The following is a 144,179-nucleotide window of genomic DNA, read 5'->3' as shown; positions in this document are numbered from 1 at the left end:
ATTGGTGGGAAAAAAGCAGGCACTTACAAGCTCTCATAAAATGTTGTGGCTACATTTTACTTCTTACTTGTTTTGAAGATACTGTGAATCACAGTTAATTCAAGGGATCTCAGCAGCAGCTAAAACATTTTCTAAGAGGATTATTAATATCACATCACATTTATACTGATTTTTTCAAGTTGTGGGAAAACAAAACTTCTGAGTGTCCTACATAGAACCAAGATAGACGTGGTATTGATGCGTGGTTGATGCTGTTTCTATATTCTCATTTTCTGCCCATGAAACTCAGTAAATAGTCCTTTGTTTTTCTCAAGACCTCTTACATATACCCAGTGTCTGATACTCTTTACATTACAGGCTTTGTAGGATTTGGATATGCTAGTCTGCAAGGTATTACACAACACCAAGGTGCTGGGCTCTAATCAGAATTTTCGTGAGGTCTAGCTAAAGCCACATAAAAATAACTCTGAACTAATCAATAATATATTATATTAGGTGGACGGGAAGCATGAGACAAGATGGTCAGGGAAGATCTCTGATAATAAACAGTTGTGCAGAGCCTTAAAGAAAAAGAGTTGGCTGGATGAAGAATCAGCAAGCACTGCAGGCAGAGTGAACCACAAGTGCAAAGATCTGGGGATAGGAATGAACTCACAATCTGCAAAAATAAAAAGGAGTCTAGTGTTCATAGCATAACCAGTGATGGAGAACATGTAAAAGATGAGCTTGGACAACCTAATAAAACATGGGAAGACCTAAATAGACATTTCTCCAAAGGAGATGTTGTTGCTAAGTTGTGTCTGACTCTTTGAGATCCCATGGACTGTAGCTCATCGTGCTCCCTGCCCATGAGATTTCCCAGGCAATAATATTGGAGTTGGTTACCATTTCCTTCTCCAGGGGATCTTTCTGATCTACAGATTGTCAATAAACACAGTAAAAGATGCTCAATATCACCAATTTATTAGAGAAATGCAAATCAAAACTACAATGAAGTATCACTTCATACTGGTCAGAATGGCCATCATAAAAAGTCTACAAATAACAAGTGTTGGAGAGGGTGTGGAGAAAAGGGAACTCTTCTGCATTGCTTTTGGGAATATGATTTGGTGAATCTACTATGGAAAACAGTATGTAGGCCTCTCAAAAAACTAAAAATACATTTTCCATATGATCCAGTAACTCCACTCTTGGGCATATATCCAGACAGAATTATAATTGGAAAAGATACATGCAACCCAATATTCATAACAGCACTATTTACAATAACCAAGACATGGAAGCAAACTAAATGTCCATCAACAATGGGTAGATAAAGAAGATGTGTGTGTGTATATATGTATATATATATATATGTATATATATATAAAGAAATACTACTCATCCATAAAAAAAGAATGAAATAATGCCATAACATAAATAGACAGAGATTATCATACTAAGTGAAGTAAGTCAAAAAAAGAAAGACAAATACCACATGGTATCACTTATATATGAAATCTAAAATATGACACAGGTGAACTTATGAACTTATCTATAAAGCAGAAACAGATTCATAGATAAAGATATAGATATCAAGAGATAAAGGAGTGGGGAGGGATAGATAGGGAGCTTGAGGTTAGCAGATGAAAACTATTTATATATTAATGTTATAGAATGGATAAACAACAAGGTCCTACTATAAAGCACAGGGAGCTATATTCAATATCCTGTAAGAAACCAAAATGGAAAAGAATATGAAAAAGAATGTATATGTATATCTAATTGAATCATTCCACTTACAACAGAAAGTAACACAACTTTGTAAATTAATTATACTTCAATAAAAAATAAATTACAGAACGATGAGTTTGGAGAAATAGGGAAGATTAGGATCAGAGTGGGCTTCTGAGAAGCATGGATTTCATTAAGATATAATGCAAGCTTAAGGAGGTATTCAGAGCAACTAAATTAAAGATCACTGATTATTTCAAAGAGTTTATTAGGAAGGTCAAAGAAGAAGCAAAGAGGACACTTCAGGGCAAAAAAAAAAAAGCTTCAGGCAAAAAGACGAGGATGGCTTAGTCTAGGGTAGTAAAATAAAAATTGAGGGAAAGAGAGAGATTCAAGATATATTTAGTGAGAGTAAAAAGAAGACTGATATGTGGATTGGATCTGGGAAATAAATTAATGGAGGGATGTAACATTTGGGGCTTGAGACTGGGAGGTTGGTGGTACGCAACTGAGAAGAAGAAGAATGTGAAAGTAGAAAGTGCATTTAGGAGTAGAGATTGACCAAGATTTTATGGTGAAAATGACAAGTATAAGTGGATATCTTTCCCAAAGAAAAAATTAGGTGGTTTTTCTACTTACATGTCTGAATTTCAGAAGAAATATTAAGGCAAGAAATATCACTTTGAGGGGTATCAGAGTAAAATTCTCTGGATATTTAAAGTCCAGAGATTGATGAAATCATCTTGAAAGTATAAATAGTAGAAATAAAAGATCCCAGGGCCAAGTCTTGGAGAGACCTTCAATACAGATTGTTAGAAGAAAAGCCAGAAGTTGGTAAAGAGATTTAAGAGAACTAAAAACAAAAGTAGGAAGAAACTCAGAAGAACCTAGAGCTTCAGAAACCCAGGAAGGAAACCATTTCTAGGAGCAGGGGTAATTTTCCTTTTATTGGAATAAGAAACGTTGAAGTAAGGATTGGTTACAGAAAAAGTTCAGGTTGCAATTTTGCTGGTGAGAATTAAAATTAGGTGTATTTAATAAGAAATTTGGAGTCTCTCTTCTTGTGCCTCTAGAGGAGTGGCAAGAAGCTGAGATTCAGCTGGGGTCACATAGGATTTCACTATGTGAAACCTCTGTCACAGGATTTCACTCACCAAGCTTTTCTCCGGCAAGATGGTTCATCAAGTGGGATTTTCCTGTATGATACAGTCCAACAATAGTCACAACCACCACTGGCTGAGAAATCTTGTAAAGAATCTTTAAGACTAATTGGTTCACAGAAGGCTGCTCATTCTTGTTTTCCACCAAACACGTGGGAATCAACATGAGGGATCCAGATGCCATGGCAACCTGCAAACCCAAAAGAGTCTCCCTGTAGAAATAAGATCACAAGTTCATTTCCTGCCTCAGGGTTAATGGAAGCATATGTCATCAGCCGAAGACTGGTGGGACCTCTGTGTTTCTGTGGATTTAATAGACCACAGAGGGCTTCCTCCACCATAATCTCTGATGATGGCATTGCAGAAACAACAGATATCACCCCCCTCTAAAATTTTATTTCTATAAAATTCAAACAACTTTATCATACATTGAGAGTCTACTTATGCTGAGCTCTGTGAAACATGCATTACATACCTGACCTCACTGGTATTTATAAAAACCTTGCAAATTGAGTTTTTTAATATCTATTTTTTGTACACATAATAGGTGAAGTTCAGAAAGGCTGAGGGATTTCTCACCTTTATATATGAGTAAGCGGTAGATCCAGGATATGAACCAGGGAAGTCTGTTTCATTATGTCTTTGCAACCACTTATTACACAGAATAATCTTTCTCAACAGCATTGATTACCCTGTATATTCTTCACTCAATGATGTATCAGTTCAGTCGCTCAGTCATGTCTGACTCTTTGCAACACCATGAATCGCAGCACACCAGGCCTCCCTGTCCATCACCATCTCCCGGAGTTCACTCAAACTCACGTTCATCAAGTTGGTGATGCCATCCAGCCATCTCATCCTCTGTCCTCCCCTTCTCCTCCTGCCCCCAATCCCTCCCAGCATCAGAGTCTTTTCCAATGAGTCAACTCTTCGCATGAGGTGGCCAAAGTATTGGAGTTTCAGCTTTAGCAACAGTCCTTCCAAAGAACACCCAGGACTGATCTCCTTTAGAATGGACTGGTTGGATCTCCGATGTATAGAGGCTTTCTGTTGACTCTGCTATACCAACAACACATTCTCTAATGAACTAATGTGACGAGATCAATTCCTCCCACTTCTGCAGAATCAAGCTCTCCCTCCACAAACCACTCAGTGGTTTGATACCACGCTCTTATCTTTTCTTGCCTGACCAGTGTTCCATCAAGGTTCTGGGTGACTTAGTATTTTTTGAATGGTGTGCTTTCATGTTTTCCTTCTCTTAATACTGTCTTTTATTTATTTAAATGAATTGGATGAACATCTGCTATGTTCCTGAAACTGTTTTTGTTTCCTGGGATAAAATTATTTACAAGCTATGGCTCCTGCTTTCAAAGCAATACTAGATTAACTGTATCAGTTAGGATTAGGTTTAGTTGTGAGAAATAGGACAAAAGATGCATAGACAACTTAATTAAATTAATCTTTTATATAAATTCTAGGATTAGTAGTCCACAACTAGTGCATAGAAATTTGTTTCATAAAGAACTGTGGCCCAATATATTGTACAGGACAGGGATATATGGCCATTATTTTATAATAACTTTAAATGGAATATAATCTATAAAGATATATAATCACTGTGCTGTACACCTGAAACTAATAAAGTATTGTAAATGGATATATCTCAAAAATAAATAAAATAAGATAATATTCCCTTAAAAAAGACCTGTAACCCAGAACCTTTCTATCATAAGCTCAACCAAATATATGGAGCAGCCCAAATATAAGGAGTAGCCCAAAGTCCAAGATGGTGTACCATCATCATTTGTAATCAAAGTGAATTAGAGAATACTAGAAGAATAGGTCCTTCCTTTAAGAACTAACCACTTCTACTTTAAAAAAAAATAGCTCTTAAATTATTAAATTACCATATACTGCCATAAGAGAAGCTGAAATTGCCATGAGTATTCTGGGAAAACATGTACATAGCAGACAAGCAAAGGTTCTATGAGTATGGGGGAAGGGGAAAATGGACATGAGGGGACAGCTACAAGTATATTCCAGTAACCACTTCAAACTAGGAAGACCACAGATGATACGATACTGATCACAATTCACTGCTTATCACACTTACAATTATTTCCACTAAAGTCCAAGCTTGGGGGGACAGGTACCATGTTTCTCTTATTCTTGGCTCAGTCCCTATGCTGGGCACATAGAATACACTCAGTCAACACCTGTTAAATGGAAATTATCCTGAGGCAACGGGGTTTGGGTGAGTTTTATGTATCTGAGAGAAAGTTGTGTATACATAGTAACAGTGTCATGTGTTGAGGTGACCTAATTAACCTAGACAGCATATTAAAAAACAGAGACATTACTTTGTCAACAAAGGTCCATCTAGTCAAGGCTATGGTTTTTCCAGTGGTCATGTATGGATGTGAGAGTTGGACTGTGAAGAAAGCTGAGCACCGAAGAATTGATGCTTTTGAACTGTGGTGTTGAAGAAGAGTCTTGAGAGTCCCTTGGACTGCAAGGAGATCCACCCAGTCCATCCTAAAGGAAATCAGTCCTGGGTGTTCATTGGAAGGACTGATGTTGAAGCTGAAAATCCAATACTTTGGCCACCTCGTGTGAAGAGTTGACTCATTTGAAAAGTCAGTGTATGGCAAAACCACTACAATATTGTACAGTAATTAGCTTCCAATTAAAATAAATAAATTTATATTAAAAAATAAATTTAAAAATTGATTTAAAAAAAACACCCTGATACTGGGAAAGATTGAGGGCAGGTGGAGAAGGGGATGACAGATGATGAGATGGTTGGATGGCATCACCAACTCAGTGGACATGGATTTGGGTAGACTCCAGGAGTTGGTGATGGACAAGGAGGCCTGGCGTGCTGCGGTTCACGTGGTCGCAAAGAGTTGGACATGACTGACTGAGTGACTGAACTGAACTGAACTGAATTCAGCTTAACAGTACAAAGAAGAAAAACCTTGAGGAACTCTAAAGGGTGACGGTACAGGGGGACCATGGGTTTTCAGAGGCAAGGAGACACAGTGAACAATGAAGAGAGGGGAGAAGCCATTGATGGTAAACACACAGAGATCTCACTGTAGTTGAAAGTAAGGAGGCCAAGGATGACCTTCCTGAGCACACATTTACTACAGTGATGGACCAGGAGCCAGAGTTGAAGGAAGGAACAGCCATGGGAATGAGGGAGAGCCAGGAATGCAGCTCTCTTCCAAGAAGGAAGTGTTGGAAGGTGTCTGGATTTCAAGAGCTATGTGCTGACATGTTTGGTGCTGAAGGTCATGGCCTCTGCTACCGATACTCCCAAATAATAATCAGAATTAGAAAATAGAAAACTTATACATCTATTTAGAAGAAGAGAATGCAAATGTCCCAAAATACCACCAAGAATAAGTATAAATGAAATGTATATGATATTTCATTGTAATCAAACTTTCTCTGTAATTTAGATTGTTTTTTCAAAATAGTTTAATTTGAAATAATTAAATATTAAATGTATCATTATTGTATGAGTCTCCAGCAAATACTTAATTATTCTTTGAAATGTTTCTCTATGATATCTCTAATTTTATTTAGTCAGTGTCAAATATTTTTATGTTTTATATATTAAATATTTAAAGCACATCTTTACTTTCAATTTTCTGACTCTATAGTTTGCCACCCATGTGACCTCTGCAAGGGGCTTAACCTGGCTAACTCACATTTTAAGTAAATTGTAAGAGTGTTATAGGTAAAATAATAAATCCTACCTCAAGGCTTGTTTTGAGGTTTTATTGAGATGCTATAAGCTTTTGTCTTAGCAGAGTGTCTAGCACAAAATATGCTTTCAGTAGGTAGATGAATGACATAATGACAATTTAGTCAATTAATGTATAATATTTCAATGCATTGTATGAACTGTAAATTACAAAGACATGAAGTACAGAAATAAATTTTTCACCAGAACAAAACAGTAATCTGCTGAAAACTTACCATTTCTGTTCACCATTCTTCTATTGGATTTTTTAGACTCTGAAAAATGTCATTTGGTGGTATAAAGCATAACCTCTAATAACTACATTATAATCACTGGATTTGCATTCCCCCTTTTCAGGAACAAGATTAAGGGAAACTATAAAAAGATATGAATTTTATTGCAAACTCTTTTTTAACTAGTCTGTGTTGTATCAGCTCTGAAAGAAGCACAAATTTTAGATTCATATAAACAAAGCAGTGTTAAAAACTCCTGTTCAGAAGTGATTTTCAAAATTTGACATACACAAGGATCATCTGGCATGATTGTAAAACCTAGAGTCCCAAGCCCGAGTCTCTGTGTATAACAAAAGCCACCAGTGATTCTAATGTTTCTGTGGGAAACATGTCTACAAAAAACTCAGTTTTGACTATGGTAATTTTTTGTGATAAAAATTTGTGATATGATGAATTAAATTCATTCTTACCTGATGATTTTTAAAGCCCTTACTGCAGTGTTCTATAAATATGAAATGATCTCTTCCAAAGATAATTATTTTTCTATCTTTGTTCTCTGGATCCATAAAACATCATTTCTGTAAGGGGATGGTATTTGTTCAAGGAGGTCCACAGAGAGAATTGAACCCCCATTCCGAAAATGGGTACAGAAGCACTTTTTTAAAGTTTTTCTTTAATTGTAGTAAAATACACATAACATAGTATTTACCATCCTAACCATTTTTAAGTAGAAAGTCCAGTGGTATTAAGTACATTCATATTGTGTATAATCATATCCCCCATCCATGGACAGAACAGTTTTCATCTTATAAAATTGAAACTCTATAGTCATTAAACAATAACTCTCCAAGCCCCCATTTTCCTAGCCCCTGGTAACCACCATTCTGTTTTCTCTATATATAATTTTTACTACTCAAAATACTTCATATAAGTGGAATAACACAATATCTCTCTTCTGTGACTGGATTATTTCACTAAGCATAATGTCCTCAAGATTCATTCATGTTGTACTGTGTGTCAGAATTTCCTTTGTTTTTAAGGCTAAATAATATTCTATCGTATGTGTGTACCACATTTTGCTTTTCCATTCATCCACTGATGGACATTATGGTGACTTCTACATTTTACCTATTGTGTGCAATGGTGCTATAAAAACGTATATACAAATATTTCTTTGAGACCCACTTTTAGTTTGGGTGGATATGTATTCTAAACTAGAATTACTAGATCATATAGAAATTATATTTTGAATTTTTGTGGGAAACATCATTCTGTTTTCCAGTGACTGTATCTTTTTACATTCCTATCAATAGCACACAATAGTTCCAATTTCACCACATCCTTCCCAACACTTGCTATTTTCTGTTTTTTAATGGTAGTCATTCTAATGGGCCAGAGAAGGCAATGGCACCCCACTCCAGTACTCTTGCCTGGACAATCCCAGGGACAGGGGAGCCTGGTGGGCTGCTGTCTATGGGGTCGCACAGAGTCAGACACGACTGAAGCGACTCGGCAGCAGCAGCATTCTAATGGGCATGAAGTAGTTTCTCTTTTTAGTTTTTATTTGTATTCCCCGTCTGATTAGTATTGTTAAGCATCTTTTCATGTGCTTATTGGTTATCTGGGTATCCTCTTTATGATAGCTGTATATCTTCTTGAAATATCTATTCAAGTCCTTTGTCCATTTTTAATTGTATTGTTTGTTTCTGTGTTCTTGAGTTTTAGGAGTTCTCTATATATTGTGGATTTAATCCCTAACTGTATATACGACTTGCAAATATTTTTTCCCACTATCTGAGCTGAAATTTTACTCTATTGATACTTTTGGTGCACATTTTTTAAAATGTCTATGAAGTCCAGTTTGTCTGGGAGAATTACCAGTGAAGCTATCAGGTTCAGGGGGTTTTTGATAGGAATTTTTGATTACTGATTTAAATGGCAACCCACTCTAGTATTCTTGCCTGGAAAATACCATGGACAGAGGCTCCTGGTAGGCTACAATTCATGGGGTCACATAAAGTAGGACATGACTAAGCGACTTCACTTTTCACTTTAATTTCTTTACTAATTATGGATCCATAAAGATTTCTGTCATGATTTAGTCTTGGTAGGTTCCATCTCTAGAAATTTGTCCATTTCATCTAGGTTATCTAAGTGTTATTGTTATCACTCATTTCTAAGTGTTTTTCAATTTCTCTTGTAATCTTTTGCTTGATCTATTGATTGTTTAAGAGTCTGTTAACTTCCACACACTAGTTAACTTTCCAGTTTTACTTCTGTTATTGATTTTAAGCTTCATCCACTGTGGTCATAGAAGACATGATACCTAGACTAAAATCTACTGAGACTTAATTTGTGCCCTAATATATCATCTTGGAGAAAGCAATGGCACCCCACTCCAGTACTCTTGCCTGGAAAATCCCATGGATGGAGGAGCCTGGAAGGCTGCAGTCCATGGGGTCGCTAAGAGTTGGACACGACTGAGTGACTTCACTTTCACTTTTTCACTTTCATGCATTGGAGAAGAAAATGGCAACCCAGTCCAGTGTTCTTGCCTGGAGAATCCCAGGGACAGAGGAGCCTGGTGGGCTGCCGTCTATGGGGTCACACAGAGTCGGACACGACTGAAGTGACTTAGCGGCAGCAGCAATATATCATCTATCCTGGAAAATGGCCCATATGCACTTGAGGAGAAAGTGTGTTCTGATTTTGTTTGCAGAGTATTCTCTATATGTCTGTTGGATTTAGCTGGATTACTTTAATTCTCAAGTCCTCTATTTCTTTAATTATCTTCTGTCTGGTTATTGAATCCATAATAAAGAGTTAGATATTGAAATCACCAGCTACTGTTCTAGAACTCTTAATTTTCTTTTCAATTTGTTTAATTTTTGTTGTGTGTTTTGATAATCTGCTATTATTAGGTACATAAATTCTTCTAATTCTTATACCTTCTATCCATACTGAAATCTTATTAATACATAATGTCCTTCTTTGTGTCTTGTAACTTTTTATTTTAATTTTAAGGTCTATTTTGTCTGATATTAGTATAGCCACCCATGCTCTCCTTTGGTTACAATTTCATGAAATATGATTTTCCATCCTTTCATTTTCAACCTATTTGTATCTTTGTATCTGTTTGTATCTCCTATAGCCAGTATATAGTTTGCTCAATTTTTAAGTCAATTCTGCCAGTCTCTGTCTTTTACATTTAGAGTAATTACTGATAAAGCGGTTATTTCTGTCTTTTTGCTGTTTGTTTTCTATTCACATGATAGCTTTTTTGTTCCTCATTTCCTGCATTACTATCTTCTTTTATGTTTAGTTGGCTCTTTGTATTAAAATATTTTAATTCCTCAATGATTTCCTTTCATCTCTATCCTCCAGCTGCTTTTTCCTGTGGTTACAATGGGGGTTCAATTTAATATCCTAAATCTGTGATACACTAATTTCAATTTATACCAGTTTAACTGAATAATATAAACAAACTCTGCTCCTTTACAGTTCTGTTCCTAGTCTTTTCCATTGTTGATGTCACAAAATAACACCTTTATACTTGTATGTCCCAAACATAAACTAATTATTATTTTCTTTTAAAGTATTAGTCTCTTAAATCATATAGGAGAAAATCTGGATTATACATCAAAACTAAAATAATACTAGCTTTTTGGCTATTTTTTTTAATGAATTCATCTCAAAAATAGTTGAAAGCAAAAAGTAGAGTTATAAAATGCTGTTATTGTAACACTAGCTTTTATATTTGGCCATATGAGATCTCTATTTATTCCACTGGTGCTTCTGCCATGAAGAAAATGTACATAGAAGGCCCCTGAGAATATGTGAGTTATTCCAAGCTCTTAATGCTGACATTATCCCTGACCATCACAGGACCAGAGACATGCCTGATGTCCAAACAAAAGACTGACAAAATAAGAAAATCTTCACTAAAACAAACCTTGGTAACCATAAATACTTGACCCTTTCCCTTTAAACATCCATGAAGACCTTGATAGTTTTTGAGGCCAGCCCACTCAACAGCCTACATTCTGGTCCTGGTGGAAACTCTATTCCTTAATTATATTTCAGGGAAACTGGGAGAAAAGAAACAAACAAAGAAAAAAAAATGAGTAACCAAAAGGAAACACAACAGTTCTTTCTGGGGTGTCCCTAACCATCAATCCAATACTAACAGAGATAATCATCACCTGGTGACTCTGTGCAAATAGTCTTCAGATCTAGGCTGCTCTTTAGCAGTCTCTGAGTTTAGTCATTCTTCTTGCTATGTTCTTGACACAGTGCGCATAGGTTAAGGCCTAGAATTAAAAATTCATCTATTTTTGGTTCCTAACTTAACATGAATATCTAAGATGGCTAAAGTACCCCCAATGCTGTGAGGATCCCAGATTGGATGTTTTTGTTGGCACAGGGCAACCACATCCTGTGATGCAATACAGCAACTCTACTAAAGCTGAGGAGGTGGGAGGAAGAGGGAGGAAGAGTGGTCATCATTTCTGAGAAGCAAATTCATCACCTCATTGACCATCTTCTCCCCAGACCTAAGGCACATGCTAAGAGAAAATTAATCAGTGAAGCCAAGGCTGAGGGACTAGGTCATCCTAACGGAAAATGTTAAGACAGAGATTTCATATATCTTTTGTCTCTTGGTCTTAGTTGTTGATTACAGTTTTAGAACTAGTGATGAGGATAGCAAGCATTCATCAAAATCTGAGTTTTAAAACTGACAATTCTGGTTTGACATATGATAGTTCAATGAAATGCAATATCTATAGAACCATTTATGCTATTTAAGGGACTGAAACAGTCTAAGATTCCAAAAAGGAAACAGAATTTGGTTCTTCTTTCTATGTATCTGTTCAACAATATCCATGAGAAAGAATTCAGAATCAAACCCTACCCTCAGTTGGGTCTGCATAACTTAGACAAGTCTACCACAAGACTTCATTAAGAAAGAAGAAAGAACTACTTATTTTCCAGGAATGCTGAGTTGGTCCTTCACAATTTTCAAACTTTACCGAGAAAGAAGCTTCTCCCTGGGATGTCAGAGGCAAGCTTGGGCCAGAGCAATGACTTACAGCCAAGGCCAGGAGACAACATGCTTTTTTCCCAGCTTTTAAGGTGTGACTTGGGGTAAAAGTGTGGCTTCCATGTTCAGTTTGCCCATTTGTTTTGAGGTCTCATTTTTTCCTTCAGTTCAGTACAGTTCAGTTAAGTCGTTCAGTCGTGTCTGACTCTTTGCAACCCCATGAACCACAGCATGCCAGACCTTCCTGTCCATCACCAGCTCCAGGAGTTCACCCAAACCCATGTCCATCGAGTTGCTGATGCCATCCAACCATCTCATCCTCTGTCGTCCCCCTCTCCTCCTGCCCTCATTCTTTCCCAGTATCAGGGTCTTTTCAAATGAGTCAGCTATTCACATCAGGTGTCCAAAGTATTAGAGTTTCAACTTCAAAATTAGTCCTTCCAATGAACACCCAGGACTGATCTTTAGGATGGACTGGTTGGACCTCCCTGCAGTCCAAGGGACTCTCAAGAGTCTTCTCCAACACCACAGTTCAAAAGCATCAATTCTTTGGCGCTCAGCTTTCTTTATAGTCCAACTCTCACATGCATACATGACCACTGGAAAGACCATAGCCTTGACTAGACAGACCTTTGTTGGCAAAGTAATGTCTCTGCTTTTTAATATATTCTCCAAGTTGGTCATAACTTTCCTTCCAAGGAGTATGTGTCTTTTAATTTCATGGTTGCAATCACCATCTGCAGTGATTTTGGAGCCCAGGAAAAAAAAGTCAGCCACTGTTTCCACTGTTTCCCCATCTATTTGCCATGAAGTGATAGGACCGGATGCCATGATCTTCATTTTCTGAATGTTGAGCTTTAAGCCAACTTTTTCACTCTCCTCTTTCACTTTTATCAAAAGGCTCTTCAGTTCTTCTTCACTTTCTGCCATAAGGGTGGTGTCATCTGGATATCTGAGGTTATTGATATTTCTCCCAGCAATCTTGATTCCAGCTTGTGCTTCCTCCAGCCCAGTGTTTCTCATGATATACTCTGCATGTAAGTTAAATAAGCAGGGTGATAATATAAAGCTTTGACATACTCCTTTTCCTATTTGGAACCAGTCTGTTGTTCCATGTCCAGTTCTAACTGTTGCTTCCTGACCTGCATACAGGTTTCTTCCTTATTCAATAAATAAAGGCAACCAGAACTGCCTGAGCCAAGTATGATTTTCACTCAAAAAAAAAAAAAAATGCAGGCAGTGAGTCTAGTGTGGATCCCTGGTTGAGAACCAGTAATGAGTCTCTCTTAATGCATATGCAGGAGAAGGCAATGACACTCAACTCCAGTACTCTTGCCTGGAAAACCCCATGGATAGAGGAGCCTGGTAGGCTGCAGTCCATGGGGTCGGTAAGTCAGACATGACTGAGCAACTTCACTTTCACTTTTCACTTCCATGCATTGGAGAAGGAAATGGCAACCCACTCCAGTGTTCTTGCCTGGAGAATCCCAGGGACAGGGGAGCCTGGTGGGCTGCTGTCTATGGGGTCACACAGAGTCGGACACGACTGAAGTGACTTAGCAGCAGCAGCAGCAATGCATATGCAAGTGAGGAAACTTGAGGTCATGGATGGAGAAAATGCCTCCTGCTCCTACCTTCCCCACAAATATATAAGAGAAGATCTTAATTTCTCATCTCTCCAGGCAGGGTTCTCTCCACTCCATCTGCTGCTGTCTTGATTATATGACAGGATGTGAGGCTGTCACCTTCTAGCTACCGTTGGTTCAAATGGAAAAGCTAAGCTTTCCCAGAACTAAAGCCAGTATCCGAACATTGCAGTCCAGATCATGAGGCTACCTTCTTCCTCTCCTCATTCCTCACATACTTTTTGAGTCAGAAATTGAGAGATCTCATTTCAAGACTAATGTGCATGCAAAAAACAGTTGACAAATTAGTATTTCTGCTCCACAGTTCTTCAGATCAGTGAGGTCTATAAAAAAAGCTCCCAGTTGTTTCTCACTCATCTTTGTACTGTTTCTTCTGCCCATTTTTCTGTTGCTATTTTATGGAAATTGAAAGCAAACTAAGGGATTTTCTTTTTCACTCTCACAAGGAAAACAGAGCAGAAAAATCAAACCTAAAAATAACAGTAAGTTATGTATTTTTAATAGGGACCACACATTTGAAAACAATGCAGGATAAAAAAACAGACTTAGACCTTATAGGTAGATGATTACAGAGAGTGAGAATGAATTATTTCCAATAAACACAGTTTTGTAGAGTCTTTAGAATATTGGATATGGTTAACATGAGACAGAATTTTTAAAATATTTGAATTGTATGTCAAGGACCATATTTTCTGGCCATATGCCAAGAGAGGTGAGTCAGAACATGTTGGAGGAGGGGAGAAGGGGACAGTAGGAAGCAATCCCTACCACAGCCTCTACAATGGGGTGGAGGTTTATTCCCTCAGTCCTATAAAGGAAGTCAGCTCCCTTTCTGCAGATGAGGTAGGCTATGCCTCCCCTTTTTTCATGCAGCGGTTTTTGCTATGGCCTACGGAGGTGCTCGAGGAACAGCAGCCCACCCCCGTGACACAAGCTACCCCACAGAGCTCCTCACCCACTGTACACCCTTGTACCTTGCATTACAACCCATAGACTTCCTGCTTGCTGTGTGGGGTCAGTGCCAGGGGGGTTATTGTTAAGTTAATAGAAATGTGCTTGGAAGGCAAAGTTTAGGAGTAAACTCATCTGGTGTGTGCAGACACTGCAGCCTGGGGACAATTCTCAGCTCCCCTGCCTCACCTCTCAAACTCCTCTGGTGTCTGGCTCCCCCTGAAGAAATACTCATCTTTAGAAACTGAAGTCCCGCCAGTTTTTTGTTTTGTTTTTTTGTTTGTTTGTTTTTATTTTTAATAGTCATCCTGTAGAGGAGAAGTGAAATTGAAAGGATTCAGGCAAAACCCAGCACTCCTGTCCAACACAGTTGGCTTAGGTCAAGCTTTCTTTCTTTTTTTTTAAATTTTATTTTATTTAACTTTACAATATTGTATTGGTTTTGCCATATATCAAAATGAATCTGCCACAGGTAGACATGTGTTCCCCATCCTGAACCCTCCTCCCTCCTCCTTCCCCATACCATCCCTCTGGGTCGTCCCAGTGCACCAGCCCCAAGCATCCTGTGTCATGTATCGAACCTGGACTGGCGACTTGTTTCATATATGATATTACACATATTTCAATGCCATTCTCCCAAATCATCCCACCCTCTCCTTCTCCCACAGAGTCCAAAAGACTGTTCTATACATCAGTGTCTCTTTTGCTGTCTCATATACAGGGTTATTGTTACCATCTTTCTAAATTCCATATATATGCATTAGTATACTGTATTGGTGTTTTTCTTTCTGGCTTACTTCACTCTGTATAATAAGCTCCAGTTTCATCCACTTCATTAGAACTGACAGCCTTCAGAATGGGAGAAAATAATAGCAAATGAAGCAACTGACAAACAACTAATCTCAAAAATATACAAGCAACTCCTACAGCTCAACTCCAGAAAAATAAATGACCCAATCAAAAAATGGGCCAAAGAACTAGACATTTCTCCAAAGAAGACATACAGATGGCTAACAAACACATGAAAAGATGCTCTTCATCACTCATTATCAGAGAAATGCAAATCAAAACCACTATGAGGTACCATTTCACACCAGTCAGAATGGCTGTGATCCAAAAGTCTATAAGCAATAAATACTGGAGAGGGTGTGGAGAAAAGGGAACCCTCTTACACTGTTGGTGGGAATGCAAACTAGTACAGCCACTATGGAGAACAGTGTGGAGATTCCTTAAAAAACTGGAAATAGAACTGCCTTATGATCCAGCAATCCCACTGCTGGGCATACACAGTGAGGAAACCAGAATTGAAAGAGGCACATGTACCCCAATGTTCATCGCAGCACTGTTTATAATAGCCAGGACATGGAAGCAACCTAGATGTCCATCAGCAGATGAATGGATAAGAAAGCTGTGGTACATATACACAATGGAGTATTACTCAGCCATTAAAAAGGTCAAGTTTTCATGACCCCCACAGTGAAGGTAGAACAGCAGGGATAAATGTGAGCAAAGCAACAGTATGCTGAAATAGTTCAACAACTTGTCTCCCAGGGTACTTTGGGGAGAGGCAGTAGATTTGGGGATTTTAATTTAATTCTTTGAATCTCTTTTTATTTCTCTCTTTTAAATGTGCTCTAGTTATTATTAACATAAGTACTTTTTCATTAACAGTAAGTGTATGTTTGAAACTACTGTTTTCACAGTCCAGAAATAATTGCTATTGTTTTGTAGCCTGTTCTTTCATTTTTCTTTTTTGGCGGGATGGATATGTAGAGGATTACAGAGGTCTGGAGTTTATATATTTTGAGTGTTTGCTTAAAGTAAAATAATAGAAAGGTACAAGTTAAAAGTGAAAAATTATTCAAATGAGCAAAGAAATCATAAATTTCTTTGATGATCATAAGTTTCTTTCATAAAATATCCATAAACAAAATTTTTAAAGCTTACAAATGCCACAAATATTTTCTCTCGAGTTTCTGGTTTGATCTTCTGTTAAGTTTCTTCCCCCCATATATGAATTTTAGTATCAAAAATTTTTATAAATTGCCTTTCTTTGGATTTTTTTAATTGGACAATGTTATCTTTTCCTGCAACACTTGGTAGTGCATTTTACTGGTCCATGTAATACAAATGTGAAGCTATTGCTATTGCATATTTAAATATGAAGAGAGAAAGCTTCTCATAGCCAGTCTAAAATTTTATAAAATAAAACAAATGATAGGGTGTTAAAAATGATGTTACAAATAAAGCACTTATTTTCTACAAAAGTAACAGCTAATTATATCTGGAAGTTTATATATAGCTTCACTGAGGAAGTATCATTTCTTTTGGATATTAAAGGATGATTCAGATTTCAAAAAGGGCAGCTGGAGGAAATACGTTTTAAAGCAAAAACAGGCAGTGAGTATAGAACAGTTTTATGGACTCTGTGGGAGAGGGAGAGGGTGGGAAGATTTGGGAGAATGGCATTGAAACATGTAAAATATCATGTATGAAACGAGTTTCCAGTCCAGGTTCGATGCACGATACTGGATGCTTGGGGCTAGTGCACTGGGACGACCCAGAGGGATGGTATGGGGAGGGAGGAGGAAGGAGGGTTCAGGATGGGGGACACATGTATACCTGTGGCGGATTCATTTTGATATTTGGCAAAACTAATACAATTATGTAAAGTTTAAAAATAAAATAAAATTTAAAAAAAAATATATATATATATATACAAATGGGAAAATGCTAGGAATCAGCCAGGTCTACGTAGCCAGTGAAATAGGCTCACTGAGAATGAAGTTGAAAGACCTGGCTCATGGACTGTATTCCACAAGCAGGTAGAGACTTTAAAGATTACCAGGCATGCTCAGAGTCATGTTTGAGCTTCCTCATTCTGGTAGCAGGAAGAGAGAATAAAGTGAGGACACCGGAAATAGAGATAGTTTAGGGGGATGGAGCTACAGCTTAAAAGACATATTATGGCTCACCATTCGAGGTTTCAAAAAGTCATTCAGAGATTCAGACTCCTCCAATTGTGTTGTTAAGTACCCAGTAAGATGTTGTATACATCAGCAAGGTCAAAGATTGACTACTGTCACATTATCTGATATCCCGACAATAAGATGAATAGGAGTGACTGACTGAGTTCTCTGGAGCAGACCCATAAGTAAGGTACGTATACTTCTATTCATCCTTCTACTCATCCTCAGTGCACATGTCCACACCTGGATGCAAAAGCAGCTAGAAAAATATAATCTCTACCTGGGTTTCCATGAGTCCACCTCATGATAGAGAATCATACAATGCTTATAGCTGAAAATTCTGTCATATGCACCAATATCACAGATTTTTTTTTAACTTCCGTAATTAAACTTAGCATTTTCTTGAGTTGAATCTTAACTGGGTTAAGGTTAGTGACTCTGTAATTACTGAGACACAGAAACCGACAAAGAGTGTTGGGCATCCACCCAAGTCCAAAGAAAGAGTCCTTCCTTACAAACTACATTAAAGAAGACTGTCTTCTCTTTCTTTCTCTCTTTCACTCGCTCACTGGCTTATTCCCTCTGATTTTTGTTTCTTATTCTGTTCCAAGAGCCTATAAAATAAAAATAAGACCTTAGAGTCATCATGCAAAATGCTGGTTTGGATGGATCACAAGCTGGAATCAAGATTGCTGGGAGAAATATCAACAACCTCAGTTATGCAGATGATACGACTATAATGGCAGAAAGCAAAGAGGAACTAAAGAGCCTTTTGATGAGGGTGAAAGAGGAGAGTGACAAAGCTGGCTTAAAACTCAATATTGAAAAAACTAAGATCTTGGTATATGGTCCCATCACTTCATGGCAAATAGATAGGGAAAAAGTGGAAACAGTAGCAGATTTTATTTTCTTGGGCTCCAAAATCACTGTGGATAGTAACTGCAGCCACTGAATTAAAAGACGCTTTCTCCTTTGAAGAAAAGCTATGATCAAGTGACATATGTCACGTGATAAAAGCTATGTCTAAGTGGCAGCATATTAAAAAGCAGAGACATCACTTTGCTGAAAAGGTCTGTATAATCCAAGTTATCATTTTTCTAGTAATCAAGAACGGATGTGAGAGTTGGACCATAAAGAAGGCTGAGAGCCGAAGAATTGATGCTTTCAAACTGTGGAGCTGGAGAAGACTCTCGAGAGTCTCATGGACAGCAAAGAGATCAAACCAGTCAAACCTAAAGGAAATCAATCCTGACTATTCATTGGAAGGACTGAAGCTGGAGCTCTGATACTTTGGACACCTGATGCAAAGAGCCAACTCATTGGAAAAGACCATGATGCTGGGAAGAATTGAGGGTAGGAGGAGAAGCGGGTGACAGAAGATGAGATGGCTGGATGGCTTCACCGACTCAATGGACATGAGTTTAAGCAAACTCCAGGAGACAATGAAGGACAGGGAAGTATGATGTGCTGCAGTCCACGGGGTCACAAAGAGTTGGATACAACTTAGCAACTGAACAACAGTGAGCTCAGAGATGAATAATATAAGACTAGTTAGCTCTTTAAATCAGTACTTTATTATTGCTATTTTGTTATTGTTTTCATGTTTTAATGTTTATTAACTTATTTTTAATATCATTTTACTATTTATAACTTACTATTATTATCATTATCAAAAGAAAATACATTTGGAGTCTTTCTCCCATCTTCTATGGTAGAAAATTATTACCAGAAAAAGTATCTCTTAAAAAAATATTTTGTGAGTCTCATTCACAAAAGTATAATATTGGCAGAGAAAGAATTATTAAAATAATCCCCTAAACTGAAGAAAGTTAATGAGATGTGATTTAACCGAAATGAAGTTTTTCTCATGTTCTACTTAATTCTAGAAAAAAAGATATAGCATCTTGTTTTAGAAAGTCTTTATTTGACACCAGCTGTATTCACCTTTGGGGTCTAGTGGAAATTCTTAGGTAGGAGAGTCTCATTTTAACATCCTGTATGCAAGACTTTGTGGAAGACAAATCTGCTGTGTAACAACCCTTCCAGAGAAGCACAAAGTTGAAACAGTTTCAGTTCAGAAATCTATTTACTTGCTTGTGGTCACCATCAGTGATGTAGCACTGGCCTAAGCCTCACTTCAGAAAAGAGTGAAAGAGGGGAAAGAGGCCCTATGTCTTGAACGTGAGTGGAAAAGAGGTAAAATAGACCTTCCAGGGCCCCTCAGAATGGAATAATGTAGGCATGAGGAATAGTGGCCCTTAAGGGACAAGATGCATGGGCTTGGAGAATTCTAGAATTGGAGAGAGTAGCCCAAAGTGTCAAAACAGTAAAAACAAAGCAAAATGAAAACCACCTTGAATATTGCTAGGCATATAAATAGATAAAATAAAAGATTAAACTTTCAGAATTACACAAAATGTAAGCAATGAAAATGGTTTGGTGGGTTGGCTGGTTAAATATACCACTGTGTTCACAAGCTAGAATAAGATTATATCACTAGAGGAAGAGTACTCACTCTCTTTGTTTTTGCAATATCAGGAACAGAGAACTTGAAATCTAGAATATTAGGGATTTTTAGTTTGTAGGATGAATACTTAGTGGGTGGCAGAACTACCGGTAAGACCTCCTGGACATAGGCATAATAGAACTACATATAGATTCGTGGAAATCCGGTTTTGCTCATGTGCCTTTCTGAGAGGCCCTGCATGTCTATTTTACCTCTTCTCCCTTCATGTTCAAGACATAGGGCCTCTTTCCCCTCTTTCACCCTTTTCTGAAGTGAGACTTAGGCTGGTGCTATATCACCGATGGTGACCAAAAGGACTCTCTGGGGTACAGCCCCAGAATCATCGCCATTCCTCCCGCAGAGGACATTTCATTGACACTGCTCTCACTCTCCGGAAAACAGTTCCTGAGTGTGTATTCAGTAGCTCAGCTCTTTGCAACCCCATGGACTGAAGCCCATCAGTGTCCATGGAATTTTCCAGGCAAGAATACTGGAGTGGGTTGCCATTTCCCACTCTAGGAGATCTTTCTGACTCAGGGATTAAATCTGTGTCTCTTGCATCTCCTGCATTAGCAGATGGATTCTTTACCACTGCACCACCTGGGAAGCCCCATCCTCCAGTACTTGTCTCAAAATCAATCTTATACAAGGAAGTCAGTCTATAGGACACTCTATCTTGACACATGAGCTGTAATAGTGAGTATAGAACTCTCCAAAATTACATGGCATGGACTTCTATTCTCTGCCCAAGGAATCCACTCTCAGAGCTCTTTTTTGTTATCTTTTACATGATAGCCTTCTTCATTTTGCTAAGATGATTTATGGGAATAAAAACTCATTTATCTAATTCAAGCAGACTGTGAAATTACACAGCCTCCCAAGAGAGAAAGCAAATTAAGGAATACTTTTCTTTATTTCCTATGACATTTGAGTGGTATCTATGGCTGGCTGACATCATGCTATCTCATTGACTGATTCCTTCCAGCATGACTTTCAAGTCCTGGGGAGGGTGACATCTCACCTTTTGGACAGTCATTCAATCAGAGATAGAGCTGCATATAGCACCTCCTACCAGACCACCTGATCTGCCTCTTGAGAAATTTGTATGCAGGTCAGGAAGCAACAGTTAGAACTGGACATGGAACAACAGACTAGTTCCAAATAGGAAAAGGAGTACGTCAAGTCTGTATATTGTCACTCTGTTTATTTAACTTACATGCAGAGTACAACATGAGAAACGCTGGACTGGAAGAAACACAAGCTGGAATCAAGATTTCCGGGAGAAATATCAATAACCTCAGATATGCAGATGACACCACCCTTATGGCAGAAAGTGAAGAGGAAGCTTCTTGATGAAAGTGAAAGAGGAGAGTAAAAAAGTTGGCTTAAAGCTCAACATTCAGAAAATGAAGATCATGGCATCCAGTCCCATCACTTCATGGGAAATAGGTGGGGAAACAGTGGAAACAGTGTCAGACTTTATTTTGGGGGGCTCCAAAATCACTTCAGATGGTGACTGCAGCCATGAAATTAAAAGATGCTTACTCCTTGGAAGGAAAGTTATGACCAACCTAGATAGCATATTCAAAAGCAGTGACATTACTTTGCCAACAAAGGTTCGTCTAGTCAAGGCTATGGTTTTTCCTGTGGTCATGTATGCATGTGAGTGTTGGACTGTGAAGAAGGCTGAGCGCCGAAGAATTGATGCTTTTGAACTGTGGTGTTGGAGAAGACTCTTGAGAGTCCCTTGGACTGCAAGGAGATCCAACCAGTCCATTCTGAAGGAGATCAGCCCTGGGATTTCATTGAAAGTAATGATGCTAAAGCTGAAACTCCAGTACTTTGGCCACCTCATGCGAAGAGTTGACTCATTGGAAAAGACCCTGATGCTGGGAGGGATTGCGGGCAGGAGGAGAAGGGGACAACAGAGGATGAGATGGCTGGATGGCATCACTGACTCGATAGATGTGAGTCTGAGTGAACTCCGGGAGTTGGTGACGGACAGGGAGGCCTGGTGTGCTGTGATTCATGGGGTCACAAAGAGTCGGACACGACTGAGGGACTGATCTGATCTGATCTGATAAACCCATTGAAAAATATCAGTACAAGACCTTCCAGACAGCTCATGTGAGTATAATAGATTTTACAGAAGATAGGGGAGAATATCTTTATTTGTAACATTTATTTTCCCATCACAGATTTAGTGACAACTATGAGCTCTTCAGTGCACCAAAGCCCAGCCCTTTCCACCTTACTGTCTTTTGTCTCCTATTCTCATTTTGTTTTTTCCTCTACTTACTACTTTGTGTGAGGGAGTAATTAAAATTTCTCGGACAAAGCCATTTAGAAACATTTTTTCCCTTAGTTTTCTACTAATAAAACCTAGCAGGACCCTGCAGAACCCTCTCAGAAACAAAAGCCCCTCTGTGTCCCGTGTAGGGAAAAAAGGCTTTAGTCTTCTAGGGCTTCCGTGAGTTCCAAGGAGTAGGCTCAAACAGTTAATAACACGATAGAGTCACAGGACTCCTAGTTCATCCTGAAGGGCTAGAAATAACACCATATACATATATCTAAGTTATTCTACAGAAACTAAGACTCCCACAACACCCAGTTGTGGATGTGACTGGTGATAGAAGCAAGATCCTATGCTATAAAGAGCAATATTGCATAGGAACCTGGAATCTGGAATGTTAGGTCCGTGAATCAAGGCAAATTGGAAGTGGTCAAACAGGAGATGGCAAGAGTGAACATTAACATTTTAGGAATCAGCGAACTAAAATGGACTGGAATGGGTGATTTAACTCAGATGACCATTATATCTACTACTGTGGGCAGGAATCCTTTAGAGGAAACAAAGTAGCCATCATGATCAACAAAAGAGTCTGAAATGCAGAACTTGGATGCAATCTCAAAAATGACAGAATGATCTCTGTTCGTTTCCAAGGCAAACCATTCAGTATCACAGTAATCCAAGTCTATGCCCTGACCAGTAATGCTGAAGAAGCTGAAGTTGAATGGTTCTATGAAAACCTACAAGATCTTCTAGAACTAACACCCCAAAAAGATGTCCTTTTCATTATAGGGGACTGGAATGCAAAATTAGGAAGTTAAGAAACACCTGGGGTAACAGGGAAATTTGGCCTTGGAGTACAGAATGAAACACGGCAAAGGCTAATAGAGTTTTGCCAAGAGAATGCACTGGTCATAGCAAACACTCTCTTCCAACAACACAAGAGAAGACTCTACACATGGACATCACCAGATGGTCAACACTGAAATCAGCTGATTATGTTCGTTGCGGCCAAAGATGGAGAAGCTCTATACAGTCAGCAAAAACAAGACAGGGAGCTGACTGTGACTCAGATCATGAACTCCTTATTGCCAAATTTAGACTTGAAGAAAGTAGGGAAAACTACTAGACCATTCAGATATGACCTAAATCAAATCCCTTATGATTATACCATGGAAGTGAGACATAGATTTAGGAGATTAGATCTGATAGACAGAGTGCCTGAAGAACTATGGATGGAGGTTCATAACATTGTAGAGGAGATAGGGATCAAGACCATCCCCAACAAAAAGAAAAAAGCAAAATGGCTGTCTGAAGAGGTCTTACAAATAGCTGTGGAAAGAAGAGAAAGAAAAAGTAAAGGAGAAAAGGAAAGATACACCCATTTGAATGCACAGTTCCAAAGAATAGCAAGGAGAGATAAGACAGCCTTCCTCAGTGATCAGTGCAAAGAAATAGAGGAAAACAACAGAATGGGAAAGACTAGAGATCTCTTCAAGAAAATTACAGATACCAAGGGAACATTTCATGCAAAGATGGGCTCAATAAAGGACAGAAATGGTATGGACCTAACAGAAGCAGAAGATATTAAGAAGAGGTGGCAAAAATACACAGAAGAACAATGCAAAAATGATCTTTATGACCCAGATAATCATGATGATATGATCTCTAACCTAGAGCCAGACATCCTGGAATGTGAAGTCAAGTGGGCCTTAGGAAGCATCACTACAAACAAAGCTAGTGGAGGTGATGGAATTCCAGTTGAGCTATTTCAAATCCTAAAAGATGATGCTGTAAATGTGCTGCAATCAATATGCCAACAAATGTGGAAAACTCAGCAGTAGCCACAGGGCTGGAAAAGGTCAGTTTTCATTCCAATCCCAAAGAAAGGCAATGCCAAAGAATGCTCAAACTACTGCACAATTGCACTCATCTCACATGCTAGTAAAGTAATGCTCAAAATTCTGCAAGCCAGGCTTCAACAATACATGAACCGTGAACTTCCAGATGTTCAAGATGGTTTTAGAAAATGCAGGAGAACCAGAGATCAAATTGCCAACATCTGCTGGATCATCGAAAAAGCAAGAGATTTCCAGAAAAACATCTATTTCTGCTTTATTGACTATGCCAAAGCCTTTGACTGTGTGGATCACAATAAACTGTGGAAAATTCTGAAAGAGATGGGAATACCAGAGCAGACCACCTGACCTACCTCTTGAGAAATCTGTTTGCAGGTCAGGAGGCAACAGTTAGAACTGGACATGGAAAGACAGACTGGTTCCAAATAGGAAAAGGGGTACGTCAAGGCTGTATATTGTCACCCTGCTTATTTAACTTCTATGCAGAGTACATCATGAGAAATGCTGGGCTAGAAAAAGCACTAGCTGGAATCGAGATTGCTGGGAGAAAATCAATAACCTCAGATATGCAGATGACACTACCCTTATGGCAGAAAGTGAAGTAAAACTAAAAAGCCTCTTGATGAAAGTGAAAGAGGAGAGTGAAAAAGTTAGGTTAAAGCTCAACATTCAGAAAATGAAGATCATGGCATCTGGTCCCATCACTTCATGGCAAATAGATGGAGAAACCATGGAAACAGTGGCAGACTTTATGTTTTGGGGCTCAAAATCACTGCAGATGTTGATTGCAGCCATGAAATTAAATGCGTACTGCTTGGAAGAAAAGCTATGACCAACCTAGATGGCATATTAAAAAGCAGAGACATTACTTTGCCAACAAAGGTCTGTCTAGTCAAGGCTATGGTTTTTCCAGTGGTCATTTATGGACGTGAGAGTTGGACTCCAAAGAAAGCTGAGCACCGAAGAATTGATGCTTTGATCTGTGGTGTTGGAGAAGACTCTTGAGAGTCCCTTGGACTGCAAGGAGATCCAACCAGTCCATCCTAAAGGAGATCAGTCCTGGGTGTTCATTGGAAGGACTGATGCTGAAGCAGAAACTCCAATACTTTGGCCACCTGTTGGGAGGAGCTGACTCCTTTTCAAAAGACCCTGATGCTCAGAAGGATTGAAGGCAGGAGGAGAAGGGGACGACAGAGGATGAGATGGTTGGATGGCATCACTAACTCAATGGACATGAGTTTGAGTAGACTCTCCAGGAGTTGGTGATGGACAGGGAGCCCTGGCGTGCTGCAGTCAATGGAGTCACAGAGTCGGACATGACTGAGTGACTGGACTGAACTGAAGGCTTCCACCCATGTGGAGGATAATGACTATGTTCTGACCACAACCTCACAGACCCCAGACTTGTTGAAATCGGAAGCTTACCATATCACCCTCTTACCTCACTATCAATATATCAGAAGTAATCACATACCCTGCAAATTTCACATTTAAAAACTCTTCCAGGAAAACCATCAGAGAGTTCAGGCATTTTGAGCAGGAGACACCCAATCTCTTTGTGTGGCTCTTGCAATGAACTTTCTCTGCTCTAAACTCCAGTGTTTGGTTTGTTTGGCCTGGCTGTGTGTCAGGCACAGTAACTTGAACAATGTTGACACTTATACTATTGTTTTCTCCCCCTCTGCTCCAGAACGCAGTCAATGAATTTTTATAAGCATGCACATTTCCCTCTCTCAAGAACTGGGGGTTGGATGTTAAAATAATGAACCTTTGTTTTATCTTTTGATAATTTTATCTCTGATGACTCAACTGGTAAAGAATCCGCCTGCAGTTCAGGAGACCCAGGTTTGTCGCCTGGATCAAGAAGACCCCCTGGAGAAGGGAATGACCACCCTCTCCAGTATTCTTGCCTGGAGAATCCCATGGACAAAGGAGTCTGGTGGGCTATATAGTCCTTGGAGTGGCAGAGTCAGATGCAACTCAGTGAATAGCACTGTCATTTTCATAAGAAGAATGAGGCATGTGGAAAATTCTAAGAGTTCAAATACTGGCCAGATACCTTTGTTTTGGAAACCTTGTGGGAAAATGTACACAAGACAACAGACATGCGTTAAATTGAATTACACACTTCGAATTACACCACTCTGGGGGTGGTGAAGTTCCCAGCTAAGCAGAAGCTGCACAACCCATGGAATTTTTCTGGTCAGTGAAATACAATGTACCTCAGAGGAAGGGTGTGGTACCTAAAAAAAATAAGCGGGTGTATTTGGGGAAAGTGATTCATTATTGTCTGAATGGTTTTCAGATTTAGATTCTGTTTATTTAGATTCAAAATCAGGAGTTGTTTTGATCATACAGAAAGGCTGATGATTTCTTAGAAATAAGCCTATTATAAAAAGAACTCTTCTTTCAGTTTCGGTCTGAATTATGTTTACAAAGAATGGCCTTGAATGACATAAGATTTATTACTTCTGGCTGAAAACCTTGTTAAGCTAGAACAGTTTAAAACTTAATTACTGTTTAAAACTTAATTACTGTTTAAAACTTAATTACTGAAACTTACACAATATTATATGTCAACTATATCTCACTAAAGCTGGGGAAAAGCCATGACTGGTAGTGTGTACAATTTGGAGGCAGCAAGGGAAGAACATTACATTTCAGAGTTCCAGCCCCTCTCACTGTCATTTTTCAAGAGCAAGTATCTGCACTTAGCATTCTAATTCTTTTACAAACAGAATGGTAATTTTAGGAAGCCCCAGATTGGTTTATTATTTTTTATTATAAATGTATTTATTTTAATTGGAGGCTAATTACTTTACAATATTGTATTGGTTTTGCCATACATCAACATGTATCCGCCATGGGTGTACACGTGTTCCCCATTCTGAACCCCCCTCACACCTCCCTCCCCATGATGGCATGCCCTGGTACCATTTTTAGCAGTCTCCAAATCATTTCTCAGCGCCGGCTGAGACGGACCATGCAGAAGCAGAGCCGAGAGGAGCCACCCCTCGCCCAAGGTCAGGGGCTGTGACTGAGAATGCCAGGCTACATTGGCATAGGAGCAGCCGAGAGGAGTTACCCGCTGTCTGAGGTCAGGGGCCATGGCCGAGAGGAGCTACCCCACGTTGAAGGTCAGGGGCAGCTTCCAAGACAAGCTACCGCACGCTCGAGGTCAGAGGTGGTGGCCGAGGTGGCTGCGTGGGCAAGGAGGGCCAAGAGGAGCTACTTCACATTCAAGGTCAGGAGGGGCAGCTGTGAGGAGATACCCCTCGTCCAAGGTAAGGAGCAGAAGCTGCACTTTACTGGAGCAGCTGTGAAGAGATACCCCACGTCCAAGGTAAGAGAAACCCAAGTAAGATGGCAGGTGTCGCGAGAGGCATCAGAGGGCAGACACACAAACCATAATTACAGAAAACTAATCAATCTAAAAACACGGACCACAGCCTTGTCTAACTCTGAAACTAAGCCATACCGTGTGTGGCCACCCAAGACGGGTGGGTCATGGTGGAGAGGTCTGACAGAATGTGGTCCACTGGAGAAGGGAATGGCAAATCACTTCAGTATTCTTGCCTTGAGAACCCCATGAACAGTATGAAAAGACGAAATGATAGGATACTAAAAGAGGAACTCCCCAGGTCGGTAGGTGTCCAATATGCTACTGGAGATCAGTGGAGAAATAACTCCATAAGGAATGAAGGGATGGAGCCAAAGCAAAAACAATACCCAGTTGTGGATATGACTGGTGATAGAAGCAAGGTCCGATGCTGTATTGCAAGAGCAATATCACATAGGAACCTGGAATGTTAGGTCCGTGAATCAAGGCAAACTGGAAGTGGTCAAACAGGAGATGGGCAAGAGTGAACATCGACATTCTAGGAATCAGCAAACTAAAATGGACTGGAATGGGTGAATTTAATTCAGATGACCGTTATATCTACTACTGTGGGCAGGAATCCCTTAGAAGAAATGGAGTAGCCATCATGGTCAACAAAAGAGTCCCAAATGCAGTACTTGGATGCAATCTCAAAAACGACAGAATGATCTCTGTTCGTTTCCAAGGCAAATCATTCAATATCATGGTAATCCAAGTCTATTCCCCAACCAGTAATGCTGAAGAAGCTGAAGTTGAATGGTTCTATGAAAACCTACAAGACCTTTTAGAACTAACACCCCAAAAAGATGTCCTTTTCATTACAGGGGACTGGAATGCAAAAGTAGAAAGTCAAGAAACACCTGGGGTAACAGGCAAATTTGGCCTTGGAGTACGGAATGAAGCAGGGCAAAGGCTAATAGAGTTTTGCCAAGAGAACGCACTGGTCATAGGAAACACTCTCTTCCAACAACACAAGAGAAGACTCTATACATGGACATCACCTGATGGTCAATACCAAAATCAGATTAATTATATTCCTTGCAGCCAAAGATGGAGAAGCTCTATACAGTCAACAAAAACAAGACCAGGAGCTGGCTGTGGCTCAGATCATGAACTCCTTATTGTCAAATTCAGACTTACATTGAAGAAAGTAGGGAAAACACTAGACCATTCAGGTATGACCTAAATCAAATTCCTTATTTGATTTAGTGGAACTGAGAAATAGATTTAAGGGACTAGATCTGGTAGACAGAGTGCCTGATGAACTATGGATGGAGGTTCATGACATTGTACAGGAGACAGGGATCAAGACCATCCCCATGGAAAAGAAATGCAAAAAGCAAAATGGCTGTCTGGGGAGGACTTACGAATAACTGTGAAAAGAAGAGAACTGAAAAGCAAAGGAGAAAAGGAAAGATATAAGCATTTGAATGCAGAGTTCCAAAGAATAGCAAGGAGAGATAAGACAGCCTTCCTCAGCGATCAGTGCAAAGAAATAGAGGAAAACAACAGAATGGGAAAGACTAGAGATCTCTTCAAGAAAATTACAGATACCAAGGGAATATTTCATGCAAAGATGGGCTCAATAAAGGACAGAAATGGTATGGACCTAACAGAAGCAGAAGATATTAAAAAGAGGTGGCAAGAATACATAGAAGAACTGTACAAAAAAAATCTTCACGACCCAGATAATCACGATGGTGTGATCACTCACCTAGAGCCAAACATCCTGGAATGTGAAGTCAAGTGGGCCTTAGAGGAATCACTACAAACAAAGCTAGTGAAAGTGATGGAATTCCAGTTGAGCCATTTCAAATCCTAAAAGATGATGCTGTGAATGTGCTGCACACACATTTGGAAAACTCAGCAGTAGCCACAGGGCTGGAAAAGGTCAGTTTTCATTCCAATCCCAAAGAAAGGCAATGCCAAAGAATGCTCAAACTACCGCACAATTGCACTCATCTCACACGCTAGTAAAGTAATGCTCAAAATTCTCCAAGCCAGGCTTCAGCAATACGGGAACCGTGAACTTCCAGATGTTCAAGCTGGTTTTAGAAAAGGCAGAGAAACAAGAGATCAAATTGCCAACATCCGCTGGATCATCGAAAAAGCAAGAGAGTTCCAGAAAAACATCTATTTCTGCCTTATTGACTATGCCAAAGCCTTTGACTGTGTAGATCACAATAAACTGTGGAGAATTCTGAAAGTGATGGGAATACCAGAGCACCTGACCTGCCTCTTGAGAAACCTATATGCAGGTCAGGAAGCAACAGTTAGAACTGGACATGGAACAACAGACTGGTTCCAAATAGGAAAAGGAGTACATCAAGGCGGTATATTGTCACCCTGCTTATTTAACTTATATGCAGAGTACATCATGAGAAACACTGGGCTGGAAGAAGCACAAGCTGGAATCAAGATTGCCAGGAGAAATATCAATAACCTCAGATATGCAGATGACACCACCCTTATGGCAGAAAGTGAAAAGGAACTAAAAAGCCTGTTGATGAAAGTTAAAGTGGAGAGTGAAAACGTTGGCTTAAAGCTCAACATTCAGAAAACGAAGATCATGGCATCTGGTCCCATCACTTCATGGGAAATAGACAAGGAAACAGTAGAAACAGTGTCAGACTTTATTTTGGGGGGCTCCAAAATCACTGCAGATGGTGATTGCAGCCATGAAATTAAAAGATGCTTACTCCTTGGAAGAAAAGTTATGACCAACCTAGATAGCATATTCAAAAGCAGAGACATTACTTTGCCAACAAAGGTCCATCTAGTCAAGGCTATAGTTTTTACAGTGGTCATGTATGAATGTGAAAGTTGGACTGTGAAGAAAGCTGAGCACCAAAAAATTGATGCTTTTGAACTGTGGTGTTAGAGAAGACTCTTGAGAGTCCCTTGGACTGCAAGGTGATCCAACCAGTCCATTCTGAAGGACATCAGTCCTGGGTGTTCTTTGGAAGGACTGATGCTAAAGTTGAAACTCCAATACCTTTGCCACCTCACGCGAAGAGTTGACTCATTGGAAAAGACTCTGATGCTGGGAGGGATTGGGGGCAGGAGGAGAAGGGGACAACAGAGGATGAGATGGCTGGATGGCATCACTGACTTGATGGACGTGAGCCTGAGTGAACTCCCGGAGTTGGTGATGGACAGGGAGGCCTAGCGTGCTGCAATTCATGGGGTCATAAAGAGTCGGACACGACTGAGCAACTGAACTGAACTCAACTCAACTGCATGGATAGAGGCAAGAAAGTTTTGAACAAATACAAGTGAAAACCAGTATTGCCATGAAGACTACTAGAAAGGTGATTCTGGTGAAAACTCACAGAAATGGTCAGCATGCTATTCAAATCTGGAGGAAAGATAATCCTTTTTATAAAGTGACAAAAATTAACTCCCTCAATTTGTTCATATTCTAATATGTGGTAGAAGGTAGATGAAACTGGATAGTTAACTGAGGGGATTTCTAAGAAAATTATTGAGAGAGAGGCTTGGTTCCTTCTAACTGTTCATAGTGAAATGTGAGAAGAAAGATAGTCATGAAGATGCAATTGTTAAGGAAAGAGGAACCAGAATGCAAAGATTTAAAAAATTCTCAAGCTGACCATACTATGAAATATAAGAAAGTGTCCAGTAGAGAACAGTAAGGATGTGGTGGCAAATGTACCATCCAACAAGGAAATCAGTGTGATGTGAATCATAAATTTAATTAACCATCTCAAAAAAGGCAAAAATAGAGATGAGACTATACCCACAAAAGAACTGCCAGCTGGAACTACAGGAAATAGAGAAATGGGATGAAATGAAGAAAGATGGTTGGACTACTTAGACTCAAGAGAACTGGACCTATTATTCTGCTAATATGCACTATCCTTTAAGACAAGAGAAGAATCCCAAATGCAATTCAGAGATCATCAAGGCTGCCACTTCCACCACAGTGTGTGGACATGTGAAATAGGGGTGCAGAGCTGCCTTTATTTTGATATCAAGGGGTGGGGAAAATGCCCAGGAGAGAATGTGTGGCAGAATGAGCTCCACCCTACAGAGCTGCAGGCTCATGATCTCTGCCAGGCAGGGTAATTTCCACCAGGCAGAATGGTGGAGGCAGGGATGATGACTCAATGAGTCCGGGGGCAGGATCTTGCTTAAATAAACATAGAAGCAGTGCATTGAGAAAAAGAGAATTATTCTCGTGCCTTCAGATATAGAATCCTTGCCTTGCTAGGATTTATGCTTGCTTGAGACTTTCACACCTTCCTTCTTTCTTTCTATTTTTTTCTTTGGATTGGAATGTGTGTCCTTATGTTATTTGTCCATGCCCCGCCATTGTATTTCAGAGGCAAATAACTTGTCTGGTTTAAAGGTTTCACAGCTGGAGAATTTTGCCTCAGGACTATTTTTACCCTATTCCCACACATATCTGATTTAGATGATATTTCAGTAAGACTCCAGACTTTAGATTTTAAAGTTGATTCTGGAATGTGTTAAGGCCTTTGAGACTGTTGGGATAGAATGAATATATTTTGCTTGTGAAAAGGACAATATTGGAGGGGTCAGGGATAGAATGCTCTGGATTTTGTTTGTGTCTCCCCAAAATTCATATGTTAAAGCCTAAATTCCCAATGTGATAGTAATTGGAGGGTTTTGGGGGGAAGCAATTAGATCATAGGTGGAACCTTCATGAATGGACTTATGCCCTAATAAAAACAGAACAAAACATAGGATCTTGTTGCTTTCTGTCACATGAGGATACAATGAAAAAATAGATATCTACAAACTACAAATCACAATCTCACCATACATAGCACTTTGAGTCTGTACTTTCCAGCCTTCAGAGTTGTGAGAAAGCAATTTTTGTTATTTAAACCTCCAGTCTATGGTTTTTCCAGTAGTCACGTATGGCTGTGAGAGTTGGACTCTAAAGAAAGCTGAGTGCAGAAGAATTGATGCTTTTGAACTGTGGTGTTGGGGAAGACTCTTGAGAGTCCCTTGGACTGCAAGGAGATCCAACCAGTCCATCCTAAAACAGATCAGTCCTGGGTGTTCACTGGAAGGACTGATGTTGAAGCTGAAACTCCAAAACTTTGGCCACCTGATGCAAAGAGCTGACTCATTGGAAAAGACCCTGATGCTGGGAAAGATTGAGGGCAGGAGGAGAAGGGGACAACAGAGGATGAGATGGCTGGATGGCATCACCAGCTCAATGGACATGAGTTTGTGTAAACTCCGGGAGTTGGTGATGGACAGGGAGGACTGGCATGCTGCCTTCATGGGGTCGCAAAGAGTCAGACACGACTGAGCAACTGAACTGAACTGAACTGAAGCCATCCAGTCCATAGTATTTTTGTTATATCACCCCAAATTGACCAAGATTGTTAGTGTCTAAGTCCTTGTCCTGTTCTAAAAAGAATACTATTAAGCCAATTTAGCAAGAATTTCCCTACCTTTGTCTTTTAGCAATTTCTTATCCTCTGACCATCTAACTCTGCTTTTCAGCTATATATTCCCAGCTGGCTTTGCTATATCTGGAACTGAGCTCAGCCTTTTTTCTCTAATGCAGTAGCCTTGACCCTTATTGCAATAATCTTGAATAAGTCTTCCTTACCATTTTAACATGTGTTAGTATAATGTTTCTATTACAGTCTGGTGCTGCAGCTCATATAAGATCAGATTCATCATTGCACACCCAGAACTATAACCTTGTGCTCCAGTTATAAACCTGTTAATACTGTTTTCATTCCTGACCAATTGATCGGAGATGTGTTAGTGAGTTCAACTCCTAATCCTGTGTTCTAGATGATAGCACAGTAAGGACAGACTTTGATTCTTAACTATATGTGTATAATCTTGAAACTGTATTAGAATTACAGATTTCTGTAATCTAGAAAATGAGAACTTCTCAGTTGACTGAACACCCCATTCTTGAATCCCTGCAGACTACTTTTATCTTAGAGAAATGCTGAAACAAAAGGGTTCAAAGATCATGCCTTCAGACCCCAAGCCTTTCTTGGCCTTCCAAAAAAACACGCCTTACACCCCGAGCTCCAGTCGCTCCATACTCCTCTCTCTACTCTCCCTTTTCCTTCCCCTCTCAGAATGCTATCTTGAAGCTTCTCTGGTGGCTTAGATGGTAAAGAATCTGCCTGCAATGCTGTAGACCTGGGTTCAATCCCTGGGTTGGGAAGATCCTCTGAAGAAGGGAATGGTCATCCACTCCAGTATTCTATCCTGAAGAATTTCATGGACACAGGAGCCTGGGGGGCTACAGTCCATGAGGTCACAAAGAGTTGGATACAACTGAGTGACTAAATTTTCAAAGATAAATGTATTGCATCTATACCTTCTGTGTGTATGTGTGTGTTAGTCTCTCAGTCATCTCCAACTCTTTCTAACCACTATAGCCCTCCAGGCTCCTCTGTCCATGGGATTCTCCAGGTAAGAATACTAGAGTGAATAGCCATTCCTTTCTCTGGGGATCTTAGTAGATGATGCTAAATCCAGTTCCAAACAGAACCAAACTGAGAAAGTAACATTTAAAATTTAATCTTCAATCAAATTCCATGACTAAAGATTTCCCTAAGTCCCAAAGAAAAAGAGAGAAATTTGTTGAACAATTCAGGAAATATTGGATGATTACTCTCTGAGATTCCCTTAACATATCAATTTATCCATTTATTTGTAGAGGAGACTTTCTATGGTTTAAGAAAGCTAAATGGACAATTATTTTGGAAGACCTTAAGAGATCTCAAACCATTGCAGAGCCCAGTCAGAGAGTAAGGGAGTTTTAAAGAATTATTATAAAACATTCCGAGTTTTATGCTGTTAAAATTGATTGGTCATGCATTCAAAATTGTAAACAATTGAAGGATGAAATTGTGGCAAATTATCATCAACAATTAGAAACTACTTTGAAAGAGTAGTGAAAGCTAGAATTTACCATATAGCTTGTGCTCTAGCCATGGTTTTCTACATGGTCTAAGACTTAAGCTTTATGACACAACCAAAAAAGTCTATGTTTAAAATGCTGACTAGATAGAGGAGATATGAATGATTCATGTTGCTGTATGGCAGAAACCAACAGAACATTGTAAAGCAATTATTCTCCAATTTAAAAAAAATAAAATGCTGACATGTCTGAACTTCACACAGTACCTCAACAGTGTGATAGTAATATCTCTAAAAGAAAAATTAGAAGATACACCACTAAATTATTTTAAACTTAAAAAATCCCTAAAACTGGCCTCCATTGACCAAGATACCTACAAGTACTGTAAAGAAAAAGCCCATTGGGTTTGAGAATGTCCATTCCTCAGAAAGAAAGAAAAGACCCAAAAAGTCTCTTCACAGGAGGAATACTAACTCAGGTCTGAGGGAGCAGACTTTCCTTGCCCTGAATTCCCAATAAATTCAGTGATGTTACCCATGTGAGTTGAAGGGCATCCTACTATATTTCTTATCAATATTGCAGTGACATATTTCACCCTTAACACTGCTTCATTCCCCAGCTTCTTTCTCAAAGTCACCAAATTTTGTCCATGGTGGGCTTTGATAATTTGCCTCCCAGTCCCTCATTATCTTTAAAGGATCCCTTCAGGGCCAATACAATTTCCTTCTTAGAACAGCTAATAACTTCATGAAATGGGGTTAAACTTCCTTGTATCCTGAAGGACTTCTTTCACAAGCCTCCTATTTGTTCCCTTCACACCTGTTTCCTCTAATGGCTTCCTGACTTCCCTAAGTTTCTCTGTCATCTTTGACCTAGTACCTATCTTATAGAGAACTTAAGGCAATGAGTTCTGAACTGAAGGCAGTCCATCCTAACGGAGATCAGTTCTGGGTGTTCATTGGAAGGACTGATGTTGAAGCTGAAACTCTAATACTTTGGCCACCTCATGCAAAGAGCTGACTCATTGGAAAAGACCCTGATGATGGGAAAGATTGAGGGCAGGAGGAGAAGGGGACGACAGAGGATGAGATGTTTGGATGGCATCACCGACTCAATGGACATGGATTTGGGTGGACTCTGGGAGTTGGTGATGGACATGCAGTCCTGGCGTGCTGCGGTTCATAGGGTTGCAAGGATTCGGACACAACTGAGCCACTGAACTGAACTGAAGGCAATTAGTAGAAAGAACTTCTCCTCTTTGTAGACAAGGAATTCCACTATTAATCTGGCATTTATGTGGTGCAGAACCCCATAATAGAGTGCTATAGTAGGTAAACGTAGATCTATCCATGTCCCTCCCTAAGATTCCCCAAGATTATTTAACACCAGAGGAACTTGAAGGACTCTGCCCAATAATTCAGGGATTGCTAGATAAGAGACTCCTGGTTCCTACTTCTAGCACATGCAACACTTCCTCTCTGGTTACTAAAAGGCCAAATGGAAAGGGGTACTGGCTATTCCAAGACCTGTTAATATGTTTCCATTCAAATTTAATAGACCTCTATTAGATATACTATCAAGAGGATAACAGCCAGCACACACTGAGGAACGATATAGCAGGTATCCATACAAAAAAAAAAAAAAAAAAAACACAGTCCTCACACCAAAATTACTAGACTCATGCGGGTCACACAGGGACACCCTCCATGTAAAAACAGTTCTTCAAGAGTACAGTGTGTGTGTGTGTGTGTGTGTGCACGTGCATGCCTGCTTGTGCTCAGTCTTGTCTGACTCTGCAATCCCATGCACTGTAGCCAACCAGGCTCCTCTGTCCATGGGATTTTCCAGGCAAGAATACTGGAGTGGGTTGCCATTTCCTTCTCCAAGGGATCTTCCCAACCTAGGGATGGAACCAGCATCTTTCACATCTCTTGCATTGGCAGGTAGATTCTTTGCCACGAGTGCCATCTGGGAAGCCCACAAGAGCACAATAGATAACTGTTCTCTGAAGAGAATTCTCTTGATTTTTTGATCAAAATAAAAAAATTTTGATTTTTTTAATTCTCTTGATTCTCTTGACTGCTTCTTCATTTTACTTTTTTTCTGACTCTTTACATATTTTTCTGACTCTTTGAATTTAGGAGTAAGAGCACTGTTACTTCTAGGGAAGTAACTTTTTGAAGGGAAGAGAATTTCCTTCAAAGAACAAACAATGAAACAAATTTCTCTGGTATATCAGATTATGAATTCAAAAAGGAGCAATGAAAATACTGAAGGAATTAAGAAAGGCTATAGATATAATTGCAAATTACTGTAAAGAGAAACAAGCAACTATAAAGAGGAGTCAACTGAAATTAGAAAACTCATTTGCAGAGATAAAATCGGAGTTAAAGACAGCAAATAGCAAACTGGATAATGCAGAAGAATGGATAAATGCTCTGGAAGACAAAACAACAGAAATCACCTAATCAGAACAGCAAACAGAAAGATAAATTAAGAAAAATGAAAGCAAACATGAGATAATATTAACTATCCCAATCTACACATAATAGGGATCTCAGAGGAGAAGAGAAAGGGGGATCAAAAATGTATTTGAAGAAATTATGGCTGAAAACTTCCCAAGCCTAAAAAGGAAACAGATATCCAGGTACAGGAACCATTCTTCCCTTCAAAGAGTTACTTCCCTAGGAGTAACAGTGCTCTTACTCCTAAATTCAAAGAGTCAGAAAAATATAAGTAAAATGAAGAAGCAGAGGAGCCACTACTCAAATAAGATGAACCCAAACATATCTAGACATATTACAATTAAAGTGGCAAAAAGTTAAAGAGAGGATTCTAAAGGAAGCAAGAAAAAGAAGAGTTAATTGCAAGGGAACTCCAATAAGTCTATCAGCTGATTTCTATACAGAAATTTGCCGGCCAGAAGGGAGTTGAAAGATATATTCAAAGTCCTGAAAGGGAAAAACTTGCAACCTAGGATATTCTACCCAGCAAAATTACCATTTAGAACAGGAGGAGAGATAATTTCTCGGATAAACAAAAGCTACAGAAATACTAAACCTATCCTAAAAGAAATATTGAAAGGTCTTCTCTAAATAGAAAAGAAACAATAATCTATAGGAAAGGGAAAATCACAACAGGAAAGTAAATCACTTAAGCCAATACACAGATTTTTAAAAATCAAAGAAGTTTCTGTCAAAGTGGTGACAACAAAAATGAACAAAAAATGATAAACATGAAAATGTAAAAGAGGACATCAAAATCATAAAATGTGTATCTTTGAGTTTTATGTCACTTAAAAATAAATTCAAGTTTCCACATTTATTTTATAATTATCTGACATTTACTGTTTTTATCAAGATTATTTTTAATGTTTAAATCTAAAGTCAAGCTGGAATATTATTTGTGCAAGATTTATAAGCAATCTAGGTGCTCTCATTCTATATGGCTGTCCAGTAGACTGACAACACTTCATGTACTGTTTATATTGTCTCACTGATCTGAAACAACACTATTCACATAACCTTAATCAGGTATGTTGTTGGTTCTATTTTTAGACTATGCAGCATGCTGTTATTCTTTGTCTTCAGATTTATGCCTTGATGGCACATTGTTCTAATGACTGCAGTTCTATAAACTTCATTTATAGAAGAAATTATGGCTGAAAACTTCCCAAACCCTGTACCCCTTCTGAATTTTCATGGCTTTTTAATGTGTTTGATCAGCTCAATTTAAAATTTGCAATCAGCTTTTGTGAAATTTTAACTCAAAACACATAAAATTTACAGGTGAAGTAACACAGTTGTTTTGTATAAGAAATTAGTCCTTTCCTCTCAAGAAACCAGTATACATATTCATTTGTATAATCATTTATATGTGACTTTCAGAAGCATTACTTAATAAAATTTTTCTTTTTTTTAAGATATTACAAATTTGACCTTCTCTTTGTCTTCTACTCAGTTGCTTCCATTTCCACTTAAATTAATTATCCAGCCACACTAGTTCTTTCCTTTGTGGGCCAGGAATTGATGTTCTATAGTAGATGATTTTTCTATTTTTTACATTAAAACTTTAATGATAAAAGAAAAAGTACATACGTAGATAGAAATAATCCAGATCAAAAAAGCACTTGTGAAAACTTTTAATATTACCAGAATTTAAAAGAAACAAACAAAAAATCTGAGTAATTAGTGACCACACGTGTTTTATCTTCTCCCAAACTGAGACTAAAACAAAAGGCTGTGAAGTATTTTCTTTGTCATTATCTTCCTGTGTCTATGAAGTTCAGTACTTTTCAGTGTTTTCCTCATTATCCTTGTTCACTGCAGCCTAAAAATGTATGATGTGTTAGTAAACAGAAAACTTTTCAAAATCTCAATATTTCAAAAACAAGGTTTTCCATTAACAGTTTATTTTCTTTTAAAGAGTTCTTTCTTAAAGGATCATGAGAAGTTATTATGCTCATCAGAAATATCTCCTGGTTTCGGTTTGGATGGTGAGAGGATGCATAGCACAAACTTACTCACACCCATCACTAGGGTTTCCCTACACTCCTAACCAGGCAAGAAGACAATTGTTATAAGACATTTCAGCCACGTTTATGCTATTTGGGTAAGGGCCTTCCTTGTGAATGGCACAAATTCTCTCCACATCTTAGAAATACTGAGAATTCCTAAATTGATCAAGAAAACTGATATAAATAATTCCAGATGGGAGAAGACAGAACTTCTCCTCTACTGAAGGCTGACTCTGGCAGTTTAAACTCACCTGGGGACAACTGCAGCCAAATTAGGAGCTGGCAGTTGCCCATATTTCTAAGTCTGTGCATATTTGAATGCTTTAGGTTAGCAAGGATCTATATTAGGGTCTTTGATGTAGTAGCAGCCTGAAAACTAGCAGGAAGCTTAGTAACGTGAACCAATATCTGCTTCTGAGAACATCCACCTGACAACCCTAGGAATCCCACTTAATATTGGCTCCAGGAAAAGTCCAGAAATCAACCAGGAATCCCTCAAAACAGCAGCACAAGCCCTGGGAAAGTTGTCTATAAAATTCTTTAAAGTATCAAGTGTCCAGACATAAACCATTTAAATCCCAGGATTTCTAGTGAATCTAACGCAGTAAAGAATCATGGTGCTTCTCTCTACAACTTTGCTTTCATTTCCACCCATCCCTTCCTGAGGTTCCAGGGCTCTGTTCCACAGTCACCACCCAGACCCAGACCAGACTCACCTCCAGCATCTCAATCCTCTCATTCATCTTTCTCAGAAAATTGTCTCTTTCTCTCACCTCTTCTGTCACTTGGACTCTAAATACCTTGAAGGCTCTTTCTTGGTCCTCAAACTTTTGTTGCAATTCTTTAAGCTTTTGCTCTAAAAGCTTTTCCCTCTCAGCAGCCTCTCTTTTGGCCTGCTCTTCTGCTCCAGGAAAATTATACATAGGGAAGAAAAAACAGTCAGAGGTACAATCCCCAACCCCCAACCCACCACTTTCTCAGTGACCATACTTCCTTGAAAAAAGCAGATGGGCATGTCTGAATTCACCTGTGCCCACACATCAAGGGCAGGTGTGAGAGTGTGCCAGGACAGGTGCCGACCAGCTGGCTGGACCCACAACCATAACTGGCCTGTTGTTTTCATAGGTAGTAGAGTGTGTTCAGAGAAGGAAAAGAAGGGCCCTGCTTCTGGAAGTTCCTCCAGTCAGAGTTCTCAGAGAAACACTGCAGGAACCTCCCCAACCCACTGTGAAATGAGCTCTGCCCTCAGTACCTGCTGAGGCCTTTTCACTTTCTCTCATCTCCTCTGTCATTTCAGTTCTTAATTTCTGGAAGACTCTTCCTTGGTCCTCCAAATTTTGCTGCAATTCTTTAACCTGTGTTTCAAGAGACTCCTTTTCCCTCTCAGGGGCCTCTCTTCTGATCTGCTCTTCTGCTCCAGGAAGGGTTTAGAGAAGGAAGGAAACAACAGTCAGACCTGAGAGCTACAACCCCCCAAATCCCAACCCTCCATATCCTCAGTAACCAAACTGTTCTGAAGAAGCAGGTGGACATTTCCACCTGTGCCTATGACCACACATCAAGGGCGGATTTGGGAACATGCTAGGGAAGGCTCTAACTGGCTGGATGCACCCACACCCACAACTCTCCTTGGTATTTTCAGATGAAGCAGAGTGTGTTCACAGAAGGAAAAGAGGCTCCTCATTTCAGTAAGTTCTTTCCATCAGAGTCTCAGAGGACACTGCAGGAACCTCCCCACCCCACTGTGAAATGAGCTCTCCCCTGTACCTGCTGTGGCCTTTTCACTTTCTCTCATCTCCTCTGTCATTTCAGTTCTTAATCTCTGGAAGACTCTTCCTTGGTCCTCCAAATTTTGCTGCAATTCTTTAACCTGTTTTTCAAGAGACTCCTTTTCCCTCTCAGCAGCCTCTCTTCTGATCTGCTCTTCTTCTCCGGGAAGGGTTTAGAGAAGGAAGGAAACAACAGTCAGACCTGAGAGCTACAACCCCCCAAATCCCAACCCTCCATATCCTCAGGGACCAAACTTTCCCAAAGAAGTAGGTAGACATGCCCACATACACCTGCTGCTGCTGCTAAGTCATTTCAGTCATGTCCGACTCTGTGTGACCCCATAGACAGCAGCCCACTGGGCTCCTCTGTCCCTGGGGTTCTCCAGGCAAGAATACTGGAGTGGGTTGCTCTTTCCTTCTCCAATGCCAGCATGCATGCATGCTAAGTTGCTGCAGTCGTGTCCGACTCTGTGCGACCCTATGGGACAGCAACCCACCAGGCTCCTCTGTCCACGGGATTCTCTAGGCAAGAATACTGGAATGGGTTGCCATTTCCTCCGCCACACCACATACACCTAGGAACATGCTAAGAAAGGCCCTAACTGGCGGGCTGGACCTACAACCACAACTCTGGTTATTTTCAGATGAAGCAGTGTATGTTCACAGGAGGTGAGGAAGCTTCCTGTTTCAGGAAGTTCCTTCTGTCAGTCTCAGAGGGCACTGCAGGAACATCCCCACCCCGCTGTGAAATGAGCCCTCCCCTGTACCTGCTGAGGCTTTCTCTCTTTCATTCAACTCCTCTGTCATTTTGTCTCTTAATACTTGGAAGACTTTTTCTTGGTTCTCCGATTTTTGTTGCAGTTCTTTAACCTTTTGTTCAAGAGGCTCATTTTCCCTTTCAGCTGCCTCTCTTTTGGCCTGCTCTTCTGCTCCAGGAAGATTTTAGAAAGGGAAGAGAACAACAGTCAACCCCGAGAGGTACAGCCCTCCACTCTGTTAGTGACCAAACTGTCATGAAAAAGGAGATACTACTACTACTACTAAGTCACTTCAGTCGTGTCTGACTCTGTGCGACCCCATAGACGGCAGCCCACCAGGCTCCCCTGTCCCTGGGATTCTCCAGGCAAGAACACTGGAGTGGGTTGCCATTTCCTTCTCCAATGAAAAAGGAGATGGACATGTCTAAATACACCTGTGACCACACACAAGGGCAGGTTTGGGAATCTTCTAGGAAAGGCCCTGACTAAGTGACTGGACTGGCAACCACAATTAGCCTTGTTTTTTCAGATGAAGCAGAGTGCATTCCCAGAATGAGAGCTCCCAGCTTCTAGAATTCCCTCCTGTCAGAGTCTGAGAGGGCACTGCAGGAGCCTTCCCACCCCACTGTGAGCTGAGCTCTCCTCTCTACCTGCTAGGTTTCTTTCCTGCATCACAAAGGAGCTCACCTTTCTTCATGTCCTGTTCCTCTAGTGTTTCTAGTGACCTCAGTAAGCGCTGGAGATCAGAAAGAGGCAAAGACATGTCAGGCAGGTCTAACCTGTGCTGAACTTCCACTGAAATATTCTGAGAAATGAACTCCTCTGAGTAACATTCCTGTGTTGCTTCATATTTTTCATAGGCTGTATTTTACTGCTTGCAGCCCTTCTGGTAACATCTGATCTTGGATAATATGTACAAATTTTCAAATTTTACACCACACTCTTCTTCCAGGAACATTCCATAAAACACATTCCCCAAGTGAAATCACTGTACATACTTTGATAAATTTGTATCAATGATATCATACATTTTCAATATTTGAAATTTATGGTTTGTGAAATATAACTCAATAAAACTGTGTAAGAACTTGAAACTTGAAGTTTAACTTAAATTGTTAAAGAATCTTGTTTAAAACTCAGGGCCTCCAATGAATTAGAAGCAGTGAAGAACAATAGTGCTTCTCTCTATGACTTTGTTTTATTTTTCACCCACCCCTTCCTGAGGGCTCAGGCTTTGTTCCAAAGTCACTGCCCAGACCCAGACCAGACATACTTCCAGCATCTGAATCCTCTCATTCATCTTTCTCAGAAGGTCGTCTCTTTCTCTCATTTCCTTTGTGAGTTTGTCTCTAAATCTCTCGAAGGTTTTTTCTTGGTCCTCCAACTTTTGCTGCAATTCTTTAACCATTTGCTCAAGAAACTTCTTTTCCCACATATCATCCTCCCATTGGGCCAGCATTTCTGCTCCCAGAAGATTTTAGAGAGAGAAGAGAAGAAAACAACAGTCAGCACTGAGAGCTACAAGCCCACAACCAACAACCCTTGCTTTCTGAGTAACCAAACTGTCTGGGAAAAGCAGATGGACATGTCTAAATTCACCTGTGACCACACATAAGGGCAGGTGCGAGAATGTGCTAGAAAAGGGGATGACTGGTTGGACCTCTAACCACAACTCGCCTTGTTATTTTCAGATGTAGCAGAGTGTGTTCACAGAAGGAGAGGAAGCTCTATTTCTGGAAGTTCCTCCTGTCGGAGTCATAGAGGGCACTTCAGGAACCCACCCTACCATGAGCTGAGTCTACCCTATACCTGCTGAGGTCTTTTCTCTTTCTCTTCGCTTCTCTGTCTTTTTGACTCCTAATTCCTCAGAGACCCTTTCTTGGTCCTCCAGCTGTTCTTGCAGCTCTTTAACCTTTTGCTCAAGAAGTTCCTTTTCCCTCTCAGCTGCCACTCTCTTGGCACACTCTTCTGTTCCAGGAAGATGTTAGAGAGATGAGGAAACAACAGTTAGATCTGAGAGTTATAACCCTTCACACACCACAACCCTCCCCCAACAACCATCCAATTTCTCAGTGATCAAACTGTCATTAAAAAGCAGATGGAAATGTCTGGATTCACCAGTGTTCACACACCAAGGGCAGGGTGGGAAATCTCCTAGGAAAATCCCTGACTGGCAGGCTGGACCTACAGCCGCAACCAGCATTATTATTTTCTGATATAACAGAGTATGTTCACACAGAGCAGGAAGCTCCCTGCTTCTGGAAGTCCCTCCCATCAGACTCCTAAAGGGCACTGCAGGAACCTCCCCATCCCATTGTGTGCTGAGCCCATTCGTGTACCTGCTGAAATCTTTTGTCTTTCTCTTGTTTTCTCTATCATTTTGCCTACAAATTCTTCGAAGTCTTTTTTTTGGTCCTCCACCTTTTGACTTATCTCCTTATGCTTTTGCTCAAGAAGCTCCTTTTCCCTCTCAGATGGCTCTCCTTTAGTGCATGCTGCTCATCCAAGAAGTTTTTAGAGAGGCAAGAAAACAATAGTCAGCCCTGAGAGGTACAACCTCTACCACTAAACCTTCACTTTCCCAGTGACCAAACTGTTGTGAAAAAGGAGATGGTCATGGCTGTAGTCACCTGTAACTACATATCAAGGGCAGGTTTAGGGAATGACTGGTTGACTGGATCTAAAACCACAAGCCACCTTATTTTCAGATGAAGCAGAGCATGTTCACAGAAGTTCCAGAAGTTCATCCTGTCAGAGTTCTCAGAGGGGACTGCAGGAACCTCCCCACCCACAGTGAGCAGAGCCCTCCCCCATACCTGCTAAGGTCTTGGCTGCATTACAAAGCTCATCTGTCTTCTTGCAGCATTCCCCTAGCTCGTCCTTTATCATCCCCAAGATCTGGAGACACAGAGTGGCAGACACATCAGGCCGGTCAAACATGAACTCCCCATTGATATATTCTGAGAAAAGAACTATTCTCAATAATATTACCTGGTTGTGTTCAACTGCCTACAAGTTTCTAAAATCCTGCCTACCTCACTAACTCTCCAGCCTCCTCTGCTAGTGTTGCTTCCACCATCCATGAAGGTTCCACTAGTCAGAAAAATGTGCAGTTTTACAAATACATAACCTTGGTCCCCTTCATATTTTCTGTATGCTGTTTTTCCTGCTTCTGGCTCTTCAGATAACATTCTACCATAGAGAATATGCACAAATTTTTCAAAATTTACATCACACACCTTTTCGGGGAACATTCACTAAACCACCTTCCCTATATGAAATCATTGTCCTTTTATGTGCATAAATTTGTATCAATTATACATGTACATTTAATTAAATATAGTTGTACATTCAAATCCCTGAAATCTATGGCTTGTGAATTACATCTCTATGAAACTGTTTAAATAAACTTGAATCTCTGCATCTCAGAAAAAAAGTGCTGAAATACTATAAGACATACTGGTAAGTATCTTTATTCCTTGAGTTTCTAGGTGAAATGTAGGGGGTTTTAATATAATGTTTATAGTTCCTCACAGCTGTAGCTTCCTCAGATTCTATCTATAGTGCATGAATGACACAATACAACTAAAAGCATAATAAAGATAAAGAAAGCTTTGGTAGGAGAAGCTCTGCAGAGGAGCTTGATTTGCTCTGAATGGGAGTAAGTGCACAGTAAAAGTAACAATCTCAAAATAACTTGTCTTTTCTAAGCATATAAGGAAATTATGCAAGTGTTTAGTCAAGGAAGACATCTGTACTGACATTGCTTCAGAGGTCAGACAGTTGTCCAGAGAAAGTGCTTCAGTTTGGAACAGAATATTATAGTCTATTAGAACTCTTTCAGAGAAATCAGGATCCCCCTACTATGAATAGAACTAAATCTGTGTCAACTGTTAAGAAAAATGATGAGGTACTATTTCAGTAACTTATCCTGCTTGCATTAAACATACTCAGAATGTCTACTTGTTAAACCTGGGAGCCCCATTTAATACTGATTCCATGAGATTAACCAGGAATCTCTCAAAACAGCAGCACAAGGCTTGCAAAAGTTATTTATATTCTATAAATATTTGGAGATACCAAGGTCCTCATGGACTCTTCAAAAACTGTGAACTGAACTCAAATGCCTGGATATAAGCCATTAAAATCCCAGAGCTTCTAGTGAATTGAAAGCAATAAAGGAGAATAGTGCTTCTCTCTGTGATTATGCTTTAATTTCCACCCACCCCTTCCTGAGGTCCCAATACTTTTTCCACAGGCACTGCCCAGACCCATACTAGGTTACCTCCAACATCTCAAACCTCTCGTTCATCCTTCTTAGAAGGTTTTCTCTTTCTCTCATCGTCTTTGTCATTTTGAGTCTAACTCCCTTCAAGAAGGCACTTCTGTCGCCCTCCATCTTTGACTGTAATTCTTTAGCCTTTTGTTCAAGAGGTTCCTTTTCCCTCTCAGTTGCCTCTCCTCTGGCCCACTCTTCTGCTCCAGGAAGGATTTAGAGGAGGAAGAAAACAACAGTCAGATTTGAGACCTATACTCTCCAGCACCCAACCCTCCTTTCCTGACCAAAATGTAGAAGCAGGTGGACGCGTAAAACATTTCAAGTCACGTGTGACCACACATCAAGGGCAGTTTGGGGAGTGTTCTAGAAAAGGCCCTTGCAGCCTGGTTGGACCTACATCAACTTATCTTGTTGTTTTCAGATATAGCTTAGAGTGTGTTCAGAGAAGGAGAAGAGGGTCCTTGCTTTTGGAAATTACTCCTGTAGCAGTCTCATAGATCACTGCAAGAACCTCCCCACCCCACTGTGAGCAGAACTCTCCCCTGTACCTGCTGAGGTCTTCTCTCTTTCTCTTATCTCCTTTCTCACTCTGGCTGTTAATCTCTCCAAAACTCTCTTTTGGTTCTTCAACTGTCGCTGCAGCTCTTTAACCTTTAGCTCAGAAGGGTCTTTTTCCCTCTCACTTGCCTCTCTTTTGATCTGCTCCTCTGTTCCAGGAAGATTTTTAGAGAGGAAAGGAAACAACAGTCAACTCCGAGAGCTTCAACCTCTCATCCCCCAAACCTCCACATTCAGTGACCAAACTGTCCGGAAAAAGATAGACATGTTTGAATTCACCTGCGACCACACATAAGGGCAGGTGTGAAAACATGCTAGGAAAGGCCATGACTGGCTGGCTAGATCGACAACCACAACTGTCCTTGTTATTTCAGATGTAGCAAAGTGAGTTCACGAGACGTGAGGAAGCTCGTCCCTCTGGAAGTTCTCCTGTCAGAGTCTCAGAGGGCACTGCAGGAACCTCCTGTCTCTACTGTGAGGAGAGCCCACCTTGTACCTGCTGAGGTCTTTTCTGAATCATGAAGAATCTTTCTTTTTTTCAAATTTTAATCAACATTTAATTTTTTTTAATTGGAAGAAAATTGCTTTAGAATGTTGTGTTGGTTTCTGTCATACAACATGAATATACAACATAATTATATATATACACATATACATATACATATATCCACTCTTTCTTGAGCCTCTCTCCACTCCTCACCTTTCTTCATGTAGTATTCCTCTTGTTCTTCCCTTATCTTTCTTAAGATCTGGAGACACAAAGGAGCAAAGACATGTCAGACAGGTCAAACTTAAACTTCCACTGAAACATTCTGAGAAATGAACTGTTTCAAGCAACACTTCCTGGTTGCTTCTCACTGCCTACAGGTAAATTTTCCAGATCCCACCTACCAGGCTACCCCTGCAGCCTCTCACCATGGTGCTTCCCCTCAACATGCTAGCTTCCCCCCATCAGAAGAATGTGCAGTTTTATAAGTATGAAAACTTGGAGACTTTTATATTTTTCATATGCTGTTTTTTCTGCTTTTGACTCTTCTGATAACATCCCACCTTGAATAAGATGCACCAGTTTTTCAAAATTTACATCATATGCCTCTTTCAGGAAGATTTCAGAGAACACCTTCCCCATGTGAAAATTAGTGTACATTCACATGAGTAATTCTTATCAATCATGTATTTTTAAGAAATGAAATTTTATTCATAGTTTTTTTTAATTATCTCTCAATAAAACTGTTTAAGAAAACTTGAATTACTCCATCTGGGAAAACAGTCTCTTGGTGGCTACTAATAAGTGTCAACTCCTTGAGCCATGTTTGCAAGATGTTTAATTTACATTATATAATCTCTATGGTTCCTTGCAGTTGTAGCATCCTGAGATTCTATCTACAGGATATGGTTAACAGTAATATAACTAAAAGCAAAGTAAAGATGAAGACTCATCTGGTAAGAGAATCTTCCCAGAGAAACTTGATTTACTGTGAATATAGAGAATGTACAAAAAAAACAACAAGCTAAAAATAAGCTAGGTGTGTTCCAAGTAGATACGGAAACTTTAGGCATGTTCTGTCAAGGACATCTGAGTGTCTTTGCTCTTCTTCAGAGGTCAGACAGTTTTCCAGAAAAAGTGCCTGAGTTTGAAACAGGAGAAGATCACTTGGAGTAATATAGTGATTTAGACTCTCTTAAAAGAATCAAGATCCTGCTACTATAATGGTGGTTTAGTCACTAAGTTGTGTCCAACTCTTGCGAACCCATGGATTGTATAGCCCGCCAGGCTCCCCTGTCCATGGGGCTTCTTAGGCAAGAATACTGTACCGGGTTGGTATTCCCAACCCAGGGATTGAATCCAAGTCTCCAACATTGCAAGTGGATTCTTTACCACTGAGCCATCAGGGTTTGAATAGTAGTAAATCTGTAGCCAATAAGATGGCATTGATGTAAAGTGGGTGACATGAAGAATCATCTATTAAGACAAATTACATGTACTACTCCAGTAACATCTCCGGCATCTAGTTAGATACACTCAGAATAACCACTTGATAACCCTGCGAATCCTATTTAATACTGAAATACTGACTCCATGAGATCATCCAGGAATCCCTCAAAACAGCAACACAAGCTCTGGGAGAAGTTTTTATTTTTAAATTAATTTATTTATTTTAATTGGAGGCCAATTACTTTACAGTATTGTGGTGGTTTTTGCCATACATTGACATGAATCAGCCATGGGTGTACATGTATCCCCCATCCTGAACTCTCCTCGCATCTCCCTCCCCATCCTATCCCTCAGGGTTGTCCCAGTGTACCGGCTTTGAGCACCCTGTTTCATGCATCGAACTTGGACTGGTGATCTATTTCATATATGGTAATATACACGTTTCAATGCTATTCTCTCAAATCATGGGAAAGTTATTTATAAATGCTTGGAGGTTCCAAGGTCCTCCTGGAATCTTCAGAAACTCACTGTGATCAGAACCCAAATGCTTGGATTTAAGCCATTCTTCCCTGGTGGCTCAATGGTAAAGAATCCACCTGCCAATGCAGGAGACACAGGTTTGATCCATGGGTTGGGAAGATCCCCTGGAGAAAGAAATGGCAACCCACTCCAGTATTCTTTCCTGGATAATTCCATGGACAGAGGAACCTGGCAGGCTACAGTCCAGGGGGTTGCAAGGAGTCAGACACAATTTAGCAACTAAATAACAAACCATTAAGAACACATGTATACCTGTGGCGGATTCATTTTGATATTTGGCAAAACTAATACAATTATGTAAAGTTTAAATAAAATTAAAAAATAAAAAAAAACTCAGAGCTTCTGATGAGTCAAAAGCAGCCAGGACCATCGTGCTTCTCTCTATGACTTTGCTTTAATTTCCACCCATCCCTTCCTGGGGTTTGAGGACTTTTTCTACCATCACTGCCCAGACCCACGCCAAGTTACCTCCAGCCTCTCAATCCTCTTGTTCATCCTTCTCAGAAGGTTGTCTCTTTCTCTCATCTTGCTGGTGATTTTGACTCTAAATACCTTGAAGGCTCGTTCTTGGTTCTCTAACATTTGTAGCAGCTCTTTAATCTTTTGCTCAAGAGAATCCTTTTCCCTCTTAGCTGCTTCTCTTTCGTACTGCTCTGCTGGTCCAGGAAGATGTTAGAGAGGGGAGAAAACAAAAGTCAGTCCTGAGAGCTACAACCTCTCATCCCTCAAGCCTCCACCTTCTCAGTGACCAGACTGTCTTGAAAAAGCAAATGGACATGACATGTCTGACTTCACCTGTGACTGTACATCAAGGGCAGGTTGGGAATGTGCTAGGAAAGACTCTGACTGGCTGCCTGGACCTACAACCACAACTCTCTTTATTATTATGAGATGAAACAGAGTGTGTTCATAGAAGTAGAAGGTCCCTACTTCTGGAAGTTCTTCCTGTCAGAGTCTCAGGGGCCACTGCAGCAGAACTGTGAGCAGAACCCCACCCCACTGTGAGCAGAACCCTCCCCTGTACCTGCTGAGGTCTTTTCTGTATCATGAAGGATCCCATCTTTATTCATGCAGCTTTCTTCTAATTCTTCTTTTAGCTCTGGAGACAGAAAGGGGCAAAGACATGTCAAGCAGGTCATATCTAGAATTCCATTAAAGTGTTCTGACAAGTGAACTGTTCTGAATAACATTTGCTGGTTGCTTCCAACTGCCTACAAATGCAATTTCCAAGATTCTGCCCATCTCGCTACTCCTGCACCTCCTTGCCAGTGTTGCCTCCCCTCAACTCCACCAAATCACATACTAGCTTCCACTAGTCAGAAGAATGTGCAGGTTTACAAATAGGTAACTATAAGCCCTTTCATATTTTTCACAATCTTTTTTCTGTTTGTGGTTCTTCTGGAGACATCCCACCCTGGATAGTATGTAAAAATATTTCACAGTTTACATCCCACACATCTTCCAGGAAGATTTCTGAAAACACCTTCTCCATGTGAAATCACTGTACATTTACCCTGGTACATATGTTCAGTTCAGTTCTGTCACTCAGTCGTGTCCGACTCTTTGCAACCCCATGGATAAAAGCATGTCAGGCCTCCCTGTCCATCACCAACTCCCAGGGCTTACTCAAACTCATGTCCCATCAAGTCATCATGGGACATCCTCTGTCGTCCCCTTCTCCTCCCACCTTCAATCTTTCCCAGCATCAGGGTCTTTTCCAATGAGTCAGCTCTTCACATTAGGTGACCAAAGTATTGGAGTTTCAGCTTCAGGATCAGTCCTTCCAATGAATATTCAGGACAAATTTCCTTTAGGATGGATTGGTTTGATCTCCTTGCAGTCCAAGGGACTCTCAAGAGTCTTCTCCAACACCACAGATCAAAGCATCAATTCTTCGGTGCTCAGCTTTCTTTGGAGTCCAACTCTCACATCCATAAATGACCACTGGAAAAACCATAGCCTTGACTAGACAGACCTTTGTTGGCAAAGTAATGTCTCTGCTTTTTAATATGCCATCTAGGTTGGTCATAGCTTTTTTTCCAAGGAGCAAACATCTTATCATTTCATGGCTGTAGTCACCATCTGCAGTGATTTTGGAGCCCAAGAAAATAAAGTCTCACTGTCTGCACTGTTTCCCCATCTATTTGCCTCAAAGTAATGCGACTGGATGCCATGATCTTAGTTTTCTGAATGTTGAACTTTAAGCCAACTTTTTCACTCTCCTTTTTCACTTTCATCAAGAGGCTTTTTAGTTTTTCTTTGCTTTCTACCATAAGGGTGGTGTCATCTGCATATCTGAGGTTATTGATATTTCTCCAAGCAATCTTGATTCCCACTTGGGCTTCATCCAGCCTGGCATTTCACATGATGTACTCTACATATAAGTTAAATAAGCAGGGTGACAATATGTAGCCTTGATGTACTTCTTTCCCAGTTTGGTACATTTGTATCAATTGTAAATTTTAAATGCATTAAATTTATGGTGTTTGTTTTACACCTCAATAAAACTGTTTAAGGAAACTTGAATTACTCCCACCTCAGAAAAAGAAACTGAAATACTCTAAGACTACTAGCAACTTCCTAAGCCCCCTGAGTCTTCTGTATGAAATGTTGGTTTGTATTATGGTTGCTCACAGTTGTAGCATCCTAAGATTTTTCATATTATGGTTCCTTACATTTGCAGCATCCTGAGATTCAATATATAGGACATGATTTATAGTAATACCACTAAAAGCCAAGTAAAGAAATATCTGGTAAGAGAATCTTCCCAGAGAAACTTGGGTTACAATGAATGGGAGAGAGTACACAGTAAAAGCAACAAGCTCAAAATAACTTGAGTGTGTTTATAAGTTTCAGTCAAGGAGGACATCTGAATTCTGTACTGACTTTGCTTCAGTGGTCAGACAGATTTCCAGAAAAATTGCCTGACTTTGGGAAAGTGTGAGTGTTAGTTGCTCAGTTGTTTCCAACTTTTTGCAGTCCCATGGACTGTATACCTCCAGGCTTCTCTGTCCATGTCTTGTCAGTATTCCAGGCAAGAATACTGGAGTGGGTTGCCATTCCCTTGTCCAGGAGATCCTCCCAACCCAGGGATCGAACCCATTGCAGGTCTCCCTCATTGCAGGTGGATTCTTCACCATCTGAGCCAAGGAAGCACTGAGCTTGGGAGAGAAGGACATAAATTGGAGTAATATAATCTATTAGAACACTCTACTCAAAAGAATCAGAATCTTTCTACTATGAATGGTAATAAACCTGTGGATAACAGTGTGGCTTCAAGGTATCAGAGGTAACATGAAGCATCAACCATTAAGACAAATTATCATGTACTACTTCAATGACTCTGGTTTGTCATATTTGATGGAGTAGTCCATTGTTGTTGTTGTTGTTTAGGCACTAAGTCGTGCCCGACTCTCTTGTGACCCCCTGGACTGTAGCCTACCAGGCTCCTCTGTCCATGGGATTCCAGGCAAAAATACTGGAGTGGGTTGCTATGCCCTCCTCCAGGGGATCTTCCTGACCCAAGGCTTTGAACTTGTGTCTCCTACACTGGCAGACGGGTTCTTTACCACTGAGCAGCCAGGGAAACCTGGAGTACTCCGTTACATCTTCTCTGTAGGCCATCTTTGACAGGACCATTTTTGTGGAAACCTCCTTCTGCATAGCTGCTCAGTTTCCACACGAGGATAGAGGTTCTCCAAACAAGGAACCACCATCGTTGAAGGCATCCAGGAAGGTCGCCACAAGCATTCACAGTACTGGATAAGTCAGCCATGATGAATGATCAATAACTCTGAAACTACAAATCTGTATAAAACTACACATCTAAATGATTTTTTTAATCATTTACCATATCCATGTAGTATCAACGTGAATGTGAGCAAACTCCACGAGATAGGAGAGGACAGAGGAGCCTGGTGTGCTGCGGTCCATGGGGTCACAAACAGTCAGACTTAACTTAGCAACCAAATAACGACCAAATATTTGGTAGGAAATTTGGTATTTCCTACCTATTTCCTATGCAACTTAGCAACCAAATATTTGGTAGGAAATTTGGTATTTCCTACCTATTTCCTACGCAACTTAGCAACCAAATATTTGGTAGGAAATTTGGTATTTCCTACCAGATAATAAGTAGGAAAATCTTCATAAACCACATCTCCTGCTACTAAATTAGTGATTTCCTTTCTATTAGTCACTGCATTTTAAAAATGAAAGTATCTTTTTTTAGGTAACACACTCTGGTGTATTCTGAAAGAAGAATTTCCCAAGAAAACATATTAAAAATAAAACAGAGCAGTGAATCTAATGCTGAGGGAGGACCTGGGACTAAGATGACCTTGGGAACACAAACCATGAAATGTTAAGACACAGATGTCATGCATCTTTTCTGTTTCCTGGTCTTAGTTGTTGAGAACAGCTTAGAATTAGTGATAGGAATAGCAAGTATTCATCAAAATCTGAGATGATTGACAACTCCAGTTTGACATATGACAAATCAATGAAATACAATATCTTTAGAACCATTTATACTATTCAAGAGATTGAAGGAGTTTGGGTTCCAAAAGGGAAACAGTTTTTGTTTCTTTTCTCTTTTAGAAGTCATCAAAATCCTTTTGGCCACACAGTTTAACAATCACCCTCTGTGTAGGGAAATTGAGTCATCAGAAAATTGGTTTTGTTTTTCCAAATAGAAATGTGGGTCAACATCAAGAAAAAGATGTATGTTAAAAAAAAAAAAGAAAGAAAGAAAAACATGTGTGTAATAATCCAATAAAAAGTATATCTTAATTAAAAAGTCAATGAAGAATATCTGTTCTTTGGTGAAGTATAACTGTTCAAAAATATCCATGTAAAAAGACTCAGAACTGAACTCTTCCCTCAGGAGGGTCTGTACAACTCTTGGACATGTCTACCACAGGACTACATTAAGGAAGAAGAAAGAAAGAAAGAAAGTAGCTCAGTCGTGTCCAACTCTTTGTGACCCCATGGACTGTAGCCTACCAGGCTCTTCCGTCCATGGGATTTTCCAGGCAAGAATACTGGCGTGGGTTGCCATTTCCTTCTCCAGGAGATCTTCCCGACCCAGGGATTGAACCCAGATCTCCCGCATTGTAGGCAGATGCTTTACCAACTGAGCCACCAGAGTAGTTTGAGATAACTTCCCTGGAAGAAGGAAGCACTGCTTATTTCCCAGAAGTACTGAGTTGGTCCTTCCCAATTTTCAGAAAAGTATCCGGAAACAAGCAGCCCCATGGGGTGTCAGAGGCAGCTTGGGCCTGAGCAATGGCTTACAACCAAGGCCAGGAGGCAACATGCTTGTTTCCCAACTTTTAAGGGTGTGACTGGGGGTAAAATGAAGCTGCCATGTTTAGGCTGCCTATTTGTTTTGGGGGTATCATTTTTTTTCCTTATTCAATAAACAAAACCAGCCAGAACTATCTGAGTCAAGTATGGTCTTGGTCTTCACTCAAAAAAAAAAAAAAAAAGGCGTAGGTAGTGAATGTAGTGTGGAGCCCTGTTGAGAACCAGTGATGAGTCTCTCAATGCATATACAAGTGAGAAAACTTGAGGTCATGGATGGAGAAAATGTGTCTTTCCCCTACCCCCTCTCCAAAGAACCAGGAGAAGATCCTAATCTCTCATCTCTCCAGGCAGGGTTCTTTCCACACCATGGGCTGCTGTCCTGGCTATGTGACAGGATGTGAGGCTGTCAGCTCCCAGCTATCACTGGTGCAAATGGAAAAGCTGAGTTTTCCCAGAACTAAAGCCAGCATCTGAATCCTTCAGTCCAGACCATCAGGCTATATTCTCCCTCACCTCTCCATTCCTCATATACCATTTTGAAGGAGAAATTAAGAGTTCTGATCTCAAGACTAATTTACATGCAAAAAAAAGTTGACGGATTAACATTTCTATTCCAGAGCTCTTCAGATCAGTGAGTTCCAGAAAAAGCTCCCAGTTATTTACTACTCATCCTTGCTGTCTTTTTTCCTCTCACTTTTCTGCTGCTATTTTATGGAAAGTGTTAGTTGCTAAGTCTTGTCTGACCTGCAACCCCATTGACTGTAGCCCACCAGGCTCCTGTGTCCCTGGAATTCTCCAAGCAAGAATACTGGAGAGGGTAGCCATTCTTTTCTGCATGGGGGGATCTTTCCAACTCAGGGAACAAACTCGTCTCCTGCATTGCAGGCAGATTCTTTACATTCTGAGCCATTTTACAGAAGTTGAAAAGAAACTGAGACATGTTTTTCATTCTCACAAAGGGAATAGAACAAGAAACTGAAACTGAAAATAATGTTTGTGTTTTTGTATTGCTTTGTTTTGGGTAAGGACTACACATTTGGAAACAATTAAGGAGAAAAAATAGGCTTAGACCTTATGGTTTATTTTAAGGGAAAGTGTGAGAATGAATTATTTCACATATATGCAACTCTGCAGAATTTTTGGAATATTATACATGGTTAATATGTAATAAGAATTTTTAAAAATAAACTTGTATGTTGCTGCTGCTGCTAAGTCGCGTCAGTCGTGTCCGTGTCCAACTCTGTGCGACCCCATAGATGGCAACCTACCAGGCTCCTCCATCCCTGGGATTCTCCAGGTAAGAACACTGGAGTGGGTTGCCATTTCCTTCTCCAATGCATGAAAGTGAAAAGTGAAAGTGAAGTCGCTCAGTCGTGTCCAACTCTTAGCGAGCCCATGGACTGCAGTCCACCAGGCTCCTCCGTATGTTGAGGACCTTCCTTTCTGTTTTGCCACTACCCAGCAGAGTAGTCAGGAGGTGTCTTAGGTGGGAGGAGAAGGGAAGAGGGAAGAGGGAGGAGGGGGCAACCCCACTCAGCTCCTCTTTTAGGAGGCGGGATTTAGTCCCTCAGTCCTAAAAAGGACCTCAGCTCGCTTTTCCGAAGGTGAGGCGGGGTGGATTCCTCCTCCCAAGCGAGGCTCTTTGCAGCAGTTCGGGACTGAGTCCCCGGGAGGAGCAGCGCATGCAGGGACATGATTTCGCAGCCGCACCAGATCCGAAGGAAGACGCAAAGCGGCCCTCACACCCTCCCGCCCAGGCAGCCGGCAGCCTCCCCTCCCGCAGTGTGGGGTCTACGCCAGGGGATCCACTGTTGTTAGCTAACAAAAATGTGCTTGGAAGGGGAAGTGTAGGAGGAAACTTACTTGGAGCACCGGGGTATCAAATTCCCAGCTGCCTTGGCTCTTCCCTGGGGCTCCCCTTGAGTCTAGTTCCTCCGGAAACCTGCTCTGCTCCTTAAAAGTTGAAAGGCGAGCAGGTTTTTACAGCCATGTGTTACGGGTGAGGTTTCTGAGTAATGAAACCGAAAGGACACATGCAGTATCCTACGGTTAATTGCTACAGGTTTTTTTCTTTCTTAACCGAGGCTAGAGACTCAGAATGTGGGCAAAATCCAGGCAGCTCCCTCCTCCACAGTTGTCTTCTGTGCCCTTACTCCACAGTGGGAACAGAGCAGCCGATGTGATTGTTTCTCAGGGATAATTTTGGTAAGGCAATAGAGGGATTTTGGGTTTTAATTTTTTGCTTTGAATCTTTTTTTTTTTTTTCCCCTGTCTCTCTCTTTTAAAAGCGCCCTTGTTATTAATTGGGCTTCCCTGGTGGCTCAGCTGGTAAAGAATCCGCCTGCAATGCAGCAGACCTGGGTTGGATCCCTGGGTGGGGAAGATCCCCTGGATAAGGGAAAGGCTACCCATTCCAGTATTCTTGCCTGAAGAATTCCATGGACAGAGGAGCCTGGCGGGGTACAGTCCATGGGGTCACAGAATTAAACCCAACTGAGTGACTAGCACTTTCACTTTTCATACATAGCTTCACTGAGGAGGTATCATTTCTGTTGGATCTTAAAAAGTGATTCAGTCTTTTTAAAAAGGTAACTGGACGAAATAGATTTTAAAGCAAATGAAGGCAGTGAGCAGATGTATAAAAGTAGGAGCTAATCAGCCCCTAAGTAATCAGGTCCATGTAACCAGTGTAACAGACTCACTGAGAATAAAGTTGAAAGACTTGGTTCATAGACTGTATTCCCCAGGCAGAGACTTTGAAGGTTACTAGGAATGCTGAGTCATGTTTGAGCTCCCTCTCTCTGATGACAGAAAGAGAGAATAAAGTGAGGACACTGGAGATAGAGATGGTTTGGGAGGGTGGTTCTATAACTTAGAAGACATATTACAGTCCCACCACTCTAGGTTCCAGAGAGTCATTCAGAATTTCAGGTTCCTTCCATCCTGCTGTTTGGTACCCACTAAGACATCACAAATATGTGGAAATTCAAAGGTTGACTGCTGCCACATCAGCTGATATCCAGATCAGTTCAGTTCAGTCTGTCTGTCATGTCCAGCTCTTTGCGACCCCGTGGACTACAGCACGCCAGGCTTCCCTGTCCATCACAAACTACCAGAGCTTGCTCAAACACGTCCATCAAGTTGGTGATGCCATCCAACCATCTCATCCTCTATCGTCCCCTTCTTCTCCTGCCTTCAATCTTTCCCAGATAGTAAGATGGATAAGAGTGACTGGTGGAGAACAGGCTCAAAGTTCTCTGGCATAGACCCACCAGTAAGGTACATATACTTCTAATCACCTGGATGCAAGAGCAGGTAGAAAAGTAGGATTTCTACCTGGATTGCCATGAGCTCATCTCATAAAATAGAATCAATCATAGTGTTTACAGTTGAAAATTCTGTAAAACCACTAAAAGTATACCCAACAATATCAGAGATAGATTTTTAAAGAGTCTTAAACTTATAACTTCTAGAGTTGAAATTTAACTGGGTTAGGATAGTGACCCTGAACTTACTGAGACACAGATACTGACAATGAGGGTCGAGCACTGACCCAAGTCCAGAGAAAAAAATTTTTTTTCCTCATCAACTGGATCACAGCATCCTGCCTGCCTTCTCTTTTTGCCTCACTCTTTTGTTTTGGTTTTTATTTTGTTCCATGAGGCTATAAAATAAAAATATGATTTTAGAGATGTAGAATATAAGGCTAGCTAATTCTTTTAGTCTTTAAATCAATATTTTTATTGTTATTTTATTACTATTTATCATATTTTAATGTTTATAATAACTTATTTTAATATTATTTTATTATGCTAATTTATTATTATTACTGAAGAAAAATACCTTTGGAGTTATCTCCCAGCTTCCACGGGAGAACTCCAGAAAGAGTTCCATGGAAAATTATTGCAAGATAAAATATCTTTTAAGAAATGTATTCTATAAATCTTGTTCACAAAATATAGTATTGGTTAAGGAAGAATTATTAAAATAATTTCCTAAACTGATGGAGGATAAAGAGATGTTATTTAACTGAAATGAAATTTTACTCATCTTCTATTTAACTCCAGAAAAGATGGCCAACCCAGCATCTTGTTTTAGAAATAATATGTTAATACAGTCCAGCTGTCGCCTGGAGGAAGAGTGTGGTCTCTAAGGAGAATCTGCAGAAGCACTTTGGGAACACAGATTTAATTGTCTGACCAGTTTTCACATTCTGCTACAGATCTAGATTTTCAAAATCAGGCTCTTCTTTTCCTCATACAGAAGAGCTGCTGATTTCCTAGAATGGAGTCTGTTATAAAAGGAGCTCTTCATTGCTTTCAGTTTCAGTCTGGATCCTGTTTAAAAGAAATGCCATTTCAAGTGGCCTCAAGTGATATAAGACACTGGCTGGCTGGAAAAGCATTATGCTGGATCATTTTAAAACCTAACTACTGTTCACCTTAAACTATGTGTGTGTGTGCTGTCGCTTAAGTCATGTCCAAGTCTTTGCAACACCATAGACTATAGCCCACCAGGCTCCTCTGTCCATGGGATTCTCCAGGCAAGAACACTGGAATGGGCTGTCATGGCCTCCTCCAGGGTATCATCTCTACCCAGGGCTCGAACCCATGTCTCTCATGTCTCCTGCATTGGCAGGCTGATTCTTTACCACTAGCACTGCTGGGGAGCCCTCACCTTAAGCTATGTTATATGTCAATTATATCTCATTCAAGCTAGAAGAAGAAAAAAGTCATGACTGCAGCCATGTGCCATTTGGTGGGAGTAAGGGGAGAAACATAATATGAAATAAAATTCATATTTTATGGCAAGAGAAGAAAAATTTAATCATATAAATTTTCTGTGCCCTTTGCCCTCCTGTCTCCCTCCTATGGTGCACTGTGTATCTGCATTATGTATCAGCAAAACTTCTACCATGGGCAGAAATACCTGCTCAGCCATAAACAGCAACATTCCCCTGGCACCAAGACAACGCCTTAAAAGATAACATTCCTTCCTGATCTCATAAAGGGCCATGATGACTCTTCATTCTAGGTTATGTGAACAACCAATAACATGCCATTTAATGTACAGCTGCTGCTGCTGCTGCTAAGTCACTTCAGTCGTGTCTGACTCTGTGCGACCCCATAGACGGCAGCCCACCAGGCTCCCCTGTCCCTGGGATTCTCCAGGCAAGAACACTGGAGTGGTTTGCCATTCCCTTCTCCAGTGCATGAAAGTGAAAAGTGAAAGTGAAGCCACTCAGTCGTGTCCGACTCTTTGCGAAACCATGGACTACAGCCTACCAGGCTCCTCCATCCATGGGATTTTCCAGGCAAGAGTACTGGAGTGGGTTGCCATTGCCTTCTCCATAATGTACAGCATCTGTCCTCAAAATCTTTTATCGCTGACTTGACTTCTAACAGGTGGAACAGTTCTTTGAGCTTTCTGAGATTCTCTTCTCGTTATAATCCTCAAATCTGACTCAAATAAAATTTCTGATTTCTTCCATAGATCAACAGATTAATTTTTCATCAGCAACTGCATCAAAGAGTTACAGCACCTTTCATTGTTATTTTTTCAAGAGCAAGTATATGGCACTTAGCGTTTTAAGTCTTGCTTTTAATTCTAGGAAGCCCCAGACTGGTCTATTTTTAAGATTGGTGGCATGACTTGGTATCAGTTTTGCCTATCTGTGTGCCCAGTCACTTCAATCATGTCTGACTCTTTGCGACCCCATGAACTGTAACCTGCCAGGCTCCTCTGTCCAGAGGATTCTCCAGGCAAGAATACTGAAGTGTGTTACCATGCCCTCCTCCAGGGGATCTTCCAGACCCATTAATAAGCAACAAAAAGCAGAAATTAGCATTAATTAAGCATTAATAGCATAAAATGCTTAATAAATAATAATGTTTAATAAATAAATATATAATAAATACATAATTCTTAATAATAATTAAGCATTAATAAGCAACAAAAAGCAGAAATCTGAGGAAGTGCAGCCTGAATTTACTAACTGGATCCTATTACTTTTATTTTCTACACCAAATCAGGCAATTTTAGGGAAAGAAGACATCTTCTGTAGACATTGTTAAGTGGCTCCTTCCTCCATACTTTCCTTCAACCCTGAAGACTGGTCAAGCCCAGGAGCACCAGTTATGAGACTGGGATGTGTTTGCATAGAGATGGTTTCAGTTATTCCAGCTTGGTAGCTCCCGATGGTGCTGATTTGGCCCCCAGGTGACATTTGACAATGTCTAAGGACATGTTTGCTTGTAACTGGCTTGGTTAATCATCTACTCTGCAAACTTTCCCTGGAATAAATGGGAGCTTCTCTGCCCAAAATGAATGGCCCACAGCCAATGCCTGCTGTGGGATATTGATATCCAACCCTTTGCTGCAAGGAGGAACCAACTCTGGTGCTGGTTGTGCTAAAGTGGTCACATGGGACCAGCTTGAAGCCACTTTCCACCTGAGATTGTAACCTTTTTTATTTTTATATTCTTTTCCTCTCCCCCTTCTCTCAGTCCCCTTCTACTGAAAGCACTCGCTCAGTGAGCCATTTGTATAAAACTATAGCTCTCAGTCTCTGCTTCTGAGGAAACTGACCTAAGACATTACAAAGCTTCCTTTGTGGTTTAGTATATGTAAGCTTCATGTGAAGGCTCCAAATCTGTTTTAAAAGAATGAGTATTATGTTTCAGGGTGAAGGTTCTACAATTAAACATTAAGCCAAGTTTGTTCATCAAGTTTTTAAGACATTTTCTAATTTCTCCGATTTTTCAGTCTTTTATTTTCTGAATTACTGAGATGTGTAAGTCACTTTTATGTTTCACAGTACAGAAATTAAAAGCCTTCTCTGTTCTTTATCTGATTGTGACATAAGTGAAAAACATTCATGCTTAAATCATCACACTCAAAATTATTCACCTTTACTCTCCTCCAGAATAATTCAAAGACTTTAGAACACTTGATCTGTAGCCCCAATCTTCCTGAACTATTTAATGTTAATTCTATCTTCTCATTTTTTAGTCCGAGCATATATTATTATAATTGTTTCATGCAATCAGTCATTTATTGATTGTTTCACATTCTACTGCTGTCTTAGATTTTCATTTGCTTTTGCACTCCAGACTTCCTGTCTCTTGGATCTTTTTACTCCCGCTTAAAGTGAAATATTTAGAATTTCAATTAGAGTTGATGTGCTCATGGTAAACTCTCCACCATATATGAATTTTGTACCCATTTTTGAATGCTTTTTCCTGCATATATCTAGGTTAACAACTATCTTTTTCTTTACCTTGCACTTTCTTTTCGTTTCCACTGATGCTGCTGAGAAGTCAGCTTTCACTCTGTCTTGCTGTGAACTAAATATGTTCTTCTTCTATAAATATTCTTCAGATAGTCTCATTTGCATGCCATAATTTCATTCTGATTTCTCAGGTGTATATTTACCATTTTTTCCACTTGGATTTAACCTTGCAGTTGCACATGGATGATTTTTAAAGTTCTGGGAAATTCTCTGACATTGTATCTTCAAGTATGGCCTCTGTCCCATTTCTCTTTCCCCGGCTACTACTTTTGATTCCATATCAGTTAGACATCTTGTTCTATTCCCTCCATTACCAACCTATTCTTCACCCTGAATCGCTTTTTATGATGTTTCCCTACCTCAATCAATTTCTCTTCCTTTGGGTCTGATCTGCTTCTTAGCCATATAGCTCCTCCCAAAGACAAAGATACCCTCTTGAGGCTTTCTCGGAGTTCACTTTTCCCGTCAAGGAGAACTTGACTTTAATCCTTGTCCTTTCCTAGCCCAACTTTAGTAAGAATCCTGCTAAGTTAGTTTACTGAGATTCCCCCATCCTTGATTTATGATTAAATTCCTCATCACTCACTCTTGATGTTATGGACTAAATGTCTGTATCCTTCCAAGACAGAATTTGATATCAACAACTGAGGTGCTAAAGTTCAACAAACACCTTAAAATGTGGAAGCAGATTTGGAACTAGGTAAGGGGTAGAGGCTGAAAGAGTTTTGAAGTAGATGCAAGAAGAAGCCAATACTGCCATGAAGAGAATCATGTAAGGGTGATTCTGGTGAGAACTCAGATAGAAATGAGGAATGTGTTTTTTTAAACTGAAGGAAAGATAATTCTTTTTGTAAAGTGACAAAGAACCTGCCCCAATTTCTTCATGTTCTACTATTTGGTAGAAAATAGATGAAACTAGAAATTTAGTTGAGATTTCTAAGTGTTGAGAGAGAAGCTTGATTCCTTCTAACTGCTTTATACTAAAATGTGAGAAGACAGAAAATAATGAAGTTGTAAATGTTAAGGAAAGAGGAACCAGAATGTAAAGATTTTGAAAACTCTCACTCAGGCTGACCACATTATAAAAAATAAGGAAGTACACTCAAAAGAGCATAGTCAAGTTGTGGTGGCAGAACTATTTGATAAGAAAATCAGTGTGGCGTGAGGCATGAATTTAATCAGCCATCTCAACACAAGGCAAGTATAGAGATGGGACTATACCCACAGAAACACTGCCAGCTGGAACTACAGGAAACAGACAAAGTGGGATGAAATGAAGATAGACTGTTGGACTTCTTAGATTCAAGAGAACTGGACCATAGAGCTCTTCGTCAGCTAATAAGTACTCTTCTTCAAGACAAGGGAAGAAGAACCCCAAATACAATTCAGAGATCATCAGGGCTGCCACTTCCACCTCAGGCACAGAGTTCATGGACATGTGGTTTAGGAGTACAAAATGCCTTTATGTTGATTTCAAGGGGTGAGGAAAATGCCCAGCAGAGAATCTGTGGCATATGACCTTCACCCCACAGAGCCACAGGCACATGACCCCTGCCAGGGAGAGCCTCACCCACACAACCCCCACCAGGCAGAACTGTGGGGCTAATGACTCAGTGAGCCCAGGGGGCAGAATTCTGCCCCAATAAATATAGAAGGCGGTGCATTGAAAAAAAAAGAGTATTATTGTCCTGCCTTAAGAACTAGTAGAGCTTGCCTTGCTAGGAATTTAGACTTGCTTAGGACCCTCACACCTTCCACCTTTCTCTCCTATTTTCCCCTGTGGTGATGGATTGTATATCCATCCTTATACTATTTGTCCATGCTTCACCATTGTATCTTGGAAGCATGCAACTTGTCTGGGTTCACGGGTTCACAGCTGGAGAATTTTGCCTCAGGATGATTCCTACTGCAAGCCTCATCCATATCTGATATAGAAGATACTTATGTGAGACTTTGGTCATTACATTTTAGAGCTGTTACTGGAATGTACTAAGAATTTTAATTTTGAGCCTGTTGGGATAAAGTGAATGTATTCTGCACATGTAAAGGACATGCATTTGGTGGGGCCAGTGATGGAATGCTATGGACATCATGTTTGTGCTCCCCCAAAATTCATATGTTAAAGCCAAAATTCCCAATGTGATAGTATTTGGAAATGGGCTTTTTGAAAGTAATTAGATCATAAAGTAGAACCTTCATGAATGGATTTCAGTCCTAATAAAAAGATAATGAAACATAGGATCTCTCTCTGCTCTCTGCCACATGAAAATACAATAAGAAAACAGTTGTCTACAAACCACCAGATGCAAGATCCACTAGCATATTGATCCTGTACTTCCCAGTCTCTAGAACTATTACAAAGTAATTTCTGTTGTTTAAGCCACCTGCTCTATAGTGTTTTTATTACAGCACCTGAACTTACTAAGACTCAATATCTAAGCTGTTGGTCTGTCTTTAGCAGTCCTATTAAGCCAGTTTAGCAAGAATTTCCTTATCCTTACCTACCTGTCTTCGTGCTGAGTCGTGTCTAACTCTTTGTGACCCCGTGGACTGTAGCCCACCAGGCTTCTCTGTTCATGGAATTTCCCAGGCAAGAACACTGAAGTGGGTTTGACATTTCCTACTCCAGGGATCAAACCCACATCCCCTTCGTCTCCTCTATTGGCAGGCAGAGTCTTTACCACTGTGCCACCTTCAGTAATTTTTTATCCCTTGACCCTCTAACTCTGCTTGTCCCAACTGACTTTACCATATTTGTATCAGAGCTCAATATTTCTTCTCTGTTGCAACAGCTTTGACCCCTTTTGCAAAAATCTTGAATAAAGACTTCCTTGCCATTTTAAGAAGTGTTAGTATACTGTTTCTATTACAGTCTATTGCTGCATCAGATTCACCATTGTGCTCTGCAGAACTTTCACCTTGGACTTCAGTTGTACACCTGTTAAATTTTTTTCTTCATTCCTGACTTGATTAGAGATCAGTTACTGAGTTCAACTCCTATCTCAGTGCTTCAGATGATAGCACAGTAAGGACAAATTTTTTATTCTTAACAGTCTGTGTATAATCTTGAAACTGTATTAGAATTTCAGACATCAATGATCTAAAGCATGAGAGCTTCTCAGTTCACACCCCTATCTTGAATCCCTGCTGACTACTTTTAACTTAGAGAATCCCAGTAATAAAAAGATTCCAAGATCTTTCATTCAGACCTTGAGATCCTTCTTGGCCTTCCCAAAACACTATGGTCTACACTCCATTCTCCAGTGTCTCCATATTCCCCTCTCCACTGTCCCTTTTCCTTCTGCACTTAAAATGCTCTTCTGCCTTTCAGTTAACCTCCAAGGTAAAAGTATTGAGTCTCCACCATCTGTAGATGATGCTCAAGACACCCCTACCACTTACTCACAATCAAAACCGAAAATAGAAAGTAACATTTAAACCTTGGTCTTAGATCGAATTTCACAACTAAAATCCACCAAGTCCCCAAAGGAAAGAGAGAAATTTATTTAACAATTCAGGAGTTGTTGGGTGCTTACTCTCTGAGATCCTCCAACTTATATCAACTTATCCACTTATTTGTGGATATGCCTTTCTTTAGGTTTGGAAAGCTAAAGGAACTACTATCTTGGAAAACCTTCAGTTCAGTTCAGTTCAGTTCAGTCGCTCAGTCACGTCCAACTCTTTGCAACCCCATGAATCACAGCACGCCAGGCCTCCCTGTGCATCACCAACTCCCGGAGTTCACCCAAACCATTGAGTCGGTGATGCCATCCAGCCATCTCATCTTCTGTTGTCCCCTTCTCCTCCTGCCCCCAATCCTTCCCAGTATCAGGGACTTTTCCAATGAGTCAACTCTTCACATGAGGTGGCCAAAGTATTGGAGTTTCATCTTTAGCATCAGTCCTTCCAATGAACACCCAGGACTGATCTCCTTTAAGAGATCTCAAACCACTGCAGAGTCCAGTCAGGGGGTAAAAAAGTCAAAGAAAAATCATTAGAAGACATTCTGAGTTTTATCCTGTTAAAATTGATTGGTCATGTATTCAAACTTGAAAACAACTAAAGGAGAAACCTTGACAAATTATCATCAGCAATTAGACATTACTTAGAAAGAGCATTCGGGACTTGAACTCAGTTACCAAGCAGCCTTTGCTATAGTCACAGCTTTCTGAATGACCTAAGACTCAAGCTTCATGACACTACTCCCTCAAAAAATGGCTATTGTTAAAATACTGAGATGTCTGAACTTCAGACATTAGCCTAGCACTATGAGGGCAACAGTTCTTAAAAAACAGAAAATGCATAATCAAATCCTATGACTTTATTTATTAAAGCAATTAGGAAAAGTTAAATGAAGACAAAACCCCATAATACGGGCCTGCACTGACCAGGATGCTTGCTGGTATTGCAAAAAAAAAAAAAAAAAAAAAAAAACTCTATTGGGTTTGGGAATGTCCAGCCTTCAGATGGAAAGAAAAGAACCCAAAACCCTCTTCACAAGAGAAATACTAACTCAGCTCTGAGAAAGCAGACATTCCATGCCCTTAATTCCCACTAAATTCACCAGATGATGTTACCCTTGTGAGTTGAATGGCATCCAATCTTGTGATTATTTCACAATCACATTTCACAATCATGTGATTGGCACTCAATCACAATATCATAGATATTGGAATGACACATTTCACTCTTAACACTGTTTCTTTTTCTGGCCCCTTCAAAATTACCAAACTGCCAGTAGTGGGCTTTGACAATTTGCTTCACAATTTGCCTGCCAGACTTTAATATCTTTATAAGATCCCTTCAGTGTCAATACAGTTTTCTTCTTAGATCAGCTACCCCAACAACTTTGTGAATTGAGGTGTTAAACGTCACTGAGACCCTGAAGGACTTCTTTCACAAGTCTATTCACTTCCTTCACACCTGCTTCCTCTAATGGCTTTGCCCAATTTCCCTAATCTTCTCTGTCCTCCAACCTCGTACCTATTTTGCAGAGGACTTAAGCCAGTTAGTGGACAGAATTTCACCTCATTGTAGACAAGAAATCCCACTAATATTGGCATCTATGTGGTGTAGAACCCCATCATAGAATGCTATGATAAGTAGAGGTAGATCTCTCCATGCTCCTCCTCACAAGTCCCCAATGTAATTTAGCATTAGATGGATTTGAAGGACTCTCCCCAATAATTCAAAGACTTTTAGATAAGGGACTTCTGGTTCCTATTTCTAGCCCATGCAACACTTTCATTCTGGCTGTTAAAAAGCCAAATGGAAAGGGTACTGGCTCTTCCAAGACCTAATGTACTAATATGTTCCCTTTCATCTAGGAGACCTCTATTCTGAGCTCCATCAGCGTTCCCCTTCCTGCATTCAACCCCCAATCCACCCATGTAAGACTTTCCCCTTCCCATTCTAGCCCTTAAATGCTATACAATCACTCAAGGTTTAGGCTTCTTTCCTCTCTGGGACTTTTGAGAAATGTAGGAACCTCAAATGCAACTACCAGAGGCTGATAAGACTAATTGCAACAAAGAAGATAATTTATCCACTCAGATGGGTTTTTAAAACACCCAGACAGCTGTTAGTCTATAGTCTTCATAAGATTACACATCATGGCAAAAGAAAAAACTTACAAGTCTCTTTCAACTTTCACTATATTTCACCAGTTTTGATAAGTTGTATTTTCATTTCAATTCATACATTTTAAAATTTCCGTTGAGACTTGTTTGACTTATATATAATGTAGAGGTGCATTGTTTAGTATCCAGCTATTTTAGGACTTTCCAGATATCTTTCTGATATTAGTTTCTAGTTTAATTCCACCATGATCTGAGACATGCGTTGTAACATTTCTATTCTTTTAAATTGTTAAGGTGTGTTTTACCATCCATAATGTGGTCTTGTTGTCATTGTTGTTCAGTCACTCAGTCATGTCCAACTCTCCCTGTCCTTCACCATCTCCCAGAGTTTGCTCAAACTCATGTCCCTCGAGTCAGTGATGCCATCCAACCATCTCATCCTCTGTTGTCCCCTTCTTCTCCTACCTTTCCCAGCATCGGGGTCTTTTCCAGTAAGTCCGCTCTTCCCATCAGGTGGTCAAAGTAATGGAGCTTCAGCTTCAGCATCATTTCTTCCAATGAATATTCAGGACTGATTTCCTTTAGGATTGACTGGTTGGATCTCCTTGCCATCCAAGGGACTCTCAAGAATCTTCTCCAACACCACTGTTCAAAAGCATCAACTGTTTGGCACTCAGCTTTCTCTTTGGTCCAATTCTCACATCCATAAATGACTACTGGAAAAACCATAGCTTTGACTATATGAATTTATGTTGGCAAAGTAATGTCTCTGCTTTTTAATATTCTGTCTAGGTTTGTCATAGCTTTTCTTCCCAGGAGAAACATCTTTTAATTTCATGGCTGCAGTCACCATCTGCAGTGATTTTGGAAGCCAAGAAAATAAAGTCTGTCATTTTTCCATCTATCTTGGTGAATGTTACATGTGAACTTGAGAAGATTGTGTAACCAAAAAGCAGAAACAACCCAATTATCCACCAACTTTATGAATGGGTAAATAAAATGTATTACCTATCACCTCACACTGGTCAGAATGGTTATCATCAAAAAGAACACAAGTAACCAATGCTGTAGACAATGTAGAGAAAGGGGGAATCCTGGGTACACTCTTGGTGGAAATATAAATCTGTGCAGCCATAGTGGAAGAGTATGGAGGTGACTCAAAAATCTAAAAGTAGAGCTATCATATGACTCAGCAATTCTACTCCCGGAAATATATTTAAAAAAAAAAAAAGTGAGAGAAGAAACACTAATTTGAAAAGATGCATGGATCCCAGTGTTCATAGGAACATTATTTGCAATGGCCAAAGTATGGAAGCAACCTGGGTGTCCATTAACAGATGTGAATGGATAACAAAGATATGGCGTATATACACCATGGACTACTACTCAGTTATAAAAAGGAATGAAATTTTCTATTTGCAGCAATATGGATGGAACTGGATGACATTATGCTAAATAAAATAAACCAGAGAAATATACTACATGATATCAGTGACATGTGAAGTCTAAAAAATACAACAAGCTAGTGAATATAACAAGACAGAAGCAGACAGACATAGAGAACAAACTGGTGGTTACTGTGGGAGGGACAATAGAAGGGTGGGGGCAGGGAAGGTACAAAATATTGGATGTAAAATAAGCTACAACCCAGAGAATATAGCCATTAATTTGTAATAACTGTAAATTAATTGTAACCTTAAAATTGTATAAATTTTTTTTAATTTTTAAATAAAAATAAAAAGCAGTATATTTTTGCCATGGAATAATATTTAGCCTTAAAAAGGAAGGAAATTCTGACACATTACAACATACATAAACCTGAAAACATTATGCTAAGTGAAATAAACCTATCACATAAAATACTGTATAACACCATTTATATGAGGTATTCAGAGTAAAGTTCATAGAAAGTTTACTAGTGATTACCAGGAAATTGGTGAGAAGGAAATGGAGACTTGTTTATTAGATACAAAGTTTCAGTTTAGAAAAATGAAAAAGACTAAGAGACAGCAATGAAGCTTGCAACAACTATGTTCATATACTTAATTCCACTGAATTTTACTCTAAACATAGATAAAATGCAAACATTATGTTGTATATATTTCACGACAATGAAAAAAAATTTAATATTTTAAGTGGAAGGAAAATAGAACTTGATAGCTTCTGCATTTTATGTATTAGTGGACAGTCAGCAGGGACAGAGAGACATTGGGACCTCTCCTAGTGCAAATATATCAGAAAGGAATTCATTAATTTGCATTTGATCAGGGACTGGAATCAGTCCCTGCATCAGTCAACTGGGCCAAGAGTGAGCACCATATTCAGTGCAACATGAGACTACTGGGCATAAAAAGTGGTCAGGGGAACAGGATCATATTGCTGAAGTAAAAGAATTCCATTCAAATAACAATGCTGAGTAGGGAAGGCACCTTTCCAAGCAAAGAGATACTAGGAAAAACATTGTAGAGCTGATATACCAGTTGCAGTCAGTCATAGAAACAGAAACCACTTCAGTTTGTTTAAACATAATAAATTTGTACAAGTGACACAGGAACAGAGATCAAAGACAGGGGCTCATGCAATAACCCTGGGGGCTAAGTAATTGCAGTAAGAAACAACATCCTAGGCTTCAGAAACAAGAGACTGATACTAATGCTGAAACTGATAAACATGCTGATACTGAAGTCCAGAGGCCTGGACCTCAAGCAGAAAGTGATGCCTCACAGGCCTCTGTTGAGGGAGTTGGAGCAACAGAGATGTACCTCCTCCCAGACACTACCTGAGGAACACAGGATGCAGAGACCTCAAACTGGCCCTTCCTCCTCACTCACACTTTTCATCCAGTGCCTCATATCTTGTCTGGAGCTAGTAGGCAGGCAGGGGGATGGAGGAATGTGTGTAGTGCTGAGCTGAAATTTCCACAGCAGTGGAGAGCAGCAGGAAAGGAACAGAACAGACCTTAGAGCAAATAGTCCAAGACCAGCAACGATAATTTCTCCAGACACTGCTGTTAGAGAGATAAAGAGATTTTATTATTTTAAAAAGAGCTGGAAAAGACTCATGAGCTCATTTTAGCTATGTTAAATGTTCCATCACTCAGACCTGAGATGGAAAATCACTTTGAATATCCACCTAAGGTCAGAAACCTTTGTCTTAGCCTCACTCTGGGACTCCAGAGTTAACAGTTCAGAGCTATAAAGCTCAAACCTTGCTCTGTGAGAGAGCTTGCACATTTTTCCTATCAAGACCTTTGCATCAATCCATTAACATAATCCTTCTACTTGAGATCTTGTCTTTATGTTCTTTCCATCAGATGGAAAAACACAACATTCTCAGCAAACACCTTTACTATTTTGACTATGGGTAATGGTCAGTAATGGATATTGATTATCCCTTGAAATGATAAAGAAATGTTACACTTATTTATTCAGCCAACCATTCATCTATTTACTCATTCTTTCAATCATCATGTATTCTGGGTTTTATTATGCTTTGATGTTATCTTATTTGGTCCTTAGGATTCAGTAATGCACAATTATATGCCCAGACAAGAAAGACTAGATTGAAATCACACTTAAAGAATGAGTATTTGGTTTCTACTTTGAGTCTTAATCACTATCCAGGTTATATATATATACACATACACAACATTTATTACTACCTAAATATTGCCATAATATTATGTAAGGTCCATACAGGGTGTAATCTGCATGAAAACAATATTTTTACTTTTCTCTCTTCAGATAATCCAGAACAATAGCAGGTAGGGCATAAGAATTTAGCAAACAGTGTAAATAATTAGAACTAAATATTCCTTAATAAGTATTAGAACAGGTATATGAATAAATTGTTAACTACTTTTGAAAGTTTTTTTCTTTTTTTTAAATGATCAATACAAGTTGGTTTTTTTGTTTGTTTGTTTTACTTTACAATATTGTTTTGGTTTTGCCATACATCAACATGAATCTGCCACGGGTGTACATGTGTTCCCCATCCTGAACCCCCCTCCCACTTCCCTCCCCATACCATCCCTCTGGGTCATCCCAGTGTACCAGCCCCAAGCTTCCTGTATCCTGCATCGAACCTGGATTGGTGATTCGTTTCTTATATGATATTATACATATTTTAATGCCATTCTCCCAAATCATCCCCCCCTCCCTCTCCCACAGAGTCCAAAAGATTGTTCTATACATCTGTATCTCTTTTGCTGTCTCGCATACAGGGTTGTCATTACCATCTTTTCTAAATTCCATATATATGCGTTAGTATACTGTATTGGTTATTTTTTATTGAAAGGAAATGAAAACAGTATTTCACAGAGATATCTGTACTCTCATGTTTATTGCACAATTAATCACAACAGCCAAGATATAAAAACAACCTAAACACCAATCAATAGATGAATGAACAAAAAAGAAGTGATACATATACACAACAGAATGTTATTCAGCCATGAGGAAAGAGGATATTCTGCCATTTGTGGCAATACAGATGGACCTTAAGCACATTATACTAAGTGAGATGTCAGACTAAGAAAGACACGTACTCTATAATGTCACTTATATGTCAAATCTAAAAACGTCAAGACTTCTTTATGTTCTTCAATTCGGGATGTCTCTGGTCTAAGGGACTATAACATCTGCTTAATTCAAGTTCTCAATGGGAAAAGATATACAGGTTTTCTATAGAATAATTTGCTTTTCCACTAAACCCTATCATTTATTGGCCACATACTCTTTACTAAACAGTTTCTTCCTTAAAAGGCAAAGTCATTCTTCCTTCTGAACACTTGAAGACACAGTTATAATTGATAAAGTCATTTAAAATCTCCAGTGGAGATGTGTTAACATCCTTGCAGAGGCACAGAGATTGTGATACACAGAGGAGGTCACGGAGGAGGAGACTGTGCCAGAAAAGTTTCTTTTATTCTGCCAGCATTTAAATCAACTTAGAGATCTTAATCTAGTGTGTGAAATCCAAATTATCATTCCTTCAGGCCTTTGGAGTGTTCATGGAACTCTGGCAATTGATAACCATCATGCATGTGTCAGCATTTTGTGTTTCCAGCAGAGTCTTATGCAGTATACTCTGTGCCTAAACATACCCATGAAGATGCGCAGAAAAGTAGGTCATGGTTTCTGTCCTCGGATGAACTTTACTTTCATTTGAAAACAAACACCAGACAAAATTTCTTGCATTGCACCTGGGCCAGGACTGGATTTATTACCAGATCCCATGTGCCTCTACTTTAACAGGGACACTGTAAATTCTTTTCAGGATCTGGGTATCACTGAAAATTTGGATCCTGATTCCAAGAGTCCTCAGAACATGCAGGCATTCCCATTCTCCAGCACACAGGTACCAAGTAAATTTCCAGAGGTCCCCTAGAAGGGGAATGGGAAAATCATTATCATATAACCTTGTTCTAGAGTTGCAGGGTCATTTCTCTTGAGATCCTGCTTTCCTCTCCAGGTGATAAGTTCATTATCTGAAATTGGTTTAGATCAAGGCTATAGACTTTCTTTTCTTCGAGGCTACCTCTCAGCCTCCTGATATACATCCTTGATTCCATTTGATTGCTTCTTCCACATCCATTTTGACTCTACAGTCATCCTGTTCTATTTGCCATATTCAGAATTTTCTCTGGCCAGCTCCCGCTGGCTTCCACTCCAACCATGTTATGGACTGAATGCTTGTGTTCTCCAAAATTCATTTGTAGAAACCCTAACTCCCGATGTCCCAATGTACTTGGAAGTGGGGCTTTGGGGAGGAAATTATTTGGTAATGAGTGTGGGGCCTTTATGAGTCTGATTAACGCCCTCATAACAAAGAAATATGAGGTATTCCTTCTCTCACTCTTCCAAAACTGTGAGAACACAATAGGAAAGTTGCCATCTGTGAAGCTGCAAGAGGACACTTACAAACAACCCAGCAGTGCTGATACACACTTTTGGGCTTACAGCCTCCGTAACTGGGAGACATAAGCATTTGTAGTCTAAGCCATCCAGTCTGTGTTAATTTATTATAGAGCCTGAGCTAAGACAAACCCTGATTCTCACCACTATCATTGTGGGTACTTGACTTTTGATGTTTAAATGCCAACACCTGGCCTCCATGTATCAGCGTCTATCAGCCCCAGTACTGTCAGGACATCCAGTTCTTCATGGTACATCCCTCCTTCTACTCTTGCCTGCAGCAGAGAGCCACCAGTGAACTTTCAAGCAAGATGGGATTCCTCTCACCAGGAATATTCCTAATGTTTAGTAATTTTCTTCCAGCATCTTACAAGTGTACTTCACGGGAAGTAAAGGCAAAGAGTCGGACACAACTTGGTGACTAAACCACTACCACTAGTGCTTCCTCTAGCTGAGATATCAAGGGGTAACAGGAAAGTTTATACCTTATACTTGAAGCAAATGTAAGGGATTAAAAACCAAACCAAGAGGAAAACAAAACTAGGATGCAGATTTGACGCCTTCTAGTGTTTTGCTCCAACTCATTGAACAGGCTAATATTTCTAGAAACAATGAACAATTTTATCATCTAACAGTCAATTTCAAATTCCATTTATTATCATCTTTAGTATTATACTTTATGCTTTCTTTGTTATTTGAGAAATGACAACGATATAATGAAAAACACGTGTTTTTTTTTAAACACCCTTAACACCAAGCTGTCCCTCCCCAGAAGAAATCAATGATATCAGTTTTTCAAGAGACGCTCCATGTGTCCATATAAATGAGTGCACATAATAACTGCAGTTTTTATGGTGAACAGATAATGCAAACTGTTTTCTACCTCAGTTTTTTTCATTCTACAATATATCTTTAAGCTTTTTCTATATGTGGCAGAGAAGGCAATGGCACCCCACTCCAGTACTCTTGCTTGGAAAATCCCATGGACGGAGGAGCCTGTTAGGCTGCAGTCCATGGGGTCATTGAGGGTCGGATACGACTGAGGGACTTCACTTTCACTTTTCACTGTCATGCATTGGAGAAGGAAATGGCAACCCACTCCAGTGTTCTTGCCTGGAGAATCCCAGGGACGGGGGGAGCCTGGTGGGCTGCAGTCTATGGGGTCACACAGAGTCGGACACGACTGAAGTGACTTAGCATAGCATAGCCTATTTATGCGGATAGACTTCCATTGTTGATTTATTTACTGGCTACATAGTATTCCAGTATATGTACATGCAAAATATATATTATTAATACCAACTATATAGATAGACACTTAAGTAGTTTTCAGTCTTTTGCCATTAAAAGAGATGCCTCAATGGACCTCTTGTATATATGTGTGTATAAAGCAGTAGTGGTGTGAGTCACTCGATCATCTCCAGCTCTGAGACCCCATGGACTATAGGCAGCCAGGCCCCTCTGTCCATGGGATTTTCCAGGCAAGAATACTGGAGTGGGTTGCCATGCCCTTCTCCAGAGAATCTTCCTGACCCAGGGATTGAACCTGGGTTTCCTGCATTGAGAGCAAATTCTTTACCATCTGAGCTAGAAGGAAGCTATATATGTGTATATATGTGTATATGTTGTGTGTGTGTGTGTGTGTGTGTGTGATTTTGCACACATATATTTCTTAAAAGTGGAGATGCTGTATCAAAATGTCTAGGCATTTATTCTGTCTAATGTGGGTCAGGCATTGATATTTTTAGTAACCACTTTTTATATTTAAAGCCTTGCTAAATGAAAGTGAAAAGCATTCACACCAAACATAGGCCAGAGCATATACATATATTATATATCTTTAATTTCTTTAAAAGGAGATCTACTTTTTAAATAGGGAGCTCACGCCTTCCACAATATGACCAAGAAGTTTGCCTGGAACACACAATACTGAAGCAATCTCTTTGCCAAATCTGTCCAAGACTAGTGAAATCCAGGAAGCATAACCATCATTAGTATTATCAATCATATTTCTCAAATGATTTATCTCTGCACTCATATTCTCAGATTTCTGTCCAAATCCTTCTTTAAGCAGAGCTTCCTGTGCCTTAAAAAAAAAAAAAAAAAGAGTGAGAAGAGTAAAAAATTTTAAATTCCCTTTTTTCTCAAGGATTACATTTTCTCAAATCTTAAAATTTCATCAAACTGTCTGTTTTATTCCTAATATTGTTCTCTCTTACTCAATCATGGAAGGAGAATTTTGTAAACAGAATATCTACCGGTTTTGACCTGAACATTAAGAGAAATTGTAGTTTACAGTCTTACTACTACTCATACACCATTGGATTTAGCCCGTGAAGCTAAGACTGACATGAGGACAAATACATGTTCTAGGCAAAAGATGCCAGGTGTAATTGCACTAAGTCTCAGCCCCACTAAGGATGGTATAGTCACCCAAATCATAGACATCTGTTCTAAACACACCCAGATGGACAGTGAGAGAGTTTCCCTTTTGCCGCACGATAGCTTGGGTATCCACCCTTGGAGACAATGCAGCACATTTAAAAGCTGTCCCTGCCCTGTGTTTGTTAAGTCTGGGCATTGCTGATAGTTCTATGTCAGCATAGATAGGGCCTTTGGGTGGTAGCAGGGTAACTGGCAGTGACGCTCATAAAGCAAACCAGTTAAATACATGTGGTTGGAGTATCCATTTAACCAAGCCTCATGAGATCATTTTAAAACTCCCCAAATTTTATAATAGGGTTTATAAATACAAACAGTGTTTATATCCTCTGATGGCTTGCAGAGGCCCTATGCCTCTTGAAGTCTCCAGAGTCTACTTACAGAATAGCCCTCAAAGACTTTGGAAGGATTCAAAGGCTTTGGGGTTTTAATGAATCACAAGCAGTAAATGGCAATGGTGCTTCCCTCCATGGTCTTGCCGTAACCTTTACCCATCCCTTCCTGAGGTCCCAGGGTAGTGACCATCGAGCACAACTAAGGCCACAGCCTGACTTACCTTCAGCTTATGCTCCAACATCATAGTCTGCTCTCTCAGTATGTTTTCTCTTTCCCTCTCCAGCTTCTCTGTCAGCTGGGCTATGTTTTCCTGGAGACTCCTCTGTTGCGCCTCCATCTCCTGCTGCTGCTCTTGCAGTTTCTGTCTTAGCAGCTCCCATTCCTTCTCAGCTGCCTCATTCCTGGCCCGCTCCTCTGCCCCAGGAAGGTTTTAGAGAGGGAAGAAAATAAGGTAAGGACTGATCTCTACCCTCCTGACCTCAGAGATTAAAATAAAGTTGGAAAGGGAGGTGGGAAATCTGAATTCCTTGCTTTGTCCACATCACCAAGAGCACATTCCAGAATGTGATGGGAGTCTGGCTGATGTCTAACCCCTCTGTGATTGCACAATTCCTTTTACTGTTTTCAGATGTAGCAGAGTTGTTCCACAGACGGAGAGGAATCTCTTTGTACCAGGGTTTTAGTCTCACACCTGTCAGAGGGCACTGCCCAAGTCTACCCATTCCCTGTGAGCCAAACCCTACCCCGTACCTGCTATAGCCTTCTCCCCATCAGTGAGGGCTTTATCTGCCTGCAGGATGGATTTCTCGACTACCACCTGTGACTGCAGAAAGCTCTGGAGGACTTCATCTTCCTGAGGAACCAAGAAGGAACACAGAACTTAGATTTCCATTGGGGAGATAAGTGCAAAAACAGTCACATCCACATAATTTTTCTTCATGTTTAAAATTCCACAGTAGTCCCCTACAAGTCTAAGCTCCTTAGAGTGACCTGTCTTCCTCCCATCTCCCTCCCAGTGCTACTTCCTTCTAGCCACTCTAGACTCCAGCCAGTCAGAACTATCTTCAGTTCTACAAACCCAAGATCTCCAGTACTTTTATATATTTGTCTTCCCAGTGTGAAATATTGCCTCTAAACTGTGCTGCTGTTTTCCTCTGCTCAGTTCACTTCAGTTGCTCAGTTATGTCTGATTCTTTGCGACCCCATGAATCACAGCACACCAGGCCTCCCTGTCCATCACCAATTCCTGGAGTTCACTCAAACTCATGTCCATCGAGTCAGTGATGCCATCCAGCCATCTCATCCTCTGTCGTCCCCTTCTCCTCCTGCCCCCAATCCCTCCCAGCATCAGAGTCTTTTCCAATGAGTCAACTCTTTGCATGAGGTAGCCAATGTACTGGAGTTTCAGCTTTAGCATCATTCCTTCCAAAGAAATCCCAGGGATGATCTCCTTCAGAATGGACTGGTTGGATCTCCTTACAGGCCAAGGGACTCTCAAGAGTCTTCTCCAACACCACAGTTCAAAACCATCAATTCTTCGGCTCTCAGCTTTCTTCACAGCCCAACTCTCACATCCATACATGACCGCAGGAAAAACCATAGCCTTGACTAGACAGACCTTTGTTGGCAAAGTAATGTCTCTGCTTTTGAATATGCTATCTAGGTTGGTTATAACTTTCCTTCCAAGGAGTAAGCATCTTTTAATTTCATGGCTGCAGTCATCATCTGCAGTGAGTTTGGAGCCCCGAAAAATAAAGTCTAACATTGTTTCCACTGTTTCCCCATCTATTTCCCATGAAGTGATGGGACCAGATGCCATGCTCTTCGTTTTCTGAATGTTGAGTTTTAAGCCAACTTTTTCACTCTCCTCTTTCACCTTCATCAAGAGGCTTTTTAGTTCCTCTTCACTTTCTGCCATAAGAGTGGTGTCATCTGCATATCTGGAGTTATTGATAGTTCTCCCAGCAATCTTGATTCCAGCTTGTGCTTCTTCACTTGATGGCTAAAACTTAAGGCAACTTTGTTTAACCTGCTAATCCTCTCATTTCAGATCTTTAGGATGATGACAATAAGTGTAGATGCATCTTAATGTCATTTGAAGGATTAAAGGGTCTAAGGAAAGATCCAGGAATCCCATTCCTGGGCATATATTCCAGGAAAACCAAAATTTAGAAAGACACATGTATCCCAATGTTCATTGCAGCACTATTTACAATAACCAGGCATGGAAGCAACCTAAATGTTCATCAACAGAGGAATAGATTAAAAAGATATACATAAATGGAATATCACTCAGCCATAAAAAAGAACAAAGTAATGTCATTTGCAGCAATATGGATGGACCTAGAGACTATCAAATTGTGTGAAGTAAGTTAGACACAGAAAACAAATATCATATGATATCACTTATATGTGGAGTCTAATAAAAAGGTACAAATGTAGTTATTAATGAATTTCATACAGTGAATCTTAAGACCTAAAACTTTCATGATTTCCCCATGTTCTCTTATTACTCACACTTGGTGTTTTGCTCTCAGATTTTCAAGAGACCCTCTGGACTCTATTCTGTAGGCTCCCCATGCTCCCCTTGTTCCTCACCTTTACTCCTTTCCTGGGCAGTTGGCAATAGTCCTGTTGTAATCTTTCCATTGCTTTCCTGTAGAGTTTGTGCCCTCCAGGAACAGAGAAAGCACCTGATGATATACTTTGCATTAGGGCCTTGGAAAGCTCATCAAGTTTAGCCTGGCAGTATTTGATAGATACCTCTTCATTCTGCAGCATGAAACCCTCCTTCTTATTCTTTATGACATCCTGCAAGGGAAATATAGAGAGATGTCACCAGGAAAATGAAAAAGAGGAGATAAAATTTCAAAGAATGTAGTAGAAGGATTGGTCTAACTGCTGTACTCATGAGAAAAGTATTTTTTTTTAATCAAATAAAAAAGCAATCACAAGACCTGATCTATCACAACTCTGAAAACTCTCTGATAGAGCACAGGAAATTTTCTCAGCTTCCCTCAGGTTCTTCTTCTGAAATGTTGGAGTTGCATTATCTCTTCTCTATGGTTCTTTGCAGTTGCAATGCTCAGTGATTCTATTTTCAATGATATAGCAAGGAGCAACCTAAGCTGAAAATGACTTGGAATAAGAGTCTGATTAGAAAAATTTTAGTTCCTGATCAAAAGAATGTGTTCAAAGAAAAAGAAATCAACTTAAGAATGACTTGTGTGTGTGCCCTGGACAGCACTGAAATCTGCAGAAGTATTTACTTCCAAAGGATATCTATACTGGTTTTACAGCAGAGATGAGAGACATTTCCAGATAAACTTCCCAAGATTTAGTAGAAAAAAGAAGAAAACGCAGTCCTTTGAAACTCTATCCCTCATGTGAACACAGACTACTTCATCCTCCAGTGAGGGATGAACCATGGGGACCATAAGGGCACTGCTAGGCTTCATTATTCAAGGGGAGGGGGGGAAATGGTAAATACAAAGACAAATTACCACAAGAGCCCTCTGGAATTCCTGATCTTTGTCCTTGAAGGAGCTCTCCATGAAGATGGCGATGGCTTCCCTCTCACAGGCTGTGTGCAGGTCCAGCAGTTCCTGGAACGTCTCGGTGGGGAGGCTCAGTCGCTGGGTCATTTGCTCACTGTAGTGGCCAGCTGCCTTCTGCACAGCTGCTGAGTTTTCCAGCTGGGCCAGAGTTGTCACTGCATTCTCCAAGCAAGGTACAGCTCCGGTATTGATAGTATCCACATAGGTCACAACCAAAGTCCTCAGTCCTAAATAAGTCAGGACATTTAAGGGATAAATATTAAGTTATCAATCAATAGGCACCAAGATTCTCAGACTACATTTTTAAAGACACACATGCTCACACACACACACACACACACACACCATCCCCCCTTCTATTATCACTACCTTCATTTTCTTATTGACTCTTTATTTTTATGTTTTTCCAACCCACAGGGCAGAAAAAATTGAAAATCTACCTCTATGTAATAAACTAGGAGGCATCTGAAATATTAAAAGCAAAATAGATTGCTTAGGTATTAAGATGAGACAGGGTATATCAGATTATATTTACTCACAATTCTGAGGCTTTGAATGGATTTTTCAGTGATTTATGAACTAGTATTTATTTTTGGTCCACTCTAATCTTCAAAAAAATTAAAAGACACTTAAAATTAAAAGATGCTTGCTCCTTGGAAGAAAAGCTATGACCAAACTAGATAGCATATTAAAAAGCAGAGACGTTACTTTGCCAACAAAGATTTGTCTAGTCAAAGCTATGGTTTTTCCAATAGTTGTATTGAATGTGAGAGTTGGACCATGAAGAAAACCGAGTGCCGAAGAATTGATGCTTTTGAACTGGGTGTTGGAGAAGACTCTTGGGAGTCCCTTGGATCTCAAGGAGATCAAACCAGTCAATCATAAAGGAAATCAGTCCTGAATATTCATTGGAAGGACTGATATTGAGGCTGAAGCTCCAATATTTTGGCCACCTGATGGAAAGAACTGACTCATTTGAAAAGACCCTGATGCTGGGAAAAATAGAAGGCAGGAAGAGAAGGGGACGACAGAGAATGAGATGGTTGGATGGCATTACTGACTCGATGGACATGAGGTTGAGCAAGCTCCAGGAGTTGGTGATGGACAGGGAAGCCTGACGTACTGCAGTGCCTGGGGTCACAAAGTGTCAGACACGATTGAGCGACTGAACTGAGCTGAATCTTCCAAAATATCTTTCGTATTCTACTCACAAAGAACACTTACTATATAGGACTTCAGAAAATGGAAGATTCTGTTTTTATACCCTAATAGTGAGTTTTTTCTCAGTAGAGGAATTTTTCAGATAAGTAGAAGCCACAGATTTCAGTGACAAAACTTGCCATTTAAGGAAGGGATTTGTAAATTCCCCAAAGTAAGATAATTATGAAGCATACATATTTCTTTATGGAGTATGAGTGTCTGTAAAACCCAAATTCCATAAAGAATCAAACAAAAATACTGAAAAACATATTATTTACAATATTCAGCACACATCAACCCCCATTGAATCAGGAAAAAGAGACTCACGATTCCCAGTGACCATGATCCCCTCTTTGAGAGTCTTGATTTTTGCATTGGTAAAGATGTAAGAACAGAAATTGTTTGTTTGTTTCAGGAATTTAGGATCCAGTTGGTCTTCAGACACATTCTCAATATTGTATAGGAGTTCTTTGTCATTTGTTGGCCAATCAAACACAAAACACTTCCGTGTTGGAAAGAAATGCCTGATACACTCTCTGGGTAGATTGGATGTTCTAGCTTTGGGATTCCTGCCTGAAAGACAGAAAAACAGATTAGAGAGGGAAGACTTTTTTGAAACAAGGGAGCTCATGGTGTTCAGGACAGAGATTTGCGTTTCTTTGGTGTCTTCTATGGTAATAACTTATTTAGCATAAACACTCAGCACTTCCTTGCACATAAAACTTACACCATTGATATAACTCTGGAGAGAAGTTTAGGGAGACATCTGATTCAATAAAAGAAAGCTAAAACTGATATCTGCAGACCTGCACACTATAGAGCAGTTGTCTCTTGTAAAAGGATGAAAGTTCAAATGTAAATTTTAGCTCTACTGAGTCTCATGTAGGAATTGAACTGTGAGGCCGAGAAGAAGAGCCATAAACAAGGGTTAAGGGACAATACTTGAAATATTGGGAATGACACCCTAATTATTTAGAGAAAACGATTTTGATGCTAAAAAATACTTGGTACAGAGTTAGCTAATTTTTAGTAAAAACCTCTGAAGGATAAACGTAACTAAAATTCAATTTTAAGATGTCACCACTAATCAATCAACTCTTTGACAAAAACTATTATATTTGATCTGACAGTTGTCCTCTTCTGACTAGACAATTTCTCAATAGATATTTTGAGAAAGAATAAATAGAAAAAGCAAGAATGAGTAAATCAGAATTGATATCTCTCTCAAGGTTTCATCAGATATACCCAGTGTAAATGTAACCCATTAAAATAATTCATTAATTTGTCATTAAAACACAGGTAAATATGTGAGAATCAGGAGAAAGCTGGGATGAAGAAGGTAAAATGAATGTTCTAAAAATTATCAGAAATATTGAAAAGGCATAGATTGAAAAGACACACACTTCATCAGGTTTATTTAGAACATTAAGTCATTTTTTACATGATATTCCCAGATGGTACTAGTGGTAAAGAACCTGCCTGCCAATGCAGGAGACATAAGAGATGTGGGTTTGATCCCTGGGTCGGGAAAATCCCCTGGAGGAGGACATGGCAACCCAATCCAGAATTCTACCCTGGAGAATCCCAAGGGCAGAGGAGCCTGGAGGGCTATGGTCCATAGAGTCGCAGAGTCGGACATGATGAAACGACTTAGCCTGGCACATAACTATACAGGATTAGAAAGATCCCTGTTTGAGAATAAAATCTACCTATGTGAAATGCAGTTTTTTTTTTTTTTATTAGATAGACTTTTCATTATAATTTCATGCCAACAAGTATCTGGTCAGTTGTTTTCCTCAACAAAGAAAAGCAGAAGCCAAAATAGGGAACACAGGCTTCTGGTCTTTAGAAGGCTATAGCACCCATTGTAATCTGGATGCTATTTTACAAATGGTATAAAAAACGAATTGATTTTGAATAATTTCACTTCACCTTACACTTTACTTTTCTTAAGTGAACATCAACTCCAGTGGCTAGAGCTTTGCAACCCACTTTCCAGCCACGATTCCTACAGATTTTGATCTAGTCTCAAGTACAAATGCAACCCTGTAGAGGGAATTCCTAATAATGTACTTTCACAGCCTTGAGAAATTCCATAGAAATAGCACCTGGAAAAACAGTATATATTAAGAAACTGTGTTAATGATTATCTTTCATGTTTTTCTTAAGAATGATCTCCTTGTTACAAACCCTAAGGCCAGACCCAGAAGGGAGTATGACTGGGATCATGAAAGCATGGACCTTGGAACACTGGGTCGGCTGCAGGCATGAATGCTGCCTACCCACTTGATGATTGTTCCCAAGACAAGCCCAAAAGGGAACTTCCTGGGGTAAAAACAAGGAGATCTGGACTATGTCAGTGTAGTGTCTTGGGAAATATAAGATCAAAAATAGTCTTGTAGTCTGCAATTAAAAATAAAAGCTGGACTCAGAGTGGACCCTCACCTCAATCCAATAGAGGCTGTATGTACCCTGACCCATTGCACCAGATTTCATGTTCTCTCTTCATTCTCGTCGCTCGCTCCCAGACCATTAGGGCAACAATTGGCACCCAACATAGGGCCGGAGCAAAAGACCACTAGGAGCAAAAGTGAAATTACAGCAACACAGAACCTGGGACAGTTGAGAGGCCTCTGAAAATTCCTGCTGATAAGTCTTCAAGCATTTACAGGGTTAAAATGGTAAAACTCAGCAGTGGCCACAGGACTGGAAAAGGTCAATTTTCATTCCAATCCCAAAGAAAGGCAATGTCAAAGAGCGTTCAAACTACCGCACAATTCCACTCGTCTCACACGCTAGTAAAGTAATGCTTAAAATTCTCCAAGCCAGACTTCAATAATACATGAACCCTGAACTTCCAGGTGTTCAAGCTGGTTTTAGAAAAGGCAGGGGAACCAGAGATCAAATTGCCAACATCTGCTGGGTCATCGAAAAAGCAAGAGAGTTCCAGAAAAAAAACATCTATTTCTACTTTATTGACTATGCCAAAGCCTTTGACTATGTGGATCACAACAAACTGTGGAAAATTCTTCAAGAGATAGGACTACCAGAGCACCTGACCTGCCTCTTGAGAAACATGTATGCAGGTCAGGAAGCAACAGTCAGAACTGGACATGGAACAACAGGCTGGTTCCAAATAGGGAAAGGAGTACGTCAAGGCTGTATATTGTCACCCTGCTTATTTAACTTATATGCAGAGTACATAATGAGAAACGCTGGGCTGGAAGAAACACAAGCTGGAATCAAGATTGCTGGGAGAAATATCAATAACCTCAGATATGCAAATGACACCACCCTTTTGGCAGAAAGTGAAGAAGAACTAAAGAGCCTCTTGATGAAAGTGGAAGAAGAGAGTGAAAAATTTGGCTTAAAACTCAACATTCAGAAAACTAAGATCATGGCATCCGGTCCCTTCACTTCATGGCAAATGGAGAAACAGTGGAAACAGTGACAGACTTTATTTGGGGAGCTCCAAAATCACTGCAGAGAAGGTGATGGCACCCCACTCCAGTACTCTTGCCTGGAAAATCCCATGGACGGACGAACCTGGTGGGCTGCCATCTATGGGGTCACACAGAGTCGGACACAACTGAAGTGACTTAGAAGTAGAATAAAATCACTTCAGATGTTGACTACAGCCAGGAAATTAAAAGACTTACTCCTTGGAAGAAAAGCTATGACCAATCTAGACTGCATATTAAAAAGCAGAGACATTATTTTGCCAACACAAATGTCTGTCTAGTCAAGGCTATGGTTTTTCCAGTAGCCATGCATGGATGTGAGAGTTGGACTATAAAGAAAGCTGAGCACAGAAGAATTGATGCTTTTGAACTGTGGTGTTGGAGAAGACTCTTGAGAGTCCCTTGGACTGCAAGGAGATCCAACAAGTCCATCCTAAAGGAAATCAGTCCTGAATATTCATTGGAAGGACTGATGCTGAAGCTGAAACTCCAATACTTTGGCCACCTGATGCAAAGAACTGACTCATTAGAAAAGACCCTGATGCTGGGAAAGATTGAAGGCAGGAGGAGAAGGTGATGACAGAGGATGAGATGGTTGGATGGCATCACGGACTCAATGGACATGAGTTTGAGTAAACTCTGGGAGTTGGTGATAGACAGGGAGGCCTGGTGTGTTGCATTCCATGGGGTCGCAAAGAGTTGAACATGACTAAGTGATTGAACTAACTGAAAATGGGAAATATTGAGACTGTAGAACACTATCACCCACATATTTGTTTATTAAGACAACTCTTGAAAGGGGGAGGAGCTTCTATTAGTGAAGGGGGATTATTAGAATTGTTGCAAGCAATAGATAAATATTGCTGCTGGTTCCCATCAATAGGGGCCTTGGATTTAAAAGTCTGGGAAAAGGTTGGAGCCAAGTTTTAAAAAGAACATGCAAAAGGAACTCCACTCCCTATTTCTATTTGGAGTATGTGGGCATTAATTAATTCAGTACTGGAACCTTTACAGACTTCTGATTCTTTTGATGAAAATGATGATAATTCTCTTGAATAACCTCAAAGTTCAGAGTATGTGGAGTCTGAGGGAAAGGGGAAACCATCTGCAAAACCTGCTCCTTCAGCTGCCAAGGAAGATGATGAGGGATTTTTTCTTCTGTCTCCTCCCCCTTGTCCTGCAAATCAATATAGCAAGGGCAGTCACCAAATTATGTTCAATCAAGGTTATATACCAGGATTGGGACTGGGCAAAATCAACAAGGAAGAATTTATCCTTTGACTACTCAAGATTTCAAACCGCCCTCTTTTCACTAGTGGCCACTGCTCCTATTAATCTTCCTCCACCCACACCCATACCTCTTAATTGGAAAACAAATCAACCTGTGTGGATAGAGCAGTGGCCCCTAAAACAAAACAAAAAAAAATTTGAGGCTTTACATGAATTAGTTAATGAACAACTTAACAACAGATATATTATTGAGTCCTTTAGCCCTTGGAATTCTCCAGTGTACATTATACAAAAGAAATCTGGTTAATGGAGCATGCTTACTGATCTGAGAGCTGTTAATGCTGTTATTGTTTCAATGGGTGCTTTGCAGCCTGGTCTACCTAATCCTAGTATGATTCCAAGAAATTTGCATTTGTTTGCTATTGATCTCAGAGATTGTTTTTTCACTATTCCTTTACATCCTGATGACAAACCTAGATTTGCCTTTTCAGTTCCTTCCATTAATTTAAAAGAGCCACATAAAAGGCTTCAATGGACTGTATTACTTCAAGGTATGCTTAACAGTCCCACTATTTGTTAAAATTTTGTAACCAAGGCTTTACATCCAATGCGACAGCAATTCCCTTATGCGTATATCATTCATTATATGGATGATATACTATGTGCTTACCTGAAATTGATAGCCTATAGGAATGTTTTTAAAGCTAAAGGAATGCTTGGAATGTACTGGCTTGTATATAGCTCCTGATAAATTACAATACACTGAACCTTTTCAGTATTCAGGAAATAAGTCACCCATACTGCAATCAAACCAAAAGATGCAGATACGCAGAGACTCAATTAAAACCTTAAATGAACTGGATTCGGCCTAAACTAGGGATTCCAACTTATTCTTTATCCCATTTATTCTATTAAGAGAAAATCCAGAGCTTAATAGCTCCCAACAAAAATTTCCTGAGGCTGAGAAAAAACTAGCAATTATAGAATAAGCTGTACAAAACTGCCAAATAGACAGAATAGACTCTTTAGAGCCTCTTCAGTTGTTTGTCTTCCCCACCCCTCATTCTCCTACTGGGTTGATTATGCAAACTCCTTTAATAGTTTAATGAATATTCTTAGCTAATTCACAAACAAAATCTATTACCCTTTACTTAGATATGGTAGCCAATATAATTCTATAAGGAAGACAGTGTGTTCAACAGCTTACTGGACATGATCCCTGCCTTATTTGGACTACACCAACTTCCAAGGAATTAAAACATTCTCTTCAAAATTCATTATTCATTATCTTGGCAACAAGCTTTTAGCTGTCCAATATGTTGGACATATTGGCAACCACTATCCTGATTTGCCTATATCTTGCAGTTTTTAAAACAAACAAGATGGATTTTGCCTAGAATTACTAGTGTCAACCCCATTCCCTCTGCTCCTCTCAATTTTACAGATGGCGCTAGCTGAGGGAAAGCAGGATATACAGGCACATTTACGCTAGTAATTGAAACACCTGGATATTCTGCACAACAAGCAAAAATTCTACCTATTATACACATATCACAAAATATTCCCCAAGCAATTAATATCTTATCTGATTCTCAATATTCTGTACATGTCACTAAACATATATAAACAGCAACTATTAAGGATACTATCCCATCCACATTATATATACTTTTTACAAATTTACAACAGGTGATTAGACACTGACAGTTTCCATTCTACATTACTCATATTCGGGCTCATACTATTTTACCAGGGCCTTTAACAGAAGGAAATACTCAAGCCGATGCCCTTTTATTTCCAGCCTTTACAGAGGCATCAGCCTTTCATGACCTGACACATTGTAATTCAAAATATTTAAAAACCAAGTTTCACATCACTTGGGCTCAAGCTAAACAGATTGTGAGCACTTGTCCTACATGTCAGATGGTTGCAATAACAGAAACTGGGGGAATTAATCCTCGTGGCCTGAGGCCAAATCAGATCTGGCAGATGGACGTAACTCACCTTCTGTCCTTTGGAAAGCTTGCTTATGTACATGTCACAGTTGATATTAACTCTAAATTTATCTGGGCAACTGCTTGCGCTAGAGAATCTACAAGACATGTTATTTCACATTTGCATAGCTGCTTTGCTACTATGGGCCTCCCAGAAAATATAAAAACAGACAATGGCCCAGCTTACACTAGTTCTGCTTTTAGGGATTTTTAAAGGCTTGGTCTATGAAAACATCATACAGGAATTCCCTATAATCCCCACAGACAAACTATTGTAGAACAAGCTAACAGATTCTTAAAGAAATGTTACAAAAACAGAAAGGGGGAGATGGAATGTCACTTCCACCACAGCAAAAATTATATAAAGCATTATTTACTTTAAATTTTTTGCATCAAGATAATGATTTCACCGCAGCAGAACAGCATTTTATAAAGGAACAAAAAGAAATTCACCCCAAACCACCTGTTTGGTGGTATGATCCAGAAACACACTCATGCATAGGGGGAATCTGATAACCTGGGGAAGGGGTTTCGCTTGTGTTTCACTAGTGATTCAGAAACACCCGTTTGGATTCCGTCGCATCATCTGAAACCATATCATGAGCAAACTCCCACAGAAGAGACGCTTCAATGGGATGTAGAGACCCCAGTAATGAGTTTAAAAAGCATGAGTCTGAAACAAACAAAGATAACGATTGCCCTCCTGTCGACACATCAGAACAAGATCCCCACTTGGGGACAAATTAAAAGATGAACACAGAAATCAGAGGAGATCTTAGAAAATGAAGAGAAAGCTGTCACTCCTAACAACCCGGGCGTTGCCATGTTTGCTCTTATCACCACCGCAGTGAGTATACATACCCCTAGCAACAGCTGACTCTAAAAATTATACTTATTGGGCATGTATACCTAACCCCCCATTACAAAAACCTGTTGATTGGGGGGATTCTATGATCCCCATTTATGTTAATGATTCTTCCTGGATACCAGGACCTGAAGATACACATCTTCCTCTTTTTTAAACAAGAGGAAGGGACTCCTTTCAGTGTTGTTTATGGGTATGAATCCTGGACAATTTGTGTAGGACCAGCTACAGGATGTCTTAAATTATCTGTGCAAGCCTGGCTGTCCACCAATTCTTTAAATAGCAACTATACTAAGATTTAGCTATATCTTCTCTCTGGTCTGAGTTTTGCTTATAACAACTCAGAACCCTACAATGACACCAAATCAGACAGACCTTTATGCGAGCATCTCAAGCTATGGACTGAAAAACAAGATCATATTCAGTGGGATAATTGTTGTGGAACTGAGGGAGTAATTTTGATTAATGGTTCCTATGGAATTGTATGGGACTGGTCCCCTAAGGGGTAGGCAGTCTCTAATTGCTCTCATCAAAATCAGTCCTGCAATTCTCACAAAAGGCTGTGTTGGAAGCTGCATAAAGTCTTTCACCATACTAATATTACCACTCATTTAGATCATCCAATTATATGGCATGGTAGTGGCATGTCTCCCCCCTTCCCACAATTGGATCAAGGAATAGGGCAAGGAGAGATTTGAAAATTGGCTTTAAGTCTTAAAAAATTCCAAATTTGGGATGGATGTTATTTCTTGACATTTAATACCAGTCCAAACTGGACATTTTATATTCAGGCTTTTGTGAGAGATCCTTATGTACTCTTGACAAGAACAATTTCTATCAATGAAAGTGTACAAGAATTTTCTTGCCAGGATTGAAAATTATATACTTGCTTAAATTCTTCACTTTATAATTCTAATGAGTGCGTTTGTTATATGAAGAAGGAGATGGGGAATATGGCTTCCAGTAAATCAAACCAGACCTTGGGGAGGCTCTTCTGAAACACATCCTCTTTTAAAAGTTATAAAGAGGAGGGAGGAGCCAAGATGGCGGAGGAGTAGGACAGGGAGAACACTTTCTCCCCCACAATTTCATCAAAAGAGCATTTAAACGCCAAGTAAATTCCACAAAACAACTTCTGAATGCCGGCAGGAGGACATCAGGCACCCAGAAAAGCAACCCAACTCTTCGAAAGGAGGTAGGATAAAATATAAAAGACAAAAAAAGAGACAAAAGAGGGAGGGACGGAGTTCCGTCCCGGGAAGGGAGTCTTAAAAAGAGAGAAGTTTCCATACACTAGGAAACCTTCTCACTGCCGAATCTGTGCTGAGATTTGGAAGCACAGAGGGCAACATAACAGGGAGAAAAAATAAATAAACAATTAAAACTCGCAGATTGCGAGCCCTATGGTAACTCCCCCAGCGGAGAAGCAGCGCAGATGCCTGCACACGCCATTAGCAAGCGGGGGCTGGGCAGGGAGGCGCGGCACGGGCTGCATCGCTTAGAGTAAGAATCTGGCGTGAATACCCTGAGCGCTATCTGAGCGAAATAATTTGGGCTAGCAAACCAGACTGTGGGATATCTACCACGCCAAAAGCCAGGCCTAACCTAAGACACTGCCAGGCCCGTGCACGGAACAAAGGACTGAACAGAGATAGCCGGCTGCAGACCTTCCCTCTCCGGTGACAGGCAGCCAGAGCTGGAAGGGGGCAATCGCAGCCCCAGAGAGACATTATCTATAAAACTGTAAGCAGGCTTCTTTGCTAACTAAAACTTCTTGGGGGTCTGGACGGTCAACATCTGCCTGAGAAGATGCGCCGGTTTTACACCCAGATAACCAAGTGGCGGGGAGGCGATAACTCGCAGCATTGGTGCCCGCCAAACACCTCATCACCTGAGCTGCTCGGACCTGGGAAGAGCACAAAACGCAGGCCCAACTGAGTCTGCGCCTCTGAGGACTACCTGAGTGCCTGAACCTGAGCGGCTTGGACCTGAGAAGTGCAGGCAGCCCAGGGCCGGCCTCGGATTGTTCCTGGCGGAACAATCTAGAGCCTGAGCAGTGTGGGCAGGGAGGCTACACGTGCCGTGACTGGGGGCAGACCCAGTGTGGCTGAGGCACTGCGAGCGCACACCAGTGTTATTTGTTTGCAGCATCCCTCCCTCCCTCCCCACAGCGCGACTGAACAAGTGAGCCTAAAAAAAAAAAGTGTCCTCCACCGTCCCCTTTGTGTCAGGGCGGAAAACAGACACTGAAGAGACCAGCAAACAGAAGAAGCTATAACAGAGGGAAACGCCTTGGAAGCTACAGGCAATAGATTAAAACCCTGTGGTTACTACGGACTACATAGGAAGGGGCCTATAGATCTTGAGAAATATAAGTCGGACCAAGGAACTAGCCAAAAATGAACTGAACCCACAATACTCACAACAAAACCAGAGAAAGTCCTAGATATATTTTTACTATTTTTACGATCATTCTTTCTTTATTTTTTAATTTTTTTTAATTTTAAGTCCTCTATTGTTCCTATAATTTTCACTTTTATAACCTATTACTTTGCAAAAAAAAAAAGACCCTTTTTTTTTCTTCTTCAGCAAACTTCATATATATATATTTTATAATTTTTTGACCTTGTTTTTTTTTTTCTTTTCTTTAACATTGTATTTTTGAAATTCCAAACTCTACTCTAGATTTTTAATTTTAGCTTTTTGGTATATGTTATCAATTTTGTACCTATAGTTTTTTTAATAATTTCTGTGACTTTTTTTTTCTCTGTTTCTTTCTCTTCTTCTTTTATATAACATTGTATATCTGAAATTCCAAACTCTACTCTAGATTTTTAATTTATGCTTTTTGGTATTTGATATCAATTTTGTACCTGTATTTTCTTTATAATTTTAGCAACATTGTTTGTTTTTGTTTGTTTGTTTTCTCTCTTTATTTTTCTTCTTCTTTTTTTTTAACATTGTATTTTTGAAATTCCAAACTCTAGATTTTTAATTTTTGCTTTTTGGTATTAGTTATCAATTTTGTACCTGTATTTTCTTTATAATTTTCACGACCTTGTTCGTTTTCTTTGTTCGTTATTTCTCTCTTTCTTTTCCTTCTTCTTTTCTTTAACATCGTATTTTTGAAATTCCAAACTCTACTCTAGATTTTTAATTTTTGCTTTTATGTATTTGTTACCAGTTTTGTACCTTTAAGAACCCAATCTTCAGGACCCATTTTTCACTAGGGAGCGAGATTACTGGCTTGACTACTCTCTCTCCCTTTGGACTCTCCTTTTTCTCCACCAGGTCGCCTGTGTCTCCTCCCTAACCCCTCTCTACTCTACCCAACGCTGTGAATTTCTGTGTGTTCCAGACGGTGGAGAACACTTAGGGAACTGATTACTGGCTGGATCTGTCACCCTCCTTTTCATTCCCCCCTTTTATCCTTCTGGCCACCTCTGTCTCCTTCCTCCTTTTTCTCTTCTCTGTATAACTCCATGAACATCTCTGAGTGGTCCAGTTGTGGAGTACACATAAGGAAGTGACTACTGGCTAGCCCACTTTCTCCACTATTGATTCCACCTCATCTCATTTGGGTCACCTCTAACTCCCTCCTCCCTCTTCTCTTCTCCATGTAACACTGTGAACCTCTCTGAGTGACCCTCACAGTAGAGAAACTTTTCATCTTTAATGTAGATGTTTTATCAATGGTGCTGTATAGAAGGAGAAGCTTTGAAACAACTGTAAAAATAAGACCGATAACTGGAAGCAGGAGGCTTAAGTCCAAACCCTGACTCCAGGGAACTCCTGACTCCAAGGAACATTAATTGACAGGAGCTCATCAAACGCCTCCATACCGACACTGAAACCAAGCACCACACAAGGGCCAACAAGTTCCAGGGCAAGACATACCAAGCAAATTCTCCAGCAACAAAGGAACACAGCCTGGAGCTTCAAGATACAGGCTGCCCAATGTCACCCCAAAACCATAGACGTCTCATAACTCATTACTGGGCATTTCATTGCACTACAGAGAGAAGAAATCCAGCTCCACCCACCAGAACACCGACACAAGCTTCCCTAGCCAGAAAACCTTGACAAGCCACCTGTACAAACCCACACACAGCGAGGAAATGCCACAGTAAAGAGAACTCCACGAACTGCCAGAATACAGAAAGGACACCCCAAACTCAGCAATTTAAACAAGATGAAGAGACAGAGGAATACCCAGCAGGTAAAGGAACAGGATAAATGCCCACCAAACCAAACAAAAGAGGAAGAGATAGGGAATCTACCTGATAAAGAATTCCGAATAATGATAGTGAAATTGATCCAAAATCTTGAAATTAAAATGGAATCACAGATAAACACCCTGGAGGCAAGGATTGAGAAGATGCAAGAAAGGTTTAACAAGGACCTAGAAGAAATAAAAAAGAGTCGATACATAATGAATAATGCAATAAATGAAATTAAAAACACTCTGGAGGCAACAAATAGTAGAATAACAGAGGCAGAAGATAGGATTAGTGAATTAGAAGATAGAATGGTAGAAATAAATGAATCAGAGAGGATAAAAGAAAAGCGAATTAAAAGAAATGAGGACAATCTCAGAGACCGCCAGGACAATATTAAACGCTACAACATTCAAATCATAGGGGTCCCAGAAGAAGAAGACAAAAAGAAAGACCATGAGAAAATACTTGAGGAGATAATAGTTGAAAACTTCCCTAAAATGGGGAAGGAAATAATCACCCAAGTCCAAGAAACCCAGAGAGTCCCAAACAGGATAAACCCAAGGTGAAACACCCCAAGACACATATTAATCAAATTAACAAAGATCAAACACAAAGAACAAATATTAAAAGCAGCAAGGGAAAAACAACAAATAACACACAAGGGAATTCCCATAAGGATAACAGCTGATCTTTCAATAGAAACTCTTCAAGCCAGGAGGGAATGGCAAGACATACTGAAAATGATGAAAGAAAATAACCTACAGCCCAGATTATTGTACCCAGCAAGGATCTCATTCAAGTATGAAGGAGAAATCAAAAGTTTTTCAGACAAGCAAAAGCTGAGGGAATTCTGCACCACCAAACCAGCTCTCCAACAAATGCTAAAGGAGATTCTCTAGACAGGAAACACAAAAACGGTGTATAAATTCGAACCCAAAACAATAAAGTAAATGGCAACGGGATCATACTTATCAGTAATTACCTTAAATGTAAATGGGTTGAATGCCCCAACCAAAAGACAAAGACTGGCTGAATGGATACAAAAACAAGACCCCTACATATGTTGTCTACAAGAAACCCACCTCAAAATGGGGGACACATACAGACTGAAAGTGAAGGGCTGGAAAAAGATTTTCCATGCAAATAGGACCAAAAGAAAGCAGGAGTAGCAATACTCATATCAGATAAAATAGACTTTAAAACAAAGACTGTGAAAAGAGACAAAGAAGGTCACTACATAATGATCAAAGGATCAATCCAAGAAGAAGATATAACAATTATAAATATATATGCACCCAACACGGGAGCACCGCAGTATGTAAGACAAATGCTAACAAGTATGAAAGGAGAAATTAACAATAACACAATAATACTGGGAGACTTTAATACCCCACTCACACCTATGGATAGATCAACTAAACAGAAAATTAACAAGGAAACACAAACTTTAAACGATACAATAGAACAGTCTTATGGACTCTGTGAGAGAGGGAGAGGGTGGGAAGATTTGGGAGAATGGCATTGAAACATGTAAAATATCATGTATGAAATGAGTTGCCAGTCCAGGTTCGATGCACGATACTGGATGCTTGGGGCTGGTGCACTGGGACGACCCAGAGGGATGGAATGGGGAGGGAGGAGGGAGGAGGGTTCAGGATGGGGAACATATGTATACCTGTGGCGGATTCATTTTGATATTTAGCAAAACTAATACAATTATGTAAAGTTTAAAAATAAAATAAAATTAAAAAAAAAGAAGAAGAAAAACTACTGAGAAAAAAAAATTTTTTTTAAAAATAAATAAATAAACGATACAATAGACCAGTTAGACCTAATTGATATCTATAGGACATTTCATCCCAAAATAATGAATTTCACCTTCTTCTCAAGCGCACATGGAACCTTCTCCAGGATAGATCACATCCTGGGCCATAAAGCTAGCCTTGGTAAATTCAAAAAAATAGAAATCATTCCAAGCATCTTTTCTGACCACAATGCAGTAAGATTAGATCTCAATTACAGGAGAAAAACTATTAAAAATTCCAACATATGGAGGCTGAACAACACGCTGCTGAATAACCAACAAATCACAGAAGAAATCAAAAAAGAAATCAAAATACGCATAGAAACGAATGAAAATGAAAACACAACAACCCAAAACCTGTGAGACATGGTAAAAGCAGTCCTAAGGGGAAAGTTCATAGCAATACAGGCACACCTCAAGAAACAAGAAAAAAGTCAAATAAATAACCTAACTCTACACCTAAAGCAACTAGAAAAGGAAGAAATGAAGAACCCCAGGGTTAGTAGAAGGAAAGAAATCTTAAAAATTAGAGCAGAAATAAATGCAAAAGAAACAAAAGAGACCATAGCAAAAATCAACAAAGCCAAAAGCTGGTTCTTTGAAAGGATAAATAAAATTAACAAACCATTAGCCAGACTCATCAAGAAACAAAGGGAGAAAAATCAAATCAATAAAATTAGAAATGAAAATGGAGAGATCACAACAGACAACACAGAAATACAAAGGATCATAAGAGACTACTATCAACAATTACAAATTCTTAGAAAAGTACAACTTTCCAAAACTCGACCAGGAAGAAATAGAAAATCTTAACAGACCCATCACAAGCACAGAAATTGAAACTGTAATCAAAAATCTTCCAGCAAACAAAAGACCAGGTCCAGACGGCTTCACAGCTGAATTCTACCAAAAATTTAGAGAGGAGCTAACACCTATCCTGCTCAAACTCTTCCAGAAAATTGCAGAGGAAGGTAAACTTCCAAACTCATTCTATGAGGCCACCATCACCCTAATACCAAAACCTGACAAAGACGCCACACAAAAAAAGAAAACTACAGGCCAATATCACTGATGAACATAGATGCAAAAATCCTTAACTAAATTCTAGCAATCAGAATCCAACAACACAGTAAAAAGATCATACACCATGACCAAGTGGGCTTTATCCCAGGGATGCAAGGATTCTTCAATATCCACAAATCAATCAATGTAATACACCACATTAACAAATTGAAAAATAAAAATCATATGATTATCTCAATAGATGCAGAGAAAGCCTTTGACAAAATTCAACATCCATTTATGATAAAAACTCTCCAGAAAGCAGGAATAGAAGGAACATACCTCAACATAATAAAAGCTATAGATGACAAACCCACAGCAAACATTATCATCAATGGTGAAAAATTGAAAGCGTTTCCTCTAAAGTCAGGACAAGACAAGGGTGCCCACTTTCACCATTGCTATTCAACATAGTTTTGGAAGTCTTGGCCACAGCAATCAGAGCAGAAAAAGAAATAAAAGGAATCCAAATTGGAAAAGAAGAAGTAAAACTCTCACTATTTGCAGATGACATGATCCTCTACATAGAAAACCCTAAAGACTCCACCAGAAAATTACTAGAACTAATCAATGACTATAGTAAAGTTGCAGGATATAAAATCAACACACAGAAATCCCTTGCATTCCTATACACTAATAATGAGAAAATAGAAAGAGAAATTAAGGAAACAATTCCCGCAGCACTGTTTATAATAGCCAGGACATGGAAGCAACCTAGATGCCCATCAGCAGATGAATGGATAAGAAAGCTGTGGTACATATACACAATGGAGTACTACTCAGCCATTAAAAAGAACACATTTGAATCAGTTCTAATGAGGTAGATGAAACTTGAGCCTATTATACAGAGTGAAGTAAGCCAGAAAGAAAAACACCAATACAGTATACTAACGCATATATATGGAATTTAGAAAGATAGTAACAATAACCCTGTGTACGAGACAGCAAAAGAGACACTGATGTATAGAACAGTCTTATGGACTCTATTGGAGAGGGAGAGGGTGGGAAGATTTGGGAGAATGGCATTGAAACATGTGTAATATCATGTATGAAATGAGTTGCCAATCCAGGTTCAATGCACGATACTGGATGCTTGGGGCTGGTGCACTGGGACGACCCAGAGGGATGGTGTGGGGAGGGAGGAGGGAGGAGGGTCCAGGATGGGGAACACATGTATACCTGTGGCGGATTCGTTTTGATGTTTGGCAAAACTAATACAGTGTTTCAGGTTTAAAAATAAAATAAAATTAAAAAAAAAAAAAGAAAAGTTATAAAGAAAGTACTACAACATTCCAAAATGTTTATTGGACTCCTTATGGCAGCAATTATGGGAATTATCACCATAGCCATGACAGCAGTAATAGCCAGGCTGGCACTGCATCAAACTATATAAACGACTACATTTGTACAGCAGTGGCACCAAAATGCAAGCTCTGCCTGGGGAAGTCAAACCCACATAGACCAAGAAATTAATGAACAACTGATTGCTTTAGAAAATGCAGCTCTCCTACTAGGGGACAAAGTACAAAATTTTAAGTTACAAACTCATCTTAAGTGTGATTGGCGTATCTCTTCATTTTGTGTCATACCTCATAAGTATAATCAAAGTGCATATACTTTGGACCAATTATCTGAACATTTGAGAGGACACATTCATAATAATCTATCCTTAGATATTTCCCGGTTACAGGCTACTATTTCTAATATGCAAAATGATCACTTACAATTACTCCCAGAAACTGATTTTTTTGAAGAAATTGAGGAAAGCTTACATTAACTTAACCCCATATGTGGATTAAAACTTTAGGAGGAGGATTGCTTGGTACAATAATATCAGGATGTAAATTTTTAACCGTTTTGTGTCTAGTCCTCAGATACATGAGAAAAACCATCCGAGAACTGATGAAAAAGGCAGTTGCTCGGACAGCATATCTACTCCTGCAAAAACAAACAGTGGGAGATGTAGTGGGAATTCCTATAATGTACTTTCACAGCCTTGAGAAATTCCACAGAAATAGCACCTGGAAAAACAGCATATATTAAGAAACTGTGTTAATGATTATCTTTCATGTTTTTCTTAAGAATAATCTCCTTGTTACAAACCCCAAGGCCAGACCCAGAAGGGAGTATGACTGGGATCATGAAAGCATGGACCTTGGAACACCAGGTCCGCGTCAAGCATGAACACTGCCTATACACTTGCTGATTGTTGAGACAAGCCCAAAAGGGAACGACCTGGCGTAAAAACAAGGAGATCTGGACTATGTCAGCGTAGTGTCTTGGGAAAGATAACATAAAAAATAGTCTTGTAGTCTGCAATTAAGAATAAAAGTTGGACTCAGAGTGGACTCTGCACCTCAGTCCCATACAGGCTGCATTTCCCCTGACACATTGCACCAGATTTCGTGTTCTGTCTTCATTCTTGTCGCTCGCTCCCGGACCATTAGGGCAACACAACCCCAGAGATGATAGACAGTGTTTAGTAAATCCCACCCTCCATTAGACCATCCACTGCCCGGATCATGCTCTAATACCTGGAATCAGCTTCAAGGCATTCTCCAGGTACTGATCTTCTGTGATAGGGTGACCGTTTAACTTCAGCTCCAGGGTGAAATCCCGAACAGCCCAGATAAAGTCTGGAAAGAAACTCACAAACTCTGTGGAATCTTCTACTCCATCAGGTCTTGGAGAGGACTTGGTCTGGATAAGTTCTGTGAGCTCTGTCACATAGCTAGGACTTGGTTAAAGAAAAGTAACAGCCTCCGCACAAGTCCTACATTTCCCTAATTAAAAAGTATTATCATCACTCTCTTTGGCCCTGGGTCCCCTCTGCTCCACCAAAAGCAACTAAATGATAGGGAAGGAGAAATGACTCTATCATTTTCATCAAACTTGGTGAAACTTGGAGGTTCAGTTTCTGGAAGGATACTACAGCTGTTCCAGGGCCTGGTGGTTGATGGTGCTTGTGCTATTGTAGACAAAGGTGCTACATAGAAGCACAGCCAGGGCAAAGATCCACGAGTCATTCTTAGGGTCACCCTAGAAATCACATTTAAACAAGTGGTTTAGGATTTTACTCCTAAATTAAAAATTCATTCATCCATTGATTCTATCATGCTTTCATGTATTATTTCAGTTAACACACTCACCATGCATAGACACTATTTGAAGACAGACGCAAATACAGATATCAGCTTTGACAACTACAAAGACATTTTTTATGTTTGTGATTTTTTCATATATAAAGTGATTCTAATCTTCATAAGACTTTCTTTTCCCTCAATGGATGAAGGAAAATAACATATACATAAAAACTAGTACAGTACTTGGTATGTAACTATGTATTCATGATGAGTCTTAGTACTTCTTCGTTCCACATGTATTTATTCATCATAGCTCATATAAAATAGACCAGAGTTGGCATAACTGGGCTTTTAAATTATATTAAATCAATAAATATCTACAAAAGTTAATACTCTCCCACTGTTCTTAGATTTCAAAAAGCAATGTTAAAAATGACAATTATTCCTTTCAGGACACCTATTTCAAATAAGTGACAAACATCCATAACAATAAATGCAGCAAAGATGACAGTACCTATAGAAAGCTGACATGTTAGTAATGTATATAAGCAGAGAAACTTATAGCTATAACATTAAATTAAAATTTATGTCTGTAAAGGAAGAACCAAGCTATGAAAGTTGGAGAAAGAACGTGACACGAAAGCTTCCTTGAAGTCTTGAACTGAGTAGTAAAGAATTGGTAAAATGTGGACTTCAAGAAATGAAGGTGATCCCATAGACAGAAGCACTCACAGAGGCAAAATCAGAGATGGGAGAATACTGGGGTCTTATAATTAAAACAGAGTTATTTCATTTGACTGGAGCAGAAGGTGAGTGGAGAAGTGAATTTGAAGCTCTAGTGCAACCTGATGAAGGGCCTTAAAGGCCAGACCAATTTGTTTGTATAAATCATAGCATTTTCTAAATAGTAGCATAAATCTATATATTATTTCTGCTGTAAAGAGTGTGTAAAGCTGCTGCCTAGAGCAAATGGAAAAACTGATTTATGTCAAGACAATTCTATATGGGAATTTAGGGGGAAATAATCTATTCATTACTTTATTTCCCCAAAACTCAGTCTTAGAAAATAATCAATTAGAAGAAGAAGTGGCATTTATGGAAAACAATCAATTATTTCAACAAGACTATATCATTGTTTGATATATGACTTTCAAGATAAAAACAGAATTTCTAATTCTCCTTTGGGGAGAAATATCAAAGGCTATAGAAATTTAGGTACTATTTCCAAATAAGTCTAAAGTTAATGAAACAAAGAAATGTAACTTCTTTCACCCATTAGTAGAAAGCTAAAATATCAAAAAATCCATCTTAAAATGTTTCTTGTAGGACAAACATATGTCTTATAGAACCACCACATCTAGGGGTATCTCACAGCTTTCTAAAATGTTCTGTGAGCAGTTGATGAATTTCATCATAGAAAATGTAAACCCATCTCTTAACTCCAACCTTTAAATACACTCTTCGTCTGATAGCTAAGAAGATGAATCAAAAATCCTTCCTCTCTCCCAGGTTGATGTTTCTCCTCTTTTTTACCAACGCACCTTTATAACTTAACTGTAAGTGATGGAAACTGTCAAGTCCTGCCTGGATCACCTTTCAAGACTGAAGGACTTATTCCCCTAGCTGTTGGGAGTGCCAGTGAAAGAGTCTTTAGGTGTTAGCCCTGTTAATTAGAAAGGCTCCCAAAGTAACTTTTCAATAATTTACTAGCACCGTTGTTCCAAGTCAGAGCAACTCAAAAGGACCATTCTTGCCCAGAGCTCCCAGGAAATTGACAGGGGTTGGTGATTGCAATGTAGTTCAGCTTCCTCCTCTCTCCAACCTGCTTCTTTACCAATCACCCTTTATTAAATCTGACTGCACATGTGTGGTCTTTGAGAACAAGACATTTACTTTGGTCACTGATATCTACCTTATTTGGGCCTCCCTGGTGGCTCAGTTGGTAAAGAATCCACCTGTAATGCAGGAGACTCGGGTTTAATCCCTGAGTCAGGGAAGATCCCCTGGAGAAGGAAATGGCAATGCACTCCAGTATTCTTGCCTGGGAAATCCCACGGACAGAGGAGCCTGGTGGGCTACAGTCTTTGGGGTCACAAGAGTCAGATACAGCTTAGCAACTAAACCACCAACACAATCTACCTTCTTAAGTACAAAGGCCTAGAATTCAGCTGTTTAATAATTATTTATTAAAAGAAATCAAGTCATCCATGCAGTGCCAAGAAATAAAACATTTTATTTAATATATATCTAATAACTTTTCCTAGAAGTGGGATTCAAACAAATCATAGTTTGCCTCATTTACTATAGTTGACTTCTGGATTTTACAAATGGACTACAGCAGCTAAAGTTCTATGATCATCAAGCAATAAGGAGAAAACCCAGAATAAAAAGGATTTATCTGTGACCTTCCACCTCACCTTTTCCACATCCCCCAAGCCCTCGGTGTCCAGAAGGACCAGGGTGTGGTTCTCCTTGGAGGGGTGGGGCAAACACCACATCCAGATGCCCTTGGTTTCAGACTGCACTGTGGAGCCCAGAGGGAAACCTGCAAAGGGAGGGGAGAAAGCAATATTCAATCACAGCAGATAATCTAAGCCACCAAGGGGTTACAAAGTCAGACTTACTAGAATGCGAGTACCTTAGTACATATGATGGTGCTGTCTCTACCTCAACAAGAATGCCCTACTTTGTGTGTTCTCTGTTTCAAGGAGAAGGGGATATTAATTGCAATAATGATACCAGGCAAGGGTTCAGCATGGAGACAAAGAAGCATCCATGAATCAGATAAAACAGAGGTTATGGCTAACTGAAACAAGAGCATTTTGAAAGAATGGTGAGTTTCAAAAGTGGAGAAGTGTATTACAGTGAGATATGGGCATGGAAAAAAAGTAAAAAAAAAAAAAAAAGAAAAGAAATTGAGATTGTATTTTTTCCAGAAAAAAATTATTTTTTAAAAAGTGGGAGAGTTTGAGAGGTTTTAGCCACAATAGGATATGAAATCCAGGAAGAATTTTTAAGATGATAGATAATGAAATATCTTTATATGTTCTTGAGAATATTCAATAAAAAACAAAATGCTTTGAAAGTGAGAAGACAACTGCAAGAGCACAGTATTTAATCAGGTTGGATAAGGTAGGATTTTTGCATATGTTGAAGAGATTTTGCTTTACAGGAATAAAACAGAGAACATGATAATAGATCACAATAAGGTAGTGATTTAGTGGTGAGAATTAGAAGTGGAAGATTGGCTTATTCAGAGGAATTTGTTTCTCCCTTCACATGATCAAGGAAGAAAACTAAGAAACTAAGATGTCAGCTAGAATCAAACAACTGGACTCTAACAAAGTACAACACTCACCACGGTTCTGTCCTGCAAGACGGTTCATCAAGTAGGATTTGCCTGTACGATACAGTCCTACAATGGCCACCACCACCACTGGCTGAGAAATCTTCTCAAGAATCTGTAGAGCTTCCTGGTTCACTGACAGAATCTCATTGTCATTTTCCACCAGACAAATGGGGTTCATCATGTTGGGTCCAGATGCCATGGTAACCTAGAAGAGCTTTCTAGTAGAAATAAGATTACAGGCAGAGTTATACAGAGCTTTCTAGTAGAAATAAGATTACAGGCAGAGTAATACAAGGCATCTGTCAACTTCAAATTCAGTAAGACTTCTGTACTTTCCATGAGACAACGGGTAACCTAGAATTAGCATACTACAGAGGTTTTCCTCCATCATTTCCTCAAATCTCTATGATGTTTTTAATAAAACACAAACTATTATCACTATCTATAATTTTACTTCAAGAATAATAATAATAAAATTCAAGTTATTGTTACCATGCACTGAAGGCCTACAACATACCAAGCCCCAATCCTAAAGGAAATCAATCCTGAATATACATTGGAAGGACCAATGCTGAAGCTGAAGATCCAATACTTTGGCCACTTGATGCAAAGAGCTGACTCACTGCAAAAGACCCTGATCCTGGGAAAGACTGAAGGCAGGAGGAGAAGGGGATGACAAAGGATGAGATGGTTGGATGGCATCACTGATTCAATGGATACGAGTTTGAGCAAACTCTGGGAGATGGTGAAGGACAAGGAAGCCTGGCATGCTGCATTCCATGGGGTTCCAAAGAATAAGACGTGACCTACCGACAGAACAATGAACAATGATACATAAAATACATGTGTGATGCTGTTCAGTAGCTCAGTCATGTCTGACTCTTTGTGACCCCATGAACTGTAGACCACCAGGCTCCTCTGCCCATGAAATTTTCCAGGCAAGAATACTGGAACACATTGCCATTTCCTACTCCAGGGGATCTTCCCAACCCAGAGATTGAACCCCCTGTCTCCTGCACCTTCTGCATTGGCAGGCCAATTCTGTACCACTGAGCCACCTGAGAAGCCCACATAAAGCACAAACCCAGCTAAGTTCATATTTAAAAGAACCAACCATGCTATTCAAGACTTGGAACATTCAGCCTCATTCCCCAACCTCTGGGGATCACAGAAGAGCTGAAAGTTGAGTAATCATCAGTGACCAATTATTTAATCAACCATAGCTATTGAATGAGGGTTCTATTTAAAAATCTGGAATAAAAAAAGCTAACTAAAATGGTTCAGAGAGCTTCTGGCTTGATAAACATGGAGGTTTCCAAAGGATAGCATGTCCAGAGGGAACATGGAAACTCCATACCCCTTTCTTGAGGCTGCTGCTGCTAAGTCACTTCATTCATGACTGACTCTGTGGGACCCCACAGATGGCAGCCCACCAGGCTCCTCTGTCCCTGGGATTCTCCAGGCAAGAACACTGGAATGAGTTGCCATTTCCTTCTCCTACCCCTTTCTTACTTTCATGCATTTCTTCTCTCTTGCTCTTCCTGGATTGTATCCTTTTTTTTTTTTTTAATAAATCAATAACCTAGCAAGTAAACAATTTTTCCTGATTTCTGTAAACCATCCTAGCAAATTATTGAACCTAAGGAGAAAATTGTGGGAACCTTCACTGTATAGCCAGTTAGAAGCCCAAGTGACAATCTAGACTTGCAATTTGTGTCTGAATTGAGGGACTCAACCCTTAACCTGTGGACTGTGGAGTATGGACTAACTCTGAGAAACTAGTGTGTCAAAATTGCTTAGTATGATTATATGCCCACTTAAGTGATGACCAGAAGTGAAATATGGAAGATAGAAATTTGAGAGGAGAAGCTGAATTTTTCCTTTTCAGGGTAAAGGCAAACAATAGATGATCAGAAGCCCTGAGGAGAGACTCTCTGGAAAACTAAGATATTTTAAAGCAGCACAGATATGGGAAATTTGAAAAGGCACACACAGGCCCAGGGAAGATGCATAAAAGAAAAGCCTAAAAAGACTTTATTGTTTCTCTTTAGCTTAATCCCAAACCTCAAAACCAAGGACAAATTTAGTGAAAGATTTCCTTGGAACAAAACTGGTATACAAAGAATTCGAAATGTGACTGATTTTATAAATGCCCAACATCAATAATTACTAGAGAACTGTAAATCTCCAATATTTGTTATTTGTGTTTGGGTTTTGTTTTGTTTTTTTTTTTTTTCTTTTAACAATAGCCCTTCTTATTGGCCATTTATTTTTTTTAGAATCTTACAGAAAAACCTGAACCAACTTTTTAACCAACCCAATATATTTAGAGAGATAAAATAAATGTAGCAAAAGATGCTGCTACTGCTGCTGCTAAGTCGCTTCAGTCATGTCCGACTCTGTGCTACCCCACAGACAGCAGCCCACCAGGCTCCCCCGTCCCTGAGATTCTCCAGGCAAGAACACTGTAGTGGGTTGCCATTTCCTTCTCTAATGCATGAAAGTGAAAAGTGAAAGTGAAGTCACTCAGTGGTGTTCGACTCTTAGCGACCCCATGGACTGCAGCCCACCAGGCTCCTCCACCCATGGGATTTTCCAGGCAAGAGTACTGGAGTGGGGTGCCATTGCCTTCTCCAAGCAAAAGATGACCACTAGGTAAATCTAGATGGAAAGGAAATGGGATTTCCTTGTAACTGTTTTCCAAGGCAAAGTTTGATTTGAAAATTAAATATTAAAAGCACTATTATACCATGGATCTCTTGGCATATTTTTGGTTGCTATTATGCTAAAAGTTCCCTAAAATATCTATGCATGTTTCATTATCAGAATGTATAAGCATGATATTTTATTCAATTATCTAAAATATTGTTTTATATTTACAGGTCAAACATTCTAGATACATTTAATACTATCAAAAGATACTTCAAAAACCAACCAAACAAAAAATCACTCTATCAGTTACTACTCATGTAGTCTTAAACAAGGAGCCCCACCTAGTTAAACTTAAGTTTTTAAAGATAATTATAGGGGTAATGTGAGAAAAATTAGAGATCCAGTATGGTGGATGTTTTAATAATAAAATTAGATACTATAAGCTTATATCTAAGCATAGCACACAGCACAAAATAGAATTTCAGAACATGTTTGTTGAATTAGATGAAGATTTATCCACAAAAATTGCACTGAACAGATTTGTCCATTGGGTTCTGCATTTGAACACAATCTGTGAACTCTAGGTTACTAAGAAATAAGGTCTACAAATAAAAAATTTTTATCAGAGAAAAGCAGCAAGCAATTTCATACATTGCTCCTACACCATTTGCTTTTGTCTAGTTCTTCAGTGTGGGAATCAAGAATACAAAGGAAAACAGGAGCCTCTAATAGCTACATTATAATTTCTAGAATTGTCCAGTTCCCTCCTTAAAGGGAAGATTACAGGAAGCTGTAGGAAGATGTGAGATGAACCACTGCAAACAACTTTATAAAAACCAGTTCTGTCTTCCCCTCAATAAATCATTCATCCACGCATTGTCTGTTGTGTCTCTTTTGCAACTCCATGGACTGTAGACTGCCAGACTCCTCTGTCCATGGGATTTCCCAGGCAAGAATACTGGAGTGGGTTGCCATTTCCTCCTCCAAGGATCTTCCCAACCCAGTGATTAAACCCACATCTCCTGCATCTCTTGCTTAAAAGGCAGATTCTTTACCACTGAGCCACTTAGGAAGCCCCCCCACACACCTCCCTCAATGAATATTCTACCTCTAATCAAAAATACCCCATTCATTCAATGATAAAAATAAGAAAAAAGATGAAATCAAACAACCCTACAGGGATGCCCCCACACTCTCCCCTGAGTGTGTCTTTTTGCTTTTGCCTCAGTAAACTACTTCTTTGTTCTCTTTGCTCAAAAAAGCAAACAAACAAAGAAAAACCCACAGATCTGTAGATCTCTGATTTCTTACTGTGAATGGGCTACAAAATTCTGAACTTCAAATTAACAAAGTGCAGCTGTTCAGTCCTACTCAGGATTGGTTTTCTAAATTTGATCTACAGAAGAATTATCCAAAGGGATTGTTAAACCTAGATGGTATAGATTTTTTAAATGCTACAAACGGCTCCAACTTCATAACCATGAAAAGCAAACCAACAAACACAAACAGATGGGAGAGGAGTGAGAGAGAGAGAAAAGGAGAAGAGAACGAAAGAGTTTTGATGAGATTTTAAATCTTTAATTATTAAATATCAGCTATGTGGGTACTAAATTTAATGTACATAGATAAATTTTCAGAGCTCTCTCTGTGAAGCTTTCTTAAGTGTGACTGATATAAAGATGAAAAGAAATGATCTTTTTAAGTTATAATTGCCTGTAACCGCCTTGGCAGGAAATATCTTGTTCTCTGAATTCAAATGCCAGCCACAGAGCTTGACAAAGCAAGACAGGCAAAATCCCATAAGGGCTCTTTCTAGAAGCAGTACATCCAGGAAGACACAGTGTGCCTGTCACTTTGCAGCCCTACTGATCCAAACAGAGAAGCTGTAGCTCCCCAAAATAAAGCCAGCTGTAGACCTCTGCACTCCAGACAACAAGCAATCTGCCCTTCTTCAATTGTCACATTGAATCAAAAATCAATCTTAGATAGCACATAAAAGATGGACATACCTGTTCCACACACCAGGAGTCCAAGAATGGTTCCAGTTGCCTCTCACTCTTTGCTTACTTGCTCCTTCCACCCCTTTGTCTCTCCTTTATCAAAGCTAAAGAAGACTGAGCAAGTCAGTCTTCTCTTCCAGTATAGTGATGTGTTTAAACTGAAATTGAAAGTAATTCATGCGCTTTCTGAGGTAGCAAAGTCATGCCAGATTCTTTGACTACAGCACAAATATGGGTGTGTGGAGCAGAGTGAGAGGAAATTAGAAAAAGCCAGTCCAGAATGACTGAATTAGGATTGCAGAATGTGAATCTTAACACATTCCACCACTTTTCTATGGTGGAATTTCAGCCACGTTAAAGGCTTCCATGGCCTCTCTTCTCTCCTGGGCATAAGATTGCTTGAAGTGAGTGAAATTGAGCTGTGTAAACCAAGTATATTTCAAGCATTTTTTTTTCTCAGCAAGGATTCCTGGGTACTGTGTTAGTGAAGAACTCTTAAACATTTTAAATCTGTTCCTTAATACATATATTTAATGAAACAAGTATCTTTTAAAATAAAAAGATAAGATGAAAATGAGTAATCCTTCATGGTATTATCCAAGGTGCTCACTACTGGCTGGACATTTTCACAGTTCCCCAAAACATGGACCCTCAACTAACATGGGTACCAACCCCCTTTCTACAGAAATTTAGCCAATTGGACCAGTTTCAAAGGGGTTTATTTGATCAGGTAAGAAAATGATTGGGTGTACATGTTTGTTAGTGAGGAAGGCAAAGGAGCCATGTAAAGAGAAAAACAGAGGTTTGGTAGGAAGATGCCCAAGGAAGTCAGGCTGTGAGGTTCCATCTGCCTGGTCTCCATTGTCCTCACCATTCTCCTTGTCTATGGAAACTTTTCCAGAAAAGGCCAGATAGTAAACACTTTAGGATTTGCAGGACATAGGTCTCTGTCACAACTATTCAGCAGAAGCATACATAGACAAAGATAAACAAATGGGTGTGGCTATGTTCCCATAAGACTTTATTTACAAAAGTAGGCAATGGGACAGATTTGGCCTATGGCCATAGTTTGTCCACCCCTGGTTTAGTTAAGTGTGCTGCTGCTACTACATGCTAGGGGTTGTCACCTTTTCATGTATCATTGTCTTACAGGATAAATGGAATGGCCCAAGTCCAAGGTCTCAGTCTGAGTGTCTACTTCTATGGCAATTTGGGTCTAAGTATCCTTATTATTTTGGAGCAGAGAGACAGAAAAGGAATATGCTTTCTGTCCATCTGTCTGAGCATCATCCAAGTGAGTTCCTGCCTGGGTCCTTCAGCCAAGCATCCACGTATCTACACAACTAACCATCCAACTCCCAACAATATAGCACTGCCAGTAGCTCCTAAAGAGGCCGAAGAGGAACAAGGGTGATGGCAGATAGTCAGTGGTAATGGGGAAGAGGCTGGTTTGGATGTGGGACTCCTGTTGCGGGTCTACCATCCTCTTTAAGTGAGGAAGCCTAACATCTGGGTACATGTCAAGGTGACTTCCTCCAGCCTGAGTAAGCTGTGCTTTGCTGAAATATATCCAGACTTTCCTGCCTGCATTTGCTGGACTGCTCATTCCAAGCACAGGTTAAAGTACACGGTTTCCATGGAAGCAGCACAAAGCCAAACCTAAGCTATAAAGACTTGCCGACACTGCCACCATGTGGCAACTCAAAATCATGATCTATCTCCAGTAATATATGAATTTTCCTGCAACAAAATCTTTGTTGAATTCAATATAAATTCAATATAGAATCTATAGAAATTCAACTATTAAAAAGTGTGAATCCACATATACAAATATATCACATGCATACAATGATCATTTTGATTCCATAAGTTTCTTAACATAAACACTGGCTAAACTTCAGTACTTTGGCCACCTCATGCGAAGGGTTGTCTCATTGGAAAAGACTCTGATGCTGGGAGAGATTGGGGGCAGGAGGAGGACGAGAGGAGAAGGGGACTACAGAGGATGAAATGGCTAGATGGCATCACTGACTCGATGGACGTGAGTCTCAGTGAACTCCGGGAGTTGTTGATGGACAGGGAGGCCTGGCGTGCTGCGATTCTTTTGTGACCCCATGAACTGCAGCCCGCCAGGCTCCTCTGTCCATGGGATTTCTCAGGCAAGAATACTGGAGTGGGTTTGCCATTTCCTTCTCCAGGGGACCTTCCCAACCCAAGGATCGAACCCACATCTCCTGCATTGGATTCTTTACCCTTGAGCCACCTGGGAAGCCCCTGTAAGTTCTCTAAAGATTAATTGAAATGAAGAGAGAAGTAGCAAGGTCTTAAGCTCCTTTGGAAAGAATGTTTATTCTTGGGTTCTCCCTCCCAGAAAAGAGACATGGATGCACACAGTTTATTTGAGAAGCAGTGACAAGAAGCCAGAAGAAGGGTGAAGGAGGATAGCAAGAGTAAGAAAGGGAAAATGGAAAAAGTAAAAAAGGTGAATTATTGAGCTTGTTACCCTGTGGGAAACTGCAAATCAATCTCAAGATGGATATTCTGAAGAACTACACTGAATGAGTTTCTGAAGTGGCCCTTTGAAGGACAACATGAGGATTTTTCCAACAATTTGTTTCCCTTCAGTTGAGAGTTACCTTAGAGGTCTTTAACCCCTCTAAACTTCTAGGCTGTGCTTGTGTAAAATGAGCTGCCTTTCATAGCTTGAAAAAAGCCTGAGAGAGGATGGATAAGACACTCGAGCAGGACATAGAAATATGCTAACTGGTACCCTAAGTGCAGTGGGTTTGAGAACGGACGCAAGAGGCAGAAGGAGCAGATAGTAAGTACTGGAAATTACTGAAGCCTAGGAATTGCAAAATACAGTGACCTGATCTGAATAATCTTTTCAAACAAAGCCTTGTACTGAAAACAAGTTAAAATTCTGCATTTAAAAATGTATCTTTTTAAAGCAATAAAATTTTTGCAAGTTAGTAATGAATGACATCATTAGGTCAAATTTCACAGCAAAGTGAGCTTTGGGTGGAGCACCGAAGCTGCTTTTTCCCAATAACATTTGCCAAACAAGGGAATGTACCATCAGTTTTGAAGGTGTTATGACATAAGGGGCCAGAGTTCAAAAGCCAGAACTTGTCCAAAGAGTCTATGGGGATGTAATATACTACAGTTGCCATGGTGACCAGAGTTAACAGCACTCTATTGTATGTTTGAAAGTTGCTAAGAGAGTAGATGTTAAAAGTTCTCATTAAGTGAATATAATCTATACTAGAAAAAAAAAAAAAAACTCGTAGCAAACAAAAGGCCAGAACCAAATGGCATCACTGGGAAATTATACCAAACATACAAAGAACAACTTACAGCAGTCCTTCTTAAACTCTTCCAAAGGATTGAAGAAGAGGAAACACATCCAAAGTCATCCTATGAGGTCACCATCCCCCTGATACAAAGATACTACATTAAATAAAAAAGAAAAGTCTAAGTTTAAATTCCCACAGGCACTTTATAACAGCCAATGTGTATGTAGTTGTAACTGTAAAAATAAAGCCAATACTATTAGGGAGGGCATATATTAACACATGGGTTTGAAGCTTACTTCTTTTACTTATATCTTAGGAGTTAACGATTCAATACTTCTATAATGTTATAATATTTTCTATCTCTCCCCTCTCCTAGACTATTTCCTCAAAGTCTGAAATCACTGTTGTTTATCATGATACACACAATCAGTTCAGTTCAGTCACTCAGTTGTGTCTGACTCTTTGCGACCCTATGTACTGCAGCACGCCAGGCTTCCCTGTCCATCACCAGCTCCCAGAGTTTACTCAAACTCATGTCCATCAAGTCAGTGATGCCATCCAAACATTTCATCTTCTGTCATCCCTTTCTCCTGCCTTCAATCTTTCCCAGCATCAGAGTCTTTTTCAATGAATCAGTTCTTTGCATCGAGGGGCCAAAGTTTTGGAGTTTCAGCTTCAACATCAGTCCTTCCAATGAATATTCAGGACTAATTTCCTTTAAGATTGACTTGTTGGATCTCCTTGCAGTCCAAGGGACTCTCAAGAGTCTTCTTCAACACCACAGTTCAAAAGCATCAATTATTCAGTGCTCAGCTTTCTTTATAGTCCAATTCTCACATCCATACATGACTACTGGAAAAACCATACCTTTTACTAGATGGACTTTTGTCGGCAAAGTGCTTTCTCTGTTTTTTAATATGCTGTCTAGGTTTGTCAAAGCTTTCTTCCAAGGAGCAAGCATCTGTTTTTTAATTAATTAATTTATTTTAATTGGAGGCCAATTACTTTACAATATTGTATTGGTTTTGTCATATATTGACATGAATCAGCCATAGGTGTCATGTGTTCCCCATCCTGAACACCCCTCCCACCTCCCTCCTCATCCCATCCCTCAGGGTCATCCCAGGGCACCAGGCCTGAGCACCCCGTCTCATGCATCGAACCTGGACTGGCAATCTATTTCACATATGGTAATATACATGTTTCAATGTTATTCTCTCAAATCATCCCACCTTTGCCTTCTCCCACAGTCCAAAAGTCTGTTCTTTACATCTGTGTCTCTTTTGCTGTCTAGCATATAGGGTCATCATTACCATCTTTCTAAATTCCATATATATGCATTAATATACTGTATTGGTATTTTTCTTTCAGACTTACTTCACTCTGTATAATAGGCTCCAGTTTCATCCACCTCATTAGAACTGATTCAAATGTATTCTTTTTAATCAGATCAGATCAGATCAGTCACTCAGTCATGTCCGACTCTTTGCGACCCCATGAATCGCAGCACGCCAGGCCTCCCTGTCCATCACCAACTTCTGGAGTTCACTCAGATTCACGTCCATCGAGTCAGTGATGCCATCCAGCCATCTCATCCTCTGTCATCCCCTTCTCCTCCTGCCCCCAATCCCTCCCAGCATCAGAGTCTTTTCCAATGAGTCAACTCTTCGCATGAGGTGGCCGAAGTATTGGAGTTTCAGCTTTAGCATCATTCCTTCCAAAGAAATCCCAGGGCTGATCTCCTTCAGAATGGACTGGTTGGATCTCCTTGCAGGCCAAGGGACTCTCAAGAGTCTTCTCCAACACCACAGTTCAAAAGCATCAATTCTTCGGCGCTCAGCCTTCTTCACAGTCCAACTCTCACATCCATACATGACCACAGGAAAAACCATAGCCTTGACTAGACGAACCTTTGTTGGCAAAGTAATGTCTCTGCTTTTGAATATGCTATCTAGGTTGGTCATAACTTTCCTTCCAAGGAGTAAGCGTCTTTTAATTTCATGGCTGCAGTCACCATCTGTAGTGATTTTGGAGCCCAGAAAAATAAAGTCTGACACTGTTTCCACTGTTTCCCCATCTATTTCCCATGAAGTGGTGGACCGGATGCCATGATCTTCGTTTTCTGAATGTTGAGCTTTAAGCCAACTTTTTCACTCTCCTCTTTCACTGTCATCAAGAGGCTTTTGAGTTCCTCTTCACTTTCTGCCATAAGGGTGGTATCATCTGCATATCTGAGGTTATTGATATTTCTCCCGGCAATCATGATTCCAGCTTGTGTCTCCTCCAGTCCAGCACTTCTCATGATGTACTCTGCATATAAGTTAAATAAACAGGGTGACAATATACAGCCTTGATGTACTCCTTTTCCTATTTGGAACCAGTCTGTTGTTCCATGTCCAGTTCTAACTGTTGCTTCCTGACCTGCATACAAATTTCTCAAGAGGCAGATCAGGTGGTCTGGTATTCCCATCTCTTTCAGAATTTTCCACAGTTTATTGTGATCCACACAGTCAAAGTCTTTGGCATAGTCAATAAACCGGAAATAGATGTTTTTCTGGAACTCTCTTGCTTTTTCCATGATCCAGCGGATGTTGGCAATTCGATCTCTGGTTCCTCTGCCTTTTCTAAAACCAGCTTGAACTTCTGGAAGTTCATGGTTCACATATTGCTGAAGCCTAGCTTGGAGAATTTTGAGCATTACTTTACTAGCAAGTGAGATGAGTGCAATTGTGCGGTAGTTTGAGCATTCTTTGGCATTGCCTTTCTTTGGGATTGGAATGAAAACTGACCTTTTCCAGTCCTGTGGCCACTGCTGAGTTTTCCAAATTTGCTGGCATATTAGCTGAGTAATATTCCATTGTGTATATGTACCACAGCTTTCTTATCCATTCATCTGCTGATGGATATCTAGGTTGCTTCCATGTCCTAGCTATTATAAACAATACTGCAATGAACATTGGGGTACACGTGTCTCTTTCAGTTCTGGTTCCCTCACTCTGTATGCCCAGCAGTGGGATTGCTGGGTATATGGTAGTTCTATTTCCAGTTTTTTAAGGAATCTCCACACTGTTCTCCATAGTGGCTATACTAGTTTGCATTCCCACTAACAGTGTAAGAGGGTTCCCTTTTCTCCACACCCTCTCCAGCATTTATTGTTTGTAGACTTTTTGATAGCAGCTATTCCAACAAAGGTCCGTCTAGTCAAGGCTATGGTTTTTCCAGTGGTCATGTATGGAAGTGAGAGTTGGACTGTGAAGAAAGCTGAGCGCCGAAGAATTGATGCTTTTGAACTGTGGTGTTGGAGAAGACTCTTGAGAGTCCCTTGGACTGCAAGGAGATCCAACCAGTCCATTCTGAAGGAGATCAGCCCTGGGATTTCTTTGGAAGGTATGATGCTAAGGCTGAAACTCCAGTACTTTGGCCACCTCATGCGAAGAGTTGACTCATTGGAAAAGACTCTGATGCTGGGAGGGATTGGGGGCAGTGGACAAGGGGATGACAGAGGATGAGATGGCTGGATGGCATCACTGACTTGATGGACATGAGTCTGAGTGAACTCCAGAAGTTGGTGATGGACAGGGAGGCCTGGTGTGCTGTGATTCATGGGGTTGCAAAGAGTTGGACACAACGGAGCGACTGAACTGAAATGAAATGAACTGATTCTGACTGGCGTGAGGTGGTACTTCATTGTGATTTTGATTTGCATTTCTCTGATAATGAGTAATGTTGAGCATCTTTTCATATGTTTGTTAGCCATCTGTATGTCTTCTTTGGAGAAATGTCTGTTTAGTTCTTTGGCCCATTTTTTGATTTGGTCGTTTATTTTTCTGGAATTGAGCTGCAAGAGCTGCTTGTATATTTTTGAGATTAATTCTTTGTCAGTTGCTTCATTTGCTATTATTTTCTCCCATTCTGAAGGCTGTCTTTTCACCTTGCTTAGAGTTTCCTTCCTTGTGAAAATGCTTCTAAGTTTAATTAGGTTCCATTTTTTTATTTTTGCTTTTATTTCCATTACTCTGGGAGGTGTGTCATAGAGGATCCTGCTGTGATTTATGTCAGAGAGTGTTTTGCCTAAGTTTTCCTCTAGGAGTTTTATAGTTTCTGGTCTTACATTTAGATTTTTAATCCATTTTGAGTTTATTTTTGTGTATGGTGTTAGAAAGTGTTCTAGTTTCATTCTTTTACAAGTGGTTGACCAGTTTTCCCAGCACCACTTGTTAAAGAGATTGTCTTTAATCCAGTGTATATTCTTGCCTCCTTTGTCAAAGATAAGGTGTCCATAGGTGCGTGGATTTATCTCTGGGCTTTCTATTATGTTCCATTGATCTATATTTCTGTCTTTGTACCAGTACCATACTGTCTTGATGACTGTGGCTTTGTAGTATAGTCTGAGGTCAGGCATGTTGATTGTTCCAGTTCCATTCTTCTTTCTCAAGATTGCTTTGGCTATTCGAGGTTTTTTGTATTTCCATACAAATTGTGAAGTTATTTGTTCTGGTTCTCTGAAAAAAACCGTTGGTAGCTTGATAGGGATTGCATTGAATCTATAAATTGCTTTGGGTAGTATACTCATTTTCACTATATTGATTCTTCTGATCCATGAACATGGAATATTTCTCCATCTATTTGTGTCATCTTTTATTTCTTTCACCAGTGTTTTATAGTTTTCTATGTATAGGTCTTTTGTTTCTTTAGGTAGATTTATTCCTAAGTATTTTATTCTTTTCATTGTGATGGTGAATAGAATTGTTTCCTTAATTTCTCTGTTTTCTCCTTGTTAGTGTATAGAATGCAAGGGATTTCTTTGTGTTAATTTTATATCTTGCAACTTTACTATATTCATTGATTAGCTCTAGTAATTTTCTGGTGGAATCTTTAGGGTTTTCTATGTAGAGGATCATGTAATCTGCAAACAGTGAGAGTTTTACTTCTTATTTTCCAATCTGGCTTCCTTTTATTTCTTTTTCTTCTCTCATTGCTGTGGCTAAAACTTCCAAAACTATGTTGAATAGTAGTGGTGAGAATGGGCACCCTTGTCTTGTTCCAGACTTTAGGGGGAATGCTTTCAATTTTTCACCATTGAGGATAATGTTTGCTGTGGGTTTATCATATATGGATTTTATTATGTTGAGGTATATTCCTTCTATACCTGCTTTCTGGAGGGTTTTTATCATAAATGGATGTTGAATTTTGTCAAATACTTTCTCTCCATCTATTGAGATAATCATATGGTTTTTATCTTTCAATTTGTTAATGGGGTGTATCTCATTGATTGATTTGTAAATATTGAAGAATCTTTGCATCCCTGAGATAAAGCCCACTTGGTTATGATTCATGATCTTTTTAATATGTTGATGGATTCTGTTTGCTAGAATTTTGTTAAGGATTTTTGCATGCATCTATGTTCATCAGTGATATTGGCCTGTAGTTTTCTTTTTTTGTGGCATCTTTGTCTGGTTTTGATGTTAGGGTGATGGTGGCCTCATAGAATGAGTTTGGAAATTTACTTTCCTCTTCAATTTTCTGGAAGAGTTTGAGTAGGATAGGTGTTAGCTCTTCTCTAAATTTTTGGTAGAATTCACCTGTGAAGCCATTTGGTCCTGGGCTTTTGTTTTCTGGAAGATTTTTTATTACAGTTTCAATTTCCATGCTTGTGATGCATGTGTTAAGATTTTCTGTTTCTTCCTAGTTCAGTTTTGGAAGGTTATACTTTTCTAAGAATTTGTCCCATTTTTCCAAGTTGTCCATTTTATTGGCATATAGTTGCTGATAGTAGTCTTTTATGATCCTTTGTATTTCTGTGTTGTCTGTTGTGATTTCTCCATTTTCATTTCTAATTTTGTTGATTTGATTCTTCTCCCTTTTTTTCTTGATGAGTCTGGCTAATAGTTTGTCTATTTTATTTATCATCTCAAAGAACCAGCTTTTAGCTTTGTTTTGTTTTTGCTATGGTCTCCTTTGTTTCTTTTTTATTTATTTCTGCTCTAATTTTTAGATTTCTTTCCTTCTACTAATCCTGGGGTTCTTCAATCTTCTTTTTCTAGGTGCTTTGGGTGTAAAGTTAGGTTATTTATTTGATTTTTCTCTTATTTCTTGAGGCAAACTTGTATTGCTGTGAACCTTCCTCTTAACACTGCTTTACTGAATCCCATAGGGTTTGGGTTGTCGTGTTTTCATTTCATTCATTTCTATGCATATTTTGATTTCTTTTTTGATTTCTTCTGTGATTTGTTGGTTATTCAGAAGCATGTTGTTTAACCTCCATATGTTTGTATTACCATATTGTGATCAGAAAAGATGCTTGAAACGATTTCAATTTTTTTGAATTTACCAAGGCTAGATTTATGGCCCAAGATGGATCTATCTGGGAGAAGGTTCCATGTGCACTTGAGAAAAAGGTGAAATTCATTGTTTTGGGGTGAAATGTCCTATAGATATCAATTAGGTATAACTGGTCCATTGCATCATTTAAAGTTTGTCTTTCCTTGCTAATTTTCTATCTAGTTGATCTATCCATAGGTGTGAGTGGGGTATTAAAGTCTCCCACTATTATTGTGTTACTGTTCATTTCCCCTTTCATACTTGTTAGTATTTGCTTTACATATTGTGGTGATCCTATGTTGGGTGCATATATATTTATAATTGTTATATCTTCTTCTTGGATTGATCCTTTGATCATTATGTAGTGTCCTTCTTTGTCTCTTTTCATGGCCTTTATTTCAAAGTCTATTTTATCTGAGATGAGTATTGCTACTCCTGCTTTCTTTTGGTCTCAATTTGTGTGAAATATCTTTTTCCAGCCCTTCACTTTCAGTCTGTGTGTGTTCCTTGTTTTGAGGTGTCTCTTGTAGACAGAATATATAGCTGTCTTGTTTTTGTATCCATTCAGCCAGGTTTTGTCTTTTGGTTAGAGCATTCAACCCATTTACATTTAAGGTAATTATTGATAAGGATGATCCTATTGCCATTTACTTTATTGTTTTGGGTTCGAGTTTATAAACCTTTTCTGTGTTTCCTCTCTAGAGAAGATCCTTTAGCATTTGGTGAAGAGCTGGTTTGGTGGTGCTGAATTCTCTCAGCTTTTGCTTATCTGTAAAGCTTTTGATTTTTCCTTCATACTTGAATGAGATCCTTGCTGAGTACAGTACTCTGGGTTGTAGGTTTTTCTCTTTCATCACTTTAAGTATGTCCTGCCATTCCCTTCTGGCCTGAAGAGTTTCTATTGAAAGATCAGCTGTTATCCTTATGGGAATCCCCTTGTGTGTTATTTGTTGTTTTTCCCTTGCTGCATTTAATATTTGTTCTTTGTGTTTGATCTTCATTAATTTGATTAATATGTGTCTTGGGGTGTTTCACCTTGGGCTTATCCTGTTTGGGACTCTCTGGGTTTCTTGGACTTAGGTAACTATTTCCTTCCCCATTTTAGGGAAGTTTTCAACTATTATCGCCTCAAGTATTTTCTCATGGCCTTTCTTTTTGTCTTCTTCTGGGACTCCTATGATTCAAATGTTAGGGCATTTAACATTGTCCCAGAGGTCTCTGAGGTTATCCTCATTTATTTTAATTCTTTTTTCTTTTTTCCCTCTCTGCTTCAATTATTTCCACTATTCTATCTTCTACCTCACTTATCCTATCTTCTGCCTCAGTTATTCCACTGTTGGTCCCCTCCAGAGTGATTTTGATCTCAGTTATTGTATTAGTCATTACTGATTAACTCTTTTTTATTTCTTCTAGGTCCTTGTTAAACATTTCTTGCATCTCTCAATCCTTGTCTCCAATCTATTCATCTGTAACTCCATTTTGCTTTCAAGATTTTGGATCATCTTTACTATCATCATTCTAAATTCTTTTTCAGGTAGACTCCCTATCTCCTCCTCTTTTGTTTGGTTTGGTGGGCATTTATCATGTTCCTTTATCTGCTGAATATTTCTCTGCCTTTTCATTTTGTTTAGATTGCTGTGTTTGGGGTGGCCTTTCTGTATGCTGGAAGTTTGTGGTTCCTCTTTATTGTGGAAGTTCCTCCCTGTGGGTGCGGTTGGACGAGTGGCTTGTCAAGGTTTCCTGGTTAGGGAAACTGGAGCAAGCATCTTTTAATCTCAAGGCTGCAGTCACCAACTACAGTGATTTTGGAGCCCAAGAAAATAAAGTCTCTCACTGTTTTCATTGTTTCCCCCATCTATTTGCCATGAAGCGATGGGACTGGATGCCATGATCTTCGTTTTTTGAATGTTGAGTTTTAAGCCAACTTTTTCACTCTCCTCTTTCACTTTCATCAAGAGGCTCTTGAGTTCTTCGCATTCTGCCATAAGGGTGGTGTCATCTGTGTAACTGAGGTTATTGATATTTCTCCCAGCAATCTTGATTCCAGTTTGTGCTTCATCCAGACCAGCATTTTGCATGATGTACTCTGCATAGAAGTTAAATAAGCAGGGTAACAATATACAGACTTGCCATACTCCTTTCCCTATTTGGAACCAGTCCATCGTTCCATGTCCAGTTCTAACTGTTGCTTCTTGACTTGCATACAGATTTCTCAAGAGGCAGGTCAGGTGGTCTGGTATTCCTATCTCATTAAAACATTTTCCAAGTTTGTTGTGATCCACACAGTCAAAGGCTTTGGCATAGTCAATAAAGCAGAAGTAGATGTTTTTCTGAAACTCTCTGCTTTTTTGATGATGGCAATTTGATCTCTGGTTCCTCTGCCTTTTCTAAATTGAGCTTGAAAATCTGAAAGTTCTTCGTTCAAGTACTATTGAAGCTTGGCTTGGGGAATTTTGAGCATTACTTTGCTAGCATGTGAAGTGAAGTGAAAGTTACTCAGTTGTGTCCGACTCTTTGCAACCCCAAGGACTATACAGTCCATGGAATTCTCCAGGCCAGAATATTGGCATGGGTAGCCTTTCCCTTCTCCAGGGGATCTTCCCAACCCAGGGATCAAACCCAGGTCTCCTGCTTTGCAGATGGATTCTTTACCAGCTGAGCCACAAGGGAAGCCTAAGAGTACTGGAGTGGGTAGCCTATCCCTTCTCCAGTGGATCTTCCCAACTCAGGAATCAAACCAGGGGTCTCCTGCATTGCAGGCAGCTTCTTTACCAACTGAGCTATCAGGGAAGCCCTTGCTAGCATGTGAGATGAGTGCAATTATGTGGTAGTTTGAACATTCTTTGGCATTGCCTTTCTTTGGGATTGAAATGAAAACTGATCTTTTCTAGTCCTGTGGCCAATCTGAGTTTTCCAAATTTGCTGGCATACTGTTAAAGAGTGCAACACTTTAACAGCATCATCTTTTAGGATTTGAAATAGCTCAGCTGGAATTGCAAAATCTCTACTAGCTTTGTTTGTAGGGATGCTTCTTAAGGTTCACTTACCCTCACACTCCAGGATGTCTGGCTCTAGGTTAGTGATCATACCATCGTGGTTATCTGGGTCATGAAGATCTTTTTTATATAGTCTTCTGTGTATTCTTGCCACTTCTTCTTAATTTCGTCTCCTTCTGTTAGATCCATACCATTTCTGTCCTTTATTGTACACATCTTTGCATGAAATGTTCCCTTTATATCTTTAATTTTCTTGAAGATATCTCTAGTCTTCCCATTCTATTGTTTTCCTCTGTTTAATAAATATTGAATTCTTCATCATCCAAAATAAAAAAGTTCTCATCATTAGAAAAAAAAATATTATAACTATGTGTGGCAATAGATGTTAGCTAGAATTACTGTGATGATAATTCCACAAATACAGAAACCTGCCTGCCAATGCAAGAGATGTAGAGATGCAAGTTTGATCCCTGAGTGGAGATCCCCTGGAGGGGGGCATGGCATCCCACTCCAGTATTTTTTCCTGGAGAATCCCATGGACAAAGGAGCCTGGAAGGCTACAGTCCATAGAATCACAAAGAGTCAAACACAACTGGAGCAACTTAGCATGCACACATACATGCACCAAACATCAGAGCACATATATACATAAATATTACCAGCTATTAATGGAGATATTGACAATAATACAAGAAACAGTGAGATACTTTAACACCTCACTTACATCATTGGATAGATCATCCAAACAGAAAATCAATAAGGAAACATTGGCCTTAAACACTTTAGACCAGATGTACATAGAACATTCTACCCCAAAACAGCAGAATACATATTCTCTTCAAGTGTGCATGGAGCATTCTTCAGGATATATCACAAGTTTAGGCCATGAAACAAATCTCAATAAATTTAAGAAGGTTGAAATTGTATTAAGTATCTTTTATAACCACAATGGTATGAGACTAGAAATCAATTTAAAAAAGAGAACTGGATAAAAACACAAACACATGGAGACTAAACAGCATGCTTGTGAACTCAATGGATCAACAAAAAAATCAAAGAGGAAATTTTAAAAATACCTGGAGACAAATGAAAATGAAAGCACAACATTCCAAAATCTATGGGTTTTGGCAAAAGCAGTTCTAAGAGAAAAGTTTATAGTGATACAAGTCTACCTCAGGAAACAAGGAAAATATCAAATAAATTATCTAACTTTACATCTAAAGGAACTAAAAAAGTAGATAACAACAAATCCCAAAGTTAGTAGAAGGAAGGAAATAATATTACATGATACTATGTATAGAAAAATTCAGACTCCACAAAAAATTATTTGAATTGAAAAATGAACTCAGTAAAGCTGCAGGATTAAACATACTATACAGAAACCTCTTGTGTTTCTATACACTAAAAATAAACTGACAAAAAGAGGAATTAAGAAATACAACCCAGTTTACAATTGCTTTAGAATGAATACACCTAAGAATAAATCTAATTAAGGAGGTAAAAGATCTATACTCTGAAACCCAAAAGATATTGATGAAAGAAGTTGAAGACAATATAAATAAATGGAAAGATATACCAGGGTCATGGATTGGAAGAATTAATATTGTTGAAATATCCATACTACCCAAAGCAATTTATAAATTGAATGCAATCCTTATCCAAGCGCCTGTAGCATTTTTTATGAATCTGAAACAAATAGTCCTAAAATTTCTATGGAACCACGAAAGATCTCAATTAGCCAAAGCAATCATTTTTTTTCTTAACATATATATATATATTATTGAAGTATAGTTGACTTACAATGTTTCAGGTGCACAATGAGGTTATTCAGTTATACATATACACATATATTATTTTTCAGATTATTTTCCATTATAGGTTATTACAAGATATTGACGATAGTCCCCTGTGCTATATATCAAATCTTTATTGCAAAGCAATCTTGAGAAAGAGCAAAACTGAAATACTACACACCCTGTTATCAAACTACACTACCAAAATATAGCAATCAAAACTGTATAGTACTGGCACAAAAACAGACATATAGATCAATGGAACAGAATAGAGAGCCCAGAAATAAACCTACACTTATATGGCCAACTGATTTACAACCAGTGAACCTAGAATATCCAGGGAGAAAAAGACAGTCTCTTCAATAAATGCTGTTGGGAAAATTGAATAGCTGCATGCAAAAGAATCAAACCACAACACTTTCTTTTACAATATATAAAAATAAACTCAAAGTGGATTAGACACTTAAACGTAAACCTGAAAGCGTAAAACTCTTAGAAGAAAACATCAGGAGTATGCTCTTTGACACTGGTCTTAGAGATATTTTGGGGGGTCTATCTTCTCAGGTGAGGGAAGCAAAAGCAAAAAAGTAGAACTACATCAAACTGAAAAGCTTTGTACAGTAAATGAAACCATCAAGAAAGGAAAAAGCAATCTTCTGAATGGGAGAAGATATTTGCAAACCATATACTCAATAATTGACTAATATAAAAATATATAGAGAATCCATTACAACTCAATAACAAAAAAATAAACAGTCCAGTTGAAAAATGAGCAGAGGACTAAATACATGTTTCATAGGAAGACACAGAGATGGCATACAGACACATGAGAAGATGCTCAACATCATTAATCATCAGGGAGATGCAAATCAAAACACAATATTATCTCACAACTGTCAGAGTGGCTATTCATGGTCACTGTCAAGAAGACACACAGATAACAAGTGTTGGTGAGGATGTGGAGAAAAGGAAACATTCATGTACTGTTGGTGGGAATGTAAATTGGTGCAGCCACTATGGAAAACAAAATGGAGCTATCTGCAAAAAAATTAAGAATAGAACTACCATACAATCCAGAAAATCTACTTCAGGGTATCTATCCAAATAAAACAAAAACACTAATTTGAAAAGATATATGCACCCCTAGGTTCATTGCAACATTATTTACAGTGGCCAAGATATGGAGGCAACATAAGTGTCTGCCAATAGATGAATGGACAAAGAAGATGTGGTATACACATACAATGGAATATTCCCAGCCATTAACAAGGGATAAAAACTTGCCATTTGAGACAATATGGATGGACCTAGAGGCTATTACACTCCTGAAACAAAACAAGATGAAGAAAGACAAACACTGTGTGATTTCACGTATATGTAGAATTTAAAATTTTAAAAAACAAAAAGCACACAAAACAAAACTGAAATGCCTTACAGATACAGAGGACAAACTGATGGTCACTAGAGGGAAGGGGAGGATGGGTTGGGCCAAATAGGTGAAGGGGATTAACAGGTATAAACTTACATTTATATCATAAATAAGTCATGGAAATGTAACATACAGCATAGTGAATATAGACAACAATATCGTAATCACTTTATATAGTGATGAATGATTAACAGACTTAACAAAGTGATTAACCTGTAATATATGTAAATGTTGAGTCACTATGTTGTACACCTGAAGCTAATATAATATTTTACGTCAACTATACATCAGTTTTTAAAATTTTAAAGAAGAAATATTGGTGGATAATTATTCTCTAGAAATATTGAAAGAAAACCAAACCACAAATTCAAGACCAATTAATCAAAGAAAGTAACTTCCAAAAATATCCATATAGACACAACATGGTAAAACTGCAGAACCACAAAAGCTTTAAACTAGGTGGTAGAACAACTAAATATAAAATAAACAAGGATATAAAGGACTCAGCATCACTATCAAACCACTAGACCTACCAGACAACTGTAGAGTAGTTTTCGCAACAGCAACACAGGACATGCTCTTCTAAAACACACCTGAAACATTCTTTTAAGACAGACCATACACAAGGCCACAAAACACACCTCAACAAGTTTTAAAGGATTGAAATCATGTAAAGTATATTCCCTGAACACAATGGAATTTAAATTAGAAATCAATAACAGAGGGAAATTTGGGGATTTACAAATATGTGGAAATTAAATAACACGTTCCTAAATAAGGACTGTGTCAAAGAAAACATCACAGGAGAAATTAGAAATACTTTTAAATAAATAAAAATGTGAATTCAACACAATATGTCAAAATGTACAAATGAGGCAAGAACAAAGCTGATAGCTGTAACACCTCTATCAATGACTAACTAGCATAAAGAAAATTTTAAAGGCTCCCTTATTTCAAATGAGAAATAAACACGAGGACAGCAAAAAGTGAGTTTCTCTTAGCCATTGACATAGCTCTGCAAGATTAGGACATGACGCACAATTCTGGGACTTCCTCTTCAGGAGGGAGGAAGAGAAGAGGCGTGCACACTCAGTGGCCAGGCTTTTCAAAGCACTGCCCTAGGAAAAGGGACAGGTGGCCTATGGAAGTCACACAGCTCTGTGAGTTTGAGAGAAGGAGCATAACCTTGAGATTTCTCCCTCAGATGGGGGAGAGAGGAATAGGGCATGAATCTAACATCTGCCCTAGGTAACGGGCGGGGGTGGGGGTGGGGGACGGCAGCTCATGGTGGGTGGTAGCACAGGTCTGCAAGTCTGGGGGAAGACATACAGCCCTGAAACTTCTCTCCCAGGAGGAAGATGAGGCATGGAATGTGCACATCCATAGAAAATGTTTGAGAGCTCCCAGAACTTCTAGCCAGGCCAGTTGCTGAAAGCTTCTCCCTGCCATAGCCAGTTCATTAAAGCTACAAGGGGAGTTACTTTTTCAAATCACAGAAGCCAATGCAAAGATACAGGGAGCATAAGTATCAGCAAAATATGACACAAAGTAAATCTCCAGTAACTTATCCTAATGAATTTGAGATTTCAAAATAATCATCTTAAAGAAGCTCAGTGAGCTTATAGAGAACAACAACAAACTTTTTTTAAAAAGAGAAAGAGAAAACAAAGAATATTGAAACTGTACAAGATCCTGAATTCTTGTCTTTTGAAGTAAAATGCTGACTCAAGAGTTAGTGACTGGGGATTGTGAAGCTGTAGAAACAAAGGGTAGCTGTTGGGCTGGGGAGCTGGTAACAATTTAGAATATAATTCTGCCACATAGCAGAATCACCAGATTCCCAGTTCCCTTAAAAATATAGATAGAGGCCTGACACAGTTTCTACAGGAAATATACCAAATCATAACATGCGAGACAGATTATCTAAGCTCAAACGCCAGTTAATTCAGCCCATAGTCCTTTTATAGAAGAGTCCACATTCTTAACAATAACTCATAGGGACATCTGTGTTCTATAGGAAGCAGACCCCTGACCAGATAAAAACTGCCGACTGAAAGAACATAGACCTTAGACTGGTTGAAACCAGAAAGTTGATGATGCTTGAAACTTGACTTTGATGCCAATCAATCCAAGCATGGTCCCCAAGCTGATCACGCTCTGCTTCCTGAGCACTATAAACATCCTCACTGCACCCCTCCAGGGTGGGTCACACAGTCTTGGGGGAATTAGCCTGCTGTGGCCCCCTTTCCCTTGCAAAGCAATGAAAGCTACACTTTTCTACTTATCCAAAACTGTCTCCTCATTGCTATTCAGCACCAATGAACAGAGGCAAAGTTTCAGCAACAGTACCACCACCACAACAGAAATCGGCAAAGCACAAAAGAAGACAGGAAGAGAGGAACGAAAGAACTACAAGGCAGACAAAGTCAACAACAGTAACATCCAACTGGCTGAATAGGTTAACTGGTGTATTCATACAGTGGAATATGACTAAAAAGGACAGAAATCCTGCTATTTGTGACAACATGGATAAACTTGGAAGACGTTGTGTAAGTGAAGTAAGCCAGTCATAGAAGGACAAATAATGCCTGATTCCGCTTATACACAAAACCTATAATGGTCAAACTCACAGAATCAGTCAATCAAGTGGTTGTTGGGGAGGGGGAATGGGGAGGAGGCAATGGAGACTGGTTGTTCAATGGGTTTAAAATTTCAGTTATGAAAGATAAGTAAGTTCCAGAGAACTACTGGACAACATAGAACCTATAGTCAATAATATGGCATCACGCACTTAAAATTTTGTTGAGAGGGGAAATCTCTGGTTAAGGATTCAGAACTCCCCCCAAAAAAGAGGCACAAAACTTTTAGAGACAATGAATATGTGTATTACCTTGCCTGTGGTGATAGTTGCATGGCTGTATGCATATGTCCAAATTTACCATCTGCAGACATTAGATATGTACAGTTTTTGTATATCAACTCTATCTCAATAAAACTGTCTTTAAAAAAAATAACCCTGAGGACAGCTAGGTCAAGAGGGGGGAACTGGTAATTGAAACAAACACCGCAATTTACATAACGGTACGATGGCTCACAGAGTATATAAAATATACCAAACCATAACATGCAAGACAAATTATCTAAGCTCAAACGCCAGTTAATTCAGCCCACAGTCCTTTTATAGAAGAGTCCACATTCTTAACAATAACTCATAGGGACATCTGTGTTCTAAAGATAAAACTGCAAACAATAGCTAAAACTCCCAGACTTCACAAATTCTAAACAATTCCTGCAGAGACTATCTTGTGTTTAACTCCCATCCCCTGAACCCTTCCTAATTTCCCAATTTTGAGATGCCACCTAGTTACCTATTGTGTACATTTTCCCTGACTGCAACCAGCAAAATAAAGTTTTTTCCCTGGTGAGTTTTGATCAGTGAGTGTTTAAAATAAAGATATAAAATAAAAGAAGTTAAGAAAAATCTGTATAACATAAATTTGAATTGAAAAAATTTTATGTATGTATATAACAGTTTGGCCCACTGAAAGGTCCCGGAAACTATAGAACTCTAATAATATTGAGTAAATGCAGCACCCAAATTTTTGATTTTAAACAATTTTTGTTCATTTTTAAAAAAAAATAACAGCAAATAGCACTCCTTGGAGAAATCAGAGGTTGCAGGCATAGGCAGAAAACTTAAGGTGTGGCTGTGACGTAGTTCTGTGCCAAACAGCAGAAGCACACTCAAAGATTAATGAGTTTATATCAAGGACAAAGAGGCTGGCCAAAGGGACACCTCATGGACAAGTTTGGGACAATTTTAATATCAAAAAGAATCATGACTATGAGTGATTATAATCATGTAATCCAAGGCAGTATCCTGATCTAACTTCAGTGATAGGAAACATGGAGGGAAGAAAAACAAAGTAAATGAAACTGCAAGAAAATGGACAGGCAGATTATCTGGAGTCTTCTATAAGAAAACTAATCTAGTTCTTTAAAAATTAAATGTCAGGGGCTTCCCTGGTGGCTCAGTGGTGAAGAGTCCACCTGCCAATGCAGGAGACACAGGTTCCATCCCTGGTCCAGGAAGATCCTACATGCCAAGGAACAACTGAGCCCGGGCACCACAACTGTTGATCCTGTGCTCTAGAGCCCGAGAGCCACAAATACTAACATCTAGGTGCCCTAGAGCTCATGCTCCACAACAAGGGAGGCCACCACAGTAAGAAGCCCACACACCATATCTAGAGAGCAGGCCCCGCTCTCCACAACTAGAGAAAAACTGGGGCAGCCACGAAGATCCAGAGCAGCCAAATAAATACATACATAAATAAATAATAATAAAAACTGTTTTAAAAAATCTGATGTCTCTTTAGGTAGATATATTCCTAAGTATTTTATTCTTTTCGTTGCAATGGTGAAGGGAATTGTTTCCTTAATTTCTCTATTTTCTCATTATTAGTGTATAGGAATGCAAGGGATTTCTGTGTGTTAATTTTATATCCTGCAACTTCACTATATTCATTGATTAGTTCTAGTAACTTAGGAATATATCTACCTAAAGAAACTAAAGACCTATATATAGAAAACTATAAAACACTGGTGAAAGAAATCAAACAGGACACTAATAGATGGAGAAATATGCCATGTTCATGGATCGGAAGAATCAATATAGTGAAAATGAGTATACTACCCAAAGCAATCTATAGATTCAATGCAATCCCTATCAAGCTACCAATGGTATTCTTCACAGAGCTAGAACAAATAATTTCACAATTTGTATGGAAATACAAAAAACCTCAAATAGCCAAAGCAATCTTGAGAAAGAAGAATGGAACTGGAGGAATCAACCTGCCTGACTTCAGGCTCTACTACAAAGCCACAGTCATCAAGACCGTATGGTACTGGCACGAAGACAGAAATATAGATCAATGGAACAAAATAGAAAGCCCAGAGATATATCCACACACCTATGAACACCTTATCTTTGACAAAGGAGGCAAGAATATACAATGGATTAAAAACAATCTCTTTAACAAGTGGTGCTGGGAAAACTGGTCAACCACTTGTAAAAGAATGAAACTAGAACACTTTCTAACACCATACACAAAAATAAACTCAAAGTGGATTAAAGATCTAAATGTAAGACCAGAAACTATAAAACTCCTAGAGGAGAACATAGGCAAAACACTCTCTGACATACATCACAGCAGGATCCTCTATGACCCACCTCCCAGAATATTGGAAATAAAAGCAAAAATAAACAAATGGGACCTAATTAAACTTAAAAGCTTGTGCACAACAAAGGAAAATATAAGCAAGGTGAAAAGACAGCCTTCAGAATGGGAAAAAATAATAGCAAATGAAGCAACTGACAAACAACTAATCTCAAAAATATACAAGCAACTCCTACAGCTCAATTCCAGAAAAATAAATGACCCAATCAAAAAATGGGCCAAAGAACTAAATAGACATTTCTCCAAAGAAGACATACAGATGGCTAACAAACACATGAAAAGATGCTCAACATCACTCATTATCAGAGAAATGCAAATCAAAACCACTATGAGGTACCATTTCATGCTAGTCAGAATGGCTGCGATCCAAAAGTCTACAAGCAATAAATGCTGGAGAGGGTGTGGAGAAAAGGGAACCCTCTCACACTGTTGGTGGGAATGCAAACTAGTACAGCCACTATGGAGAACAGTGTGGAGATTCCTTTAAAAACTGGAAATAGAACTGCCATATGATCCAGCAATCCCACTGCTGGGCATACACACTGAGGAAACCAGAATTAAAGAGACATGTGTACCCCAATGTTCATCGCAGCACTCTTTATAATAGCCAGGACATGGAAGCAACCTAGATGTCCATCAGCAGATGAATGGATAAGAAAGCTGTGGTACATATACACAATGCAGTATTACTCAGCCATAAAAAAAGAATACATTTGAATCAGTTCTAATGAGGTGGATGAAACTGGAGCCTATTATACAGAGTGAAGTAAGCCAGAAAGAAAAACACCAGTACAGTATACTAACGCATATATATGGAATTTAGAAAGATGGTAACAATAACCCTGTATACGAGACAGCAAAAGAGACAGCTGATGTATAGAACAGTCTTTTGGACTCTGTGGGAGAGGGAGAGGGTGGGATGATTTGGGAGAATGGCATTGAAACATGTATAATATCATATATGAAACGAGTCGCCAGTCCAGGTTCGATGCACAATACTGGATGCTTGGGGCTGGTACACTGGGACGACCCAGAGGGATGGTACGGGGACGGAGGAGGGAAGAGGGTTCAGGATGGGGAACAGGTGTATACCTGTGGCAGATTCATGTTGATATATTGCAAAACCAATACAATATTGTAAGGTTAAAAAATAAAATTAAAAAAAATCAAAAAAAGAAAAAAAAATCTAATGTCATTTTTAAAAAATGAATAATAAAAAATCATAAGATGACACTTCTAATAGATTGATCTAGACAGATACAACATACAAATAACTATAGGGCATGCTGCTCCTGCTAAATCACTTCAGTCATGTCCAACTCTGTGCAACCCCATAGACGGCAGCCCACCAAGCTCCTCCATCCCTGGGATTCTCCAGGCAAGAATACTGGAGTGAGTTGCTATTTTCTGCTCCACTATAGGGCATTAAACTTGGTTTATTCTGATGCAAAAATATAAATAAATAAAACAGTTATTAAAGCATTTTTAGATACAGTTGAGGATATTTGAATATAGGATGACTATCAGGTTTTATTGGAGAATAATTCATTATTATTAACTTTTTTAGGTATGCTAATATCATGTGTTTATTTGGGAGTAGATACTTATTTTTGGGAGATGCATGCTAAAGTGTACAGGGGTAAAGTATTGTGAAGTCTGTAACTTTTAAAAGATTCATCAAAAAAGGTATGCAGAGAGAGAGAGAAAGTAAATGTGGCAAAATGTTGCATTAACAAATTTTTAATCTTGATGACAAATATATGGGTGTTTGTTGCATTATCCTTTCTACTTTTCTATACATTTTAAATGTTTCAATTTAATGTTGGGAGGGGAAAAAAGTAGAGTTCAAGTGCACAAAGTCATTCTTGCAGTGCTGTTGAAAATATTAAAACACAGGGTACCACCTACAGTCTCTGCAAAAAGAAATGACTTCATCGCATTTGGTACAGCCTTAGAACGAATTCTGTCAGTCAACAATTATTGACCAAGGAAATTCTTTGCAACACATACTATCCTAAGCCCTGAGGAAGATAGAGAAGCCCTTGGTTCTCAGCAAAAGCCTAAAACAAGCAAGCAAAGAAATGAAAAAATTCATTATCAATAGGACAGACAAGGCATGCTGCATGAAGGAAATGACAAATGACAGAGAAAGCTCCCTGTGTTGAAGGGTAGGGAAGACCACATGGGGTTGGCAGTATTTGAGCTGAGGCAACAAGGAGCCGGCAGGGGGGACACCTCCTAAATCTTCCCATCCTCTTAAGGGAAAGCTGAGTGCAAAGGCACCGAGGCCATGCAGCATGAAAAGAATGATGTAAACTACTCAGCACAGCACAGCACAGCAAAATGATTGCATGTGGTGTGTGAGAAGAGGGATACAGAACCACTCCTATACTGGGACACAGCTCTTCAGAGAGATATATACACATGTGGGATGACAATGCAAACTGCCAACAGCTTGTCAGTGTGTTGACATTACAGATGACCTCTACTGTCCTTTCACTATCTGATTCTTCTAATGTGCAAATGAACATGTTACTTTTATTTAAAAAAAAAAAATGTGTCCCACTTTGGAGGTAAAGAAAAGCAGCAGCACAGGTAGCCCACAGTAACCCCCTGGTGCCCAGAATGAAGGTCAATCTGGACACCGGCAAGACCATTCTGATCACTGTTTGTAACAGTCCAGGGAGAGGCAGGCTGCTCGTTCAAAGGAGGCTGAAATGCTTTGCTTTCTTCCCTGACTCCAAACCTTGGGACTGAGACAGAAAAATAGGGGAAACTATTCATAAGCTGCCAATAACAGAAAATTTGCTGACTCTATCCAATTAAATTAAAACACAAAAAACAAGTGTAGCTGTGACTGTGGGTAAGTGTCCTGGCTTCTGCCAGAGAGGAAAGCAACCTACAAGGAGCTCGTTGCTGGAGCTAGATGATTATCCCACCCATTTCCACACCAGCGATCCAGTCAGTTTCAGTAGCTTTGGGGAGCATGCCTGATATCTGCAGATTCCCACAAGAGGGCAGCAGAGGAGTTTTTCTGAAAGTGCTGGAACACTAAGACTTGACAAGGACAGAGGGAGAAGGCCAGGAAGAGAGGTGGGGAGATTTTAAATAAATATTATAAAGAATCAAGTTTATAAGAAATTTACAAACTTTTAGTAAAGTTTGTATAAGTTTCTTAGAAGTGATTTAGGGCAAATAAGCCAAATTTGGTAGAAGAAAAGTTTAAGAAAATCAGATTTTACTATTAGTAGGACTTCCCTGGTGGCTCAAACAGTAAAGAATCTTCCTGCAATGAGAGAGACCCAGGTTCAATCCCTGGGTTGGGAAGATCCCTTGGAGAAGGGAATGGCAACTCACTCCAGTATTCTTGTCTGGAGAATTCCATGGCCAGAGGAGCCTGGTGAGCCACATACAGTCCATGGGGTCGCAAAGTGTTAGACACAGCTGAGCAACTAACACACAATAATAAAACAAAAAAGAGAGGAAGTCAAAAATAAAAAGAGATCAACTTTCAGCTTTTGGAGATATGGCAGGAAATATTAGTCAGCAAACCAAATATTCCAGGATATTGTGTTCCAGGAGGTTTTATATTCACTTGGGGAAAGCTGCATATATAGTGGCATTTGAGAGACCCCAGAAATCCTATTTGTCTATAAATATCTCCCCTTCAAGGTTTATTTCTGTATTTCTTTCTTTTGGCCACACCACCCGGCTTACAGGATCTTAGTTCCCCCACCAGGGATCGAACCCTTGCAGTCTCTTGCAGTGGAAGCATGGAATCTAACCCCTGGACCACCGGGGAAATCACTGGAAATGTTTGTTTTTTTATGTTATTAGTATGATGAGAATTTCGAATCAGAGCACCTACAAATACTTGAATATACTTGAAATATAGTTGAAAATGTATATTTTAGGCCTTGAGAAATTCTCCACCCCCCCTTCCTCCCCCCGCCCCTTTCCCTATGTTTTCTCCCTTCCTCTTCCTCTTTCAAACAAGTAGCTGGCTCTGTGCTGGCTCTTCATTGCCTTCAGAGAGGTCTGTAGCAGAGCCAAAAGCAAAAATTTCCAGGTTTTATTTAACAAATTCTAACACGGAAGGATTTAGAAAGTGTGGGGGAGATGAAAATGAAAAAGGAATTTACATGCTGAGAGTCTTGGAAGAAGTAGCAGAATAGAGGGACTGTCCTCAGCCCAGATAAAAGACTTCCTCTGGGAGGGGGTAAATAAACCAGAAGACAAGTGGGTCCCTGAAGACTGGGGGCCAGGGAGGAGGCAAGATCCCAGAGAGCAAGAACTGTCCCATTCTCAACAAAGGAGAGCAAGGCAGGAGTTGCTGCAACAGGCCTTGGGACAGAGCCTGAAAAGACCACACGGGCCCAGGGGAGGTCTGGACAGCCAATCCTGTCAGAAAGCAAAGATGTGCTCTTTTGAGGGTTTAAATGAAGCTGATCCACCAGCCAGTTCCCCCAGTGGTGACCACCTCACACTGCGTAATTACAGAGTGGGGTCATGCTCAAAGACCCACCCCAGCTAGGGGGTGGGAAGAACAAAAGGGTGAATGAGACAGAATCCCATCCTTCCCCAATTGTGTCTGTTTGTGTCTCATCCAGGTATGATATACATCACCTCTTTGCTCTCCACTCCAATCTCAACCCATTTCTCTGACCACAGAGCAGAAGTGCTAGAAAAGAAGGGTGGGATCACTCAGGGTGAGAACTTCCTCATCAGAGTCTAATGGGAAAGAGTGTGGGGAGTGATGTTCTACTAAGTAGATGTGGGTGCGGTCTATGAGTTTCATTCCCCCATTCCCTGCCCCCGCACTGTCCCTATTGCTTAATGCCAGTGAGGTACCAGCAAGCTGCCTGCATCTTACTAAGTGTTTGATTAAAAACTAATGACTGCTTCCTAGATTGCCATAAATCCAGCAAATATGCTTGTTCTCATAGTCTAGCAGGCCCAGAAGTTTGAACATCAGCTTGGGTAGAACTGTCTTTCTGACTTCTTCTAATCCATTTTCCTTTAAAGTACCTCTTTCTCTTTTCTCTACCCTTAAACCCCAGACATCCCTTCTCCTGCCTATTTCCATTCCTTCCTAATAATGACATTTCTTTGGATCCCGTGCTAGGTGATAGAAACCTTGTCTGATAAACTAACATATGTGCTCAGTCACTTCAGTTGTGTCCGACTCTATGCGACCCTATGGATTGTAGCCCACAAGTCTCCTCTGTCCATGGAATTCTCCAGGCGAGAATACTGGGGTGGGTTGCCATGCCCTCCTCCAGGGGATCTTCCTGACCCAGGGATCGAACCCATGTCGCTTATGTCTCCTGCATTGGCAGGCAGGTTCTTTACCACTAGCACCACATTCTTTGGTTTCTAAGGTGACTGGCTGGCTTTAAGTTAGAGAAGGTTACCCCCACCCTTACAATGAACTTACATCTGCACATCCTTTCACACTGAGAGAGCCTCCCAGCATAGCCAAATTATGAAGCTTCTCCCCTGCATCAGTCTACTGATATTATCCCATCACTTAGCAAATATTAATTAAGCCTTTACTATGTGCTGCACACTGTGCTGCATGTTAGGGAGTTAAAACAAGTAAACCATTGTCTCTATCTCTAAGGATTTCCAGGTAACTAGGAAGGGACTAAGATAAATTATTCAGCCCCATGATTAACTTTCTGAGACTTTCACTGAAAACAAGCAAAACATGTCAAGAATCCACTGTGAAGTGTGGTTATTCTCCTCTTGACCCATGGGCTGAAAAATGCATTCTTGTCAGTCAGGGCATGTTTGAAATGGTTGACTGTGTCCCCAATACACAAACAGTTTTGTTAACCATTTTGCCCCACTTAATCTGTGGGCAGCCTGGCAGGGCAGAGTTTCAGAAAGCACACCCCAAACCCCAAGTTGAACTCAGCCTGACCCTTGCTTCCTTTTTTCCCATTGGCTCCTTGTAACCTCAACACAGCTTTGGAAAATTTAGTCTACTTTTGGCAGAAACTAGGTGCTGACTAATTGTTGACCTAAGCCTTTTTCAAAGGTTAAGCTGGATCCTTTTGAGTAAAGTTCAACCAAAATAACTGTCATATTCCTTACAGATGAACTGCTATAGTAAAGTGATATTTCTTCTAAATTTACTGACTTAGCTGGAAGGAGGCTCTTCTGTGACTGATGACTTCTCAGGAAGGCTAAAATGATATTTTCCTTTGAAAAAGCTGAATACCTTCCATATGAATTATTTTTGTAGACAAATGTAATTGTCTAGGACAAATTTAAGGACATGACCCTTGGAGTCCATGTCTTAGATAGGCTTTGAGCCAATGAGCCCAAACTGTGTTTGGGTGGGTCATGTAGGCTTCCTGGAACCCTCCTCCATGCTCAGATGCCCCCTCACTCTCTTGCAGGAGCCCAGAGAAGAAGAGAGTGGAGACCAGTGACAACCTTCACACCCTCCGCTGAGAGGCTCACTGCAAATCCAGCCCTTTGGGGCTGGAAGGACAACACAGCCAGTACTTGGAGATTCATATTTACTACAGATAATCTGGTAACAGTACATTTTTAAAAATTTTTTGTTGGAGTATATTGCTTTACAATGTTGTGTTAGTTTCTACTAGTACAACAAAATAAATCAGCTATACATACACATATATCTCCCTTTTTTTGGGTTTCCTTCCCATTTAGGTCACCACAGAGCATGGAGCAGGGTTCCCTATGCTCTACAGTAGGTTCTCACTAGTTATCTATTTTGTACATAGTATCAATAGTGTATATATGTCAATTCCAATCTCCCAATTCATCCCATCCCATCTTCCCCCTTAGTAACCATATGTTTGTTCTCTACATCTGTGTCTCTATTTCTGCTTTGTAAATAAGATTGTCTATAGCATTTTTTCATTCCACATTTATGTGTTAATATATAGTGTTTGTTTTTGTCTTCCTGACTTACTTCACTATGTATGATAGTCTCTAGGTCCATCGATGTCTCTGAAAATAACCCAATTTCATTCCTTCTTTTAGCTTAGTAATAGCCCGTTGTATATATGTACCACATCTTTTTTATCCAGTCCTCTGTTGATGGACATTTAGATTATTTCCATGTCCTGGCTATTGTAAATAGTACTGCAATGAACACTGGGGTGCATATGTCTTTCTGAATTATGGTATTCTCTGGATATATGCCCAGTAGTGGAATTGCTGGGCCACGTGGTAGTTCTATTTTTAGTTTTTTAAGGAACTTCCATACTGTTCTTTGTAGTTTATGGCATGGTGTGCATGCTCAGTCATGACCAACTTTTTTGCAACCCCATGGACTATAGCCAGCCAGGCTCCTCTGTCCATGGGATTCCCCAGGCAAAAATACTACAGTGGGTTGCCATTTCCCTCTCCAAGGGATCTTCCCAACCCAGGGACTGAATGTGTGTCTCCTGCATTGACAGGCAGATTCTTTACCACTGATAGTGGCTGTATCAATTTACATTTCCACCAACAGTGCAGGACGGACAAGTCTAGGATGTTCGTTTTGTTGGCATCCTTTCCTTAGTTCTAAAGTTGAGATTGTGCATAAATGGAATGTGAATTATAATTTTAGGGTCTTCAGAAAGGATCACTGCCTACTTTGCAGATCCATTTCACTAGTTTGAGACCAGGGCTTCTATCCTAATGCAGGTATCACTGAACGTGCAGGACAGTATGTCTTATGGACCACTTATGCCTCGATCTGGATGACCCTCTGGTTACTTCCTGAAGCCAACTCACCAAGGACAGCAAAGACCTAAATGGGAAATGGGCACAGATCTATACAAAAGATGGGTACTGGAAGCAGGTGGGGCTACTGCCAGGCCCACTGTATTTGGAATAGAGCAAAATATTTTCTGGCCAGCACTTCTCCAATGGTCACATTTTTTCAAAATACTTGTTTCTGGAGAAAGAGATCTGCTTTGGCAAGATAGCCAGAGATCTTATGCACCCTGGTAATATTTAAATAACTATGCTTCCAGAGTTAAGTAAATGTTTAGATTACCATAGATACATCACCCAAAAGGTGTACATTTAATCTCCATTAAGGCTTTGGACTAAAAACACATCAGAAGGAACCTGATAGCCCACAACGTTGACATTATGTAGAAATGATCAGTGACCACAGAATCTCTTAAGTTGGGCGCTTCTGTTTGCAATTGTGAACGTACATGGAAGGACTTCATAAAATGTTACTCAAATGCTATAATTTTATGACTATAGAAACATTCTCACAACACTGCACCTTTGCTGTGATTGCAAGTTAAACAAAAAGCCAGAGTTTACATTTCAAAGATACTCCCCAGTCCCTATGCATAAATGTACTTTTCATCCCTCAATAATTTGTAGTAAATGTTAGAAATAGCTCTCTTGTATACATAGACATTTGTCTTCATGTCTCAGCCAGTGCCAAAAATCAAAGATTATACTTGTCATTTTAGTGAAATCCCCATCAAAACTACAGTAGAAATTTTAGGGGACCTCAGCACATTTAGGACACAGAAGAATAAAAGTTTATGAATACCAAACATTGTTCTTTAAGTATAGAAAAGGGAAGGGACTCTGCTCCAGAAATTAAGTTACACTATGTATCCTGGTGGCTCAGACAGTAAAGAATCTGCCTTCAATGCAGGAGACCTGGGTTTAATCCCTGGGATGGGAAGACCCCCTGGAGGAGGGCATGCAATACACTCCAGTATTCTTGCCTGGAGAATTCCCATGGACAGAGGAGCCTGGCAGGCTACAGTCCATGGGGTCACAAAGAGTTGGACACGACTAAAGCAACTAAGCACACACATATATCCATAGTAGTAGTTCTTTTAAATACATGGTATTCATATAGGAACAAATAGACCATTAAGCTAAAAATTGAGCTCAGAAATAGGTCCAGGTGCATATGGAAACTCGTCATGTGATGGGTACAGTACCAAAGAAAAGGAAAGAAAGGATGTGCTATATGTGCGGTGGTGTTAAGAAATCACCTAGGAGAAAAATAAGGTGGATCTCTACCTCATACCATCCACAAAAGTGAGCCTCGAAGGTTTTAGAAACTAAACGTATGAAGAACTATATAAAGCTAATAGACAAAAACACAGGAAAGTATTTTTGTTGTCTTGGAATGGGGAGAACATTTTTAATAGGACCCCCAACTCACACATCATAAGAGAGAAAATGATTGACTTTCTTTTCATCAAAGAAAATCTTGCAATCTTAAAGTACATGTGATTAGGCAAAGTTATTTACAGCATTTATTATTGACACGAAATCTACATCTAAGTATATCTCCAATACTTTGGCCACCTGATGCGAAGAGCTGACTCATTTGAAAAGACCCTGATGCTAGGAAAGATTGAGGGCAGGAGAAGGGGAAGACAGAGGATGAGATGATTGGATGGCATCACCGACTCAATGGACAAGGGTTTGGGTAGACTCCAGGAGTTGGTGATGGACAAGGAGGCCTGGCATGCTACAGTTTGTGGGGTCACAAAGAGTTAGACACGACTGAGTGACTGAACTGAACTAACTGATAATAGATATTATAGAGTTAACAGAAGAATGAAGATTTGGACAAGAAATTTGAAATGTCTAACCCCAACAAAGAAGTAGCATCTAGAACATTCAAGGGACACCAATAAATTAACAAATAACAACAAAATCTAGTTAAGCCAAGAAAGAAATGAGCAAACAATCAGTATCATATAAATTATGTATATTATTTGTATCCATAGAACAGAGAACTCTGTAAAACCAGCTAGTATATAAAGCTATGCTTAAGTCCAATAGTGCTTAAGAGAATTGAAAAATAAATAATAGCTTTTTGTACCCTTCAGATGGGAAAAATCAAAGTCAGAAAATACCAAGTGAACAGGAACACTTGTTCAAGTGGTGGAAGAAATGATACAGCCTTTTTATAGTGCAATCTGTCAGTACTTATCCCATGATCCTTCTTCTAACCAGCGTGTGTATATGCCAGAGAGACTTTTGACAAATCTATGAAGATTCATGGGCTTCCCGGGTGGCTCCATGGGTGAAGAATCCACCTGTAGTACAGGAGACATAGGAGACATGAGTTTGATCCCTGGGTTGGGAAGATCCCCTGGAGAAGGGCATGTCAACCCACTCCAGTATTCTTGCCTGGAGACTCCCCATGGACAGAGGAGCCTGCTGCTGCTAAGTCGCTTCAGTCATGTCCGACTCTGTGCGACCACATAGATGGTAGGCTACAATTCATAGAGTCTCAAAGAGTGGGACAAGACTAAAGCTACTAAGCACGCACGCATGCATGAAGACACCTATAAATGGATATTCATCTGTAGTCAGGATAGATGCCCATCACTACATGAGCTGGGGTGGACAAATCCTGAACAATGCAAACAGTGAGTAAAAAAAAAGTAAGAAATAGACACACTCTAGAGCAAATATATAACATTTAATTAAAAACATGTACATGGTGGCTCAAACGGTAAAGAATCTGCTTGCAATATAGGAGACCCTGGTTCGAACCCTGGGTTGGGAAGATCCCCTGTAGAAGGGAATGGCAACCCACTCCAGTATTCTTGCCTGGAGAATCCCATGGACAGAGGAGCCTGGCAGGATACATCCATAGGGTTGCAAAGAGTTGGACACGACTGAGTAACACACACACACATACACACATGTATTATACCATAGTGTGTATTTTAAAAGAATATATGTGAAACCAAAGACACATAGCAAGCACATTAGAGAGGGTTTGTTGAGAAGGCAGTGGAGGAAGTGGGAATAAAAACCAGAAGAAGAGATAAGAGTATTGAAGCTTGACTAAATGAAAATTAAACAAAAGTGATACTGCCCCAGAAAAACAGTAAGGAGTACAATGATCTCAACTATGCACCCAAGACACAAATTTTAAAGAGAAAAAGAAGTGTCCTGGGGGGCGGGGGTAGAATTTTTCCGAGATTACACACAGAATTAGAAGCAAGACCTGGGCTTTATTGGTATTGACAACCTCATTTACTGAGACCCTTAACCTGTACTAGTCATTATTTAATAGCTTGACATTCTGTGCATTATCTGATTCAGTTCTCTCTCTCACACACACACACACCATATTATTATTCCCAGTTTAGAGATGAGAATTTGAATAGCTGGAATTTGAATCTAGGTCTATATGACTCCTAAGTTCATTCACTTTATTTCCTGCCATTGTTCACAATTATAAGAAATAAATGAAGTTACCAAAACCAAGTTCATTCTTTCCTACTCTACTCCTCAGTTCTCTATCACTGACTGATTTGTTACTGTGGTAAGTAGAATAATCCCCACACACACAGATATGCCACATCCTATCATCTAAAACCTCTGTATGTTTCCTTATGTGGCAAAAGGGAATTTTCAAAGGATATTGAGACAGTAAGAGTATCCCGGAGTACTCAGGTGAGTCCAGTGTAATCACAGGGGTATTTATAAAAACATCAGAGGAGGCAGAGAGAGGAAGAGAGGTGATCATGGAAGCAGGAGATGGGAGTGATGCCAGGGAATATAGGGAACCTTGAAACGCTAATTTTTTGGATGAGATCTTTTCCCATTTTCTCGTTTTATTTTCTTGGACTCCAAAATCACTGCGGATGGTGACAGCAACCATGAAACTACAAGACGCTTGCTCCTTGGAAGAAAAGCTATGACAAACTTAGCGTATTAAAAAGCAGAGACATTACTCTGCCTACAAAGGTCCCTATAGTCAAAGTGATGGTTTTTCCTGTAGTCATGTATGGATGTGAGAGTTGGATCATAAAGAAGGCTGAGTGCCGAAGACGTGATCCTTTTGAACTGTGGTGTTGGATAAGACTCTTGAGAGTCTATTGGACTGCAAGGAGATCAAACCAGTCAATCCTAAAGGAAATCAGTCCTGAATATTCATTGGAAGGACTATTGCTGAAGCTCCAATACTTGGGCAACCTGTTGCAAAGAGCCGACTCATTGGAAAAAGACTCTAATGCTCCGAAAGATTGAAGGCAGGAAGAGAAGGGGATGACAGAGAATGAGATGGTTGGATGGCATCACTGAATCAATGGACATGAGTTTGAGCAAGCTAAGGGAGATGGTAAAGGACAGGGAAGCCTGGCGTGCTGCAGTCCATGGGCTGCAAAGAGTCAGACTTGACTGAGCAACTGAACAACAACCAGATGCTAAAAACTGCAAAGAAATGGATTCTCCTGTGAACCTTCAGAAAGAACCAACATCTCGATTTTAGCCCCATAAGGCCCTTTTCCGACTTCTGGCCCCCAGAACTATGAGAAAATAAACCTGTTGTTTAAAGCCATTGTTTGTGGTAATTTGTTAAAGCAGCAATAGAAATATTACAAACTCACTTCAGGATCTTTAGAGCCATTGAAAGGCGGGGCGAGGATGGTAGTAGTAGATAGGTTACCAACAAGGTTTGACAGCTGGTTAATACTGAATGTGGAACTAGAATCTGGGTTTCCTGCTGCCACAGTGCTGGACTCTTCCTACTTCATCTTTCATTGGAAACACACAAGTCTCTGGAGTAATAGCAACAGGGAATTTGAAATCAAGTAAGTGGACACTGAATGTGTGTGACTTGTTTCCACAGCGGCACAGATTTAGACACCAGGCACAGAGACCATATAATCCCTATTGTTCTATTACACAGAATAGCTCAAGATATAAAAAGAAATGTTTCTAGGCTTAAAGTACTACACCTGGCTATTGGTGAAGTAGAACAATTCAGTTTGATTCAACTGTTCTAATAAAAATCACTTTAACAAGGCAAGAGAGGTGTAAATAATGCTGTTATTTACTGGGTAATAGTTTACTGTATATTTTTAAAAGTTTACTGCAATATTGTAAAATTGGGCTTCCATGGTGGCTAACACTGTAAAGAATCTACCTGTAATGCCAGAGACCCGGGTTCGATCCCTAGGTCAGGAAGATCCCTGGAGAAGGAAATGGCAACCCACTCCAGTATTCTTGCCTGGAGAATCCCATGAACAGAGGAACCTGGTGGGCTACAGCCCGTGGGGTTGCAAAAAGTCGGACAAGACTGAGCAACTAAGCATACAATATTGTAAAAAGAGAAAAAGACTGCTGGAGTTGAAATCAGAATTGGGTTCAACTTCTAACTCAACAGTTAGCTCTGTGATCTGGGCAAGTTAGTTGCCCCTCCAGGTCTCAGATTCCTCACCCATGGAATGACCTGCATCACCTACCACAGCTCTTCCATGCTAGGACCAAACCATTTAGTGTTCTCCATGGGGCCAATGCCGTCCTGACATCAGCACCAGGCTGGGAGCCAGAGGGAGGAGCCCTGACATTCACTGAGTGCCTGCTGAGAGTCTGTGCTGGGCTTCAAACTTCACCTGTGTCACGCTGGTCAGTGTTCACAGCTCCACCGGGTCATATTATGATACATATTTCACAACAGAGGAAATAGAGACCCGGAGAGTTCAAGTAACACACTCAAGTTCCCACAGCACATGTTAGGTAGAACCAGATCTGACTTGATGTGTCGTAGTCTACAGCGCGGTGCCATCCCCCATCTCTTCCCCAAAGGTTAAATAATGTAACACACACAGAGACATTTTGAGTGTCAGACACTTCCACAGTCAACGGTTCACTCAGTCCAAAGAGCAATCCTCTGACAAAGCCAAAGCAGATGAGGAAACTGCCTCAGATATTTTTAAGGAACTTGTCAAAAGTCACAGAACTAGGAAATGGGAAAGACAATGGAACATGAATTAGAGTCTCTCTGTCTCCTTGCTTTAACTGTGATGCCCCAGGACCCTACTCTGCCACCACCAAAGGGGTCTTGGGTAAGTCACTTAACCTCTCTAAACTTCAGTTCCTTCTCCTGTAGTATTTCAATTATAATACCTGCCCCTGAAACCATCTTGAGGGCTAGATAAGTCTGAGAAAGTGTTTTGCAAGCTTTTAAGAATGTACAAAGGACAGGGGTGTTTCAGCTTGCCTTGAGCAATGACTATTTGTGTCATCTAGTTTAACTCTTTTCTTGAAAGTTTAGACAGAACTATCATAACATGTCAGGAACTAAATAGCCCTATGAAATATAAGTCTATAAAGCCTGGTACAGGCTGAGGGCTTATGTGTTTGCTATTGTTAATAAGAGAAGAGGCTTAATCACTAGTTGTTCAGAAAGAGAATCCTAGCAAATGCTCAGATCATCAACAACAGCTTCTGGGGCAGTAGCCAGTCCATTAACTAGTTTTGAAACCACGGTTCCACATCACCGAACTTCAGTGCAAGGGCAGAATCCATTTGCCATGAATGAAGTTCAGTATAATACTGAACCTGCTGTGGGCTGCATAAACCTAGAATCAGTGCCAGTTTTCTATAGTTGGAATAATAATTGGAATAATTTTGATTTCAAAAATCTTATAACTAGCCAAGAGCACTGTTTTTTAAAATCTTTTTTAATGATAGATTTATTATCAATTCTGATGAATTTCTCTATCATTTTGTGCACTATAATTATGAATTGATAATGTATATATTTAAAATAAACCAAGATTCATGATGAAAAGTTGAAGAATCACAGATGGTGCATTTTTAAAAAGATGTTACCAAAATTAATTAGAAATTTTGAAATATATAGAGTCATTTCAAATTATTTATAATAATAAGAATTAGGAATAATACAAAGATGATTCTTCTAACAAAACTTTTATTATTACATAGATTTTGGAGTTTGAAAGACACACACTTGAGTCCTACCTCTGTCATTCACTTGCTCATGCTTAAACTCTCTGAGCATTTCATTATCTGTCATATGGGCATAATGATGATACCCTAAGGGTTCATTTTTATCATATTCTGTAATGACTATGAAAATATGATATGAATTGTAAATGTTAGTTGGTATTGAATGTTAATAAATTACAATATGCATATTTTGTTCAAATTATAATAGAAGCTATGAGCCTCAGAATACAAAGAGATTACTCATATTGTAAGTTCTTCCCCATTGTATTACAATATTGAGAAAGCAAGGAAAGGTATTTCAAACACCCAGCAAATGAAAGGCATGACTGGGTATAACTGAATTTGAAATACTGATTAACTCTAAGAATTGTTGCCAAATTATTTTTCAAGATAACTCTATAAGGAATGTGTTGATATAATTCAGATTAAACTTATAATACTCTACTACATTTAGGTGCTAGGCAGTGGTGTGTATTATAGAAACTAGGAAGATGACTAAGGTAAAATCTCTGCCTTTGAGAACAAAGAGTAATGAATAGTCTTTAGTCATTCATCATCAGTTGGAATCATTGCTTATAAAATTAATTATTCCCTTCCCCCTCTCTTCCTCTTTCTCTTCCTCCTCCATTCCCTCTGGTCTACATGTTTTGCTATGTATCTATATACATTTACATGTGTGCATGTATATATATGAATATATATGTATAATTGAATATATGTTTATATATCATCTAATAGCCTCTGGGATAATTTCTTACCCAGAAAGTTACTTGTCCTAAAACATACTCTTGCCTCAGTCTTTTTCACTAAGTAAATGGCTCAAACCACAGGGAACCTTGAAAAACGAGAGTGAAAATAAACATATTTTTATAAATGATCTTGAGGCCATAAGAGAAGATATGATAGTAGTTAATAATATTGAAAGCTTATACATCAGATATTGCCCATCTCATTCAAACCTCAGAACTATGCTATAGTTACAAAAAGACCTGAATAAACTTTTTGGCCAACTCAATAGTTATTTCTGTAAATCCAGTTTGCAGGTAAGGAAACTGAGAATCAGAGAATTTTAGTAGCTTGCTCAAAGTCATACAGTTAATGTGTGATAAAACCTGGAATGAAAACCTATATCTGTCTTACCATAGAAATCATTTTTGTGCATGTGTTTGTGTGTATGTATTTCATAAAAGTCTATGTAAGTATTACAAAAACTGTAATAAGGAAAATGTACATGCTTTGTGACCCCATGGACTGTAACCATCCAGGATTCTGTCCATGAAATTTTCCAGGCAGGAATACTGGAGTAGGTTGCCATTTCCTACTCCAGAGGATCTTCCTGACCCAGGGATAAAACCCACGTCTCCTGTGTCTCCTGCATTGGCAGATGGATTCTTTACCACTGTGCCACCTGGGGAGCCAGTAAGGAAGGCAAACTTGAGCATTTAATCTGAAATGTGAAAAGTACAAAAAACCTTCTGTGCATATTGATGGAAATCAGATAAAGATTCAAGGCTAGATTCCATAAAAAGACATATTTTAAGGGAATGAAATGATCCTTTTTTAGGAGTAAAGGAGCTCATCAAAGAGATATTTTAATAGACTGATCTTGCTGTTTTTACATGATTAATTGTTTTGAAGATGGCCCCCTTCTCATTTCTGTGACTATGTCACTTCATCCTGAGGAAGGGGAGTCTACTTTTCCTCCCTTTGAATCTGGGTTGTCTTTGTGACAAGTTTGTCAAAAAGTTTACAGCAGAAGTCATGATTTGATAGTTTCAGGCCTAAATCTTAAGAAATTGGTAGATTCTACTTTAATTCTCTTGGAAGATAGTAGCCATATAAAGAAGTTCAACTACCATGTCAGAGAGGAGAAGCCTCTTGGATGGATAGGTGCATGGACTAATGGGTAGCTGGGTGGGTGACTAAATAGATAGATAGATAATGATTGATAGATGGATAAATGCTGGCAAGAAGATAGATAGACAACTATGTACATAGAAAGAAGCCCTGGATAATAAGAGAATTTGAAAGAAAAGGGAGACGACCAGCCAGACCCCAGCTGATCCAGCCACTCTAGGTTATCAACATGTAAGTGAAGCTTGAATTACCCCAGTCAACACCACATGGCTCAAAGACAATACATCACCACCGAGCCCTCTTCAAACTCCAGAATAAGGAGAAAATGAAGTTTTTATTGCTCTTTGTTTTAGTTACTTATTGCTCTGTAACAAACCACTCTAAATCATAGACAATGCATAACTGAAACACCTAGAAA

At 39.6% G+C, this 144,179-nt stretch overlaps 2 protein-coding genes across 2 annotated transcripts; both read right to left on the bottom strand.

The window, feature by feature from the left end:
- Positions 1 to 38,515: 38,515 nt before the first annotated feature.
- Positions 38,516 to 51,776, bottom strand: LOC102399902 (trichohyalin). The gene is made up of 16 exons (XM_044944728.1): positions 51,743 to 51,776; positions 49,771 to 49,845; positions 49,215 to 49,402; positions 46,971 to 47,019; positions 46,261 to 46,419; positions 45,719 to 45,912; positions 44,250 to 44,331; positions 43,773 to 43,928; positions 43,243 to 43,401; positions 42,707 to 42,894; positions 42,121 to 42,169; positions 41,443 to 41,601; positions 40,674 to 40,832; positions 40,159 to 40,317; positions 39,623 to 39,807; positions 38,516 to 38,719 (listed from the first exon to the last, which is right to left on the bottom strand). Exons 2-16 carry the CDS (start codon positions 49,814 to 49,816, stop codon positions 38,675 to 38,677), a joined length of 1,977 nt encoding a protein of 658 aa, XP_044800663.1. The 5' UTR covers positions 49,817 to 49,845; positions 51,743 to 51,776; the 3' UTR covers positions 38,516 to 38,674.
- Positions 51,777 to 74,660: 22,884 nt separating this feature from the next.
- LOC102400458 (guanylate-binding protein 6) lies at positions 74,661 to 106,259 on the bottom strand. Its single transcript, XM_006063363.4, has 11 exons — positions 106,103 to 106,259; positions 101,451 to 101,659; positions 100,510 to 100,637; positions 97,939 to 98,048; positions 97,544 to 97,740; positions 80,701 to 80,946; positions 79,120 to 79,400; positions 78,215 to 78,427; positions 76,367 to 76,469; positions 75,837 to 76,030; positions 74,661 to 74,924 (listed from the first exon to the last, which is right to left on the bottom strand). The coding sequence occupies exons 2-11, from the start codon at positions 101,638 to 101,640 to the stop codon at positions 74,700 to 74,702; spliced, it is 1,887 nt and encodes a 628-aa protein (XP_006063425.2). The 5' UTR covers positions 101,641 to 101,659; positions 106,103 to 106,259; the 3' UTR covers positions 74,661 to 74,699.
- Positions 106,260 to 144,179: the final 37,920 nt, after the last annotated feature.

This window comes from Bubalus bubalis, chromosome 6, assembly GCF_019923935.1.
Source record: "Bubalus bubalis isolate 160015118507 breed Murrah chromosome 6, NDDB_SH_1, whole genome shotgun sequence".
NCBI classification, from domain to species: domain Eukaryota; kingdom Metazoa; phylum Chordata; class Mammalia; order Artiodactyla; family Bovidae; genus Bubalus; species Bubalus bubalis.
This window is presented reverse-complemented; position numbering and strand designations above follow the sequence as displayed.

Excerpts from the sequence above, each read along its gene's own strand:
- LOC102399902 (XM_044944728.1), bottom strand. The coding sequence starts at position 49,816 with ATGAATAAAGATGGGATCCTTCATGATACAGAAAAGACCTCAGCAG. Across the intron at positions 40,318-40,673 it reads AAGTGAAAAGGCCACAGCAG|AAGAGCAGATCAGAAGAGAG; the intron begins GTACAGGGGAGA and ends TTCCTGGAGCAG. Across the intron at positions 39,808-40,158 it reads AAGTGAAAAGGCCTCAGCAG|AAGAGCAGGCCAAAAGAGAG; the intron begins GTACTGAGGGCA and ends TTCCTGGAGCAG.
- LOC102400458 (XM_006063363.4), bottom strand. The coding sequence starts at position 101,640 with ATGGCATCTGGACCCAACATGATGAACCCCATTTGTCTGGTGGAAAAT. Across the intron at positions 97,741-97,938 it reads CAGGCCCTGGAACAGCTGTA|CTATGTGACAGAGCTCACAG; the intron begins GTATCCTTCCAG and ends ACCAAGTCCTAG. Across the intron at positions 80,947-97,543 it reads TGCCTTGAAGCTGATTCCAG|GCAGGAATCCCAAAGCTAGA; the intron begins GTATTAGAGCAT and ends TCTGTCTTTCAG.